The 114,914-nt window shown below is 38.1% G+C and overlaps 4 protein-coding genes across 4 annotated transcripts; 2 read left to right on the top strand and 2 right to left on the bottom strand.

The window, feature by feature from the left end:
- The first annotated feature begins 1,795 nt into the window (after nt 1–1,795).
- On the top strand, nt 1,796–18,905 carry LOC121385270 (protein CDV3 homolog). The gene is made up of 5 exons (XM_041515875.1): nt 1,796–2,138; nt 11,067–11,149; nt 12,886–12,995; nt 14,608–14,827; nt 17,778–18,905. The coding sequence occupies exons 1-5, from the start codon at nt 1,911–1,913 to the stop codon at nt 17,884–17,886; spliced, it is 750 nt and encodes a 249-aa protein (XP_041371809.1). The 5' UTR covers nt 1,796–1,910; the 3' UTR covers nt 17,887–18,905.
- A 14,690-nt stretch (nt 18,906–33,595) lies between these two features.
- Nucleotides 33,596–38,953, bottom strand: LOC121385471 (gamma-glutamylaminecyclotransferase-like). The gene is made up of 2 exons (XM_041516168.1): nt 38,612–38,953; nt 33,596–37,433 (listed from the first exon to the last, which is right to left on the bottom strand). Exons 1-2 carry the CDS (start codon nt 38,801–38,803, stop codon nt 37,110–37,112), a joined length of 516 nt encoding a protein of 171 aa, XP_041372102.1. The 5' UTR covers nt 38,804–38,953; the 3' UTR covers nt 33,596–37,109.
- A 2,426-nt stretch (nt 38,954–41,379) lies between these two features.
- On the bottom strand, nt 41,380–66,614 carry LOC121385277 (non-homologous end-joining factor 1-like). The gene is made up of 7 exons (XM_041515889.1): nt 66,272–66,614; nt 65,611–65,832; nt 61,614–61,752; nt 60,034–60,095; nt 57,357–57,471; nt 53,835–54,037; nt 41,380–44,556 (listed from the first exon to the last, which is right to left on the bottom strand). The coding sequence occupies exons 1-7, from the start codon at nt 66,467–66,469 to the stop codon at nt 44,458–44,460; spliced, it is 1,038 nt and encodes a 345-aa protein (XP_041371823.1). The 5' UTR covers nt 66,470–66,614; the 3' UTR covers nt 41,380–44,457.
- A 309-nt stretch (nt 66,615–66,923) lies between these two features.
- LOC121385434 (endoplasmic reticulum junction formation protein lunapark-B-like) lies at nt 66,924–87,222 on the top strand. The gene is made up of 11 exons (XM_041516114.1): nt 66,924–67,058; nt 72,027–72,068; nt 74,725–74,912; nt 78,481–78,539; nt 79,980–80,020; nt 81,047–81,133; nt 82,462–82,504; nt 82,983–83,171; nt 83,752–83,925; nt 84,449–84,676; nt 86,083–87,222. The coding sequence occupies exons 1-11, from the start codon at nt 67,032–67,034 to the stop codon at nt 86,469–86,471; spliced, it is 1,467 nt and encodes a 488-aa protein (XP_041372048.1). The 5' UTR covers nt 66,924–67,031; the 3' UTR covers nt 86,472–87,222.
- The last annotated feature ends 27,692 nt before the right edge of the window (nt 87,223–114,914 follow it).

Here is a 114,914-nt window from a genome sequence, read left to right as displayed (position 1 = left end):
GTTGGAAAAACGATCCCGTCGGTCAGAAACACCAACATCTTTTGACTTTAGAGAACAATGTTTATTCTGTGGTGAACCATGTATCATTGACATTGATAAAAAAAAATCCAAATCGCTGGCGCAGGGTTTTACTGTGTCGAACTGTGAATCTATGACCAGAGGCAAAGACATTCAAAGAATCCATTATAGATATTTGTGATAAGAGAAATGATGCTAAAGAAATTCGAGTGGAAATATGGTCTAAGAAAATGGGAAAGAAAAACATAACTGCAGCACCAGAACTAAAATCTATAGCGCCAACCAATGAGGCATTCAGGGAAAATGTTCTCCGCTCACATATTCAAGTAGCAGTATGGAAGTCGGCCCCTGAACCAGATCCCCTATCATTTGACCCCACAAAATACGGATGGTTACGTGATGAAACCACAAAAACTCTTACTCCTAAAACACTTCCATCAGATGTTGCCCTTGCGCCACCTGAAGTCCTAGAGTTGCTTCGCTGTGGCTGTGCCACTGATGAACCGTGTAGTTCTCTGAGATGTTGGTGTGGATCAGGGCACTTACCATGCACATTCTTCTGTACCTGTCGTGGAGGAACACAATGTCAAAATCCATACAATATGCAGAAAGGAACAGAAACAGGAGAAGATGATGATGATGAAAATATTGACTTGATGATGGACTAAATGTAAAACATGGATTAACTGTTCAATGTGTTGAATATATACAGGGTCAGTATCACAGCGGATAGTGTAAATAATGCATTTCCAAAAATAGCAATCCCTGATTTGTAGAATCTGCCTAATTTTGCTTATGGTGCCACTTTAGCACTGACCTGATTCAAAATACTGACCCTGATAAGCTAGGCAGGCACATAGTTACAAATAATGACAATTCCAATAACTGGTGCAATTTTCTTAGTTTAGGCATACGTGCAAGTTTTAGTTATGACAGTGCTCATTTGCATAATTAAGCATATGCAAATCTTGGGACCACTTTGTCAAATGGCAATGGCAGAATCTGACTCTAGAGCCCCGATAACCTTGGTATAAGTATACTTTGTCTACTTATATCATCTACCATAAAATTGATTTTGGTATAAAGGCATTTTTGTTAATGACTGCCCCTCTTTTGCATAATTATGCATATGCAAATTATTGGATCATTTCGGCAATGACCTAATCTGAATCAGAGACCCTGAAAACATAGGTGTAGACACCACATTTGTTCGTTTATCTTGTATAATAAGTGAATTAGGACACAGAAATGAAATTTCGGTAATGGCCACCTTAATTTGCATATTACGCAAAACGCTCAGGGGTGCCAGGGTGGCATCATCCAGATTCTTAATCAGCACCCTCCAAAGATATAAGAACAGCAAAAAAACTTTGTGGGAACTAAATTTCCAGGTTATCTGCTCTACTGCTGGACTATAAGTCCTGGGCAGTGTTCCCGTTCACTCCATTGCTGTGCGGAGTACTCTGGCTCTCCGGGAGAGTGAAAGGAGCGCACCAAATGTTGGGAGGAAAAGTTGGGGGCCAACTGACTAGATGCGAACTCGCTTGGGACGAAAAGTCTACGAAGAACTAATTAATTCAAACTTTTTGATGATATATTAATCTCACAGATGACTTGCAATATCTGCCTTTGATATTTCATTTACGCGTCTTTTGTATTACTGCGTGTATCACAATTATGATATTTTAAATGAAAATAATGGAGGGTTTTTTTTCTCCGAAACTGAACTAAACCGGATGTAGACATTTGTTGCGGAGCTGTAACTTTCCACAAAACGTTGCGCATGGCAGGCTGCATGGTGGAAAGTTATTTGCGTGTTATTGCCAGTTTTGGCTTCAGTAATTATTTCATAACATATTCCAGACATTCGAATTGCTTGTTGAAAGAAAATCATGGCGGAAACAAATCTTGACGATTTCTTCGCTAAAAAAGATAAAAGCAAGAAGAAATCAAAGTCAAAATCGTCGCCCGTTGATCGACCGAATATTTTCGGCGACTTTGAAAAACAAGATTCAGAAAGTAAACCGAAAAAGGAAAAGAAGAAGAAAGATAAGGAAAAAAGCCAAAAGACGCAGAGTACCCTGAGTTCGTCTGGTCTGATAAGTGCTATAACTCAACAGGTTATCATCCCTCGTTATTATTTTAATTACTTCTGGTTCTGCTTTGTCAAGTTTGTGCAGTCGGCGTGATTCTTCCCCATATTGTCGTTATTTTCTGTCACATCCGCGAAACTTTAAAATTTCTATACGTCTTATATATTTAGAGTTTACTGTTAAGATCAGGGTATGGGGAAAAGGACCAAATATTGTGAACAATACAGGTGAATTATGTTTGAAAATGTCACATATGTATCCTGGCGTCATATGTTTTCGATACGATAAGCAAAAAATTAAAATATAATAAAAACAAAACTTCGTACATACGGTACTACTTTACCTTTCTCAAGTCACATTAGTTTATTGTGAAAAACAGAGATAATTTCCCATGAACACCAAATTTTCCTCCAAAAACACTAGCTGCTAAGTCGTACAGGTGTTTCCACTATATTTTCACAAACGTCATATGTTTTCGATAGTTTCATTGGCTGTCTATTTTTGTCCTTTTTATGGTAGTGAAGGGTCTATACTCCGTGCAATAATTTACATCAAAATCTTCTTTTGAACATAAAATCATATAATGTTTGTAACTTGTAAAAAAATATTGAATAATCTTCAGACCAATAGACAGTGTTCATTTAAAACATATTTACATTATATTTTCGTCATAGGCTAATGTCTAATCCTCTTGTTATACGTATCAACGACACCTAAATTCAGACTGTCACCTTAAGTACTCTGACAGAGACACAGAACTATATATTTTCAAAAATCTAATTCCACCAAACCAACTTTATTTGTAGTAAATGTAAATGCACATGTAAACATGCCCCCACCAGAAATTACCGAAAAGATCTTTGCTGTGAATGACATAAGAGGTAACCCAACTAGCCTTCCATAAATGTTATTGTTCAGTGTAATGATCACGTGGTATATCGTCGAACTTTGGCAGGTCAGATGTCAGTGTTGCAGACGATAACTTTGCAGGGATTTGTGATACCTGGATTTCGCTATGTGAGGCATTTCATTAGTACCAAAATATTGCATTACGAAAAACTGATAACATGCACACTATTTATGGTATTATAATTAAAACATAAAGTTGGCAGCTTGACTTGAAGCATTTTTAATATTGTGAAGTAAAAGACACTTCGTTGTTTATGTTTAGGCTGATAGTGACGTAATATCTCGCATAATCTCGCGATACATGCAGTTACAAACAAAGTATCGAAAACATATGTCGATCGAAATTGTATGACGGTACGATATGTGAAGATAACAAATTGAAAATGGACTAAAAAAAGAAAATATTCACAGTCAGTTTACATGGAACAATTTACAGCTTGAACCCTTGATAATTTTTTCTCATCTATCACCCTCTACGGGATGTATCCCAGTGGTGATGCACAGTCAGTTTGGGATTGATCCACGTTGATGGGCCCATTGGGCTATTTCTCATTCCAGCCAGTGCACCATGACTTGTATATCAAAGATCATGGTATGTGCTATCCTGTCTGGGATGGTGCATGTAAAAGATCCCTTGCTATTAATAAAAAAAAGTGTGAGTTTCCTCTCTAAGACTGTCAAAATGTTTTACATAAAATTAAATAAATCAGTGTGCTCTAGTGGTGTCATTAAACAAAAAAAACTTTTTACATATAACCCTCTGCCTATCATTCTCATTAATTATCTTAATAAAAATAAAAACAATTTAAATTTTTCCCATAAATTCAGGGTTCGTACGGAGTCTGGAAAACCTTGACAATTATTATGGCATTTTGAAAATCCATTTTCCACCTGGAAAAAGTATGGTAAAGGGGCATTTCATGGTATTTGGTCCACTACTATGAAAATATAAATCATTAAATTTTATTCAAAACTTTATATCATTTGAACATAAACATCATAAGGGTCCTGAATATGCAAAATTTGGACATATAAACTACATCAGGGAGACTTTGTAGGCATTTTTGGGGCAAAATAAAATAAAAATTGTGACGGACGTGACATTCTGTTTTCTTCAGTATTTTTATTAAAAATGTAGAATAAAAAAATTCTTTACCATATTCATAGAAACCTCCATACCCTTGTGAGATGTGCATAATTTTTTTAGCAATAAATTATTTAATTAGTGATTTGAATTTTATTTTTAATTTGAAATGTCACGTCCGTCACGTTTTTGATACAAAAGTTGTGGGGTTTTTTCAAAGTAACAAAAGTTAAAAATATAAACTCATATATTTTCCTTCTTCTTTGTGCATTTAAAAAGATGAAGAATTTGATTTTGAAAAATCTTATGTGAAATTGATGAAATTTGAAATTACATTTTGTGATGGACGTGACACACGAATATAAATTTCCCAACATTTTGATTGATTAAATGGTGTTCTTCACATTATTCATTACAAAAGTAAGTGATCCATGCTAAGATACTAACTGAAGCACATGTTGTTACAAGATTTAAGTGGATTAACCACCTGTACACATGTACCAGCAGAGCTAGTCATAGTAGCCAGTTAATCCCTTTAATGTGGCTGTACTCGTTAATTTTTACACTATGAGCCAAAGTAGAATGTGTGAACATATTGTTTTCCCATTAACTGCAAATCTTGTTAAATAGTTACATGTATTCTCACCTGGACACCCTTAATGGGATTCTGCCACAAATTTGAGGTTTTCTTTCATTAGAGTCACTTGCTTTGTATAGTGTATAAAATATATGCATGTATGCACTGATTTCTGGGCTTACATGGGTTTGTTTACCAGTTTGAACTCTGTCTATACATGTAGTTAGGTTCATAAACATGATAACAACTAGCAACCAACCTGCTGTACATACTAGTTCAGTAGTTCTTGGCTACAGTCATCATGCCACAACCAGATGCAGAGAGACAACGAAAACACAGAGAAAAAGTAAGACATGATCCAGCAAAAAATTAGGAGGCAAAAAATAAAGACAGAGAGCGAAAAAAAACTACAGAGACTGAACAAGAAATTGAATGAATCACAAAAGAAAGAAGTATGCAAAGGGAACAGAGAGCGTAAACGCAAGGAAAGACAACTGAAAAAAGCCTCCGCTACTGAAAACTGCACCCCAGAAAGACAACAAAAAAATCTGATTTATTCCAGTTCAAGCAACACAGGGTAAAGCTGTGTCTCACGTCAAAAGAATGCTACCTAATTCTCCTCGGAAGGAAGCAGCTGTCGTAGGGCGACTTATCCAAGGTCTCACGCCTTCCAAAAGGAAAACAATTTTAGATTTTGTAGACCAACCACAAGTGAAAAGACGACTATTGAATGAGTCAAGAGAACTAAGAAGTGATAAAATATCAGATGAAACAAAGGCATGTGTTGAGAACTACTACCTTCAAGATGATATCAGCCGCATGTGCCCTGGGAGGAAAGAGTGCATTACAGTGCGTCTTCCTTGTGGAACAAAGGAAAAGAAACAGAAGTGAATCCTGACAATGAACCTTAAAGAAGCACATCAGCTTTACCTGAAAGAAAACCCAGACAACCTAGTTGGTCTTACCAAATTTTGTGAATTCAGGCCTGCTTATGTCTTACCTCTAAGCGAAAGGGATCAAGAAGTTTGCATGTGCAAATATCACGAAAATGCAAGCTTAGTAGCACAAGGTATAGGAAAGGTTTTACATGCCTTTCCTGTCCAGATTGACAAGTTAGTATCGCAGACACTGTGATGCAACTAGTGAAAAGTGCGTTGACAGAGAGTGTAATGACTGTGGTGTAACCAATCTCAACATACACTTTGATGACCAGGATATGAAACAAACACTTCAATATTACCAATGGGAAACGTGCGATGGGAAGGTTCAAAAACTGCCTCGTGATGGTGACATGCTGTCTGCAAAGTCTGAGCTCTACAAGCAGCTTTCTACTCTGTCCAGACATGAGTATAATGCCAAGCGACAACATGCAGAATTACGTCACTTGAAAAGTCATCTTCCGGTAGGGGATATCATTATTCATGAAGACTTTTCTGAGAATTATGCTGCCAAACAGCATGGGGAAATCATGGCTGCACATTGGTGCTCACAACAAGTAACGGTTTTCACTGCAATTGTGTACTTCCGTGAGGCTGATAACTCGGAGCTGAAGCATCAATCCTACAGCATTGTGTCTGATGAACTCACACACGACAAACACCGTGTGTATGTGTTCAACAAGTTTATTCTGGAAGATGTTCAGGTAAAGCTTCCTTGGGAAATAAAACATGTACACTACTGGTCAGATGGAGCTGGATCTCAATTTAAAAATCGATTCAACTTTTGCAACATGTTGTACCACAAAGGAGATTTCAACTGTTCTTGAGACTGGAATTTCTTTGCCACTGCACACGGTAAGGGACCAGTAGACGGCATCGGTGGGGAGACCAAACGTAGTGTGTGGAGAGAAGTATTAAAAGGGAATGTGGTGGTGAATACAGCTTTTCACTTCTATGAGGTAGCAAAAAACCCAAAACAAAACCATAAATCTTCTTTATGTGAGTCAAGCTGAAATAAAGGAACACTCTGCTCATCTTCCAAACCGCTGGCGAAACTGTCAAGCGTTACCAGGCACCCTGGCGATTCACTTTGTGAAGCCAGTGGATAATTGTACAATTGCAGGTGCTACAAATTCCCAATTTTTAAACCCTAGCCAAGATATGAAGAGATGCAAGATTCTCCCCAATCTTGAAAACATGGAGAATGATGAAGTCAATGATACAGCTGAAGAAAACTTTGAGGTACAGCCTTCAACATCATCCAGTGATGCAGCTGAGGAAACTTATGTGAACAATATTAATACTGGTTCTTTTGCACTTGTAAGTTTTAAAACCAGGAAGTCAATCAACATTTTTGCTGGACTGATAACAGATACTGATGGTTCAGAAATAGAGGTCTCCTTTCTTCGTGCAAAAGAAAGCAGTAAAAAGATTTTTGCCTTTCCAGAGAAAGAGGATAAAACTTGGGTAATGAAGAATCAAGTTATGGAAGTACTCCCAACACCTATGGATAATCGCGAAAGATACATATTCCCTCAGAGTGTAGCAGTGATAGAATGAACTTGACAAAAACCAGGATTTTTAAGTGAACAAGTGTTGTGAACAAAGAAAATGAAATTTGAAAGATTAATGTATGGAATCATATTGCATGAAGAAACATTGAACATTTTAACTTGCTTTTAACTTAGATATTTTAATGTGCTTGGATTTTCTAGAGGAAATATGAGATACACATGTACATGTATGTTTTCATTTTAATTTTACTTTATTGTACAACATTTTCAAAAAATTAATTCATTAATTCACCATAATACATTTCAGTCAGCTGTTGCCTTTATTCTACCAGTATATTATATACATGTATAGCTATGATTTTGTTTACATTAAATAGTTCAATCAGATATCATTACTGTGTTTTGTATCATTATTTCTATAATTTTATGAAGTAACTTGGTTGATTGACAAAATGTCATGTCACGTCCGTCACAGTACCTTTCTTGATTAATTATTGATTATTAAATTATATCAACTGTCTGTTTATTTTCTTTGTATGTCATTGTAAAACAACCTGGTGACCTAACAAAATGATACTTGGGATTTAAAATAGAAGAAATTGGAGAGCAGAGTTTCTTGGTTGAACTTGAACAAAAATATCTTGTGTCCAAATGATGTCACGTCCGTCACACTCATTAATATGTAATTTATTCCAAAAATACTAGTACAAAATAAAAAAATTCTTGGGTGAAATACACATCATGCATATGGTTTCTATTAACACAAAATGTAGAGAAAAGTACATACAAGTTTTTGTAGAAATGTAGTTTTATGGTGTCAAAATGTCACGTCCGTCACAAAAAATTACCGTGAAATGCCCCAAAAATACCTTTTTTGTGAGTTGGTTTGGAAAAAGTATGGAAATTCAGGGCTCGAAATGCAGTGTTAGTACATGCACCGGTGCATGCTGATTTTTGTGTGTGCATGTAACTTTTAAAACTGGGTGCACGCGGTGCATGCTAATATTTTTCAAGTACTGTGTATTGCGTATACTAGTATCCTGTTGTCTACCAGATTCAGACTCAAGTTGTTGAATTTTGCGTATGCATTTCGTAATCTGTTCGCCACATGAAAACGATAACTTTTATCTTATGGGCGCATCCATTTTGTATCCCATAATCCTACTTACAACAATGGCTAATTTATATTATACCAAAAGATCTTATCGAGTTGAAAAAGTTGATAACTTGCTTAATACAAAACACAAATATTCGTACGTTTTTGTAATAGGCCTATTATAGATTTCTGTACGGCCTTTACGTTGGGTGAAATTTTCACATTTGTTCAAAAATCAGTAATAAACGCAGATGTATAACGTTCCGGTACTGTTAATAAATAAATATAGGTATTGCTGAATAATTCCGAATAGCTTCGTGTAAAAAACCCCAAACGAAGTTGCCTTATTTTTGGTGCATGCAGAATTTTAATGGTGCATGTAACTTTTTTTTCTAGCCCTGAAATTCGTCTTTAGGACTCATACATGTAGAACATTTTGGTTGCGTAAAACTGATTTTGAGAGAATGTCAAAAAAACAATCTAAAAGTCATTTTTATTTCCTCCATTCTGCCATTTTTGAAAAAGATTGCCTGTAAACCAACAAATCACATTGGAGTGAGTGACTTCATACAGGAAAATTTCTATAGATTTAGTCGAGGATTGTAAAAAAAAATCTTTCAAAAGGTCATGGAAAATGCCTTTAAACAGTCATGGACCAGCCTTGGTGGCGTCGTGGTTAGGCCATCGGTCTACAGGCTGGTAGGTACTGGGTTCGGATGCCAGTCGAGGCATGGGCTTTTTAATCCAGATACCGACTCCAAACCCTGAGTGAGTGCTCCGCAAGGGTTCAATGGCTAGGTGTAAACCACTTGCACCGACCAGAGATCCATAACTGGTTCAACAAAGGCCATGGTTTGTGCTATCCTGCCTGTGGGAAGCGCAAATAAAAGATCCCTTGCTGCTGATCGGAAAGAGTAGCCCATGTAGTGGCGACAGCGGGTTTCCTTTCAAAATTTGTGTGGTCAGTAACCATATGTCTGATGCCATATAACCGTAAATAAAATGTGTTGAGTTCGTCGTTAAATAAAACATTTCTTTCTTTCTTTAAACAGTCATGGAAAGTCATGGAATTTGGTTACTGATAAAGTGTATGAACCCTGCACTAACAGAACAATGGTTCTCGTGAAATATTGTGCCCTGCATTTGAGAACAAAAATGTATACAGGTTTCTTCCCTATTCTTTAGATATAAAATAAGATAAAAATATGGGTTGTGCCCCCCACCCCTCCCAGTAAAGCTAAAACTCGAAAAGATGTAAATGTCAGACCTGAAATTGCCCAAAGTGTAATCGAATCATACGTAACAAAAAATACTGAGATATTCCAATTGATGGCGATGCTGATGAGTACGGACTCTTGAGGTCATCCGAATGAACCATGCAGGGCTCGAACTTAAGAATTTGTCTCCCACGGCAATTTAAAAGCAAAATTGCTGTGGGTGAAATGGGCCACCGACAGCAATTTAAAAGCCTGCCCATGGCAATTGGACAAGAAAGAAGACTTTTACAGCAAATAATAAAACCGAAAGGTTATTTTGCTGTATGTAAACATATTTTAAATGTACTGATGTTATATACTGGCAGCTGATGTTCACCAGGTGTAAATATTTTGCCATCATTGAGGAGCTTAACCCAATGATGTTCCTGACCTATGTCAATTTATATTTCAACAATGACAAGTTCGAGCCCTGACCATGTATGTGCGCACAGATGTAGGTGGGAATTACACAAAACGTAAATAAATCTGGAGAACCGAAAGTCAAAACAACGATAAGCCGATAAATAAAAAATAGCATGTGATTTTCAAGTTGGCTTTTTGTGATTTGTTAATAAAATATATTCGCAAAATTTCATTTTAATTCGTATTTGGCGAATTGGCAAATGACAGCTTAAACCCTGGTATGGGGAACAATTAATCATGTCTATCAATTTTTTTTCTCCATCTGATCCATGCACCACTCTGGATTATTTTCACTAATAATGTACATATCACCAGGCAGTGTTCGAGATTAACAGTATCCCGATATCCCGGGGATACCAGAATTTAATTTTGGATACCAGACTTCAAGAACCCAGTATCCCACCGGGATACCATATAATATTAAATTCTCAGGTGGGATACCAGATTTTGAAACGTTAGTATCCAACTGGGATACTGGCCAAAAAAATTAATCTCGAACATTGCCAGGAGTGCCATTCCTCAACTTGGGTTCTGTTTTTTTATATTTTATTATTATTCCCAAGTTTGGAGTAAAAACATTTCCAATCTGAATACATAGTTTCATACATGTAATTCCAATTATTGTCAAATATGTAAACAGGGCTTCTAGATTATGATAGTCCCACTCCCATCGCTAGTGATATTCAATGTTGGGCTAGTAAATAACTACTATTGCCATGCCACAGGGCTTCTAGATTATGATAGCCCAACTCCCATGGCTAGTGATATTCAATGTTTGGCTAGTAAATAACTACTATTGCCATGCCAGACAGTGCATAACACTTGATAAACACAACTTCCCTCATAACATTTCATGATGTAAAATAGATATATTAATTTGAATAAATACAAGTACAGACATAAATAATAACTTAGTTTAATACGGCATTTTTGAAATCAAAACTGAAAATTCCCAATATTTTGTGTAAAGCCAAAACTTTTTTTTTTTCATGACCCATGATGAGTGTTATGTAAAATTTTCGAAATAAAATTTTGTGATTATACATATACAGATCTATATACGTGTAGTTGCCTGTGGCAGCCTCCTACTATCAAAGATAATGAAACCTGTGTTTTATATAGTTGATTTCTTATTTATTTTTAAACTTTGTCTAACAGGAAGATGATGAATGGAAAGATTTTGAGGAAGAGAAGGAGAAGGATTACTCTGGACTTAGAATACAGAATTTACAAATAACAAGGTATGTTTAGGAATGAAAAAAAAGAAGTCTAAAACTGGAATTCACCCCCAAAACAGGACATTTTAATCGTTCCCATTTTAAATATCGTAAGATAATAGAACTCCCTAAACTGGATACCCATTAAAAGTGGATTTTTTACTTTGTCCCAAGGCGGTCAACTGTATTACGATTACCTGTATTTGTACACTCAGTAATTTCCTTATTAGTCCCCTTCCAGTCCATCCAGGGGAGACTTAGGTTTCATATTGGTCGTTTCTGTCTGTCCCACATATATTTTTGCATATGTGTTTTTTTTTGGTTGTGCATAGCTGTCGTGGCAGGCCATCGGTCTACAGGCTGGTAGGTACTGGGTTCGGATCCCAGTCGAGGCATGGGATTTTTAATCCAGATACCGACTCCAAACCCTGAGTGAGTGCTCCGCAAGGCTCAGTGGGTAGGTGTAAACCACTTGCACCGACCAGTGATCCATAACTGGTTCAACAAAGGCCATGGTTTGTGCTATCCTGCCTGTGGGAAGCGCAAATAAAAGATCCCTTGCTGCCTATCGGAAGAGTAGTCCATGTAGTGGCGACAGCGGGTTTCCTCTCAAAACCTGTGTGGTCCTGAACCATATGTCTGACGCCATATAACCGTAAATAAAATGTGTTGAGTGCGTCATTAAATAAAACACTTCTTTCTTCTTTTTTTTGCATAGCTGTATCATATACTGTTAAATGATCAAGTTTAACTTTCATGGTAATTTACCCATTTTTGATGGAGTTATGGCCCTTGAACTTAGGAGATATTGAGATGAAATTTTGTATATAGCTTTATCACATACTGTTACAGACAGGGGTGGGAATTCTCCTCGGATCAGCTGTTTTCCTCTCATGGAACATTACATTTCCTCGCATTTTAATCGTCCTTTCCTCCAAAATGTCTCAGATGGCACAGATTTTAACCTAGGATTTCAAGAATTTCCGGGACCCCTCTACATTTCCTCTTTTTTACAGTTGAAGAAATTCCACCCCTGATAATAATTATGTTACATATATTTTGCAAGGCTTAGGTTTAAACCCACAAAATATTAGCAACTTGACGAACTTGCTTAGACAACCAGTTGCCAATTTCAAGTTTCATTCAGCCAGACAGCAAAAATGGTGGTACATCTATAAATGACACGATTTTCGTATTAGCTTTTGAACGAATTAGTAATAGAATATACAAGATTGATAATAAACATTAAAATCATGGTCGCTAGCAGGGCCTGTTGAAGAAAAATCTTTCTGGCCCATCTCAAATTCAACTACCCCTCCAATTTAACTGCACAGCAAAAATCTAAACTACATTTTTCTTTGTTGAATAATAACGTATGTATAATAATAACCATGTATATAGTCTGTTTGCGTCAAAAGGAAGACGATGAATTGGCATGACTTCATATTGAATAAAGTTAAAATTCATATTAAGAAACCCCCATATTATTACGTTTTAAACCCATACCAACCCAAATAAAAAAATTTGAAAAAAGAAATCCATTCGCTAAATTCAACTTTAATTCGCGTTTGGTGATTTGTCAAGCAACAGCTTAATCCCTAATTGTGATTCAAGGAACTCGAATTGCGATTCGGGCATTCTCATATTAATATCAATCCCTAACATAGCCATACTATTATATTAGGCACCAAACAGTCCTAGTTACAAAAAAAATCTGCTGAGATGCCGTTAGACTAACATTCCTTTCCTTTAAATTGCAGTAAAGAAGAAGAGGAGGCGGAGGAAGAGGAAGTCCAAGGAGAGGATGGAGAAATAAAAGAAAGAAAGGGAGGCAGTCAGGTTCCCTGGTTACAGGGTGGACCGCAACCTGGTAAGTAACTCATACAGCTTGCCACAATCAAATGGTAAAGCATTCACTTGATGTGTGGTCGGTCTAGGATCGATCCCTGTCGGTGGACCCATTGGGCTATTTCTCGTTCCAGCCAGTGCTTCACAACTGGTGTAATAAAGGCCATGTATGTACTGTCCTGTCTGTGGGATGGTGCATGTAAAAGATCCCTTGCTGTTAATCGAAAAGAGTAGCCCATGAAGTGGCGACAGCGGGTTTCCTCTCAATATCTGTGTGGTCCTTAACCATATGTCTGACGCCATATAACCGTAAATAAAATGTGTTGAGTTCGTCGTTAAATAAAACATTTCTTTCCTTTTACCGTATTTTCCTGTGTATTATGCGCACTTTTTCCCCAGAAAATACAGGTTAAAAATGGGGGTGCACACTATACATAGCAATAGAAAAAATATCTTTTAAAAATGTCCAGCGATCACCCATGAAAAATCACCGATTGGTAGTTTACGGTACTTTATAGGTTAATGACAGTGTTCATTACAACGAAACGCCAATACCCTCTTAAAAATCGCTTTTCACTTGTGATGGTTGTAATACATGCAAAATAAATCTACAAAAGTATCCATACCTCGCTAAAAAGTACACAAAAATGACAAAACTGGACCGTAAATACTTTTAATTTCCACGAGATTTAATTCGGCCATTTCCGGCAAACCGGAAATATACCATACTATTATTAATTTAGAAATCTTGCGCATTCACATTAGCCACGAGAACGAAATGTAATATGCTATATTTTTGTTTTCATATATTTATTACCGGTAGTAATTTACAGTGTATATAACTGTTTTGATTTATACACGTGTGAGTCTGTGACATGTAAGTACGCAAGTACTAGCCTTTATTTAATGTGACATATAGGTCTATCTACTGAAATACCTAACTTAAGTTTTGTTTCTTGAATATACCGCTTCTTTCGCTTTTTGTTAATTTTGGTGACGGGGAAAATGGTACATCTTGCATTCACTGTCGATTTTGTGGTTTAAAAAAACGGTGCGCATTATATTGTGGTTTATGTTTTTTTTCTTGGAATAAACGTTCAAAGTGGGGAGTGCGCATTATACACCGGTGCGCATAATACATGGGAAAATACGGTATTTCATTAGCCAAGAGGCGTGACATAGCCCAGTGGTAAAGCACTCGCTTGATGCACGGTCGGTCTAGGATCGATCCCCGCCAGTGGACCCTGTCTGTGCAGGGATAGCTCTGTATGATCAGAAAATTTCGCCAAATTATCTAAAAAATGCCAAACCTATAGCTATTTTCCAACAAAATATAAATTATAACACAATAATTTTTCTCCAAATTAAAATTTAATTTGCCAATTTTTTTCAAAATTTGCAATTGGCGAGTGGCAGAGCTATGAGAAGATGCATATATAAAAGATCCCTTGCTACTAATAGTTAATAAATCAATCTGCTCTAGTGGTGTTGTTAACATTTGCACTTTAAATAATTCTATTAAAATGGAACATCACCACTTTAAACTTGTTATTATTTAAAATGTGATATTGCTACTATAGACTCAATATTAAACTATTTTTAATTATTATTATTACTATTATATTGTGCTACAGCTCAGTCACAACAAAGGCCACCATCTCCTGTGAAGGAGGAAGAGAAACCAGCGGAGGAGACAACTCCGCAGCAACCCAAGAAGTATGTGCCACCTGGCGCCCGTGCTGCTGCGATGGCTGGTGGATCGGGAGATCGCATGAACTCACGCAGAAAGAAAGAGGCTCCTAATATAAGCAGTGAGCACGATTTCCCCACGCTTGGAGGAGGACGTTCAGAATCGTAAGTTCGGGGAGGGGTCTTCAGTCGGGGTGGGACGTAGCCCAGTGGTAAAGAGCTTGCTCGATGCGTGGTCGGTCTGGGATCGATCCCCATCTGTGGGCCCATTGGGCTATTTCTCGTTCCAGCCAGTGCACCACGACTGGTATATCAAAGGCCGTGGTATTTACTACCCTGTCTGTGGGATGGTGCATATAAAAGATCCCTTGCTGCTAATCGAAAAGAGAGCCCATGAAGTGACGAAAGCGGGTTTCCTCCCACAATATCTGTGTGGTCCTTAACCATATGTCTAACTCCATATAACCATAAATAAAATGTGTTGAGTGTATCGTTAAATAAAACATTTCCTTCCTTCCTTCAGTCGCCTCTAGCCCTCCCTTTATTTTATTTAAAAACATCATACTGCCCCCATTCCTTTCTCTTCTTTGAATTCCATCTCATTTTTTCCTGATCTGGCAACTCTTCCTGTCTTTCAACTTCTTTCGCTCTCCACATCCCATTCCTTGTCTCTCCAACCGCGACAGGTGCTTGTCTCTTGTGGCTATCTGTGCCACACACATGCCATTCCCCATCAGCTTTTAGCTGTGGGCTTAGTCTGACCATTTTAGGGAATGTTCATTAGTTACTTCTCGCATTGTTAAGAGGCGCTTGTAACCACCTACTATGCACCCCTACTACCGGGGTGGGATGGTGCATATAAAAGATCCCTTGCTGCTAATCGAAAAGAGTAGCCCATGAAGTGGAGACAGCAGGTTCAGGGCTCACCCTGGATCAAAAATTCTTGTAGCCAAAATATTAGCCAAATGGAATTTTTATTAGCCGTATTGAAAATGCTTTAGCCAAATTTGTTTTACGCAGTACTGCATATATAGAGTATATATGAATATGAAAATGTATCTTTTTCAGCTAATTGTGTACAAACTGGAATAAATAGGAATAACAAAACCTCAATGGGGTTATTTGCAGTTAATATATGACTTCGATTTTTCAGTTGGGATGGGGTTAAGCAATATCTTCAGAGTTTGAAGCCAGTACCCCATACACCCATCCCCACTATGACATTAAATTAACAAACATACAGAGATATGGGGGTGGGTGGATGTTTATGGATGGTGGTGTTTTTTCTTTCTTCACTTTTTCCCAAATAAAAATTTGAGAGCTTTTTTTATATATATAGAACTCATTATTTCTTTAAATAGCAATCTTTATGTTAGTTTAATAAATAAGTTAGGATTTTGTTGGGTTTTTTTAAGTGACCCATCAATTGCCCACCCCAAACGATTTCATAATTTGTGCCATGTTGTTGCTGTTGATTTCAGCGTCGTGTTAAATGCTTGTTGTGATTTCTGCTTATAAAATACCTCGGCTAAGAATGCTGACTTCACCACAGTAACAAATCCTTTAATAAAATTAATATTTACGGTCTTTTTAAAATCCAGCTAACTTATTAAATGTCACCTCACAGTCTTACAAATTTATATCTAAAATTATCTAACAAATATGATTATTGTAAACTAATTTTATTCAGTGTACATTTAACTGCAATTTCTATAATTTAAATACTGCATGTTCATGTCTTTTGGCCCTGAACTGGCATGTGTATTCAAATTGACACGCATTGTTCGTCTGTTTTTATTACTTTGGTTCAAAGATTTTACAAAGTAAAAATAACAAATTACAGATCTTCCAGACATTGCTTTCATACATGTTGAATGCATGCCGTTAAAATTAATAACCGTGATTATTAAAATAAGCAAACATTATAAGGCCTACGCTGTATTCTGCACGACGCCGTTTCTCGTTACCGGTCGCGAGATCGCTATTACGCTAATTGAATGTTTGAGGTGTCGGATAGATTATGTAACCGTTTGTTCACACCAGAAGACAGAAAATGGCTTAGCCAAAATTTTAGCCACTTGCAAATTTTATTAGCCATTTTTTGTAAAAAAATTAGCCAATGGCTAATTTGGCTACCGACAGCGCGAGCCCTGCAGGTTTCCTCTCTCAATATCTGTCATCCTTAACCATATGTCCGACGCCATATAACCGTAAATAAAATGTGTGTTACACCAGTTGTAGATCGCTGGCTGGGACGAGAAATAACACAATGAGCCCACTGACGTAGATTGATCCCAAACTGACCACGCATCAAGTGAGCGCTTTACCACTGGGGCTACGTCTCGCCCTGGTAGTTCATGGATACATGGATACTTTTTTATAATTCTTAGAAACATTATACGAAGAGCACTGTCATTTATAATTTGAAAGGCAGTGTCCGGTTTCAAAGGATTTGAAACGTATAACCGCCTAAATGGGCCACTCATTATCGGTTTTGTCTTTATTACGTGTCTTCAAATTAATTTTTTTATTGTAACTGATCTTCAAATGTAATTTTTTCGCACAAAGCCTGCTACATGGTAAAGCATTCCCTTGATGTGCGGTCATTCTAGGATCGATCCCTGTCAGTGGACCCATTGGGCTATTTCTCGTTCCAGCCAGTGCTCCACAACTGGTGTAACAGAGGCTGTGTGGTATGTTCTGTCCTAACTGAAGACGAGGTGATCGTATCTACATACTTCTGTCTCTTGAAAAATTACCTACAATTTCGAGACTTACTGTGTTTATTTTAAATTTAAAAATCTATCATTGAACATTCCAGCCAGTGCATCACGACTGGTGTATCAGAGGCCATGGTATGTGCTATCCTATCTGGGATGGTGCATATAAAAGACCCCTTGCTGCTAATCGAAAAAAAATAGCCCATTAAGTTGTGACAGCGGGTTTTCTCTCTCAATATCTGTGGTCCCAAACCATATAACCGTAAATAAAATGTGTTGAGTGCATCATTAAATAAAACATTTCCTTCCTTCCTTCCAACGCAGTAATATCATGATGCATTATTTTCATGGTTTACAGTAGACACTGATTTTCTTTCCTTTTCTTTTGTCCACAGAAATCGGAGTAATCCTGAAGTTCAGTCGCAAGGCTATGGGAGCTCTTCTCAGCGGGCTCGTGGCCCCCACCTCAGTTTGGAAAACAAGTTCTCCGCGTTACAGGACTAACACCATATTTTATTAATTCTGTTTACTTGTTTTCTTGGTATGAAGTCTTTATGTACATAAGAACTCTCTGCATGCTTGTGATGGTTTCGTCGTGGTCAGCGGAGTTTGATACCAGGGTTGAGTTATTTATGGAAATGATAACAATTTTTTTTTAATGATTACTCACGTATGATGAGCAATTTTCTTACCCTGGCCATTTTTGTTCTAAATGTTAAAGTTTAATGACTTAGCAGTTACAAATGTGGTTCTTTGCAGAACTGTTCCTAAAGGGATTGCAACACTGAATTTTCATATTTTGGGATCACAGGGTTAGCTCTGGGCGAGTAGAAACTTTCGCCAAATTATCTGTTAAATCTTAAAAAATTGCAGAATCCAGTTATTATCCAACATAATATCAATTATTACTAAAAATTATTTCGCAAAATCAAAGTAAAATTCGTCAGTTGCATTTAAAATTTGCAATTGGTGAATTTGGCGAGTGCCAGAGCTAGCCCTGGATCGGTTCACATAAAACGGTGGAATTTAACTTCACACACATAAGTTACTGTTTGTGGCAGTCCCAAGTTATACATAAAAACTTTAAAGATGTTCAATATATTTCATGTTTTTCGGCATTCTTTCAGTTGAATACAGGTCTGGACATCTATCTATAAACACAGGCTTTCGATTTTAGCCTACTTATTCTAAAAGCAAGTTTTTATAAGAAAAATACAACTTCGAGCCAATTTAGAATAACCCTAGTAGCAACAGATTTCATTTCATAATCACACGGAAGTCGGTTCTTAACAGTTAATTGAATCTTTTCAGCACATTTGGAATGATAAGCGTCAAGTATGAAAAATGACATGGAACTTAGTATTTACAATTTCAATCTGATGTTTAGTAAAAAGTTAGTTCTGTACGTATTTTAAGTTCACTTTCCAAGAATTATTAATCAAAGCTTGAAATTAATTTTGGTGAGTGGGAAGCAATCTTTGCATCTCTGATTTAAATATTAAAGCAAATACATGAACTAGAAATTGGGAAGCACCTCTAGAAATTAGTCTAGAGATTAGACTTGTAGGACCGAATATACAAAGCCTGTTTTTCTTAAACACAGCTGTTTAAGCTCTGTAAATGTATGTAGTTACACCTGTGTATGTGAAAAAACTGGATTTGTAAATTTGGCTTTTAGTGTTGCTTTTTTTTAAACAATGTGTAAAGCAAACATCGCTAAAAACATAAGCTTTATATATTATCACTTTTGAAAATCAGGAATTCTCTCTATATATTATATACGTTGTACACACAAATATATATATATACACACATGCACATACAGACACACACACATGGATTCCTATGAAAAGCAAGATGAAGATCAAAAGCTGCTATTGAATTTAATCATTTGAAAGCATCGGGGCTTGAAAAGGTCAGGTCGCCAAATGCCACCAATGTCCCGTTTGGGCGATTTAAATATTAAAAAAAATAATGGTGTTAGTCGCCCAAATAATATGTGGGTGATCATCTTTATAGCTATAAGATATGAGCCACCATAATTTGCCAACATCCATTATTATTTGGGGGGCCATCATATTTTTAGGTGAATTTTGAGCCCTGAAGCATGTAGTGTATTTGATTAGAACTTTATTCCTGTCCGTTTCTAGCCTTCGTTAATGCATCATTTTAATTCATAAATAATGTGTATGTACAAGAAACACAGGGATTTAAAGATATTCTTGATTGTATGTTGTATGTTTAATTACAGTTGTATGTTTAATTACAGTTGTAATTAATATTGGAATACCAAGAAAAATACCAGCTTATTTTTAAAAATCTACTTCATTTAATAGTTCATACATTAATTATCTCATGATAGTTCATACATTAATTATCTAATGATAGTTCATACATTAATTATCTAATGTTGAAGTAGTTGCCATTCTTGTCTGGTTGAATTATCTGCTTTTTTCGGCTCAGTAAAGTTCAAAGATTAAAAAAAAAAAAAAAAATTGACGAGAGAGATGACATGGATTTCCGTCCATTGTGGTTAAATTAAATAGTTTTGGGTGATACAGTAGCGAGGTTTGGTATTCCAAATGTATGTAATTTTAATTTATAGTCCATTTTTAAAAAACAAAAACAGGTCCTTAAATCTGTGACAATATGCCTTTAAGAAACTGGTGATGGAACATATTTCTTTCATTTTTCATATCTGTATAGTTTGAAATTAAACAAATAATAGTTATCACCAGTACAGTGATGCACAACATTTTCATATAAATGCAACCATGAATTGTACCTTATTACAGTAACTGTTGTGTACTTGTGCACATTTGTTGGGGGGGGGGGGGGGGGGGGGGGGGGGGGGCAATTTTGATGTGAAGAAGTCAAGTTGGAATAGTACATTTTATTTTAACTTGTCGATAACTGTTACTTCATATTTTGAGATTTAAAAATTTCTGTTTGTTTGTAAAAAATATTAATTTTAATTGTAGTGCTGTGAATTTCAAATTAGATTTCATTAAACAAATCCTGGAATCTTATATTCTGTGAGCTGGGGGAGACAGCTTAGTGCTAAACTGTTTTTCATGCAAGACTTAAAAATAAGCCATTGTTGTATCCATTACACTGTAATATTACATCCATCTTGAAAGTTGAACCCCAGTGTGTTTGGGATTTCAAATACAGTACATAATCAAACGGTAAAGTTGATTACACTGTAATATTACCCGGTACATCCATCTTGAAAGTTGAACCCCAGTGTGTTTGGGATTTCAAATACAGTATATAATCAAACGGTAAAGTTGATTGGCACCCCATTTCAGGGTACCTTATTTCACCCTCTGTACCTCCCTGTCAAAGAAACCTGCAAGATACTTATTATTCATATTCATGCTGGTAGTTTTCAGTACATTTAAATAAAGAAAGTGGTGGATCCAGAAAATCCAGTGTGGGGGGGTGGGGGGGGGGCAATGACATGTGGCTGAATGCCACAAATGTTCTCGAAGCGATTTCTCAGATTTTCCAACGTAAATTTAATTTAATTTTTTTAACATTAGATCTGTCGCAGAATTTAAGAGGGGAGGGCCCCTGGGTCCTCCCATATATCTGCCACTGGACATGTTTGTACAAAGAAACCCGTCTAAACCAGAAACTTGTGGGACCAAGAAAAAAAACTGGGTTTTAACGGGTATCCTCTTTAGAGGGGTTCTGTTGTGTACTGATTTTAACATGGGTAGATTTTTAACGCTAAAATATCGTGTTTCACTGCAAGGTTGAGAGACAGTTATATACCAGCCTCCAAAAGAAACTTGAATTTGTATTATAGAAAACAAAAACACGGTGCAGTGGGATATGAAGGTATCATGAGGTTTAGCATCTAAACATGACACCGGCCTCGGTGGCGTCGTGGTTAGGCCATCGGTCTACAGGCTGGTAGGTACTGGGTTCGGATCCCAGTCAAGCCATGGGATTTTTAATCCAGATACCGACTCCAAACCCTGAGTGAGTGCTCCGCAAGGCTCAATGGGTAGGTGTAAACCACTTGCACCGACCAGTGATCCATAACTGGTTCAACAAAGGCCATGGTTTGTGCTATCCTGCCTGTGGGAAGCGCAAATAAAAAAGATCCCTTGCTGCTAATCGGAAGAGTAACCCATGTAGTTGCGACAGCGGGTTTCCTCTCAAAACCTGTGTGGTCCTTAACCATATGTCTGATGCCATATAACCATAAATAAAATGTGTTGAGTGCGTCGTTAAATAAAACATTTCTTTCTTTCTTTCTAAACGTGACAGTGCACTTTTGGTCTTTTCAATTAGCAACAATATTTTTCAAAGTATTCAAATTTTTTGTATGAATAGTTTCCTTTGGGCGTCCTTATAGATAACGGTACCTCAACTTAACATGTAAATTAAGCTTTTATTCCGTGGACGCATTTGCAAATGCACCAGTGCCATGGTATGTACCATCCTGTCTGTGGGTTATTGCAAATTCTGCTAATTGAAAATAATGGCAGCTGTGGGTTCTCTCAATCATTATCTGTATGGGCCTTAACCTGATGTTCTATGCCATATAAGCATAAAGAAAAATGTGTTGAGTGTGTCATTAAACAGAACATTTCTTTGTCTTTCTCGCAACCTTTTTGACCTTGTTGCTGATTGTGTACTGTACAAGCCTGAATAGTTTTCAGCAGTAAAATTAAATTTCATTTTTTCACATTAAGATTCAGAATTATAGATTGATATACTGTTCATGATTTTGCACAATTGAGCAGTTATTAACACTCTTAATGATGGTAAGAGCTAGACGGACATTTGGACAGTTATCAACGCTCTTAATGGCGGTAACAGCTAGACGGACATTTGGACAGTTATCAACGCTCTTAATGACGGTAAGAGCTAGACGGACATTTGGACAGTTATCAACACTCTTAATGGCAGTAAGAGCTAGACGGACATTTGGACAGTTATCAACGCTCTTAATGACGGTAAGAGCTAGACGGACATTTGGACAGTTATCAACGCTCTTAATGATGGTAAGAGCTAGACGGACATTTGGACAGTTATCAACGCTCTTAATGATGGTAAGAGCTAGACGGACATTTGGACAGTTATCAACGCTCTTAATGATGGTAAGAGCTAGACGGACATTTGGACAGTTATCAACGCTCTTAATGACGGTAAGAGCTAGACGGACATTTGGACAGTTATCAACGCTCTTAATGACGGTAAGAGCTAGACGGACATTTGGACAGTTATCAACGCTCTTAATGACGGTAAGAGCTAGACGGACATTTGGACAGTTATCAACGCTCTTAATGACGGTAAGAGCTAGACGGACATTTGGACAGTTATCAACACTCTTAATGACGGTAACAGCTAGACGGACATTTGGACAGTTATCAACGCTCTTAATAGACGGACAGTTATCACTTAATGACGGTAAGAGCTAGACGGACATTTGGACAGTTATCAACGCTCTTAATGACGGTAAGAGCTAGACGGACATTTGGACAGTTATCAACGCTCTTAATGACGGTAAGAGCTAGACGGACATTTGGACAGTTATCAACGCTCTTAATGACGGTAAGAGCTAGACGGACATTTGGACAGTTATCAACGCTCTTAATGACGGTAAGAGCTAGACATTTGGACACATTTGGGAGTTATCAACGCTCTTAATGACAGTTTTGGATCATCAACGCTCTTAATGACGGTAAGAGCTAGACGGACATTTGGACAGTTATCAACGCTCTTAATGACGGTAAGAGCTAGACGGACATTTGGACAGTTATCAACGCTCTAAATGACGGTAAGAGCTAGACGGACATTTGGACAGTTATCAACGCTCTTAATGACGGTAAGAGCTAGACGGACATTTGGACAGTTATCAACGCTCTTAATGACGGTAAGAGCTAGACGGACATTTGGACAGTTATCAACGCTCTTAATGACGGTAAGAGCTAGACGGACATTTGGACAGTTATCAACGCTCTTAATGACGGTAAGAGCTAGACGGACATTTGGACAGTTATCAACGCTCTTAATGACGGTAAGAGCTAGACGGACATTTGGACAGTTATCAACACTCTTAATGACGGTAAGAGCTAGACGGACATTTGGACAGTTATCAACGCTCTTAATGGCAGTAAGAGCTAGACGGACATTTGGACAGTTATCAACACTCTTAATGACGGTAACAGCTAGACGGACATTTGGACAGTTATCAATACTTAATGATGGTAAGAGAGCTAGACAGACATTTGGACAGTTATCAATACTTAATGATGGGAAGAGAGCTAGACAGACATTTGGACAGTTATCAACACTCTTAATGACGGTAAAAGAGCTAGACGGACATTTGGAAAGTTGTCAACACTCTTAATGATGGTAAGAGAGCTAGACAGACATTTGGACAGTTATCAACACTGACTTAATGATGGTACGGGTAGACAGACATTTGTACAGTTATAATACTCTTATCGTCGGAGACCAATCTGTACAAGTTCTGCGCAATCACTGCCTGCCAAACACAGGGTTTCTAGAATTTTTATTAAATCCACTAGCCATGGGATCAGTGATTTAAAAAATTCACTAGCCACAATTAAAAATTCACTAGCCCTACTTTACTTTAAGTTAATACAATTTTACTAAATAATAGTAATAATCATCTAAAGAGGGAGATGCAGCTTAAAAACACTAACATTGGGGGTTGAGGTGTGGGCAGGATATTCATATTTACAAAACTGCAACATTTGACCGCCCCAAAAATGCACTAGCCATTGGGCATGGCAATAGTAGTTATTTACTAGCCCAATATTAAATATCACTAGCCATGGAAGTGGGGCTACCATAATCTAGAATCAAAGACGCACTCTAAAACAACAATCCTGTGTTCGACATTGATAATTGTCGACATGTCTGTCTAGTCCTCTTACCATCAGAGTACTCCGGCTACCAGTAAATGTGTTCTAATTACAGACGTTTTTTTCTTCTTTTTTTAACAGACTAATTACAGACTTACTATCACTCTGAATGTGTTTCTTTTGGTGAAGTATATTTTGTGATTAACACGTCCTATCATATTTGTGAAACTTTTGAAAAGCATATATTATGCAAATTTTGGAAGTTAAATCTGTATATAATTTTAGAATACTTGCGTAGCACTTAACGAAATAAAAATATTGGTATTTATTGTTGTTACAATTTTCTTCTCTGTACATTACATTTTTTTTTACGTTGCATTCAAGAGTGAAACGTTTAAGTAGATTAATGTGATACCAGCATAGTTGAGGTTAAATAAAGTTTCTGGAATATGTGTGGTATGTAGAATATTGCTGTACAATCAACAAAGGATGCTGCTTTGGGAATTCCTGTGGATGCCCGTAAGAATCTGAGGTGGTGGGGGCCTGCCCAATCAAGGATGAAAAAATGAAATGTTTTTGTCCTGCTGTAGTAAATAAAGATAAAAAACGGGGCCCCACATTTTTGAAGCAATCTTAGCACTGCTAATTGTAAAATCGTATTAAGTTATGACGGCACTATGGCGTGTGCTGTAGTGACATCGTATTCTACGATGGTTGTATGATTGCGTACTGCTAAAGCGGCGTTCTCATTATGCGATTAGTCGTACTGACTTGTCGCATGTGATCGAATCGAACACCTAAATCGGAACAACTTTAGTCTTATACGACAAGTCGTGTCAGAATCATACCGATTAGAACATGTATTATTGTTATGATGTAATCAATAATTGTTTTGTTACATAATGCCATCAGTAAATTGTCTACATTCATGTTTTCTTTATTTCAGTGGAAATTTGTAGGCACTTACATTTCCTGCAAAATATTTTTAAACTGATGAGCTTTGTTTGATGTCATCAAATCATATGACGTAACGTCTTCCCACACGACAAATCGCATGCCACAAGTCTGTACAACTAATCGCATAATGAGAACGCTGCTTATAAGATCATTTCGAAAATCCCTAGGCAGAGCCCATATTTTCGTAGCGTTACGAAATCGTAAAACCATCATTAGGTATTATGTCACTATGGCATGTGTGCTGTAGTGACGTCTTAGCCTATGATGCTTTTAATATTTTGTAGCGGTAAGATGGCTTCAAAAATTCCTAGACTTTAGTCCTCCACACACTCCAGATATCATTCCTACGGGCCTGTTGGGCAACATTGAATAATTAATTAGGTTTCTGGAATAGATGGGTGCACGCAGAGTGACTGACTGTATAAGATTATTGTGATTGAAAATTAATTCTGAATTCAGTAGTTTGTGCAAAATGCAAGGTACAAAGTGACATCTGAAGTGTTTTGCTGCCAGTTAAAATAAATTTCAATTTTCAATCTTGCCTCAAATGTTTTTATTTACTAGTAGTATACGCGTGTACCACCAGTGAAATGCCCTGTCGGTTGACCATTGGGCTATTTTTCGTTCCAGCCAGTGCACCACGACTGGTATATCAAAGGCTGTGGTATATACTACTGTCTGGGGGATGGTGCATATAAAAGATCCCTTGCTGCTAATCGAAAAGAGTAGCCCATGAAGTGGTGACAGCGGGTTTCCTTTCAATATCTCTGTGGACCTTTCAAAAGTCGTAGACCTTAGTTTCAGCCCGTGAAAATGGACACTAAGTTTAGTTAATTATAAAAACCTGTAACACTTTTGGATAATGTAACGGAGAGCAGCTACATTGTAAAGTAGAGCACATTAATTAATCATCGGCTATCGGATGTCAGACATTTGGTAATTCTGAACCAGTCTACAGAGGAAATCTATATTTTTCTTAATGCAGAAAGGGATCTTTTATATGCACTTTCCCACAGACAGGATAGCACATACCATGGCAGTTGACCAGTTGTAGTGTACTGGATGAAATGAGAAAAAACTATCAATGGATCCAACAAGGTGGTTCGATCCTGCGACACAAGCACCTCAAGCGAGCATCCAGACTGGGATGGTGCATATAGGTTGGACTATACCAATTCAAATCTCATAGGCGACCATGTTAAAGGGACACACCCTAGTTACAGTTATTTGTTAACCATTACGGCGTTGTTTTTCGCTATTAAACCCCATTTTTCACAAATAAAATTGCACTTTACTTATATTTTATTATTTAGAATACACATTTCCATTCACCTGAAGTGCTTTTTGGTAATCCTGATGTTTGTAAAACCACGAAATGCATTTTTTCACAAGACGTGCTATTGAGAAAAAAACGTTAAGCAAGCGAGGTCCAATCTATTTTTAGAGGGAATCTTTCTGTGTAAACGTCACAGATGTTGGTATACCACGTGACCGTTATCATTTTGGTTCGGTTTGTTTTCTCGTGCACGGTTCGCGCAATCAACATCTGATTTGTTGTTGTTCATTTGTGAGATTTTTCTTCACAGTTCGTGAACATTTTCAGTAGCAATAAAGTTCAGACAAGTAAGTGTCTCAATACAAAACGTTACAAACCCTTAAAACCAATAATTTTACGAAGTCTTACGATATCTGGAGCGAGGATACAACCAGGACAGAACAGTTGGAACATGTCCAGGAGACATGAAAAGAACGCACCCAAAGTCTGTGCGCACTCTGTGAAATTTGTCGTGACGTAGGCATTGTTGTGCTTCTAGCGACATCTACCGGTGACATCAGAATACTAACTTTCAAAATTATTTCAAGCAATTGGGACATGGGGATTCCCATGGTATTTATCGATATAAAACCTGCTTTTTCACTCCATTTGATAAAAACGTGATTTAAGTGTGTTAGAGGTTTGTAGATTAACCAAATTATAATTTATTTTCGCTGGTTGGAACTAGGGTGTGCGGTTTATGTTTAAAAACACTATATGCAATAATATATCAACCAAACTATGACCCATAAATATCAGTACTACAACCCCTACCTCAAAGTATTAACTGCAGAAAATGGTACCTTTCATGGCTCATTTTTCTACAACACCCCTAGTTTCGCACAAAATTTGAGTACTTTTTTTTTTTTTACAGGTACCCCATACATGTTCCAAGCACAAGGCGGTGGTACTACATCAAATAAAATTGCATACATTTTTTGCCCAGATGAAACTAATTTTTTTTTACAACCAACACTCACATTTATAACCAATCACAGGACTTGTGGTGTTATCTTCTCTATCAAAAGTTCGGTGCACCTCGAACTTCGACCCAGCTGGAAATTAATTGGTATAGTGCAACCTATAAAAGATCCCTTGATGCTAATCGAAAGGAGTAGCCACAGCAGATTTCCTCTCTCAAAAGTGTGGTCCTTTACCATATGTCCAATGCCATATAACCTTAAATACAATGTGTTGAGTGCGTCGATAAATAAAAACATTTCCTTCATTCGTTCTAGCCAGTGCACCACAACTGGTATATCCTGTCTGTGGGATTGTGCATATGAAAGATTCCTTGCAACTACAGGAATAATATAGTGGGTTTCCTCTCTATGACCGTCAGAAGTACGTAATGTTTGACATCCAATAGCCGATGATTAATAAATCGATGTGCTCTAGTGGTGTCGTTAAACAAAACAAAATTGATCTATTTTATCCAAGGCTCAAGTCAAACTGATTGCTACAGCATTTTTAAACAAATCGGATCAGGAATTTTAATGGGGTAGGGGTTTAGACTTGCGACCAAAGTTTATAAAGGGGTCAAGTCATGCTCCCCTAGAAAATAAAAAAGACTCGTTCAATTTTGTGTTTTTCTCCTTTTCCAACGTGCAAACTGCTTCAATTGACTTTTGAATCTGTTTTGTGCATACAAAAACCAAACAAGATCTTTGTTAATTTTGTTACATGCATATAGTAAAGTTTGTTTTATTTAACGACGCCGCTAGAGCACATTGATTTTTTAGCTTATCATCGGCTATTGGTCGTCAAACATATGGTCATTCTGACACTGTTTTTAGAGGAAACCCACTGTCGCCACATAGGCTACTCTTTTTACGACAGGCAGCAAGGGATCTTTTATCTGCGCTTCCCACAGGCAGGATAGCACAAACCATGGCCTTTGTTGAACCAATTATGGATCACTGGTCGGTGCAAGTGGTTTACACCTACCCATTGAGCCTTGCGGAGCACTCACTCAGGGTTTGGAGTCGGTATCTCGATTAAAAATCCGATGCCTCGACTGGGATCCGAACCCAGTACCTACCAGCCTGTAGACCGATGGCCTGCCCCGAGGCCGGTACATGCATATAGAGAACAACTAGTCAATGACATAGGACATCAGTCTTATCCTGTAAGGGTAATAATGGGAAATGAAGCTGACATTTTACATCATGAACTACATGTACCAGTAGTTATGTTCTTTAGCCTGCAGACCATATAAATTAATGGGTAAATATTATTTGTTATTTCAGTTACATTGTGCAAAAAAAGTTTTTTGTTTTAACGACACCACTAGAGCACATTGATTTTATTAATCATCAGTTATTGAATATCAAATATTTTGTCATTTTTAGTCTTGGAGAGGAAAGAAAGAAGTTTTATTTAACGACGCACTCAACACATTTTATTTACGGTTATATGGCGTCAGACATATGGTTAAGGACCACACAGATTTTGAGAGGAAACCCGCTGTCGCCACTACATGGGCTACTCTTCCGATTGGCAGCAAGGGATCTTTTATTTGCGCTTCCCACAGGCAGGATAGCACAAACCATGGCCTTTGTTGGACCAGTTATGGATCACTGGTCGGTGCAAGTGGTTTACACCTACCCATTGAGCCTTGTGGAGCATTCACTCAGGGTTTGGAGTCGGTATCTGGATTAAAAATCCCATGCCTCGACTGGGATCCGAACCCAGTACCAACCAGCCTGTAGACCGATGGCCTGCCACGACGCCACCGAGGCCGGTCTTGGAGAGGAAACCCGGTACATTTTTCCATTAGTAGCAAGAGATCTTTTATATGCACCATGCCAGACAGGATAGCACATACCACAGCCTTTGATATACCAGTCGTCCACTGGCTGGAATAAGAAATTGCCCAGTGGACCCACAGACAGGAATCAATCCCAAACAGACTGTGCATCAAGCGAGCGCTTTACCACTGGGCTACGTCCTAGTTCATCATAAGATGACCTAGACGTTACATAAACAATTAAACAAATTTGCAATGTACGTTTATGATTGCTTTAATCAGTCATCATAATCGGCCGGTAGAAACAGTGGGTGCAGGATAAATGTCTTTTACTTGTAAAACAGTGTTAACGCATTGATGATTCTGCTGGTGTGTCAAGACTTTCATGTACAAGTCTGTTGTGTAGCCCAATGGTAAAGCACTCTGTCGTCAGTCTAGGTTTGATTTACGTTGGTGGGTCCACAGAGCTGTTTCTCATTCCAGCCAGTGAACCACAACTGGTATATCAAAGGCTGTGGTATGTGCTATCCTATGAGGGATGGTGCATATAAAAGATCCCTTGCTACTAATGGTGGAAAAATATAGTGTGTTTCCTCCCGACTAAAAGTCTGTTATTGAATGTATGACATCAGATAGCTGATGGTTAATAAATCAATGTGCTTCAATTTATTAATCATATGATGTTATTTTGACAGTCTAAAGCTGTATCCTAACCGGCCGCGAGCGATTATTTTAGAAATCATTGATTTCAATTGCTGCATGCTAACTGCACGCACGCGACGCGACAGATTTATAGGATACAGCTTTAGAGGAAAGCAGATACATTTTTCCATTAGTAGCAAAGGATCTATTATATGCACCATCCCACAGACAGGATAGCACACACCACAGTCTTTGATACATCAGACATGGTACACTGGCTGGAATGAGCCCACCAAATGGGATCGACCCTAGACCAACCACGCTTCAAGCGAGCACTTTACCACTGGGCTACGTCCTACCCTGATGGTTAATAAATCAATGTGCTCTAGTTCATTAATCATTGGATGCTAAACATTTGGTTATTTTGACATGGTCTTAGAGGAAAGCCACATTTTTCTATTAGTAGCAAGAGATCTTTTATTATGCACCATCCCACAGACAGGATAGCACATACCAAGGTCTTTGATACATCAGTTGTGGTACACTGACTGGAATGAGAAATAGCCCAATGAGCCCACAGACGGGGATCAATCCTAGACAGACCGCACATCAAGCGAGCGCTTTACCACTGGGCTACTGGGCCTTGTTGCGACCTCATTAGTGAGATCCTTAAATTTCCAATATAAGTAAAGTTTGTTTTATTTAACAACGCCACTAGAGCACATTGATTTTTTATCTTATCATTGGCTATTGGACATCAAACATTAGTCATTCTGACAGTTTTTTTAGAGGAAACCTGCTGTCGCCACATAGGCTACTCTTTTATTTGCGCTTCACACAGGCAGGATAGCACAAACCATGGCCTTTGTTGAACCAGTTATGGATCACTGGTCGGTGCACGTGGTTTACACCTACCCATTGAGCCTTGCGGAGCACTCACTCAGGGTTTGGAGTCTGTATCTGGATTAAAAATTCCATGCCTCAACTGGGATCCGAACCCAGTACCTACCAGCCTGTAGACAGATGGCCTAACTACGACACCACAGAGGCTGGTAAATTTCCGATATGTTCTGTAAGATGGCCGACACATAAGCCAAACTGTTGGTAGAACTTGGCCTTTCTTGAAATGTGTTGAAAAACAAACATCTTAATTATTTCATAAAATTTATATTTAATTTATTCAGACTGCAAACGTTGCGTAAAATAAAACAGACTATTGGTCATATATCTTCTGGATTTGAAACGTCCTCACTGTAACAAAAAAAAGAACAAAAAACATTTGATACAGAATCAAAATGTATTAATCTATTGTAAAAGTAACATAGAAAATAAAAATAAAAAATAGTGAACAGGGCCTCATTCCACAAAGTGATCTTAGCACTAAGATCATCTAAGTAAATTAGGTAGTTATGCACTAGCAACTAAGATCGCTTCATGGAGCGGGGCCCAGGAAATGATAAATGTTTAAAATAAACCAGGTGGGCGATTATAATTTATTCACATCACTGGGTCAGAACACTACATCACTGTGGAGCAGCCAATCAGATTGTTTTAAACTGAAATCACTTTATAAACTGGCATGTGATACTAAAAAAAATATATACAATGTTTTCTCCAACAGGAGTATAAGAATTGGGGGATTTTTTAATTAAAAATTTAAAATTCTCCACCGGTGACGTCTTTCAATGATACACAGGGCTAGTTCTACCACTCGCCAAATTTGCCAATTGCGAATTTTTGGATACAATTGGCAAATTTTATGTCGATTTGGCGAACAAATTTCATGTACTAATGTACAGTAGCTTAATTAACTTGCAATAAAATCTTAATACACCATAGTAAGTGTTAGCTCTGCCACTCGCCAAATTTGCCAATTGCGAATTTTAGGAACATGTGGCAATTTTTATTTTAATTTGTCAAAAACATTTCATATAATAATTGGTGTTTTGTTGGAAAATAACTGGGTTTTTCTCCTCTTTTTTTGGGAGATAATTTGGCGAAAAATTTTCCTCACCGAGAGCTAGTCCAGCTAGTACTGCTACATCGACATAAAAAGTAACAAGATGTGCTCAATACAAACCACATCTACATGTATGTGGGGGGAAAAATCAGTTTGCTTATTGCAAACATCCTGAAATGTTTCAACACTACACAGATCGGTATGTACACAGGCACATTTTCTCCTTTTTTTGAAACATGTATTTTTCAGGGACGCAGGACTTGCTTGATCTAGAAAGATCACTCACCATAGTTTAGACCCCTTCCTGTATACGTTCCTGCACGCACTCACCTGGCACTAACCTTGCACACTAAGGGGACCCATCACTAACACTCCGTAAACACTTCCCTGAGTAAGGAGAGTTAATTTTTAACTCCCCTTAACATGAGTTTATACGGTATCAACAGGGATTTATCCAGGCGTTCTGTGGGTCCGAACATACGCCGATACCCAAAAGAAGGTGGCACTGAAAATTCCCAAGTTCTGTACTAAAAATGACATTATTTATTGTTATTTTAATTCCATAATGCTCTCCAAGAAAATCTCACAGATCCTACAGGTACTTTTTCACACACTATTCCACACTTCCTTGATCACATGCTGTCTTATTTCACAGCAGACCATATTTTTTTCTTAGCAAGAAACTAAAAAAACAAATATCGGTAAGCTTACGTTGTAGGATCAGCTGAAATAATGTTTTTGACAAATCTTGACAATTATGCAGTTTACAGAGATCTTCAATTTAATAGAATATTGCAGTGATGTGCATGCTAATTAACTCTTGTTGTTTATAATATGTAACGGTTGGTGCGTCTTCAGTTAATCACAGACAAAACAATGGCACCAAAGATTTTTGGAACAGTGTTGTATGTCTCTTTAAAATTTAGCGTCATGAAATATTAGTGCCTAGTATGACCTCGCTAAGGTGGACACATTTGGGGGGGGGGGGGGGGGGGGGGGGTGTTTCATCATGTAGATAATGGAGATAAAATGATATTATGGAACCTGTCCCCATGGGCTTGAATTTAAATTCAGATAATATTTTTGAACAGGAATCCCACCTAAGTAACAAAAATTGATGTTGTATTTATTGTTAAGAATAGTATTTTTGAGACAAATGTTAAATATACTAGAATTAAAGATACTTTATCATAGTTGAAAAGTCAAATTATTATATATCTATATATTTAACTGCTACAAAAACAAAAATAAAAACACCTTCAAATTAATTAAATTTCCATTACATTCATTACAGCATGTCATCCCATTGGTCCAGACATAGGAACAGGAGTTTGTTCATTTTTTGATGAACGTAAAAATTTACGTGATCAGGGAACGTCATATTTGATGATGTAATTTTATATAGGCAAGTTGTCTTATTGAGCGTTATTGTTTACGGACCAAAAATAATTCAAACTAAAGAATGAAGTTTTAAGTGTTATTATTAGCTAGTATCATTCAAATTTAATTATAAGTTGCCTGTTATTTCTTTTACGTTCATCTGGGTATATATAAAAAAAATCATGCACAAACGTATGTGAGAACGGCTTCGCACAGTTTGCGGATGATTTTGTTTTGTTCATACCCAGATGAACATAAAAGAAATACCAGACAATCATTATATATATATATATATATATATATATATATATATATATATACATACATATATATATACATATATATATATATATATATATACATATATATACATATATAGTGAAACCCCTCCAAACCGGACACCCTTGGGACCAAGACACATGTTCGGTTTTAAGAGGGATCCGGGACTGGGTAAAATGTCCGGTTTTTAGAGAATTCCGGTTTTCAGAAGGTCCAGTCTTGAGAGGTTTCACTATATACATGTATATATAATACATTTATAATAAATTGATAGAACACAAGTTAGTTCCCTGAATATTAACTTTTACTGGACTAAATACTAAACTGATAAGAAACATGTCATCACTAGTATGGCTTAAATGAATACAGTACTAATCCTTTATTTAAATGTAAAAAATATGTGCAAAGTAATATCAACGATTAACATTAATCACATAAATACTCATTCTTAAGTTGCCTTCAGTCAAAAATGACATTTCCGGGATCAAATAGACAATAACACCAGCAAATCTAAAAACTCCATATGGTTATCTCCTAAATATTATGTCTACAATCACTGATTAACATTAATCACTTAAATATTCATTCTTACGTTGCCAAATATTGAAATTACATGCAAAACATAATGCCTAATTAAAGACCTGTAAACATGAATATTAAATTTACAATCACTGGTTAACATTAATCACATAAATATTCATTTTTAAGTTACCAAATATTGAAATTACATGCAAAATATAATGCCTAGTTAAAGACCTGTAAACAAGAATATTAAATCTACAATCACTGGTTAACATTAATCACATAAATATTCAATCTTAAGTTGCCAAATATTGAAATTACATGCAAAACATAATGCCTAGTTTGAGATTTGTAAAGATGAATATTAAATCTACAATCACTGGTTAACATTAATCACATAACTACCCAAAGCCAAAATCAAAACTAGGTTGTTCTTTGTTGAATAATAACCATGTGTTCACACTATATAGTCTGTTTCACAACAGTAAACCGATGAATTGGCATGTAACTTCATAATGAATAAAATTAAAATTCATATAAAAACATGTTATTAAGTTTAAAACCATACTAACTCAAATAACATCTTTTGAAAAAAGAAGAAATCCAGTATACCTATATATAAAGATGTATCTTTACAAATTACCATTAAATTCTATAGATTAAATCTGATTTTTAATACAGGGTGTAGACACATATGCTAGACACATATGCTAGACATTAATCACATAACTACCCAAAGCCAAAATCAAAACTAGGTTGTTCTTTGTTGAATAATAACCATGTGTTCACACTATATAGTCTGTTTCACAACAGTAAACCGATGAATTGGCATGTAACTTCATAATGAATAAAATTAAAATTCATATAAAAACATGTTATTAAGTTTAAAACCATACTAACTCAAATAACATCTTTTGAAAAAAGAAGAAATCCAGTATACCTATATATAAAGATGTATCTTTACAAATTACCATTAAATTCTATAGATTAAATATGATTTTTAATACAGGGTGTAGACACATATGCTAGACTGGTAGCAAGTTACAACTGTTGCAATATAATGTTGTTTACTGGTTTGCTGCGCATCAAGTATCTAAAATTCAGCCTAATTTTTTTTTCGGAATACTAGTACTATGTCTGTGTGAATAAACTGTAATCGTGAAGTTTGCAAGTTTTAATGTCTGAATGTCTACAGGTCATGATGTAACCAATTTGCGGTTCGCGTAAATTTAATTTTGCGTAACCGACATGCGAACAGAACGGCGGTTTGCGTGAAATATTGTGCCCTGCTATGCAAGAGTGGTGAAATCTACAGTAAAAGATTTCCTCAGGAGTGGCTGTCCTATAGACAAGGCACTAGACAGAGATCCATGGAATCATACACTATTTTGCCAAATGGCCATCTGACTGCATTGTGCAGAGATACAACCCTGATCATGTATTACGGTTTTATTGTTCAGTTTCCTTGGATTTTCTATCAATTAATTGCCTTAAAACCTGTATCACAAAAGAAAATTTAACCTATGCAGTTTGATGGTAATTTGTAAAGAATTTTTTTAAAGTTTACCCATAACTTTTTCCCACCAATTTTTAGTTTTTTTATATGAATTTTATCTTTATTCACTATGAAGTTACATGCCAATTCATCAATTTCCTTTTGTTGCAAATGGACAATAGCCTAAAAATTAATATTTTCTGCCTCAGTGTAATAATGTGTGTATGTACGTGTGCGTGTGCTTGTGCATTTAATTTGGATATATTGTAAATGCTACAGTGGTAGGCTACTAATAAATCTGTGAAAGAAAAAAAACATTTTACCTAAATATACAATGTACTTTATCATATTACAAAGCATAAATATGTACTTATTGTTTATTACAGTAATATTTGGAAAGTTATGTCATCATGTATGTAGTGGTGTCAAGACTAGATCTGATCTGTTATTATTTCATGCAAATCACTTAAATTTAAAACAATACCAACAACGACAATCAATTAACTAACCTTTGGAATAATCCCTGTAGTAATGGAAAATTCCATTGTTATTTAATTATTATTATGTGCTAATGTTGTTGGGAGTTAAAACTACAAGATAGATTTGGATTTAGTCCCAGAATAATATAATCTAATTAAATATGATTCATTTTTACCATAACATTGAATAACAATTGTTAAAACATACGTCTACAGAATAATTATGTCCAGATAATTCAGTTCATTCCAATAAGCCAACGACTTCCAGATTTTAAAAACAGGGATGTATCCAGGATGTTTTTGCTGGGGTCCCATTTCTGATGGGATTGGAAAAATTAGCTGGAGTAAATCATACACGTGTTGTATTTGTGATATTTTGTCAGGCCACTGAATGATGCAATACACCACTGTTACAACTTACATTAATGTATTATAACATGCATAATTAAATATATATATATATATATTTGGAATTTTCAGTGCCACTTCCTTATGGGAAGAAGCCTATGTTTGGACCCACAGAACACCTGGATAAATCTCTGAAAAATACATACAGTGTCTGCAATAAGTTTTCAGCTCTATGTTTAGAAAGACCCAGCCCAAAAACATAGAAGTTTGCATAGCATGATACTGAAAAAAATAAATTCTTTGGCATGTCAAATGTCAAAATGCTTTTATATTCTCAAGGTGTTCTGTCAATTGCACATGTATGCTATTCACACTTTATATGCACAGCATGCCTAATGCGCATGTCAATTTTGTGCAATTAAATTTATAAGATAAATTTAGGTAACCCATTTCTTTTTTGTGTAACAGATATGTTCATCATTTAAATGGTATCCTACATTTTGCACAGACAATATTTCATGTGAATTGTTGCTCTGTTATGTCGGATAAACAAATTTAAATGCTTGCAAATTGCCAATCAGTTATATGGTGAATCATTACTCGTTTTGAAACTTTTCAATTTTTTTTTTTTGAGTAGTATTATAGAATTATTTTTTTAAATGTTGACATGCAAGGGTCAAAATTGATGCGTGTGCATACCAGACTAGAAATTTATTTTGTTTGGGCCTTATGTAAAAAATAAACTGATCACTAAGCAGCGACTACATCCATTGCTGGATGATAACCGTTATTAGCCTGTCTATCTTCTTCACACCTGATGACGTAATGATGCCCATGAGAACCGAAAGCCTCGTAATTCTCAAACACTGGTCCGTCCAGCAGCTCTGGTTTGTATTTCTTCAGGTAGTAGCAGTAGCACTCCACTTTAATCGGCTCCTTCAGTTCTTTATCTTGGGCATCATGAGTCTGTATCACCATGACAATATCTCTCTCATAGAACGTGGGATGACATTCAAACTCATCCAGATTCTCCAGCATCTTCTCATCAATTTCATAGATTTCGCCAACGACATTCTGAAAAAAAACAAAAAAACATTACAAGGATTTACAGGGTTTAAAGTTAAAATTTGTTTTTGTTTAACAACACAACTAGAGCACATTGACTTCTTAATCAATGGCTGCTGGATGTCAAACTAGGAAACATTTTGTTCAGTGTTTTTGAGACTGCATCATCATCAGTGCCAGTGCATCAGAATTTAAAAATATTAAAACAGTAGTTGTTAATCAATTAAATTTAAATGACTAGAAATATTGCTAATCAAGATTTTAAAAACAAATATGTTCTTTGCAAATATATTGGTAATTCTGACATATAGTCAGTCATGCTTCATGTAAATCCATTAACAACAAGGGATCTTTTATAGGCTTGCACTTTCACACAGACAGGACAGCATATACCACAACTTTTGACATACCAGTCATGGGGCACCAACTCACAAGTACTCCCAAACAGAAACACCCAATACAAATACTATAGTTACATATATAACGTAAGTATAACATATCCGATGTCAGTGTTTGGGGATATCTGTGCACTGACTGGGATGGTGAAATCAATGTCCTTGTAAATAATGCCCTAAACGAAAAGTATTATGCTAAATTATATTTGTGTGAATGATGCACAAACAAAACGATCATTCTTCGATGTTTCAGTCCTGTGGGGGGATGCAGATGATTCGTCCAGAGTTTTGTCCACTCAAAATTTATCCATTGTTGAACTCAGATGATTCGTCCACAACTAAAAAATGTTCTTGGACAATTCGTCCACTATAATTTTGGGGGGTATTAGTTATTTACTGTATATTTCGTCCATGGACTAAATAATTTTAATGTATGGACACTTTATTTTAGTGGAATATCGACACAGATAATTGCCAGAGAAGTGCAGATTGTAACCTAACCTAACAGCTCTGACATGCCTATAATATCTCGCGAGTGGCTTTGCCCGCGGAAGAAGGGGGGTTACCAAATATGATGGGGACAATTTGATACACATAGTCTATTATAGTAATTTACCACAAAACGAAAATAAGTAACCATTTCAATGGCTAAGACATAACGTTTTACATTTACTGGTCTAAATATTGTAATCGAGTGGACGAATTGTCCGATGTGGGCGGACGAATTGTGCGGTGGACGAACCGTCTGGAAAGCCCTGTAATGCCTACTAGTGACTTTGCCAAATCAATTACCGTTCCTTTCCCTGCTGCGTAGAGCAGAAATGGGATGTTGTATTTGGATGCAATGACCAGTGGTAACTGTTGCACAGTCCTCGCGGAGCCGACTAGAACACTCGTCCCATATTCCTCGCCCAGTCTGTAATGATTCGGCTGGCCACGTTTGAGCGTTCCGTAAACGAAGGACAGTATTTTCTTGGAAGACATTTTATCACAGTCCGCACATTGACATCAAACGTCCTCGGGTGCCTTATAATAATGAATGACTTATGTTAGGTGATTACCGCATATCACATCGGAATATCAATTCTAAAATTACCATTTCGCGTTATCATTATGGCGTGGTGCTACGTTAGAGTTATGTCCTCCTTAGTGTTTAGTTATAGGTTGCCTTTCACCAAATTAATTGCCACTGATTATAATATTAACATTTACATATAAAAACTGCACGAATCAAGTTGGTATCACACATTATAAAACGGTTCAGTGTATGTCCATTTTAATTAGGCGCATGTAATATCTTGGTTGGTTTCACGTTTCTGTGGAAGATTGCTATGGACATGTATAAAAAATTAAATAAAAAAGTTACTTGTTAGTGTACTTTTGCATACTGTAGATGATATCTGTTATATACATGTGGGTGTAGGAAGGTGCCAAAACGTGGGGGGAGGCACACACATACACACACACACACACACACACAGACATAATGTCCTTTTTGAACACAGCATATCTTCCATAGAAACGTCCTGCATCCTGTCATGATATAGTAGTACATTTCATCTTCCTCCAAATTAGTGGGAGGGGTTATTTCATTTTGCCTGGGTAGAGACATATATATATATTTCTGACATATAGTCCGAGAAAGCCAACTGCATGCATTGTTCCATTAACAGCAAGGGACGTGGATTCGGACGTCCAGCCCATCTCGGTTTCTCCCAAACTCAGGGAGAAGCCCACCGAGAAAACGTTGTACTGGTCACCCCCTATCACTGCCAAACCAATCCTTGACCAGGTGTTTCTCACAGACGTAACCCGAGATTCGTTGACAATTACAATCAGAGAGTGCACTTCCGACAGTGGATTCTTCAAGGACAGAGATAAAAATGATTGAAAGTAACATAGTTGTGAAACATGGGAGAGAGTATGTGATGAAATGTTTTGTGTTTTTTTTTCACTGGATGGATGGAATACATTCTTTGTACGCGTTTACTTTTATTAACCATACAAATAGATGCTGTCATGACTCCATTTTGTACATTATTTAATTGTTGTCATACAACATGGATGAATGGAATAAATGTCGCATGTATGTGTTTAATGTTAAATTACCCATAGAATCAGTGTGAAACCATTTTCATGTTGGTGAATCCATTTATTTAACATTTCAATGATTCATTTTCGCCCGTGTTTTATACTGGATAATCAGTCACCCATCGTGTATACTGTGGATATAACACTGCAGATGTCTCATGACCACAAACCATTTTACTTGTAGATATTTTGCTTTGGCAGAATTTCATTTATGGCATTGGAATGCTGGCATTAATATTGAAAGACTAGTCTGGAAGTGTAGACATCTTTGTGTTCAACACTTTATTTCATTGGTTAACATTGCTTCCATAATACATTTATGTTTGTGTGTGTTTCAGTTATGAAGCTTGATACCAAAGTCAGATATGCTGCTTTCTGTAAATTTGTACATATATATTCATGACCTACATAATAAAATCAACAAAAAAACCACAAAAAAAGCAAGGGCATATATATTCTGCTCCCACCCCTCTTGCTACAATGAGTTATATGTATTCTGTGACATATAACCCCCACCCCTCACTACATTCAATCAATCAATTACTTTATTTGTCACAACCATTGGCTGAAACAGAATATGACATGTACAGTCAGACCACATTCGTCCCTGGGTCACTTTGTCGTTATATCGAAAACTCGTTATATCTAAATTCCGTTACACAAATTTGTTTTATTTAATGACACCACTAGAACACATTGATTTTTTAATCAGCTATTGGGTGTCAATAGTAGCAAGGGATATTTTATATGCACCATCCCACACAGGATAGCACATACCACATTATTTAATATACCAGTCGTAGTGCAATGTATATATTTTGCAAGAAATAGTCAAATTATAAAAGAGCATAAACATATGTTAACTGAATGTTAAGACTTAACTCAAAATAAATGCACGAGTCAAGCCTTCACCCCCTCTTCTCCCATCTGCAAATGACAGTAATGATAGAGTTCAATGTTTAATAAATAGAATACTACACGAGTGGCAGTTAGATATCATGATTATCTTATGAGTTGTCTTAAAATGTATTTAACGAGTTGGATACATTTTAAACGAGTTGTAAGATAAATTGTATCCAACGGACACAAATGTTGTATTCTATTTCTTACATATCCTGAAAAAAAAAAACCACCCAACAGTTTTAAAATACAATTAAATGCCTTTTCCAACTAAAACCTATGTATGGTCCTAGCACTTGGTTAACTTGTGCATCACAGACAAGTCAATTTCAGGTTAACATGTACGGTATGGAGTGATCGATTCGACTGTTCGTTTTTTTTTTTTTTGGGGGGGGGGGTTTTCATCGAATAGTATGGCATAGATGACCTGGTCATCACCTACGAAGAGGCAGTCATATGTTATCGCACATGTATATGTTAACAAGTATATGCTATAAAAAAACATAACGAATGGTGTTCTCGCTAACGGGTGTATAAGATAAAGAAATAATTAAGACAAGAGTTTCTCATCAATTTCAAAAAGTTTATTCATTATGCTTAAATGGTATTGAATTTATGACAACTAAAAATGAAAAATTTACTCACGGAAAAAAGTTCCTGTGCACTAAATTAATGTATACATAACTGCATTTACCGGTACTTGAAATCTGGTCAAGAAAATTTCTGAAAATGATTGCATAACGTACCATTCCCTTTGCAGAGGTGGGAATTGGTGAACTATAATGAGGAAATCTAGAGGTGTCCCGGAAATTCTTGAAATCCTAGGCTAAAAATCTGTGCCATCCGACAAGACGATTAAAATACAAGGAAACGCAATGTTCCATGAGAGGAAAACAGCTGATCAGAGGAGAATTTCCACCCCTGCTTTGATATTCCAAAGGTATTCTGTCAATTGCACGTTATTCACTCTTTATACGCACAACATGCCTTATGCACACTTCGAGTCCTGTGCTCCTATTTGATGTAATTTTTTCCAATTACTGGACCACCAAATGATTGTATGGCTTCTCATCATTTAGAAAAACTTTTGTTGGTATCCGACATGATGTCACAACCCTCAGAAAATGACCATATTCGAGCGATTGGCATGATTGAAGTTGGAATGGCACAACACATTGTTGCTAGACGTTTTGGTATTCATTGGCGTTTGTTAGAACACCTGGGGCGTAGCCAGAGAGGAAAAAACGCCGAGGCAAACCCAGACTGTAAAATAAATATCAGTGTCATGGGAAAAATAAAAATAAATCTGGGGAAATTCCAAACGAGGCAAGCGCCTCATCTGCCTCATGCTGGCTATGCTGTTGAACACCACTAACAACCACTATGGTGTCTGTGAAAATGTTATTAACAGGATTACTAGAGATCTTCTGTATATAGGGAACCACCGTTTCAAAATGCCTATATCTGCCATCAATCGTATACGACAAGTCTGACAATCAAAACATCCCCTTTTCGTCAAGATCAATTAGTGGGAGAACTGTACGCAACTGGTTACGTGATCATAAAATACGACCACGACCGTTCAGCAATATGCAGTCCTGTTATATCGTCATCAACGGTGTGCACCAATCATGGTGTAGACTATTCTTTAGGATCAGAAGACAGGACTGGATCACCATACTTTTAACAGATGCATACATGTAATACATGTATTGCAAACAAATGATTTTCAGTTATTTAAAAATATAAGTATCACTGAGATTTTAATAATGCACAAGAACTTTTTTCATGGAGTATATTTTACAATATGTAGTTGTAATTTCATTACATGTAATGACATTTCATATTAAAATGTGTCACAAATGACATTTCAAGAGTACATGTACTTTAATATTTAATCAATATTCTTTTTTTTTATACAACACAATATATATGCAATATATACATCCATAATATAGATGAAAAAATGGTTAAAAATCCTAGTGTATAATGTACATAATTTTAAAATAATAATTTATTATATATTTTATTATGGTTCTCTCCAAACATACATAATAACATTTAACATTATGTAGAACAATAAGCAGAAAAAATTTCTTCCTATTCTGACAAAGCGTGTTAATAGTTTGCATATGCTGCTGCTGACACTGGCTTAGCCAGGATTTTATATTTGGGTGGCTGGGTGGGGGTGGGGTGGGGGCCCCACAATGTATGTATGATTTTATGGCATTTAATACAGTAAAAAAAAAACGGTTTGATTAGGGGACATTCATTATTGACTCTGTTCCCCCCCCCCCACCACTATGCCACTGGATGATGATTATGGTGCTGAAACCTAATAAATAAGGCATTTGTTTTATGTCAATATTCTTCAAATTTGTAACACAAGTATATTTTTCTTGTCATTATGTATTTTTTTAATGGATTCTGTCACTAATTTACATTCAAATTGCAAAGGTTACACCCATGCAAATAATACCCGTTTTGCAGTACGTACATGTATACAAGTTCACTTGTGGTTTAAAGTTGCCACTCTTTGTTGAGTAATATAGTTTAGAAAACATTACAGCTCTTTTACAGTTTATGTAAAGTCTGATGTCACATTATGTGCTACTGGTTATCCCAGTGTTTGTCATTAATCAGTTTGATAAATAATTTTATGTGAAACCAAAAACGGTATGAAACACAAAAGGTTATGTCGACCATGATATATTTGTCACAAAGTTTTAAGTTTATTTTGTTTAACAACACCACTAGAGCACATTGATTTATTAATCATTGGCTATTGGATGTCAAACATTTGATAATTTTTACATATAGTCTAAGCGAGGAAACCCACTACATTTTTCCATTAGTAGCAAGGGATCTTCTATATGCACCATCCCACAGACAGGATAGTACATACCACGGCCTCTGATATGTCACAAAGTTCATCAGAAAATCAACAAGCGGCCATTCAATAGTTATGTAATGCAAAATGTAACATTTTTAATACGCCATCCCCCATATAACATTATGTAATCCTAAGACCACACCACCTCTAAAATTACATAACTTATTAACCCCACCCACCTTCACCATTATGGCATCATTTGAACATTATTACTGGATTTTTGTTAATATGTATTTATGTTTGCTTTTTGTTCGGTAAAAAATACTAAATAAATAAAAATAAAACAATTGTTTTGAAAAGCATATAAAGCATCTTATGATACACCTAACCCCTAAAGCATGTAGAGAATACTTAACTCGCTACTCAGCAATACCGTTTATCTTGCACGAGTGAACTGATGTTGTCCTTTCCGAATAGCGAGTTGGATATTCTGACTATTATCCATTTTGAATATTTATCATTTTATGGAAGATTTTCGAACGATACTGTTGTTGAAATTAAGTTGGCAAGTTGAGAACAAGAGGCAGCATTGTGTCATAGCTGTGATGTACGTATCGCTGATGACGTAAGTTAGTTGTTGACATGACTTCCACTATGGAAACTATTCTGACATACAATTAACTGCCTATAGTGAAGCAATGTTTATGATGTCAAAATGTATTTAGGGGAAGAAAAGATTGTGCTGTATGCATGTAAAAAGTTTGATAACTAATAATGGTTTGTAAATATTAAATGTATTATTGAAGAAGCATCATCAAAATGCCATTTTCTTCTTCTTTTTCGGTTTTTCTTGCTTCTTCGCATCTTGTTCTAAACGCCTCTCCAAGGCTTGTCGTCTTATTAGTTCCACATTCTGAAATCAGAGGAAAGGAAAGTTTAAGTTTGTTTTGTTTAACAACACCACTAGAACACATTGATTTATTAATCACCTCAGATGAACTAAATGGGAAACACTTTGCCTTGCGATCATGGTAACCCATCGGAAACTGTTAATATGACATGCAAATAACCGATTCATGCTATAAACCGATATGCAATAAAGTGGATTCGACTGTATAATAATCATGAAAAATTTCAGTTCTGTGATTTTACTGACATGGTACCATACCAGAAATGAAAGTTACCATGAAATCCAAAGGCCTGTATTGGGTGTCAAACATTTGGTAATTTCAACATTATATCTTAGAAAGGAAACCCGCTACATTTTTCCATTAGTAGCAAGGGATCTTTTATATGCACAATCCCACAGACAGGATAGCACATACCACAGCCTTTAATATACCAGTCGTGGAAGCCAAAGCAAAATGACATTCAAACATCCTTATACTGTGGAATACTTCGGTCTGTATTCAAGATTTAAAAAAATAAAAATCCCTTTGAATAATATGTTGCAAATTAGTTAAGGAATATTTTATATGTACCATCCAGCACACGATAGCACATACAACAGCTTTTGATATACCAGTCACAGAGGAAAGGAAAGCATTAATATTTCCCTCATCATAACTCTGGACATTTTAAAATAATTACAAATATACTGATGGAAAGAATTAATGGAACACATAAACAAAACCAGCAAACAATGACAGCAACCCTCATCCATAGTATCAGGAAGAAAACTGTGTTCCTTACATTCAGTTCACATTACAGGCAGTCAATCTCATATGACATCTTTGAATTGTTATACAGACATTACTATGCTAGTAGTGAACTAAATTTGCTCCACAATACCATGTGTTCCCATATTTATTTCCATCAGTATATTTGTGCTCTAACATATAGTTGTTCAACACACTGCTGCTATATACTTCAGTTTAAAATCCAAGATAACCAGAAGTCAGCAGGCCTAGTGGAGTGTATTTGAAAATGGGTGTGGGGGTTGGGGCACTGTCAGTGTGATGTTAAAATAGATGGGGGGGGGGGGGGGGGCACACTTTAGGTCTGATGGACCAAGGGAGGGAAATTTAAGGGACAAAAGGGCCTGGATCTGTTTGATAAACACCGCAGCACCTCAGACAAGCACTCACTCCTCAGACAAACACTCACACCTCAGACAAGCGCATGCACCTCAGACAAGCGCTCGCACCTCAGACAAGCACGCACCTCAGACAAACAACCTAAGCACGCTCACACCTCAGACAAGCACTCACACCCTCAGACAAGCACTCACACCCTCAGACAAACACTAGCACCTAAGACAAGCACTCGCACCTCAGACAAGCGCTCGCACCTCAGACAAGCGCTCGCACCTCAGACAAGCGCTCGCACCTCAGACAAGCACTCGCACCTCAGACAAGCGCTCGCTCCTCAGACAAGCACTCGCACCTCAGACAAGCGCTCGCACCTCAGACAGGCGCTCGCACCTCAGACAGGCGCTCGCACCTCAGACAAGCGCTCGCACCTCAGACAAGCGCTCGCACCTCAGACAAGCACTCGCACCTCAGACAAGCACTCGCACCTCAGACAAACGCTCGCACCTCAGACCAAGTGAGCTACATCCCAGCCTCAAAATGCTAAATGTTAATGTAAGCAAATTTACATAAAGTCAAAATTTACAGTTATTAGAATCAACCAAAGTGTACAGACAAATCAGAATGCAATGATACAGTATGACAACAATACATTTGTTATAATCTATAGTTATCAGAATCAATTGAAGTCTGAACATGTATGTGTATCAGGGCTTCTAGAATTTTATAAAACTCCACTAGCCATGGGATCAGTGATTTTAAAAATGTACTAGCCACGATTAAAAATTCACTAGCCCTACTTTAAATAAATACAATTTTACTAATAGTAATAATCAGTTATATCACCTAAAGAGGAAGATTGAGCTTAAAAATCCTTAGATTGGGGTGGATAGTCATATTTACAAATTAAGTAAATGCAGCATTTGACAAGGTTTTTTTTCCACTAGCCGTAGGGCTAGTTATAGTAATTATTTACTAGCCCAACACTGAATATCACTAGCCATGGGAGTGGGGTACCATAATCTAGAAGCCCTGGTGTACATCGATATGTAAATATACCTTTTTCATCTTAATGCCTATATGTGTGCGTGTGTGTAATGGAAGGAATATTTTAATAAATAAATCTTCGTAGAAAAAAAAAGAAAAAAAAGAAAATTCAACTGAGATATACAGGCTGATATTATTACAGGCAAATTAGAAAGCACTGATACATTACGACCATGAGACATTTGTTACTGTAGATCCTGAAATTAATGCGTCCCTAAATTAATGCGAGTAACGGTGGGCAGATTAAAATGTGATATGAAATTAATGCGAGTGGCCTCCCTTTGAAATATTACTTTTCTAACAAACATCTATGTACTTTTCTATTAAATCTGAGTTACAGGCGTCTTCAATGAGATCAACTGACTAACATGTCTGTGTACACATCAATTAACCTGTTTATAGTTAACAATTGGTTAATTTGGCAATGGACATAGTGAGACCTGAAAGACGATTTAATATCAATATTTTGAGATTCCACCTCATAATTTGGAGAAAACTTGAGTGTTTTCTCTTTTATAGATACATTACCTGTCCTCAAACAAGTGCACCTCCCCCCCACGCAAGTGGTCTGGTCCGAACATCCCAACAGCCAATGGGATGGCCTAAATTCTTCTACTGCATACTGCTCTCTAGTTCCGGTCACATGACTGTAACTTCCTTCTTTTTCCCTGAGCACATCGCACGGAGAACAGGAAGCGGGGAGGCCCGGGCGGGATGAATCTTGAGGACAGGTAATGTATCTATAAAAGAGAAAACACTCAAGTTTTCTCCATTTCTATAGACATTACCTGTCCTCAAACAAGTGCAGCATTCAACAGATGGTGGTGGGTGCCGAGATCCGTAGATGCTTGTGAAAACTCCCCAACCGGAAACAGGCTGACTAGTGGAAGAATAAGGCCAACCTTGGTAAGCCCTCATCCTAGGGATGCCCGTCACAGACCAATGCAGGTGATGTTAGTAACAACAACCAGAATGGTGGCATCCGTCAGCAGTGGCAGGTACGGCTCCTAGAACACATGGACCAGGAGGCGGAAGCCACATCTCATGCTGGTTCTGACAGGGTGGGAAGACGTAGCCACCAGGGATGCAGGTGTTAGGTAACCCTCACGTATTGAAGTGATATAGTTTTTCAATAACAAGCGACAACCTAATGAGGTGCATCCGTCAGAACATTGAACAAAACAAGACCCCCGAGTGTTTTCTGTCTAGTACACCAAAGATCTGTTAGTCCAATAGCGACAACCAATAACCACATGCAGTGCAGGGTAAAGGTTATCGAGACAAAAGTTCCGGCACCAGTACGTGAACTGTGCAAAAGAACAAAAGTCTAAGCAATCCTCATCTGTCGATTCGATGGACATCTCGGTATGCAGCCCAGAATCAGACAGACATCAACGGCGACGAGGACGGCTTGTATTCAACAGAGTCTGTGCAGCAACAACCGGACCCAGATGATGGAACCCCTCAACGTCTTCTGTGGAGACATCCCTCAGATAATAGTTGGCGAAGATGGAGTCCGTAGCCCAGAACCAACCAGTGATAATGTGCTGAATGGGTGTGTTGCAGTGCAGGGACATCGTGGCAGCCAAGGCACGGAGTTCATGCAGATTAGAAGCAGACGGAGCAGGTAAACCCTCCTTCTGATAGGCGGTCAGGATAGAAGACCGGATCCAGGTGGCCACCGTGTTCTTGGTAAGATCCCTCAACCGACTCTGGTTACAGGAAAGGAAAAGTCTTTTGCGATGTTGTCGAAAAGATCTGGTCCTCTCGATGTACTGGTGCAGGGCTCTGTCAGGGCACAACGCCAAGTCCTCAATGTCCGCCGGACCAACGATAGAGGAGAGGGCCTGCACAACATACGAACGAGGCGCTTGGTCTGGTAACTGATTCTTTGCAACAAAGTTCATGAGTAACCCCAAGTTGACTGCACGCCGATCTCGGTGAAAACGTACCAAGTCTACATCAAGAGCATGGAGTTCTGAGACACGGACAGCCGTGGCAAAACCGAGTAAAAACACCATCTTCCGCGTCAAGTCTTGCAGGGAAGAGGATTCGATCGGCTTATAAGGTGCGGTCGATAACGCTCGTAACACCAGATTCAGGTCCCATCTTGGTGGCCGAAACCGGTGTACTTGATCTTCAAGGCGAAACCCTTTGATCATCTTATGGATCTCAGGAATACCCGATAACTTCGTTCCAGTAGTGACATCACGAACAGTAGCGATGACCGAAACGTACCCAGCGATGGTAGACCCCTTCAATCGTAAAGTGGTCCGCAGATACAGCAAAAAAACCAGCAAGACGAGGTATTTGAATCGTCTGAGGGTTGGGTTTTTTTGCCGGACACACCATCGGTGAAGACAAAGCCATCTGACGTTGTAAGCCGCAGTAGTAGATGATCTGTGCGCTTTCAAAATGGCCGCCGTAGACTGTGAAGAAAAACCTTTCTTCCTCAAACTCTTGGAGATACAGTCCACGCGTGCAATTGGACAACTGCGGATGTGGATGGTATAGTCTTGACGTGGGATGCAGCAACAGATGATCCCAGTCTGGCAGCGATAAAGAATGTGGATCGGCAAGACGTATTAGATCTGGATACCACATCCTGGATGGCCACATCGGAGCAATGAGTAACAGGCGACAATGGTACAGCTGAAACCTCTGAAGCACCCTTGGAAGGAGGATTAGTGGAGGAAAAGCGTATGCGTCCATCTGTTCCCAGCTTATGGCCAATGCGTCGAGATCCAGAGCTTCGGGATCTGGCACCGGAGACACGTAAACCCTCAGCTGATGGTTGAATCGTGTGGCGAAAGGATCTATGTTTGATGTGCAAAGTCTGTCGCACACCCATCGAAACGCTTCGGGATGGAGCATCCATTCCGTCGGATGTGGAGACAACGGCCGAGACAGTGTGTCGACTAGTACATTGGAAACCCCTGGAATATGGCGAGCCCGAAGTTACAACGGAATCTCGTCAACCAGCTTGTAGAGACGATAAGTCAACTGCAGCAGACTGCTGGAGTGGGTTCCGCCCCGACGGTTGATATAAGCCACTGCGGTGGTACTGTCTGTGGCTACCATGAGAGAGGCGCCTGACGGCATCTCTCGCCAATGAAGGATGACGTAACTGCCAACATCTCCAACAGGCTGATGTGTAGATCGGCTTCATCTGTAAACCACAGCCACCAACAGGGACTGGACTGCAAGGCGACTGGTAACCAGATCAGCAAATCTGCGTTATTATACTGAATGCATGGATTCAGAAACAGACTGGATACCGCGACCTCTAAGCGTCAAATGTTGCGCCAACGTCAAAATTACTCTTGCAATGATACATCATGAAACAGTAATAGTGATTCAGGAATCAAGACATCGGAAACAGCGACCCCGTGATACAGGCAAGAGCCAAGACAGCGTAGCAACTCGCTACGCTACATGCCCGATATACCTGGAAGTGAAGCAACGCAAAACAACAACCGGCTAAAATCCACGGTCGTCACACCACCCGGTGCGAAACAGCAGCAGAGACCATCTAGACAGCATCGGTCACGAACTCTGGCGGTAACAACAGTGAACGTCAGTGAGTTGATAAGCCGCAATGATCCCTGTACCACGCGATGGCAACTGGATAACTTCCGGAACCAGCGGAAGTAGCGACTGTCTTGCATCGCCACCGGATATAGAGAACGATCTGCCGAATGTCGCTGAACCTTCCTCGAACATCGGTGCACGGGATCTCAACACAAGTGACCGGACCAGTAGACTGTCTTCGTCACCAACCCGGAACGCTTGTAACGTCGAACCCCTTCACGGCAAAGAGACATATGTAGACCACAGGTCTGCCAAGATTACCGGCTTGTGCTGAAAGTCGAGAATGGATCGCTTCAGGCAAGTCGGTTGACGATAGTGTGCAATCGTAGTGCACATTGACGTCACGGAAGATATAAGGTAGACCAACATCAAAGTCGACGGCTGGAACAAGGCATATCCTCTGGCATCCTGCACATGAGGAGTTATGGTCGCCATGTACATGTACGCTGAACTGAAGCCATTGACAGGACGTGCCAATCTAAGTTCCAGGAAGACGTCTGGTCCCGCCGGAAACAGCGTCATCCAAAGCCGGCGCCACACTGTTGAAGGATAGATCGAAGACGGGAGACAATCAGTCACAGCCATGTGGGTCACTGCGTCCGGATCTTCTATAACGGAAGGTGCCGACGCATCATCTGGAAAATCAGTCAGTACCCTGGCACAGGCACTTCGATCCAATGTACTGGCTGCAATCGGAAACACGGACCGTGGACGGTCCCGTCAGGAGCCGGTGTAAACCCTGAATGCCGAATCAGCTGCCGACTGGTGTGGACTCCTCTTTCGTCTGGTCCCGCCGGAAACAGCGTCATCCAAAGCCGGCGCCACACCGTTGAAGGATAGGTTGAAGCCGGGAGACAATCAGTCACAGCCATGTGGGCCACTGCGTCCGGATCTTCTATAACGGAAGGTGCCGACGCATCATCTGGAAATCAGTCAGTAACCTGGCACAGGCACTTCGATCCAATGTACTGGCTGCAATCAGAAACACGGACCGTGGACGGTCCCGTCAGGAGCCGGTGTAACCCTCGATCGATCACGGGACGAGGGTACCGAACGGTGAGCCGATGACGCAGCAATCTTCCAGTTCGTTACAGGGCTCCGTCTGCTTGCTGGAACAACGATCCGCAAGGGCCGGTTACTGGTAGCCGTGTAAACCGACGGGGGCCTGTGGCAGCCAACGATCAAATGCCGACATCTGCCGGTGGAACCTCCGTGGCGATCATCGAAACCGGACCCTTCTTGGCTGAAACAGGTGGATGGGCCAGCGGTGGTAGCATATCAGATATGACAGCCAGACAATCCCTCAGTGACAGATGGTCCGCCGCATCCAGATCTTCCAGCACCGCAAGAACCGATACATCATCAGAAAGTCACGTAGCACCCGTGAACAAGCCAGTCGCTCTGGTCATGGCCCGATGGAGATACCGGAGAACCGGACCGTGGGCGGTCCCGCGGATGACCACATCGTCGTTGGATGTGGCAAGGACGGCAACATGTCGTAGACAGCCGCCAAGCAATCCCTCATAGGCATATGGTCCGCCGAGTCGGGTTCTTCAATGACAGATGCCGCAGGCGCTTCATCACCAAGTCTCGTAGAACTCGAGCACAGGTCAATCGATGTACCGTAATGGAAGCCGCCGGTTAACCGGACCGTAGATGGTCCCGTCTAGCCCTCGGAGGCCTTGGAAGCCACATCAATTGAAGGTTGGCGCTGACGATCTGTGGAACCCGTAGGGAGCCATACAGGTCATGTGGAACGGCTACGGTCCCGGCTCCGATGCGCCGAAGAGGACTTCCCCGCCGAAGATCGGTGAGCCTTGGAATCCGTGGAGCGTCTATCTGAATGAACCGGCTTCTTAGAGGGCTGCGTAGAGACCGCAGGCCTGTCATCCGAAGTCTTAGGTATCGGTGGAGCTGAAGAAGCCGCACCCCCTGAAGAGGGGACTGGAACCGGACCTGACCCCGAACCCGCCGGTTTGGGTAAGGTCGCCATTGACGCCATTGTTTCTTCCAGCATGGTCGGTAGAATTGAACGTAACACTTCCGCCACGGAGTCAGCAATCGAAGGCGAAGATTCCACCTTCTTGGTCCTCGCTGACACCACCTTCAGGTAAGCCGCGAACTCGACATCAGACAAGCCCGCACAAAGGTCACATCTAGAAGTGAGGCCACACGAACACGACAACCTGGACATAAGTCGTGTGGGTCGCCGCCGGCACTAACTTCTTGCAGCGTAACACGCTCGAACTAGTCGCCTGAACATTATCAGATATGATAATAGTAATTTTTCAATCTGTGAAAAGAAAGAAAAACCAACCATAACACAAATACAAAGTCGGTAAATAAAGACGCCATTTTGCAAATGGCGTCCGACACGACAACGGGCGATATAACAACATTTCATGTAATTAACACTTGGCAAGTCAAGCGAAATACGCGAAAGACATACGAAAGCTAACGAAAATTAAGGTGAAAAACATTTCACCCAAACACAAAGCCAGTCAACACAGACGCCATTTTGCAAATGGCGTCCGACACGACAACCGGCAATATAAACAACATTTCATGTAATTAAACGCTTGGAAAGTCAAGCGAAATACGCGAAAAGAACATACGAAAGCTAATGAAAACGAAGGTGAAAAACATTTCACCCAAACACGAATACAAAACCAAAGGTCTTATAAAAAAGTTGACTCCAACAGAGCCAAGCAAAAGGACGTCCAGACCCTTTAGCGAAGAGAAAAAGAAGGAAGTTACAGTCATGTGACCGGAACTAGAGAGCAGTATGCAGTAGAAGAATTTAGGCCATCCCATTGGCTGTTGGGATGTTCGGACCAGACCACTTGCGTGGGGGGGAGGTGCACTTGTTTGAGGACAGGTAATGTCTATAGAAATTACAATTCCAACCAAAAACTTGGGATGTGCAGAAGCACAGAATCATGTTATAGTCTGTCTCATCCTCCTGCTAAAATGTTTTTTTTTCAAAAATAATTTCAGTTTGGTTTGACGTAAGAAGAAAAATAAAATGAATGTATTTTGGAAATAGCCAAAAGAACCCCAAACTAGTTTTGTGTACAATTTAGAAAACAATCAGCTCAGAAATAAATAACTTGAAGTAAATTCAATAGTATAAAAAAAAAACGTGTTCTCTGTGGGACGGACTACAGAAATCAAACGACTCAGAAATAAATAACTTGTAGTAAATTCAATAGTATGAAAAAACCCCACATTCTCTGTGGGACGGACTGTAGAAAACAACTGGCTCAGAATAAATAACTTGTAGTAAATTCCATAGTATGAAAAAAGGCATTCCCCGTGGAATGGACTATTAAAAAAAATCAGCTCAGAAATAAATAACTTATAGCAAAATTCCATAGTATGAAAAAAGTGCTCCCTGTAGGTCTGATTATAGATCTATTCACAGCCTGCTTACCTTTTTTTTGGAGATATTTTATTGATCAGAAAAAAATTCAAAAGGATTGCACAACAGGCAGAGCCTATATATAAGTGCTCTCCTGCTTACCTTAACAGGACTGTCGTCTGGAGTCCTTGAACCAGCTGAAACAGGACTCTTAGAAGGACTTTTCGTGGGACTGCTTGCGGGAGACGATTCTCCACTGGAGATCACTGATGGAGGGATACGGTTAGTCCAAGACGGAATGCTTGATCCTGTATTGACGCCGGCGTTTAGACTTTCATCATCATCCAGACTTTGAGGTGCTTTACCTGTGGATAGGTCACCAGTAATGTAATTGTTTTACCTGTGGATAGGTCACCAGTAATGTAACTGTTTTACCTGTGGACAGGTCACCAGTAATGTAATTATTTTACCTGTGGATAGGTCACCAATAATCTAATTGTTTTACCTGTAAATAGGTCATCAATAATCTAATTGCTTTACCTGTGGATGGGTTACCAATAATGTAACTGCTTTACCTGTGAATAGGTCACCAATAATGTAATTATTTTACCTGTGGAGAGGTCACAAGTAATCTAATTGCTTTACCTGTGGATAGGTCACCAATAATGTAATTGCTTTACCTGTTTGATGGGTCACCAATAATATAATTGCTTTACCTGTGGATGTGTCACCAATAATCTAATTGCTTTACCTGTAGATAGGTCACCAATAATCTAATTGCTTTACCTGTGGATAGATCACCAATAATCTAATTGCTTTACCTGTGGATAGGTCACCAATAATGTAACTACATGTACTTTATCTGTGGATAGGTCACCAATAATCCAATTAATGTACCTGTGGATAGGTCACCAACAACTAATTGTTTTACCTGTGAATAGGTCACCAATAATCCAATTAATGTATCTGTGGATAGGTCACCAATAATCTAATTGTTTTACCTGTGGATAGGTCATCAATATTCTAATTTTCTGTTTATACATAGTCCAGAGGATAGGTGAATGAACTGTGCACTTTTTGATAAAAGCATGAAACTTGGCACACACATACTACACATCATGGACATTAGTTTTAAGATTGGAGGCATTGTCAATACCACCTGTGTTGGCAATGGTGGCCATTTTCCAAAATTGCCTTCATGACAATTTCCCCATATAAAATTAAGAAATGGGAAAAATAACCCTAAATAATATTTTATTGTCATTTTATGTTTAACTATTTCCATGAAAAAACATCTAGAATTAAAAACATAATTTGGAAACTGACCTTAGATGACCTTTAGAGATCATTTCAGGGTCATAATTGTAAAAATGTATAAATTCTAACAAAATTGTTAATGGTGGTTTCCCACAAAATGTGATTTTTAATTTTTTTTTTTTTTTTGAAATATGAATATATTTGATATCTTAAATACATAAAACAGTATAATAAAATAATTACTCTACTAGTAAAAAGTATTAACTTTATTAGACCAACAGATCACATAATGTCAGTTATTGTATAGTACCGTACATATTAACATGCTCAGTCTACAAATAATTCTTTGGAGGTGAAGAATTGGCTGCTATTTTGGTGACTTCTTGAAGTAGATTTTTATGTTTTCTGTTTATTTTTATCATGCCATGGGGAAACTATAATTTATGCCAAGTGCTAGGTCATTACCCTTTTTTATTTTCTGGAGTTATTATGCAAAAGTTATATATGGGACCAATATTAATTTGTAGTTAACTGTTACAAATAAAAATGTAATTTAAAGGGACATACCCTAGTTTTTAAACACTAAGGCATATTTTTTTTACTATTAGAGCCGTTTTTGATAACTGAAATCATACTTTACATAAATTTTATAGTTTAGATTATCCATTTCCGTACATTCGAAGTGTTTTTGGTCATCCTGGTGTTTTTAATATCACAAAATGCAGTTCTCATATTTTTTAAAATGCATGTGCGTCTGGAAAGTAACAGCTATGGAGTCGAGTTTTAGTCTATTTTTATAGGGTATTTCACCATTTTCAAAGTGACAGACTCATGTTTCACTCAATTTTAACTTTATTCAAATGTGTTACAGGTTTGTAACTAAACTTAGTGTTAATTTTCACAGGTTGAAACTATGGCTTGTTCCTTTAAAATTAGTTCAATATGATACTTGCAACTACTATTATACACCTTTAATGATTCATATATTACTCTTTTTTTTTTTTAAATCAAAGCTTGTGTTAATGTGTGTATTAGGCAAAGCAAATCTTGCATAAATTTCCTATTTGTCATGCAAACCATACTTTAAAGGAATGCACACGCAAGGCTTTTGGACTGATAAGACATATTCAAAAATATTTAATGTGCATTATTGCTTAATATCAACTCCTGTCCTGTGCCCATGACAGGCGTGCGCTAAAACAACTTGCTCTGAATGTGTGTGTTAAGCCTTAAGACTTGACCTGACCTTAATATCAACAAGTATATTTGTATATTTAATTAATAAAACAGTTAAATGTGACGGCTATTATATATAACTTGCTACGCCATTTTGTACCATAACAGTGAATACATCCTCTGGCGAGCCGGTGGTTACATAATACGTAATGCATCACGTCAGGAATTAAGTCTTAGCGCTGAAGAAACAAACGTACCTGATTTTTTAGTGATGTGTATACAAGCATGCATCGCAATATTCTGTAATAATATCCATCTCAATAAGCCAGCAATAAGTAGTCCTAAATATTATGTTTCAATACAAAATAAACCACCATTGTCAAAGTGGCTACACAATAAGTCATAAATAACTGTTCAACAATGTATCATGTTTTGTCCATGCAGTAACCTACATGTACATGTACATACTGAAATGATAAACAGAGCGTTTTCTTAGTTAATTGGTATATTCCTTTAGTTGTCTCCACCTTTGGTTCCTGATTGGCAGGTGTATATTTGGTAGGTAACCAGACATGGCAATTGCCGCCGTCTAACCACAAAAATATGTACCGGTATTATTAACATCACAGGGTATTGTGATGTATTTGTTACTAATCTGATACATCATGGCATGTCCTAATATTAGTTTATATTTAAGTGTATGGAGAAAATGTAGACACTTATGTTATTAGCATGTAGTGTCACCATATTGCTGAAGAAAATTAAAACGTTCTCCAACAAATAACCTGTCACCCTTAAAATGGTAATGGACATGGTCTATTGCTGTAAATAATTCTGCAAAAACTCTTGATTAAGTAGACTGTCCCATCTAAAATCACAGAAATGGCCAATTATGTAGTCCCAAAGAAAAGAAAATTATCACATTTTATTTACAGTTATATGGCGTCATACTTATGGTTAAAGACCATAGAGATATTGAGAGAGTAAACCCGCAGTCACCACTTCATGGGCTACTCTTTTTGATTAGCAGCAAGGGATCTTTTATATGCACCATCCCACAGACAGGGTAGTACATACCACGCCCTTTGATATACCAGTCATGGTGCACTGGCTGGAACAAGAAATAGCCCAATGGGTCCACCGATGGGGATCGATCTCACACCGACAGTGCAGCAAGCGAGCGCTGTACCACTGGGCTATGTCTTGCCCCCTAAAACAAAAACCAACAAAAAACCAAACAAACAAACAAACCTTTTGTAGGGGACCAGTTAAGCCAGGCGTGTTTTGTCATTATGTGTCGATAGAGTTCCCGGTTGGCGTCATTAAACGCTACTTCTCCCATCTTTTTTACTTGTTCTTCAAAGTCCTTAACAATGTAATGTTAAAAGAAAAGAAAAGAAACTATAATAACTATTACACTGGTGGCACAAGATTTACATTTTTGCAGGTCTCAAAGTAGGAAGTAAAATATGGGCTGCTGTAATTATTTTAAAATAGCAGAAATGTGGTCTGCTAAGAAAAAACTATGGCCTGATGGAAATAATATAGCACTGGGTGAGTAGAGGGTTTGGGACAGTGTCTGGAAAACTAGGACCTCTGATATGTATTTTAGAGCATTATAAAATTACAGAGCTTCTAGATTATGGTAGTCCCACTCCCATGGCTAGTGATATTCAATGTTGGGCTAGTAAATAACTACTATTGCCATGCCCGACGGCTAGTGAAATATTGTTTTGTCAAATGTTGCAGTTAAGTCTATTTTGTAAATATGAATATCCTGACCCCACCCCCCAATGTTAATGTTTTTAAGCTCTATCTTCCTCTTTAGGTGACATATCTGATTATAATATTATTTAGTAAAATTGTATTAACTGGAGGGCTAGTGAATTGTGGCTAGTACATTTTAAAAATAACTGATCCCATGGCTAGTGGATTAAAAATTTTTTCTAGAAGCCCTGAATTAAAATATGACAGAATATCAAGCTCAGCCTCTTGAAACATTACCTACAATTTCGAGACTTGCTGTGTTGTATTTTAAATTTAAAAATCTATTTACAGAAACAACAAACTGGTAATAGATATGACACCCACCAGACACAATAGGCAAGCTGATATAAGATAACCCAGAATGCACTTAAGAACCTGCACTCGTTCCAGCCAGTGCACCACGACTGGTCTATCAAAGGCCGTGGTATGTGCTATCCTTACTGTGAGATGGTGCATATAAAAGATCCTTTGCCATTAATGGAAAAAATGTAGCGGCTTTCCTCTATGACCATATGACCGGCCTCGGTGGCGTCGTGGTAGGTCATCGGTCTACAGGCTGGTAGGTACTGGGTTTGGATCCCAGTCGAGGCATGGGATTTTTAATCCAGATACTGACTCCAATCCCTGAGTGAGTGCTCCGCAAGGCTCACTGGGTAGGTGTAAACCACTTGCACCGACCAGTGATCCATAACTGGTTCAGCAAAGGCCATGGTTTGTGCTATCCTGCCTGTGGGAAGCGCAAATAAAAGATCCCTTGCTGCCAATCGGAAGAGTAGCCCATGTAGTGGCGACAGCGGGTTTCCTCTCAAAATCTGTGTGGTCCTTAACCACATGTCTGACGCCATATAACCGTAAATAAAAATGTGTTGAGTGCGTCATTAAATAAAACACTTCTTTCTTTCTTTCTTTCTATGACCATATGTTTCACCTCCAATAGCCGATGATTAATAAATCAATGTGCTCTAGTGGTTTCGTTAAACAAAAACAAAAATAACAAGTAACTGTAAGAGCTCTGATCTAAGAGCTGCATAATGACTTAATAACAGTAAAGGAAAGGAAAGAAAGAAATGTTTTATTTAACGACACACTCAACACATTTTATTTACAGCTATATGGTGTCGGACATATGGTGTCGGACCACACAGATATTGAGAGAGGAAACCCGCTGTCGCTATTTCATGAGCTACTCTTTTCGATTAGCAGCAAAGGGAAGGATAGGAAGGAAGGAAATGTTTTATTTAAGAACGCACTCAACACATTTTATGTACGGAAATATGGTGTCAGACATATGGTTAAGGACCACACAGATATTGAGAGAGGAAACCCGCTGTCACCACTTCATGGGCTACTCTTTTCGATTAGCAGCAAGGGATCTTTTATATGCACCATTTGATACAGGATAGTACATAGCACGGTCTTTGTTACACCAGTTGTGGGGCACTGGCTGGAACAAGAAATAGCCCACTGGGCCCACTGACGGAGATCAATCTTAGATCGATCGTGCATCAGGCGAGCGCTGTACCACTGAGCTATGTCCCGCCCCTTAGCAGCAAGGGATTTTATATATGCACCATCCCACACACACAGTGTTTCTGCCAGAAAGACATTTTTGGGTATAGCGCTATGGGAGCCTCCCCCAGAAAGAAACGGGGTTAAGTTTAGGGTTAACTGTTAAGAAAAAATTATAAAAGAATAATTAATTTTGTCAAAAGGTCAGAAAAATAATAATCTGCAAACAATTTTGGGTATGGCACCATTTTACCACCCTCTGGCAGAAACCCTGATACAGGATAGTACATACCACAGCCTTTGTTACACCAGTTGTTGAGCACTGGCTGGAACGAGAAATAGCCCAATTGTCCCACCAACCTTTTGTCAAAAGGTCAACTTAAAAACAAAAATCTGCATTTTGGGTATGGCACCATTTTACTACCCTCTGGCAGAAACCCTGATACAGGATAGTACATACCACGGCCTTTGTTACACTAGTTGTTGAGCACTGGCAGGAACGAGAAATAGCCCAACTGTCCCACCGACGGGAATCGAACATAGATCGATTACGCATCAGGCGAGCGCTGTACCACTGAGCTACATCCAGCCCCCTACCAACAGTAAAGGTTTCAAAATGTTAAACTAATACATACAGGTATGAAACACAAACCTTTGAGTCGAGCATGGAATTGAAAAAGGCTACTTCATCGTAGGGGACTGTTTTATAATGTTCTGAAAAACAAATGTTAAAGGTACATGGATCGGTTACATACACTTGCAATCAACAGGACAGCACATACCATGGGGCACGGTCTTGGAAACCCAATGGGTCCACCGAGATTCGATCCTATAATTCACGAAAATCTCAGCAGGGTTCATATACTTATTTAGCAGACAAATTCTATGAGTTTAGCAAATGGAAAAAAATGTGAGACCGATTGTCATTATTCATCACCAGCTTTTAAGGCCTTTGCATTTGCAAAAATGTTTTAAACTCCAATGACATTCCAGAAATTCCATGACCCAATGTTCGACAAATGTCTGAGAAAGTCACTAGCCCTCACAGAAGCTTTGGATATTGCCCCAGTGTATTACAGGCACAGCGAAAGCAAGTAGACATTGGGGAGGGGGGGGGGGGGGGGGGGGGGGGGGGAACTGACCTAGATCGAGGGCACAAAGCAAAGTTTCTTGGGGGCTTCATGGGCAGTGCCGCATTATCCATAAGGCTGACTAGGCTGAAGCCTAGGGGCCCACCAAAAGCAGGGGCCCATGCAACCTTTTTTCTTTCTTTTAGTGTTAAATGTTAACACTATGTCGAGGGGCCCAAAGATGCTCGAAGCCTAAGGGCCCTGCCATGGGTTAATACGGTACTGTTCAAGGGTATGTTCCCTCGTAAAATTTTGGAAACTAGATGTCCTGAAATGCTATTGCCTGCATTCTAAAAGTAAAATTCATCTCTGCCTTAATAATAGTAATATTTTTTATTCATAATTATTGGGGGGGGGAGAGGGGGAGGGGGGACTAGAGCCCCCACTGCTCCACCGTGCCTGTATTATAGTATTACAGGTGATAATAGCCCAGACCAAAACATTCACTAGTGAGGACCAAGGGCTAGTGAATTCTTTCAACATATTTCTGTGCTTATATCCAATTAAGGTTCAAGCACGCTGTCCTGGGCACACACCTCAGCTTTCTGGGCTGTCTGTTGAGGACAGTGGGTCAGTTGTTAGTGAGAGAGCGAAAACGGTGTAGTGGTCTTACACCTACCCATCGAGTTGTTAAAACTCGCTCTGGGTGGGAGCCGGTACTGGGCTGCGAACCCAGTACCTACCTGTACCAGCCTTACATCAGATGGCTTAACCACGACACCACCGAGGCCGGTGCTAGTGGATTTGTCAAACTCTGCGAAGGCGTAGCGCCCATTACGCACAGTACCCATGTGCGTAATGTAAAAAAAATACACGAATAGGTCGAGGCCGTCTGTAATGGTTCTATGAAATATCCTCTTAAAATTGACTCAAAAAAAGATAGAAAAAAATGCCAGAGGCATCCCGAGTTTCAAAATTTTCATGGGGAGAGGCCCCCCCGAATCTCCCCACTCAGGCATGTGTAATGCTAAAACATTTCTGGCTACGCCCCTGCCCTGCATAACCCCTACAAAGCCTGCTCAGGTGAGCACCCAACAAATGGAGCTAAATCCCACCTCCAAATAGGCTAATCAACCAGACCAACAAAATTGTACGAACGTACTTCTGGACGGACGGGCGCCTTGACTTATATAGTCCTCGATTTCCGTGTCTTTCAGCAAGATGATCTTTTCCAGCTCAGCCTGTCTCCTGGTCAACTCAGACACCATTGTCATCAAGGGTTTCGTCAGGTGATCAGACGCCTGCCAATCAAACGTGAAGAAATCATCATGTGACCAAGTAGCACTGCTAAACCTATTATATTATTGCAAAAGCACTACATCGAGAATTTTGCCTAGAGTTGGGTGGTATACCGTATGTACTGTTAGGTATCGGTATTATGTCAATACCAATTTACCGAACCTAGTAAATAAAAAAAACAACGAAATTTCTATATTGAAAAATGTTTCACATCATTTAGTATGTACTTCTGAACAGACGGGCGCCTTGACATATATAGTCCCCGATTTCCGTGTCTTTCAGCAAGATGATCTTTTGCCTAGAGTTGGGTGGTATACCGTATGTACTGTTAGGTATCGGTACCATGTCAATACCAATTTACCGAACCTAGTAAATCTCAAAAACCCTAAATTTCTATATTCAAAAATGTTTCACATCATTTAGTAAAGCACCAACGATATAACTGACGAACAAAAAATGACTGAAAAGAAGACCGGATGAATATTGTTCTTCCTCAGAATGAACAGAAAACATGCACTTTGAATCAACTCAAAGTATGAAACTAGCGTGTGAACCTAAACTCGTGCATGCAAATAAAGCCAAAGATACCGAAATTACTGCTCGTTATCGGTATTGTGTTAATACCAAATACCGTACCAATACCGAGGTAAATCACCAAAAAAATACTTATACTGAACCTGAAATTTTAATACCACCCATCTCTAATTCTGCCTACTATACTGTCAGTGCACTGTGATGAACATCTACTGGTGCAACTATGTGACTTATTTATTTATCATCGGCTATTGGATGTCAACCATTTGGTAATTTTGACATATAGTCTTAGAGAGGAAACCCACTACATTTTTTTCCCATTAAATTAATAGCAAGGGATCTTTTATATGCACCATCCAACAGACAGGATAGCACATAGCACAGCCTTTGATGTACCAGTCGTGGTGCACTGCTGAACAGAGAAATAGCCCAACCATTGGACACCACCGACGAGGATCAATCCCACACCAACCGTGCATCAGGCGAGAGTTTTACCTCGGAGCTAAATCCTGCCTCTGTATAAAAGAGAAGTTTGTCTGCTTCATTTAACGACACCACTAGAGCACACTGATTTATTAATCATCGGCTATTGGATGTCAAACATTTGGTAATTTCTACATATATAGTCTTATAGAGGAAACCTGCTACACTTTTTCATGGGTAGCCAGGGATCTTTTATATGCATCATCCCACAGACAGGATAACACTTACCAGGGCCTTTGATATACCAGTCATGGTGCACTGCTGAACAGAGAAATAGCCCAACCATTGGACACCACCGACGAGGATCAATCCCACACCAACCGTGCATCAGGCGAGAGTTTTACCTCGGAGCTAAATCCTGCCTCTGTATAAAAGAGAAGTTTGTCTGCTTCATTTAACGACACCACTAGAGCACACTGATTTATTAATCATCGGCTATTGGATGTCAAACATTTGGTAATTTCTACATATATAGTCTTATAGAGGAAACCTGCTACACTTTTTCATGGGTAGCCAGGGATCTTTTATATGCATCATCCCACAGACAGGATAACACTTACCAGGGCCTTTGATATACCAGTCATGGTGCACTGCTGAACAGAGAAATAGCCCAATGGACCCACCGATAGGGATCGATCCCACACCAACTGTGCACCAGGTGAGAGTTTTATCTCTGAACTAAATCCTGCCTCTGTATAAAGGAGAAGCCTGTTTGCTTTATTTAACGACACCACTAGAGCACACTGATTTATTAATCATCGGCTATTGGATGTCAAACATTTGGTAATTTATACATATTTATAGTCTCAGAGAGGAAACCTGCTACATTTTTTCATTAGTATTCAGGGATAATCAATGTGCTCCAGTTTAAAAACAAATAATTGAATGTAAACCAAACTGTATGAAGCAGTGCTGTTCATCATTGGTTTAACATGGCCTAGTCTTAACGTATCTTGCTGATCACTGATCGGGTTCATACTAGTCTTAGGCAATGGTTGGTGGAGATTTCTATCAGATATATTTATCTCCCAGAACAGTTAAGAAGATATATTTATCTCCCAGAACAGTTAAGAAGAAGGAAATGTTTTATTTAAAGACGCACTCAACACATTTTATTTACGGTGATATGGCATCAGACATACAATTAAGGCATTTGGCCTGGTATGCACATTCAATAATATATAGTGCACATTATTGCTTAATATCAACAAGTATAATCGTATAGTTAATTAATAAAACGCTTAAATGTGACGGCTATTATATATAACGGGCGCAGCCATTTTATACCATCTTAGTGAATATGCCCTCTGGCGAGCTGGTGGTTACGTAATACCTGTGTCACGTCAGGAATTAGTCTCTGAACTGAAGAAACAAAACATACATGTTCTGTAATAATATCCATCCCAGTAAGCCACAACCAAGTATATACTATTTTTCATTACAAACTAAACCACTATTGTCAGTGTTGAAATAACTGTCTTATGTTTTGTACATAAATCAACCCACGTACGGAAATAATAATCGGAGTGTTTTCTTGGTTAATTGGTCTTTACTTTCCGTGGCCTGTACCTGTGGTTCCTGATTGGCAGGTGTATATTTAGACGGTCCCCAGACACTGTGTCTAGACACACTAAAAAGACATGCCTCGTTTATTAAGATCACAGGATAATGTGTGATAAACGCGCAGACATCCCTCAAATCGTAATGGACATTATCAGCTGTCCTGCTTTATTACTGTAAGTAATTCTGTAAAACCCTTGATTAAGTAGACTTTCCCATCAAAATCACAAAACTGACCAATTACGTCGTCCCAAAGAAAAGAAAATTATCATTTGGGTATTGTGAGTGGTCGTTTTTGCTCAAACATACCCTACCAACAGGCCTAATAATATGCATTTTTTTCTTTGGATTTTTTAAAAGAGTAAAATACTATAACTCCATTTCGTTCTATTGATGCAAACTGAAATATATTTAGTTAAATAATTTATTATACTATCAAGTCATTTATGTTGTTTTACAAGTCAGGTTGATGAAAGCGAAGAGCCTTGTCGTAAATTAGAGCGTTTGTTTACACTGTGCATAGAGGAGTTGGACAGAGCTGACATCACTTCACCCCAAGCTATACCACCGGACGGCACAAAAACGAAACAAAATAGCTGCCCCCAGTTAGTAGGAATAATCACATTTTTTTATGAACTCTAAAATTACGCGTTTTTCACTTCTTAAAGTATCAGAATGTGTTGGTTGTCCGGGTATGCATCTTTCCAACAAATAGACTCATATTTGAGTTGATCCTCCCTTTAAGGACCACACAGATATTGAGAGAGAAAACCTGCTGTCGCCACTTCATGGGCTACTCTTTCCGATTAGCAGCCAGGGATCTTTTTATTAGCACAAACCATGGCCTTTGTTGAACCAGTTATGGATCACTGGTCGGTGCAAGTGGTTTATACCTACCCATTGAGCCTTGCAGAGCACTCACTCAGGGTTTGGAGTCGATATCTAGATTACAAATCCCATGCCTCGACTGGGATCCGAACCCAGTACCTACCAGCCTGTAGACCAATGGCCTAACCACGACGCCACCGAGGTCGGTTTGCGATATAGAAGTGCAATGCAAAAAGACCTGCAAAGAGGATGCTTTGTTGTCTAGCAGAGCCTAAGAGAGCTTTGTGAATTAGGCCCCAGGCTCCGTATTCATAAACACACTTAAGTCAATGTATGATACCTAAATACATACTTAAAGTATATACTAGTAGATAAGTATCATACATTCACTTAAGTACGTTTATGAATACAGAGCCTGGACCATTATTGTAGAACAGTCAACACGTTTCTATTACCACTAAGTCTGTAACAGGGCGACAAACAAAATTCCAGGTAAACGGCATTCCAGCCAGCTGAGAACCAATCCTGAGAAGAAATCTTGGTCCTTCTCCTTCCCGGTGGTCTCCCCCTGGTGTATGTTCTGTTATATGAGTTGTCCCCCTTGGGGGACGTTCCACAGTCAGTTTGATATGATCAAGAATCTTTGTCAATGGAGCTTCAACACTTGGGTTGAGTTCCTGAAAAGACATGCAGCATACAAAATGCATATTATAATTTTAAAGTTAAAAATGAAGTAGGAATATTCATTCATCATTCATGTTTTAGTTACAAGTACTTTAACAAGTAACAAATGATTTACTCAGCAAGTCTCTGAGAATTTAAAATTTGTGTAAACCATTTATGGGTTATGCAAAATTAAAAACTCTACAGCAATTTACACAGCATTGCCAACTGCTGTGGCCAATTGCAGGGATCAAAACACATTTAAGTTTATACATTTAAGTTAACACTCGAAGGCTCAACACTTTCCCTTTTTTTCTTTAAAATGTTGTTTGATAGTGTAGTCTTTTTTCTTTTTTTTCGGGGGGGGGGGTGTGGGGTTTTTTTTTTGGGGGGGGGGGGCCTCAGGTGGTGACAGGTTGCCTTGTGGATGTCAAAGGCCTAATCAGAAAATACCTGGATTCTCTTTCTGAGTGTTGTTTCTGGTAGGTGTTCATACCAAAATGATACAAGATCAGTGATCATAATTTCACAAGAATCATTTGAAAATTTGGTTTTCACTAAAAAGTTTTGTCCCCCGGCTTCTAAGGCTTGCCAGGGACAAGCTTTTAAATCGGGGTGCCATTTACGTCGCCACTGAATTTCACGTGACATATTAATAATTAAAATTAAAAACAAACATTAATTCAAAGATAGGCAAAGCTGAAAGTGTTTGAGTATTTCCATAAAATAATACGGATATTATTTGAAATGTCAAACATAAAATTATTAAAAGTAGGTGCTTGTGCTGGTTGTTGTGGTTTACAACCGGAACTAGTGGTTTGACCGGAAGGTTCGATTTCTATATACTATTGAGGTAAATTCACCCAAGTGAGGAGAGCACCTATCTAATTTCCTCTTATTTATGTTGTGACGTTCTTTCTCTTACTGTCAGTAAAATAAATTGTGTTGTGGAATATTGATACATCATATACGATAGAATTATTTGATAATAAAACAATGATATTTAGATGTATATTTTAAAATGATATATTCATCTAAATAAGAAAATTCCCATGCAAGGTAAGTAACTCTATGACCAAAGCTATACGCACCGCCAGAGGTCATGATTAAACTTAGTTTTACTCTTTGGGTAAAGGAAGTATGCTAACTTTCAATACTGTATCTTTAATCATTCCTGTGTTATGTAACGCCAGAAAAGAAGAAGAATGTTAAAATGGGTGCAATAATATCAAGATTTCGAGTAAGAGGCATGACATTACTTGTTGGATGTAATAACAATAATTTCCTTGTCTTTTTTCATTACAGATTTAAAACTTTCATTAGTGATTGGGGCGGGGGGGGGGGGGGGGGGGGGGGGGTAGGTGAGAGTTAAAGATCCCATTACTTACAACAGTTTAATTGTAAGATTTGGAAAGACTTCCGAATGTTCCAGCATTCATGCTCATAGTTCATCAAGATTAACCTTGTGTGCAAGCACAATGGCGAGGTTTATCCTGCCTAGCCATAAAGCCATTAGCATTTCTGAACGGTTCCGAGGAATTTTGCTCAGAATGAATTGCGATCAAAATAACGACTACCATCACGTTTTCACACTAATAATGTAAATTGTGATCTATTTCGAGCTCATGGAGACCAAGAAATACTTACTTTGAAACGATCTTCACTTTGAATTAAAGGAAAAAAGTGCAACTGTGGGTTTTTTTCACCGAGCGGATGCTAGCAGCCAATTATGCTGGCAGACAATTTCAGCAGACATTCTATTGTCCGAACCAAATTGTTAACAACTACAAAAAATTACTCTCCTACCTTTAATTGCTGTTAGATTTCCTCCAAAATTTGTCCAGACACAAATCGCAAAAAAACCACTACAAATATACAGATTCCACACATGAGACTGCAACGATGTCGCCGATATTGTCTTTGCTGAGATTGCATAGGGAAAAATACATGCAGTTTTCTGCCGTCTGCCATGTTGTTTGTTTATGGAATACTCTTCAAGAGGGGTGAAAGCCTCCAAAGTATGTGACACAATTAATATGAAATCGATGATCTCTAGTGGTATCATTAAAATAATAATAATAATAATAACAAAACAAAAAAATAATATGACGTCATCACATTTGCTTTTATATCATAACATGTTATGACGTTGTTAGATTAAGTCCTATCCTTTCACCCCTCTTGAAGAATATTCCATAAAAAGTCAAAATGGCAGCTGATACAAAATTACATGCTTTTTCCCCTATGCGCTCTCAGCGAAGTCGATATAGATGACATGGTTAACATCTGGTATGTGGAATCTGTGTCATTGTAATGGTTTTTTCAAGATTTGTGTCTGGACAAACTTTGGAGGAAATCTAACAGCAATTAAAGGTAGGAGAGTAATTTTTCGTAGTTGTTAACAATTTGGTTCGGACAATAAGCACCGGACTCCTTTCGGTTGTTATCTGTATTTCCCACACTTTTAAACACACCGTTATGCTAATTATTAGTATACCTGTCACACATTATAAAACTTTTAAAAGGGCCTGCAGATGGATGAAATTAATATTTATAAAAATAAATGGGATGCAGATGATTTGTCCTCTGGACGTTTTACAATTGAATGCACATTTGATGTTGATGCTTAATAAAATGAAAAAGAAGACAACAAATATTTATTTTATTTTATTTGTTTATTTTTGGCCACAAAGCACATGCAGACCTGTCAACCTTTAGTAAAGAGAAAGCAGGAGGTGTGTGTTGAAAAAGCAGGAGATTTTGTCAAAAAACAGTAGATTTTTTTAACTGCAAATGATTTAACACAAGTTTAAAAAAAATACTACAATAAGTTATATGAACACTACATAATGTCAACCTTAGTTATTGGCATTAAAAAAAATATATATAATAATAATTAAATTAAATTTAAAACAAATTATATATATATTAAATTTTGTTTTAATTATTTTTAAATATTATTATAATTTAATACATATTTTAAAAATAACTCTTATCCAAAAATCTTAAGACTAACAAATTTAAACATTAATTAGTACATTTACGCTATTACACTTACAGGTTGCATCATTGTTATTTGTGTTTCATGAAAAGTAGACCCAAGACAAATTTATATGGGCCTAAATCGTATAAATTAATATTCAGTTTTTACTACAATAAGATACAGTGGTGTGGTACTTATTTAAAATCACCATAACCATGCAATAAACATTGTATTTCCACTAATATTTCTACTAATCATTTAAAAGCTCATTACTGACATCGTGTGAAATATACCGGAATTATACCTATTTCCATGAGTAACGTTATGTCAAACATAAGATTTATTAATCATAGGAAAATAATCCCTTGAAGTGTACTCTTGTTACTAATATTTTACTGCACAAACCTACAAATCTAATTGATACAAGTATTGGTCTTTCTGTTGTCTTGCTTTGACGTGTGATTTTGACATCGTGTGTATTGATGCATGCGTTCGCTGTCTACTCTGGCACTTCCAGCCATAGAACTTTGCGTTATGTAATCCAGTGGGAAGACATTTTACGAGTCAGAGATGTTATTAGGACTAAATTGGATAGTTTTATATATGGCAACACTGAATGTCAATACACAGCCACGGTAGCTTGAATTATTTTTATGTTTAGAAAATAACGATTTCCCGGGAGAAATGTTTTTCCCCGCGGGAGACTTGATCAAATACCGGGAGTCTCCCACGGAATCCAGGAGAGTTGACAGGTCTGATACATGTAGGGGAGAGCAGGGCAATACGCATCCCAGAATGGAGATAATTATCATTGTTTATTAGTTGGTTACTTCGAACGACGTCACGTTATAGTATTTTTGACATAAATGACGAAATTTTCACCTGTTGCGCATTGACTATTATCTTCCAACGCAAACTTCCTTGTAGAAACAATGAAAATCATGTATGAGCGTGTGGACAAATACGCGCCTGTGGACGAAATGTGTACGGTAATACAGCAGTCGCAATGTAGAAATGGTAATTTAGCAAGAGTTTAGTTACTAGCTTTGTTTTCTAAATAGTATGTCAGAATTATAGGTGTAATTGAAGAGCAATTGTAATAACAACATATCAATCAAGTAGGCCTACTATAATGGACACAGACAGACAATCATAAGTTATTAGTGCCACTCAAATTTTGTTTGTTTCATATACTAGTAGTTTACAACAAAACGAAAATAATTAATCATTTCAATGGCTAAGAAATAACATTTTAGATTTATTGGTCTAAATGTTGTAATCGAGTGGACGAATTGTCCGAGGTGGGTGGACGAAACGTCCAGAGGACGAACCGTCTGGAAAGCAAATAAATACATACTTATCGGTCAATCGGGTTGTGGTCTTTACGAAACTAGTTGAACACCCCCATCTTAACGTAGTACAGAATGATTTTAAAGTGATACTTCAGATGTTAAAAAAGTGCTTAATAAAACTGTTGTGTTTTATAAATTATACAGATATTAGTAACAATTTAAGACTATGAAAATGAGTCTTGGTTGTTATTTTGTTTTTGTGTGTGTTTTTTTTTATATATTTAGATACAGTTTAAAACTATGAAATTTTTAAGTTATAGTGAATACTAATAATTAGCATAACAGTGTGTTTAAAAGTGTGGGAAATACAGATAACATCCGAAAGGCGTATGAGTCTGGTGTTTAGATCGTCGCTATGCGTGTCTGCTGAAATTGTCTGCCAGCATAATTGGCTGCTAGAATCCGCTCGGTGAAAAGTATTGTAATTTCAAAACCTTAAGGTTTGACTTGACTGGAATGACCATACTTTGAAACTGACAACAATAGTACTACTTAATGTCAAATGAAAATAAAATCAATTTGCTCACTTGATGTGTGGTCGGTTTGGGATCGATCCCCATCGGTGGGCCCATTGGGCTATTTCTCATTCTAGCCAGTGCACTACGACTGGTATATCAAAGGCCATGGTGTGTGCAATCCTGTCTGTGGGATGGTGCATATAAAAGATCCCTTGCTACTAGTGTTCTAGTGAGTGTCGTTAAACAAAACAAACTTCTTCTTCCTTACAAGTTGCATATATAATCCAGTGTGCCATTTTGAGGAGAGTCCGGGTTAATGCAATTTTACTAAATAATAGTAATAATCAGATATGTCACCTAAAGAGGGAGGTAGAGGTTAAAAACGCTAACATTGGGGGTTGGATGGAGGCAGGATATTCATATTTACAAAATAGACATAACTGCAACATTTGACCCAAAAAAATTCACTTGCCGTCGGGCATGGCAATAGTAGTTATTTACTAGCCCAACATTAAATATCACTAGCCATGGGAGTGGGGCTACCATAATCCAGAAGCCCTGTGCTGCAGCTTTGAGACAAGATAGAATACTATGGTTTCAGTAATTTAATTGGTCCAACATATTGCCCATTTCTTTCGTATAGTCACATTTCACATTTATTCAACAGTTTATGGTTTTCCTTCACTTGCATGAATGCTCTTCGCATGGTTTACTTTAATGATTATTAATACTAATATTATGATTTGTGCATGAGCTCCATTACAGAAAGAAAATTGCCTCTGTCCCCAACCCCAAGGTCAGACCACATTATTTTGCTTGAGAATGTGTATATATGTAGGGCTTGTAGAATTTTATAAAAATCAACTAGCCATGGGATAAGTGATTTTAAAAATGTACTAGCCTTGATTAAAAATTCACTAGCCCTACCGGTACTTTAAATAAATACAATTTTACAAATAGTAATAATCAGATACATGTGTTTTACCTAAAGAGGGAGATAGAGATTAAAAATCCTTAGATTGGGAGTGGAAAGAGGGGGCAGAATATTCATATTTACACAATATGTAAATGCATAATTTGACGAGGGGTTTTCTCCACTAGTCGTCCAACGTCGGGCTACTTATAGTAGTTATTTACTAGCCCGACATTGAATATCAATAGGAGTGGGGCTACCATAATCTAGAAGCCCTGGTATATGTAATACACTATATGTGTATACATGTATATATTCTGAAGCAAAATGATGATGTGGCCTGATATATAATATATGCACGTGTGTGTGTGTGTGTATTAAAACTAATAAAAAAAAGTTTATAGTTTGTTTTTAAATGTGTTTTTTTGGTATTAATTAGTGATTATATTTAGAAATATTATTTTATAATGATTCTAATTTAAATTTCCTTTTTGTATTGCAGAAAAAGCAGACTACAGTTGAAATCTTAGAATCTATTGATAAGGTTTGTTTGAATTTATGTTATCTCTTTAAATGTACGTATATATATTATGCCTTTTATTTATACTTGGAACATTGAGAAGAAGGAGAATTAAAAAGGATCTTTGTTTCTGAAAAATAGTTTTTAAATAAAACTAACTTTTATAAGTAAAATCAGCCGGGATGTGACATTATATATTTTGAAAAATAATTTAATATATACTAATTATGATATGAAGGACGGGAAAGTAGTATTTTCATATGCAGTATATTTTAGATATGTCCTGATACCTAATTTTTAGATTTGACATAACTAATGAAATATTACAAAAAACCCAATGTCACGTCCTGGCTTACAAAAATTATTTTTTCAAATAAAACTGTCATTAAAACCCATAAAACATAAGTAAATTGGCAATAAAAGTATATTTGTATGTACTTAAGGGTGTTAACTTTAAGCTATGATAAAAACTTAGTTTAACAGATCATTTTGAAATGTTCACACCCATGGACCAAATACCATGGAATGGCCCATATTCAGTGTTTCTGCCAGAAAGAATGTTTTTGGGTATGGCGCTATGGAATTAAATAAAATCACAGTCAACAGGATATAGGTGGTCTCCCGCAGAAAGAAAATGGGTTAAGTTTAGGGTTACTGTAGGGTTAAGAAAAGCATACATTAATGGTAAGAGTGATTAATTTTGTCAAAAGGTTAACTTAAAAAAAAATATCAGCCAAGATATTTGGGTATATGGCGCCATACCCATTTTACTCTCTGACAGAAAGCCTGATATTATACAAACCTATACAGGGGACATGATTAAGGTTAGTTGTCAGAGTGCTCACATGGACAATTATGTACATACATGTATGTAGTAGTTTGTACTACGGGGCGGTACATAGCCCAGTGGTAAGGTGCTCGCTTGATGCACAGTCGGTTTGGGATCGATCCCCATCAGTGGGCCCATTGGTCTGTTTCTCGTTCCAGCCAGTGCACCAAGACTGGTATATGAAAGGCTGTGGTATGTGCTATCCTGTCTATGGGATTGTGGATATAAAAGATCCCTTGCTAATGATGGAAAAATGTAGCGGGTTTCCTCTCTATGACTGTCAAAATGACCATATGTTTGACATCCAACAGCCAATGATTAATAAAAAATCAGTGTGCTCTAGTGGTGGTGTTAAACAAACCAAACTTTTTTTGTTTGTTTGTACCAGCCTAGTGGTTCAGCCATCGGACATAAAGCAGTTAGGTACTGTGTTTGTACCCCGGTACCAGCTCCCACCCAGAGTGAGTTTTAATGACTCAGGGGTAGATGTAATACGACTACAATGACTTCTCCCACACTAACCACTAACCATTAACCCTCTGTCCTGGATAGACAGCCCAGATAGCTGAGGTGTGTGTCCAGGACAGCATGCTTGAACCTTAATTGGATATAAGCACAAAAATAACTGCAAATGAATGAATGAAAAATGTGGTCTGTGTGATAGACTGTTAGAATTGCATAAATACTAGTAATCATTTCATTTGCTTATTGCTCACATAATCTACATGTATTGTATACCTGTAACCACACAATGTAGTTTTGTGTAACCTCAGAATGTAGTTTTGTATAACCTCACAATATAGTTTTGTTTAACCTCAAAATGTAGTTTTGTGTAACCTCACAATGTAGTTTTGTATAACCTCACAATATAGTTTTGTTTAACCTCAAAATGTAGTTTTGTGTAACCTCACAATGTAGTTTTGTCTAACCTCACAATGTAGTTTTGTTTAACCTCACAGTGTAGTTTTGTCTAACCTCACAGTGTAGTTTTGTCTAACCTCACAATATAGTTTTGTTTAACCTCAAAATGTAGTTTTGTGTAACCTCACAATGTAGTTTTGTCTAACCTCACAATGTAGTTTTGTATAACCTCACAATGTAGTTTTGTTTAACCTCACAGTGTATTTTGTGTAACCTCACAGTGTAGTTTTGTGTAACCTCACAGTGTAGTTTTGTGTAACCTCACAGTGTAGTTTTGTGTAATCTCTCAATGTAGTTTTTGTGTAACCTCACAGTGTAGTTTTGTATAACCTCACAGTGTAGTTTTGTTTAACCTCACAGTGTAGTTTTGTGTAACCTCACAGTGTAGTTTTGTGTAACCTCACAATGTAGTTTTTGTGTAACTTCACAATGTAGTTTTGTCTAACCTCACAATGTAGTTTTGTCTAACCTCACAATGTAGTTTTGTGTAACCTCACAATGTAGTTTTGTATAACCTCACAGTGTAGTTTTGTTTAACCTCACAGTGTAGTTTTGTGTAACCTCACAGTGTAGTTTTGTGTAACCTCACAATGTAGTTTTTGTGTAACTTCACAATGTAGTTTTTGTGTAACCGCACAATGTAGTTTTGCTAGCATATGAGCTTGTATATGTGTATGGCTCGTAAAAATTATTTGTACAAATTACATTCTTCGAAAGTCATCATAATAATATTTTAAAATGTGCTCTTTTCCATGGTTTCATGCGAAACATTTAGTGTATCTTCTGTTCTACTGGAGACGCATGACAGGGCTTGCTGGGTTGGTGGCGTTCTCTCATGATTTGCAAGCAGGGAGACCTTATGACACTTAAATATCTTTAAGCCAAAACTGCACACTGTTTAAAACAGACATTATTTTCTTTTCGTTACAGGATATAGCGAACTTACAGAAGTTTCGCCGTGAGAATCAGGAAAAGCAGAAGAGGCTGATAGCAAGCCTTCTACTTTATTCCATTCTTTTGTACATTATTGGTGCCCTCGTGTTTTTCCTCATCTACTTTCCAAAAGAATGGACATTTCGATTTTTATACTCAACACCTCTCTTGATATTCCCGTTATTGTAAGTATATGTAAATACATTTAAAGGGACATTCCTGAGTTTGCTTCAATTTTAATGATGTTATCGTCTGACAGAGACTTTTTAACGACTGTAATTACATATGAAATATATTGTTCTGCATAAAATATTATTGGCTGTATATTAAACATGTTTCTGACCATTCTAATATTTGTATTAGGTTAAATTTCATTTTACTTCGTAAATGTCTTTTTTTCTTTGTACGTACGAAATTATTTGAAGACAAAATCCAGTTTGGGCTTCTTACAAATATTAAGATGATCAGAAACACATTGAATATACAGACACTGATATTCTAAACAAGAATATATGTTTAATATGTAAGTTTAAATGTAGAAATATTTTATGAATCGGAAACATCTTTCAATGCAGAAAACTCAGGAATGTCCCTTTAAGGATTTTTCTAATATTTTATGTTCATCGGAGTATGAACAAAAACATATCATCCGCAAACTGTGTGAATTGGCGAAGGCGTTTTTACATAAGTTTGCGGATGATTTTTGGGTTTTTTCATACCCAAATGAAGGTAAAAGAAATAACAGACACTACCTACATACTTGCTAATAATAACACTAAAACTTCATACTTTATTTTGAATTATTTTTGGTCCATAAACAATAATGCAGGCCTCACGCGAGGTCAAAATCATAGGGCGAAGTCACTTCTCTCTCAAACTTCAGAGTGGGCGAAGTTTTTAACAGCAGGGATTTTTAATCCCAAAAAATAAAATACTCAAAAAGAAGTTATCTTAATACAGGTGCAACCTTTACAATCTGTACTGGGGTTTTTTGTTTGTTTTTTGCGTTTATGTGCTCTATGTTTATTTTTTTAATCACCTTTTCATGTCGCCTTCTTTAGACATAATGAAATGTAATTGAAAAGCACTAATATAACCATTTAGAATTAATTCTCTCACAAGTTTGTCTTCTCATTTCATTCAATACCTACACCATGCAGAGAGAATTGTCCTAGTAGACTAATCTACCATGGTCAAGCTTAGATTACCCAGAGGCAATTAAATGCATTCCACAGTCACAGTTTCTTAATTAATACACTGTGGAGTTTTTAAGACTGAATGGGTACTAGTATCCGTGAAGGTGTGAACATTGCTTAGGCTGGGGGAAAAAAGTTACTTGTTTCCTATTACATGCTGGAAAAATATAGGGTAGGTAGGTAGGAATTTATTTTTATTTTGGAAAATATTTTTATTTATGGATATTAAATAGAGGTGTTGACTATCGGTATTCAAATTAACCTCTGCATGTATACAAATACATTATGCAAACCAACAATACCATTCATCATTGTCCTTTGAATCTGATTGGATAATCAAGAGGAAAAACTATTTTTTTACCCGTCTACGTGGTGTGGCGGTAATGCTATGGGCTTAAGACTGAGTAGATACTAGGTTCAAATTCCACACATTGGAAATGGGATTTTTAATCACTGTACCTGCGCTAAAGCTAGTGAGTGTTTCACAAACCACAATGGTTAGGTGTAACCACTTAAACCGACCAGTGTCAACAAGTTGTTTTGCAAAGGCTGTGGTATGTACTGTCCTATCTGAGGGAGAGTGCATATAAAAGATCCCTTGCTGTTTAGTAATAGGCAGCAGGTTTTCTCTCACACTAACACTAACTTTTGTCCTGGGCAGGCAGTCAAGGCAACTGGACAGACATGCTTGAACCTTAATTGGATAGAAGCATGTAAATAAGTTTAATGAATTTTTTTAAAATGAAAACTAAAAAAGAAGGGTTCTATATTTATCTGTCCAATAATAACATTTAATTTTTTTTTTTATGAATATGCTCTTTCCTAGTGTATCTAAGAAATGGTAGATTTACAGAAACTTACTTAGAGGAAATCGGCGAAGTTCCCAGTGACCACTTACCAAAAATAATGAAACGACCGAGATTTTACTGACATATTTAATAATTTGATTTAGCAGTAAACTTCATCAGTATCGGTAAACACCCCCTTCCCTAGCTTATCAGAAGGTCCCTAAATTTCTACTGGCCATCGCATAATTTCGTGAAGAATATTTTCCTACAATCAGAACTCGAAAGTTACCGAATTTGCATTTCAGTTTGAAGGGAAGTAACTCAATCAATCAATTGTTAGAAGAAAACGATTCCGTGGCTCGTAAACAAAATTAATAGAGAACGATTTGATTTATAACGACACCAAATTAGTGCTTGTGATAGTTTTGGAATGTTTTTATGGAAATCGTTGTTATATTCAAAAAACTATTTTGGACATACAAAAAAAGATTTAGGGTCGGCAGGTTCAAATTAGGGTCGGTCGGGTAACTGGAAACGAACAATATTTTATGATACGCCTTATCTATCTGCTGTATCTTGTCACTGCTGTTACGACTTGGGGATCCAGTCTAAGTGGCCGCTGGGTGTGTGGGACAGGTCACTGCTTATTATGAGTACAGCAGAGGTTTGCCTGTACTATTTTATAATTTCGACATCTGGTTTGTATTTTGAATTTATTCATTATGACAAAGTCTACGTAAAACTAGTTCATTACTCCCTGCATTTTTTTCGCAGCGAAGTCAGGCTGGTCAGAGCGAACTTTGGGCTGACTTCTCCCGGTCGCGTGAGCCCTGATAATGCTCAATAAGACAACTTGCCCATATAAAATGACGTCATCAGATATGACCTTCCCATATGACGTAATTTTTAATGTTCATTGAGAAACGAGCAAACCCTTGTTGCTATATCTGAACTAATGGGATAAAGTTATGTTGTAATGAATGTAAAAAAATTTTAATTATTAATACATAAACCTTCACATCTGAAGTGCTCAGTCACAACTGTATGCACACCTATGCGCACCTTAATTTTACTTCGGACGTTTTTTTCATCATCCACCTAAGCCATGGTGGCACGTGTCTTCTTTTGGTTGTTGTGTGCCGGACATAGCCCAGTGGTAAATCGCTTGATGAAGGATCAGTTTAAAATCGAACACCATTGGTGTGACTATATTGGGCTATTTCTTGTTCCATCCAGTGCACTACGACTGATATATCAAAGGCTGTGGTATATGCTATCCTGCTAAGGGATTGTGCATATAAAAGATCTCTTGCTACTAATGGAAAAATATAGTGGATTTTCTTTGTAAGAGTAAGACTCTTTGTCAAAATTAACAAATGTTTGACATCCTATAGTCGATGATTAATAAATTAATGTGCTCTAGTGGTGACATTAAACAAAACAAGCACACGTTTGTTAAAAAGGCTCATTTTGTCAGAAACATGTTACAAACTCCAGAGATTCTCTTTAATTAAACAGCATGTACATGTACGTACAGTGAAACCCCTCTAAACCGGACACCCTCATTTCCAAGTAAAATGTCTGCTTTTAAGAGGTATCCAGTTTAGAGAGGTTAAGTTCTTTACTGATTTTAAAAAAAGGACCGTGAAAAATGTCCGGTTTTAAGAGGTACATGTGTAATTCCTGTTTACAGAGGCTCCAGTTTTGAGAGGTTTCACTGATATATCATTTTAAAGTAATCACTGACTGGCTGAATTCTTCTATTGCAGAATCTTTGGTGTTAAGAAACTACTTCACTGGTACTTTGTTCAGAGAATCTCGAACAATGGTAAGATTACACAGACAGTGATAAATAAACTATCCTCTGTGCTAACGTTGTTAGGTATTATACGGCTTGAACTTAACAGCACTGACGGCAATTGCTGTTGTTGAGATATAAATTGTCGGTAAAATCACGGAACCGAAATTTTGTTTCCCATTATTATTATTATTATATTGAGTATGATTATTCAACAAAAATAATATATACATGTATATAATTAGTTTTTAAAAACAGTTTCACCATGATCACAAGGCACGGAACCGAAAAAATGTTTCATACGAAATTTGAAAACGTATGGCCTTCTATAGGTCAGTGAAACCTGGTTTATAGTTGAACCAGTAGATGATCATCATAGGGCATCAAATCGTTTTATGCAGGGCTGGCTCTGGGTGTGCATAACATTTCGCCAAATTATGTAAAAAAAAATGCACAAAAAAACGGAGTTATTTTCCAACAAAACACCAATTAATACATGGAATTTTTTCGTCATATGAAAATAAAATTCGCCAATTGATCCAGTTGGTAAATTTGGCGAGTGGCAGATCTAGCCCTGATATGGTAGGCGAGAAATTTAATTCTGCAAAATTCTTTTTTAATATTTTGTTTGCCTAAAGTAAACCGAGTTTGGCTTCATATTTTCAAACACAATTTGCCACATAGATGTTTGTTTGAACGTTTCACTCAGGTGTCAAGCTTAAAATAGATTGAACAGGTGAAATAGAAATTAACCTGATAAAATGACACTCGAAAAACCCACATGTCATTTTTCAAGAGTGATGTATACATGTACAATTAGCTCATCTTCTTCATTCAAGCTATAGTTGATCATACTTTAGATTTGTAGTCCGGTTGTGGTGATAAAAAACGCTGTTTCTGTCAAGTCTTCTTTGGAACCTTTGGGGGCGAGACGTAGCCCAGTGGTAAAACACTCGCTTGATGCACGGTTGGTTTGGGATTGATAGCCATCGGTGGGTTCATTGGGCTATTTCTCGCTCCAGCCAGTGTACCACAACTGGTACATCAAAGGCTGTGGTATGTGCTATCCTGTCTATAGGATGGTGCATATAAAAGACCCCTTGCTGCTAATCGAAAAGAGTAGCCCATAAAGTGGCGACAGCGGGTTTCCTCCTTCAATATCTGTGTGGTCCTTAACCATATGTCTGACGCCATATAACCATAACTAAAATGTGTTGAGTGCGTCATTAAATAAAATATTTCCTTCCTTCTTTGAAACCTAAAGCTTGACAGCCAGTGTTGCTCCGTTAGGCCAGTGCTTTATCCTGGCTTCATCGTAGAGGGGGCAGAATTGCTCTGGGGACAATTAGCTCATCATCTATTTACCTTACAGTTTAATTCGTCAAAGGTCTAACTCATGAGTCTTAATTTTCTAAACACTATTCCATATCCTCAAGTGTGTATGATGTTTGTTGTTTTTTGTTTATTCAGATGTGGCATTACGTGATCTGCGGGAGAAGAAAAAACAAATCGTAAGTGTCATTGTTCAGAATTAATTAGATTTAATCCATGTCTAGTATGGGCAGGATTTAGCTCAGTCAGGTGAGCGTACGCCTTCTGTCCCTGGACAGACTTCTGGCTATCCAGAGATCGGCCCCGGGACAGACTTCTGGCTATCCAGAGATCGGCCCCGGGACAGACTTCTGGCTATCCAGAGATCGGCCCCGGGACAGACTTCTGGCTATCCAGAGATCGGCCCCGGGACAGACTTCTGGCTATCCAGAGATCGGCCCCGGGACAGACTTCTGGCTATCCAGAGATCGGCCCCGGGACAGACTTCTGGCTATCCAGAGATCGGCCCCGGAACAGACTTCTGGCTATCCAGAGATCGGCCCCGGGACAGACTTCTGGCTATCCAGAGATCGGCCCCGGGACAGACATGATCGAAGACTTAGTGGTATGTGAGCATGTTGAAAAAATTACCTGACCTGAGCGCATCCCTGAGGTGCCTTCGTTGCAGGATCAAACCACCTCATTGGATCCTTACAACTGATTGCTTTTTTTCTCATTCCAACCAGTGCACCACAACTGGTCAAAGGTCATGGTTTGTGCTTTCATGTATGTGGTAAAGTGCATATAAAAGATCTCTTGCTGCATTAGTAGTACAGGCGGTCCCTTCTCCCACTCACCCCAACCCCTGCTTGTCCTGGGCGGAAAAGCCACCCGAGGTCGACACCTGAGCCCATGACAGGCGTGCGCTACAACAGCTTGTTCTGAATGTGCACGTTAATCCCTATAACATAACAGGAAAAATGTAGCGGGTTTCCTCTGTTGACTACAAGTTAGAATTACCACATGTATGACATCCAATAGCCGATGATTAATTGATCAGTGTGCTCTAGAGGTGTCATTAAACAAAAATGTTAGTTAGTGGCAAGCTGAGTTGTGTTGTCATTTTGAGAAATGAACTGCATATGATTGTCATGTCCAAAAATAAAACATGATAATAAAAAAAAAAATATAAAAAAATATTAAAACACTTTTTTGATCTTTCACAGCTTGAAGATGTTACGGAGAAAGAAACATATAAAAAAGCTAAAGAGATTTTGGAGAAATTTGATCCAGCCAGATTTAAACAACTAGAAGTAAGTTTTTTATTCTGTTTGTTTTATTTTTTATTAAAAACATTTTTTCCCAGTAAGTTGTTTGGTTTTACTAGGTTGAGGAGAAATGCCAAGAAATTTTTTGTCCTGATGAATGTTCTTATGTTTGTCTATTCACTAAAGTTTTGCTGAATTACTAGAAAATACCGGCCTCTGTGGCATCGTGGTAGGCCATCGGTCTACAGGCTGGTAGGTACTGGGTTCGGATCCCAGTCGAGGCATGGGACTTTTAATCCAGATACCGACTCCAAACCCTGAGTGAGTGCTCCGCAAGGCTCAATGGGTAGGTGTAAACCACTTGCACCGACCAATGATCCATAACTGGTTCAACAAAGGCCATGGTTTGTGCTATCCTGCCTGTGGGAAGCGCAAATAAGAGATCCCTTGCTGCTAATCGGAAGAGTAGCCTATGTAATGGCGACAGCGGGTTTCCTCTCAAAATCTGTCTGGTCCTTAACCATATGTCTGACACCATATAACCATAAATAAAATGTGTTGAGTGTGTCGTTAAATAAAACATTTCTTTCTTTACTAGAAAATATACAAACTTTAAGCTTAAAGTAGCTAGACTGGTACTCAAACTTTGAAAATCCTGGAGATCACAGAGTTTCTAAGCAATGCTAATGGGGACCAGTCTATACGGTGGTGTCTAAGATACTTAGGGTCAAATTAACAAAGCCTGTTTTAGAGGCATTTAAGAAAGACAGGCTTCGTAAATTCAGCCTTGAGAGTTTGTGTCAAAGGTTTATGTGGGTAATGTCACTTTATTTAACCATTATTAAGCCAAATTTATATATGTGACAGAAAATACTTGAGCAGAATTTAAGATGGACGAAAAGTAATATGATGATTTTATATATATCCATGATTTTGTATAAGATGAGATATTAATCTTGATACGGATTTGCAAGGGCAGGTAATTCATTTTGCGACAGATTTCAAAGGGGACATAATTAATCCTGATAAGGATCTTTAATGAGAGTTGATTACTTCCGATACATTTTTTTTCAAGGGGAGATAATCGATATGGAATTCCAGAGAGATAATTTTGCAATGGATTTCCAAACAAATATAATTAATCCTAATGAGAGGTCATTAATTCGGATAAATAGTTTTTTCAAGGGGAGATAATCTCGTTATCGAATTCCAAGGGGATCTTATCGGAAGCCGGACTCGGGATAGGCGTGTTCGAAACTATAGAGGTATATGAACACGTTAAAAAAATATCCATAACCAAGAGGAGGTAATTAATCTTGGTATGGATATCCAGTGGGAAGTAATTAATATTAATAATCATGTATCTGTTTCAGAAACCACCGACACCAACCACTATACAGTCTACTCCCGGTTCAGGTATGTTTTGTTTTAATATATATCATTAGTCCCCTACCGGGCTCTCCGTCCGTCTGTCCAGTGTTAAAGCGCTCGCTTGATGCGCAGTCGGTTTGGGATTGATCTCCGCCGGTGGGCCCATTGGGCTATTTCTCGTCCCAGTCAGTGCACCACGACTGGTATATCAAAGGCCGTGATATGTGCTATCCTGTATGTGGGATGGTGTATATAAAAGATCCCTTGCTACTACTGGAAAAATGTAGCGGGTTTCTTCTCGAAGACCATATGTGAAAAGTACCAAATGTTTGACATCCAATAGCCAATGATTAATAAATCAATCTGCTCTAGTGGTGTCGTTAAACAAAGCAAACTTTTTTTTTTTATTGTGATTTATATAGCAGAAATTTAATTATATAAGCATGAATATAAAAAAGTAATGAAAAAATATTTTAAATTATTTTAGCCTATTTTAGGATTATTACATTTCATATCTTTACAGCTCTAAGACAAAGGTCTACCCAGCAACGTATGCCGACTCCCATCAGTGCAACACCGGGTATGGGCAGCATGAGACAGGCGGGCCCCAGGGCCCCAATGATGACCCCTCAGATTAGGGGCCTGAGAGGACCAGTTCCACAGAGGCTTATGATGTCTGCACAAAATGGCCGCCCCTCACCAGGAGCCTATGGTAAGTGACTTATGTTTTTAATATTTGTTACCAAAAATAACGAATGATGTTTTCACCAATGGGTGTGTGGGAAATATAGAATACAATGCTCATTTTTGCTAAATATAATTTTTTACAAAACTAGTCAACTTCCTATTGTATCTGACTGAAGAAAAATGTGGTCAGATACCATGAAAAGTTCATGAGTTTTGTAAACAAAATGATATCTAGCGAAAACAAGTGTGGTATTTTATTTATTACCGACCTCCAAATAATGTAAAATCTGACGGTTACTTCCAACATAACTCAACAAGACATGGGAATGCACAGACCTAAGTCCTAAGACCACAATAACGCCCTTTAGCAACAAATATGCGATTGTGGTGCATATGATGTTGCCCTTATAGGACTGGTCTTGGTGGTGTTGTGGTTAAGCCATCGGACATACGGCTGGTAGGTACAGGGTTCACAGCCTGGTACCAGCATCCAGTTCCACCCATTGCGATTTTTAGTGGCTCGATAGGTAGGTGCATCCTTGGATATAAGCACAAAAATATGTTGAAATAAATAAATAAAATGTTAACTATATATTTTTGTTTAGGTACCCCACCTGGGCCTCCCTTGCCTCGTCCAATATTGCCGCGAGATCGGACCCATTTTGACAAGCTAGTGGAGTACTTGGTAGGAGATGGACCACAGAACCGCTACGCACTCATCTGCAAGTACTGCTACTCGCACAATGGGATGGCACTGAAGGAGGAATACGAGTACCTCAGTACGTTTTCACCTGTCGGGCTTCAAGTTTACAGGGGACGGGATGTAGTTGTCTGGCAGCAGGATATTATGTCTCTCTCTCTCTCTCTCACTCTCTCTCTCACTCTCACTCTCACTCTCACTCTCACTCTCACTCTCTGTCTCTCTCTCTGTGTGTGTTTGTCTTTATCTCTGTGTGTGTGTGTGTCTTTATTTCTGTGTGTGTGTGGCTTTGTAATAGATTAGCCTAGAAGAAGCTAATTTGGGTAATTAACTACTTGTGTATCTGTCTTTGTCTCTCTCTCTCTCTCTCTCTCTCTCTCTCTCTCTCTCTCTCTCTCTCTCTCTCTCTCTCTCTCTCTCTCTCTCTCTTTCTCACTCAACTAAATTTTGAAATAAATATATGTTAGAAGTCAAATAACCATAGTTTATAATGTGTTGCAATGTCATGATGATTAACAAATTCTCCTTTCTGTCCTTACTTTCACCGACAATGACCAGCCTGCATTCACCTTCATTACTTTGCTCTGATATTTCTGTTTTAGCATTCCGATGCTGTTACTGTTACTCCATGAACCCATCCAGGAAGAAACGACCTTACGCACCAAAGTTGGAATTGCCGACGCCAGCACCAACACCAGCCCCAACTCCATTGGGGACACCAGCACCAACACCAGCACCAACACCAGCCGCAACACCAGCCCCCACTCCATCGGGGACACCAGCACCCACTACAGCAACAGTTACCAGCACAAAACCATTACAATCCAAAGGTACACATACCCAGACAGAAAATATGTTTACAGGAATAATGGGAACAATATGTTCACCAGGCCTCTGATCATTGTAAATCTGAGTGACCCATTTTATCGCTTACGCAGAAATAAATCCAGGCAACTCATTCCCCTTTTTGCATGACCTATTGTATCCATGTAAATTCAAGGCTCCCTAACCTTGACATGGTCAGAATGGACTGGGGAAAATAAATATTTAACCCCCCCCCCCCCCCCCCCCCAAAAAAAAAAACCAGGTGCTCAAAAGATTTTGTGTAAACAAGAAATACATGTAGGTTGCACAAAATTAAATTTGTGGAAACGAAACGATTGTTCTTGCAATTTTCAGAAGCCTTGTTCAGTGTAGCATTATGATTTGTTGTGCATGTTTCAGAGATCACTGCACCATTCTCAGTGGCAGATCCAGAAAATCCATTTAGGAGGGGGGGGGCAGTGACATGAGGAGGAATGTAAAAGAACTTTGTGGGAGGTTTGGAGGGGGATCGTAAAAAAAGAATGAAAATTAATATATAATAAAATTATAACTCACAAAATATAGGGGGGCCCCGGGCCCCTGGGGTGCCCCCTAGATCCGCCTGTGATTCTAAACTGGTTAAATAGTAGTTACTATGACCTGTAAAAAAGTTTCAGGGAACATGCTTAAAACAAAATTAGGTAGGGTAGATCTGGGGTTTTCTATCCTGTTTTTTTTGTTCTACTTTATTTATCCCTACGGGTTCAGATGTATAGCCTTACTTCAACCAATGTCTAGTCACCTCACAAATGACCAACAACATCACGCAGATGTAAACTAAGATACAAATATGATTGATGTAACCAGCCTCAGTGGTGTCGAGGTTAATCCATCGAACATGAAGCTGGTACACATATAGGTACTGGGTTCGCAGCCTGGTACCGGCTCCCACCCAGAGCAAATTTTAACGACTCAATGGGTAGCCTGGGTGTAAGACCTCAGCGCCCTCTTCTCTCTCATTAACTACTAACAACTGACAACTAACCCACTGTCCTGGACAGACAGCCCAGATAGCTGAGGTGTGTGCTCAGGTCAGCGTGCTTGAACCTTAATTGGATATAAGCAAGAAAATAAGTTGAAATGCAATGAAATGCACTGGAACATGTACTTGTAAGTAAGACAATGAATTTATATTGTGACTGGGACAGACCAATACAAAGGTCATTCTGGCAAGTCCATCTGTCCATTTTGGACCCAAATTATAGGTGTCAACGTATTTTGTATCTGTTATATAACTGGTTCACCCATTCATTTGCAGCTCATGTAAAACTGAATTTTATTCACATATATATATATGACTTTACAATTGTTTTTGTTTTTGCAGTCTTATTATTGAAGAATCATCATCTAGGGTATTAACATTTATTTTCAGACCTTTTTAAAAAGATCCAAGGAGGCATAGGTGATGAAGAAGATGAAGATGATGATGATGATGATGTCGAAGATGATGCTGAAAATGAAGATGGGGAGGAAGAAGTAAATGATAATGATGATGATGATGATGATGATGATGATGTTGGTGATAATGATCCTGACCAGAAGAATGTGGTTGAAAATGTTGGTTCCGACCAAACAGAGGAAGAACCGATAATGGCAGAGAGCATCAAAGAAGAGATGCAATCAAACAACAGTAACCTAGACAACCACGTTGACAACCTGGAGCAACAGTTTTCAGAACTCGAAATACCATTTATAGACAGCGAGACGGATAAAGTAGCAAGTGAGACCGCAAAAGAAAGTTCAGAAAAAACAGATGTATGAAATGGAAATTGAGAGAATGATGGCTTTATTCAGAAAAAACATAGGTGTATAGCACACAATGGAAATTGTGAGAACGATAGTTATTAATAGATAGCGAGTCCGATAAAGTAGGGTTTGAGACCGCAAGACAAAGTTCAGAAAAAACATAGATGTATAAAACGGAAATTGTGACAATGATAGCTTTATTCAGATAAAACATAGGTGAATAGCACACAAAGAAAATTGTGATATCGATTAATAGATAGCGAGTCCAATAAAGTAGGGAGTGAGACCGCAAAAACAAAGTTAAGAAAAAACATATTATTAATTTAGATGCATAAAACGGAAATTGCAAGAACAATAGCTATATTCGATCCCTGCTTACGCATGTTTATTTTTGAGTAACCCATTTGTTTGTTTGTATATTAAATTTAGTACATTAAAAAGATGATTGTAACAGATTATGCAAAATAATTAATATGTAATTTTTGTGATGTAACTCACAAAATGGTATATGTATCCTTTCATTTTGAGATAATGTAAGAAATGTGTACAATAATCGGTAAAAATAATCAAACAAGGTGCTATGATCAAAATTTTGATTTGCAATTGTACATTGTATAGCTGATAAAAGATTGTATATAATGATTATGTAAATTTAAAAGATAAAAAGTAAAGTTTGTTTTATTTAACGACGCTGCTAGAGCACATTGATTTTTTATCTTATCATCGGCTATTGGACGTCAAACATATGGTCATTCTGACACTGTTTTCAGAGGAAACCCGCTGTCGCCACATAGGCTACTCTTTTTACGACAGGCAGCAAGGGATCTTTTATTTGCACTTCCCACAGGCAGGATAGCACAAACCATGGCCTTTGTTGAACCAGTTATGGATCACTGGTCGGTGCAGGTGGTTTACACCTACCCATTGAGCCTTGCAGAGCACTCACTCAGGGTTTGGAGTCGGTATCTCGATTAAAAATCCCATGCCTTGACTGGGATCCAAACCCAGTACCTACCAGCCTGTAGACCGATGGCATGCCACGACCCCACCGAGGCCGGTATTTAAAAGATAGTATATACAAATACCGGGGTCGAAATTGGTGGAAATTCTTGCCAGATATTCGGTCCGTCAAGCTACAAATTCTGCCAGACTGAATCAAAACCTGTCGAAACGAACATAATCCTAAAATATAAATGCAAAATAATTGCCAGTCTGACGGGATGGCAAGTTAAATTATCTCCCGACCCGCGGTGATGTTAAGAGGTAAGACAGTGGTTGGTCCGATCCGATCCGAAAAAAAATTCCATGCTCATATACCACTGGGGTTTCGAGCATGTCCCACCCCCTCCGGGGCCCAACTCGGGGCAGAAAATTAATTGGGACAATTTTGATTTTAACCAAAAGGGAAGGGGGGCTTTATAATTTATTTGCATCATGTTCGAAAAGATATAAACTACTAATTTATTTATGTAATTTTGGACGCCTTTTGAATCAGGCATTTCTAAATTAAAAAAACATATTATCACAGTGGTTGGGACTAGTATTTCAACCTCTGAAATATTATTCAAATTTTAAATATGTGGTGTCAAATAATTATGATGGTAAATTTGAAGCGTGACTGACATGAGAAATTGATTAGAATAATGGGGTAGAATTGAAAATTTATTGACGTTGGAGATTGTTTCACGGAAGTGTAGTTTTACGTAGCCCATTGTTCATTTGATCATTAAATTTAGGACATCGTTTCATTTCAACTTATTTTCGTGTTTATATATTTCATATTAAGGTTCAAGCACGCTGTCCTGGGCACACATCTCAGCTATCTGGGCTGTCTGTCCAGGACAGTGGGTTAGTTGGTTAGTGGTTAGTGAGAAAGAAGAAGGTATAGTTGCCTTACACCTACCCATCGAGCCCTTAAGAACTCACTTTGGGTTGGAGCCAGTACCGGGCTGCGAACTCTGTGCCTACCAGCCTGTAGTCCGATGGCTTAACCACTGCACCACTGAGGCCGGTACAATTACCTCTTTTACCCTGTTTATTTCCAGTCCTTTAAGTGTCCTTGACCTTATTTCTGTGTATCTTTGTACATATATTCTGCCCTGCTAGGCAAAAGGCAGTATGTGACATAGAGAATAGCTTAGCTTAGTAACTAGTTTAACATGTCCATATACCACTAGTGTTTCGAACACACCTATCCCGAATCTGGCCTCCGATAGGATTGGGGGTCTGACTCGGGACGGGGATAACCTATAAAATACAGTCAATTTTGAAATTTTTAATATTAACACCAAAAGTATAAAAGAGGGGAAATTTGGGTGTAATAAATTTTGACTGCGCCCTTAAAGAGAAATATTAACATTTTTAACCTATATTTATTATTAATATAATATAATTTTGGCGCAAATTTAGATGGGCTGGTCCAAAATTAATAATAGTTATTAAACATAGAGAATATTTTAATACACTTGTGAGAACCTGTAGGAAACGATTTATCTTACGAGAGGTTGCCAAATGTATCTTAACGAGCAAAAACCAGGGGCCTAGCTTCCATGTACACATATACGCAGCTGTGCACCACCTGAGATTACAAATATTGTTTTTTTAAATACATGTATATGATGTAAATGGGTATGTGTGTATGCATTTTATTCCATCGCCAAAAAAGTCTGCGTATCACCTGAAAATCCCAAGCTTGGCCCCTGAAAGCACGTTAAGATATTTTGGGAACCACAGATTGTAAGCTAAATGATCTGCAATGGGCACGAGTGTGTTATTCAATTTTTTTTACACCCTTAAAAAAATCATTTTTAATGTACATGTAGTTAAACAGGAAGACATTTAACAAAAAAATGAAGCTTGTTTTTTTTACATACAGGTGTTTAAGCATTGTAAACCGGATGTTTTACAGGACCCTCTGTAAACCGGAATTCCCTCAAAACCGGATGTTTTACAGGACCCTCTGTAAACCGGAATTCCCTCAAAACTGGATGTTTTACAGGACTATCTGTAAACCGGAATTCCCTCAAAACTGGATGTTTTACAGAGTCCCTTATAAACCAGGACAGAACTTAACCTCTCTAAACTGGATCCCATTTGTCTTGGTCCCAAGGGTGTCCGTTTTAGAAGGGTTTCAGTGTACTACACATGTGTAAGACATAAACAGGCTTTGTAAATTCGGCCCCATAATTTTACTGTGAAAAGTGCTTGAATTTTGCCCTCCATATTCTGTTTGAATCTTGTTTACTAGATGGATGAAGGGCACAAGACATTTTATTTTCTCCAAATTGTTAATTGTTACTGCCTTTTGCCTTAGCAGGGCAGCACTTACCTCAATTCTGTGTATCTTTGTACATATTATATTGAACTTAAAGAGACTGTTCTGAGTTGGCTGCCATTGTAAGATGTTTTCGACTAAAAACTATATTTTAACAACCATAGACATACAGGCTCCCATTTTTCTAGGAGAGCAGGCTGGTTTTTGCCGAATTAACCAAAAATGCCCAAATCTGGCTAACAACATTTATTCATATTAGCTACGAAACAGCTATATAGCGTTGCAAATGAATCGCAACAGTTTTACATGGATTAAAACTAATTTTGAGGGTAGAATGATGGAAATACATGGTAAAATGGTCTCATGGTATCTTATTTGCCTGAATTTGAGGTTTTGCTTCAGAACTAGTGTGGCAGTGACCCCTGCCCTTCAGAACTAGTGTGGCAGTGACCCCTGCCCTTCAGAACTAGTGTGGCAGTGACCCCTGCCCTTCAGAACTAGTGTGGCAGTGACCCCTGCCCTTCAGAACTAGTGTGGCAGTGACCCCTGCCCTTCAGAACTAGTGTGGCAGTTACCCCTGCCCTTCAGAACTAGTGTGGCAGTTACCCCTGCCCTTCAGAACTAGTGTGGCAGTTACCCCTGCCCTTTATCTCGTGTGCTTATGTTAAAGGCACAGACCCTAAGTTCAACTCGTAAAAATGGACACTAAGTTTAGTTAATCCACAAATCTGTAACACATTTGGATAAAGTTACAAAAGAGTGAAAGAAGAGTCTGTGCTGTTAAAACCGGGAAATATCCTTACAAAACAGACTAGAACTCGAATCAATAAAACGCTACTTCTCAGATGCATGTGTGTTTTTAAACATATGAAAAATTCAGTTTGTTGTATTAGAAACAACAGGATGACCAGAAACACTTTGGTTCTACGGAAATGTATAATCTAAACAATAAATTATAAGTGATGTTTGATTTCAGTGATCATAAACGGCTTTAACAGTGAAAAATATGCTGTAGTGTTTAAAAACTAGGATCTGTCTCTTTAACAACTAAAGTTACATTATAATAAATACAATGTATATTTAAAGTTTTGTCCGATCATCCTAATGTTTGTAAGTTAAAGTTTGTTTTGTTTAACGACACCACTAGAGCACATTGATTTATTAATCATCAGTTGTTGGATGTCAAACACTTGGTAATTCTGACATGTAGTCTTAGAGAGGAAACCTGCTACATTTTTTCATTAGTAGCAAGGAATCTTTTATATGCACTTTTCAGCAGACAGAGCAGCACATACCATGGCCTCTGACAAGTTGTTGTGCACTGGTTGGAACGAGAAAATAACCTATCAGCTCAATGGATCCACCGAGGTGGTTCAATCCTGCGACTCGAGCAACCAGCTGAGCTAAATCTCATCCCTAATATTTGCAATTCCACTAATTTTGTACAAATTCTTCGTCTTCTCAATATCTGTGTGGTCCTTAACCATATGTCTGACGCCATATAACCGTAAATAAAATGTGTTCGAGTGTGTTGTTAAATAAAACATTTCTTCTGTTAGTCGGCAACATATTAACTAGGGGTGCAACGATACGGTTAAAACCGTATTGCGATATATTGCGATATAAGAAACTGTATTGCAATATGTATTGCAATATAGTTGATATTATTTAAATTTTATATTTATGAGTTGGTTTCTTTTAATGAGAACAAAAGGCATAACTTTTTGATGATCTTTATTAGTTTCAGCTGTCAGGCTAAATGTTTTAGGCCATATTTGTTTTAAACGCAATACTAGTCTATACGTGTCAAACTATTTACAAATTGTTACATTCGAAAATCCTTACTATCAGGCTTTTCCATTGCTGCTCGCTTGACACGGAAATGTTAGTAGTGAGTCGCACTATTTCGGCAGATCGACCGAACCAGAGCCGAGGTTATTGGCCGAGGTATTTTGAACGATCGGCCGAAGTATTCCGAGTTCAGTGAAAAACAGCGAAGTGCGATTCTCCTTTGTTGATTTATTTCTTTGAAGATGATAGCCGTAGCCGTATTCCAACGTAAATTAACAATGGATGATAATGTGTAAGTAACAAAACATTTATTTGTAATTATTGTTAACTGGTTATTTTCATTGGATTTTTAACACGTTTTGTTTAGATGTTAGAACCAAGTATAACCGACCTATTACTTCGTATGCCAACAAGTTGGCCGACTACGCTTGACGTGATTGTTACATTTCCTGTCATCACCAATGAATAAAATGATTGTTTTTTGTTTGTTAGTTTGTTTGCCTATTTCAAGTCAAATAAGATACAAGGAAAACAAATAGCGTTTAAAAATCGCGATACACAAAACTGTACTGCGATTCGTATCGAGCTGATCAATTATCGCGGTATACCGGTATACCGGTTTATCGTTGCAGCACTAATATTAACAATGACAACAAACTCAGGATTGTTCCTTTAAAAGCTTAGTCAATACTCACATCAGTGGATGTAAATTGTAATTATGACTGCCTGAATGTAAGTGTTCATTTATATATTTTGTGCATTGCTTGTCTGTTAGGAAACACATTTAACAATGAGATTATGGACTTAATTTATTACAAGGTTGCATTAATTTTACATGTCTCAATACATAAATTAATGTGCAAATTAGTTTAGGATTCACAGTTCTTTTTGATTGAGTAAGATCATAGTAATTCTTATTTGTTTTTATATATTGATTATACAGTCTAGTTTAGAGAGCTCTCTTTATGCATGCCCCTAGGGTTTCAGGCATGTCTACCCTGAGTCCAGTCTCTGTTTGCATGGATAAGGGAATAAGACAAAATACTGTGATATCATCATACCGAGAACTATTCACTTTACCAATTTTTATCAAACTTCTCTAATTTTTTCCTGGTAAAAGTTACTTCTACTTTTTTGAGTCCTGGATTTGTACCCGATACTAGTCAGAATTAAATGTCTCACATAGCACAAACTGATCTGGTGCTGTAATTAAATAATTATAAATATTGAATCAATACAGTCAGACATGCTCTAGCAGCCACCTGTTTTAAGCAGCCACCTGTTTTAAGTAGCCACTTTTATTAAGCAGTCACCTGTTTTAAGCAGCCACCTGTATTAAGCAGCCACCTGTAGTAAACATCCACCTGTAGTAAGCAGCCACCTGTAGTAAGCAGCCACCTGTATTAAGCAACCACCTGTATTAAGCAACCACCTGTAGTAAGCAGCCACCACCTGTAGTAAGCAGCCACCTGTAGTAAGCAGCCACCTGTTTTAAGCAGCCACTTGTATTAAGCAGTGACCTGTTTTAATCAGCTACCTGTTTTAAGCAGCCACTTGTATTAAGAAGCCACCTATATTAAGCAGTCACCTGTTTTAAGCAGCCACCTGTTTTAAACAGCAACCTGTATTAAGCAGCAACCTGTTTTAAGCAGCCACTTGTAGTAAGCAGCAAGTTACGTTAAGATACCACATTTTTATTCCTACAAATCGTCTAATATACAATAATTACAAACTTTCGTCTGTTATATAACTTACTCTGTTCTGATTGGACGACGTCGCCAAAAACTGTAAAGGACATTAGAAACTGATTTACATGTATTTTTTACCAAATAGATTTGTTGTTTGTAATTATTAGAATTGTTTGTAATTTTGTTGTGAATATATTAATGTATAACAGTCACAAATTTAGTATAAAAGCACTTCGCTTCGCTACCCGATTTTATACAATTCACCAAAAATAACAAATAATTCTTACACAGTGAAACCTCTCAAGACGGACCCTCCGTAAACCGGAAAACCCACAAAATCGGACATTTTTCAGAATCCCATTTTAAAAACCAGTACATAATTGAACCTCTCTCAACCAGATCCCTATTATGACTGGAAATTTTTATTGGTTCCAAGGGTGTCCGGTATACAGGGGTTTCACTGTACATGTATAAATTGATCTGTATTAAAAGGCCATTTTTTTACAAACCCTTTGGAGGCTGCTAAACAAAGGTTTGACTAGATATTATTTATTTTTAAAAATGCATTGAGCAATTGTAAACCAAGTTTGTGAAAAATGGGCCTAAATGAGAAACTGTTTATGCGACTGTCACAACAGTAATACCTATTATTTTGTAACAGGCCTAAATTACGAAACTATTTATCACGCATGGTTTGTCTTGCCTCCTATATATTATGCTATTTATATTTTAAGTAAAATTACTGTAGGTATAATGTGAATATGCTAGTCAGTTACATATTATGTAAAATTACTACAAGCCTCTGACAATTGGGAGGTGGGTTGGGGGTCAGATTTAGTACAGTCACTAGAGCAGTCACCTGAGGATCTTCACCTGGCCCCGTGCTTATAAACCTTAGTGTCTGGACTTTAACATCATGGCAACGCCATTCAGAATCAAATAGCATGACGTTAAAATCTGGACTTTATTAAAGTCTAGACTTTAAGTTTTATAAGCACGGGCCCTGGAGTCATAAGATCGATCCTTGCTGTTAGGGGCGGGACGTAACCACGTGGTAAAGCGCTCGCCTGATGGGTGGTCTGTCTAGGATCGATCCCCGTCGATGGGCCTATTGGGCTATTCATCATTCCACCACGACAGGTATATCAAACGATTTAAGTTTGTGTCACCGACCCTCAAACAGAAGGATGGTTCATGAGAAATATGGTACCCTGATGTTTATGTAAGAAATAGAATAGAGTGAGATATGATCGTCTTGCCAGAGTAATCTGTATTTCTTAGACACCCATTGGTGAGAACACCATGCGTTATTTATGATAACACATACTTGTTTACACGTACGTGTTAAAAGAGGTGTTGGTTGTTGAGCCATTCGCAACACATCTGAAATTGATTGTTTCTGTGATGAGTGAGAACTTTAAACTGATTATTGTGTGATGCACAAATTAACTGATGCATGGATGATGTATATATCGTTTAGTTGAAAAAGATGTTTAAATTTGTTTTAAACCTGGTTTTTAAAGATATGTAGTAAATAGAATATTACATTCGTTTCCGTTGATTGATTGAAAACATATGTTATTGTACAAAGAACAAAAGAATTGGGCTCAAGTTTGACAACTTATGAGACCCTCTTCTATATACCATTTATCGTGCAAATCATTGTTTAAAAAATATCCAACTCACTTTCGCACATTAAATAAAAAAAATTTAAACGACTCGTAAGATAAATGGTATCCAGTGGCCACTCGTACAGTATTCTCTATGTATAAACAAATAATTGGTTCATGATACTCAATATGATCTTTATCTTGTGAAGTTAAAAATGGTGGACTTCTCTATTCAAACTGAAGCAGACAAAAAAGAAAAGAAAAAGATATACGTCATCAACCAGTTATTGTTTTTATCCTACTGTCAAAGAAGGAGAAAAGGCCAAATATATTTATTATTTTGTAAGATCAAAGAAGGAAATTGTTTTTGCAGTGGTTCATATTAGATGCATGCAACTATTCTTTCAGGAGGTTGGATTTTTAAATTATTTTTTTTGTCCATAAAAGACATCATAGTCCCAAATTTGTTTCACTGAGACCAAACTTTTTATGGAATATATGCCATGCTTTATTTTTCTTAGTACAGGGATCAATAATTTGTTAGGTAATTAAACATTCCATTTTGAACAGTTTTTAGTGTTCAGGTATATCAAGATTCTGTAATTAACCTATTGATTTCCAAAAAGATTTCCACCTTATATTTTGTAATGTTTACACAAACTAGGCCATATCCTTTGGCATGCTGCATGTTTTTTAAGCCTTGCAAACGCAGTCAGAATCAATTCACATGGAATGAACTGAAAATATTTTATTATAAAATATATAGAGAATACATGTAACTGGTTACTGTCTTAAGATATCGGCTTTATCCTGCGAAGGTTAGAATGGCGAATGCGGCGAGGCTCTGCCCCTAACAGCAAGGATCAGTCTTAAGACAGTAACCAGTTAATTCTTTTATCCTGCAATCCCACAGGAATAGTCGGAAAATCATTATTTAATCCATTTTTGTGTACGCAAATCGAGTATCGTCAAACTAGCAAGGCTTTTGCAGTATGACGTCATACAAGATACACGACGTCATTATTTGTAAGATGCTAGCTGCATTACTCTTAATTCATAAATAAATATACAGGTTTGGTATTGTTATCTCAAAATTTTAAGTTATTTGTATTTACTGTACTAAAAATATTATTTAAATAGTATGTTTAGTGAAAATCTAGTCTGAAATACTCGAGTCGAGTCGGGCTTATGTCATGTGACCTATATTTTTGGTCACTGACAAAAAATATAGAGATTTATCTAGTCATCATATCTTGCCAATGGATAAAGTAATTGCGGGATAAATAGAGGTTATTACCAGAGTGTTTTTCGGTATCGTCAATATCATATATTAGGAATAAAATTTGTATTATGCGAGCCTCTGGCGAGCATAATACATTATTTTTATTCCTAATATAGATATTGACGATACAGAAATACACGAGGGTAATAATCTCTTTATCATACAAGCTCAAGCTTAATACAACGTGTTTTTGTAAACTGTACACGCAACTTTAATTCCAGTCCGCCATTACTAGATATTCAAATGACGTAAGAATATGTGGCGCGGTGTATTTTTGAATGGAAATGATGTCAAACTCGAATGACGTCATTTTGGATGTCCTTACATCAAAATAAAGTTATACCCAACATATTTAGTTTTCTGAACGCTGGACAGCATTCAGTGTCAAATTGCCATTGAAATGTTTTTAATTGATGACTACGAATGCATACATCAATCATGGAGTGTCACCCAAGTATGTTTGCTTAAATGTCAATAAACCTCTAATTTGCAAAGTTATCAAATTCTTAAAGTATGTGATCTGAAAAATATCACATACTTTGATTGCACTGAAAATGTAAGATATTATATGATAAAAAGCAATATGAGGCAATATTTACTTCTTTTTTTTGGTAATTTGTCTGTTCCATTTGGAAGAATTTACATGTACAGATGAAAAATAATGGCTACTCTTTATCCACTAGGGGCCTAATTCACAAAGCTCTCAGGTTCTGCTAGACAACAAAGCATCCTCTTTGCAAGTCTTTTAGCACTGCACTGCGAGATCGCAAACTTGCGAGAGTTTAGTGAATTAGGTCCCAGATTGTAAATTAATTACAGTTACTGTAGTAAATCTAAAAATATTTTAAAAAGATAAAATATTTATAACAAATGCTGTAAGGGATTTTGTAATCATTTATTGTTTACAATTCTAGGTAGATGGATACATTTTAAAAACAGTTTAAAAGGTGTACAGGTGGAGATTTCGCCTTCATTTGTATTTGCCAGTGCACCACTACTTTTACTACAAGCTGTGGTATGTGCTGTGCTGTGAGGGAAAACTGTATTTAAAAAAAAAAACCACACACAGTAAAACTCCTGCATACGGGCCTGTACAGGTACTTGGTTTTGAATTTAATGATTTGCAAATGTATGCAAAGTTAAAGGCATACTGTCACAAATTTAAGGACCTTATTTCTCTAAAAATGAATAATAAATCAAAATTACATTAATTTTTACACACCAAATCTAGCTATTGCATCACTTTAACTATACAATGATGGAGTGAAATCCATGTCAAGCCTCTCAGCAATGTTAGTTTTTGAATTATGGACCATTGCCATAATTCAATTATTTTTACAAAGTATCATTAATAAGTGGAGTATGGTGGTTACGTAGAAGGTTGACTAAAGTACATTTAGGGACGAATCAAATATATATATTTTTAAGTAATACTTTGTTAAGCCATGTAATAGGTCAGTGGTCTGTGACAATATGCCTTTAATATATAGTTATTATACAGTATACACCAGAAACGGACAGGTAATAGGTCAGTGGTCTGTGACAATATGCCTTTAATAGTGTTTTTCTCTAATTTTGTACAGATATATGTGTTGTATTGGAATTCTTGGTTTACAAAATATGTATATAATATTTTATTCAACTGCATGTTTTACAGGTAAAAACAGGTAAATACAGGATTGAATGGTTTACAGTGGCTTACTTGTATTGGACTGTGAATGGTTTACAGTGGCTTAATTGTATTGTCTTAAATTATGTCAGTTGCATAGTAAGGCCCCATTAAAATAATAATTACCTTATCATCCTGGGTCCATATTTCCGAAGCTCTCTTAGTGTTACGAACTCGTAAAATCATCGTAGACTGTGATGTCACCACAGAATACGTGGCCTAGGGTTTCTGCCAGAGGGTAAAACTGGGTTTGGCGCCATACCCAAATATTTTGGCAGATTTTATTTTTTAAAGTTAACTTTTTGACAAAATTAATTACTGTATGTTTTTTGTTTTTGTTTTTTTGCCCATGAATATTTTTATTAAAAGAGGACACTTACAGTATTCGACACAGGAGAGGTGCTGCGTGCGCTCTCGGCATCCTTTTTATGGATCCAAGTGGCAGATCAAAGGGGGGGGGGGGGGGGGTGGCTGCAGTTTTCCCGGGTCCCTCAAAATTGTTTGTACTGTATGTTTTTCTTAACCTTAGCCCTAAACTTAATCCATTTGCTTTCTGGGGGAGCCCCCACCTCCCACCCCAATACCCTCTTTTGACTGTGGTTGCATTCAATTCCATATCGCCATATCCAAAAATTTGTTTCTGGCAAAAACACAGATTCCATAGCGATGTCATAGCTTACTATGGTTTTATGATTTTGTAAAGCTAAGATCACTTCGAAAATATGGGCCACGGTCGCCTAGAACATGCATTGTTTTTGGGGGTTTTTTGGAAGGGGGTTGTTATTTTGGGGTTGGTCCCCCCCCCCCCCCCCCCCCCCCCCCCCTCTCCCACTGGTAATTATGGAATCGATAACCATTTTGACAGGGGTGAAGGTTAGTAGAACTGTTTTAAAAATAAAGTGGCGATTCTGGTGAAGCATGGTAAATAATATTGGTGTGTTTTCAATTTGAATGAAGTTGATACTCTGCCGGTGATTAATAAATCAATGTGCTGTAGTGGTGTCGTTAAACAAAAACAGACTTTAAACTTTAATATTCAATCAACATTACTTTGCATCTCAATCTGATTAAAATTAGCTCTGCTGGTCTACTAGTAGATCTAACAGCATTGCGTGAACTCCCATGTCCAGGTGACATTTCATCTATGAATAATAATTTAAATATTGACCAATCACACTTCGCCTTTTATAGTGTTATTCTGGAGCATACAAATTCTAAAAATATCGGGACGAGACTATTTATGCAATAGGCGAACTTGTTGGTCTATTCAACATTAAAAAACTGGGGGTGGGGGTGGGGGGGTGAGTGCAGTAATAAACTCTGGATTGTATACTAGTATAGTATAAATAGATTTTATGGCTATACCATCACAGGTTTCTTTTTTCGCCTTAAAACATTAAAATTTTATATTGAAATTAGTTTCCAGCATACTTCGTAATTCCCCCGAATCACTTCATATACCCTTGGCATAATTCCGAATGTTTTCAAATTCTTTCAAATCACTGGCATGTGCTAGTAAGGTTTTGATTGGTCAAATGAAAGGTCAGCTGGACATGAGCTCCAACGGGCTGCTGTTAGATCCACAGGTAATAGTAATTAACCAGTGGAGCTAATTTTATTTTGATTGTTTGCATCTACGGTACCTACAATAACAATAAAACTGGGTGTATAGTGTTTCTGTTTATTTTCTTTTTGAATTTGCATGTTTCACAGGGTCAACATTTCTCATTTCCAGAATCCAATTAAAAAAAATATATATCCTTGTATATATATATATATTTTTTATATATATATATATATATATATATACATTGCTCATTTGCCAAGCAGTCGGGGTGTTAAACAACTAATGTTTTTATGGAGCCTTATAATTTGCACTGAATCTATTTATGTTTTGACCTGGTTGATGGGTTCACTGAAGTGTGTCGGGTATCCATGCATGCTACCCAGTGTTCAACCGTCTATACCTTATTGTATATACACATGTAGCTCCGTACAGACCACTGTATTCTAATGTTCCTTTTGAAATTGTTTCTTTTTTCTTTGTCCAGTCTCACTGTCTGTCTGTCTGTCTGTCTCTGTTTCTCTCTCTCTCTCTCTCTCTCTCTCTCTCTCTCTCTCTCTCTCTCTCTCTCTCTCTCTCTCTCTCTCTCTCTCTCTGTGTGTGTGTCTCTGTCTATCTGTCTGTCTCTCAGTCTCTCTCTCAATCACTCTCTCTCTCAATCACTGTCTTCTCTCTCAATCACTGTCTTCTCCATCTCTCCCTCTCTCTCCCCAATCTCTCTCTCTCTCTCCCCCCAATATCTCTCTCTTTCTCTCTCTCTCTCTCTCTCTCTCTCTCTCTCTCTCTCTCTCTCTCTCTCTCTCTCTCTCTCTCTCTCTCTCTCTCTCTCTCTCTCTCTCTCTTCCATGCTTTTTTCTTCTTCTTTTGTTGTTTATAGTACTTAATGAATGCCATGACATTTCTCTTTAGTTTTAAATGGTTTTCTTATTTGAAATATGTCTATACCAATATTTTGTAAAGTGCACCACACTGTCTCAACTCTGTGCTGATGTAGACAGCATCTGCATGTACCAATGTTTTATCAACTACAGTAAAACCTCTTAAAACCAGACCCTCTGTAAACTGGAATTCCACAAAGCCAGACCCTCTGTAAACTAGAATTCCACAAAACCAGACCCTCTGTAAACTGGAATTCCACAAAACCAGACCCTCTGTAAACTGGAATTCCACAAAACCAGACCCTCTGTAAACTGGAATTCCACAAAACCAGACCCTCTGTAAACTGGAATTCCACAAAACCAGACCCTCTGTAAACTGGAATTCCACAAAACCAGACCTTTTTCTCAGTCCTATTTTAAAATCTAAATTTTGTTTTGTTTTAACGACACCACTGGAGCATATTGATTTATTAATCATCAGCTGTTGGATGTCAAACATTTGGCAATTTTGACAAATAGTCTTAGAGAGGAAACCTGCTACATCTTTTCATTAGTAGCAAGGGGTCTTTTATATGCACCTTTATTTCTTCTTTTTTTTTCTTTTTTTTCTTTTCCTTTTTTCTTTTTTTTCATTTCAACTTAATTTTCGTGCTTTTACCCAATTAAGGTTGAAGCATGCCTCAGCTATCTGGGCTGTCTGTCCAGGACAGTGGATTAGTTAGTAGTTAGTGAGAGAAGTGGGTGTAGTGGTCTTAACACCTACCCACTGAGTCGTTAAAACTTGCTCTGGGTGGGAGCCGGTACCGGGCTGCGAACCATGTACCTACCAGCCTTATGTCTGGTGGCTTGACCACGACGCCACCGAGGCCGGTTGTTTAAATATTCTATAATACTCCAGTGTAATATTTAAAGTTTTTGCCATTGATAACACAGGGTAGATAACGCCCACACTCCCCTACTCCCCCCCCCCCCCTTAAAAAACCCCCGTTTAATCTAAAAAAGAAGAAGACGATAATGCAGTTACATTTCTGTTCATGTATAAAACTAAGCAAGTCATTTCTGTCCTATTGTACTTGACCTATTCTCGTAATATCAGAAATGTAAGTACAAGTATATAAATATGTGTAGTTTGAATTTGTAAATTTGAGAACTGCGTTATCTTGCTGTATTATTTTTGCAATACTTATATGATAGTAATATTTTTATATATTTAAATTATGTGCAGCAGTTTTTTCTACAGCACGTTATATTATGTTTATAGCTTATGTACATTTGATGTTCAATACTGGTGCAAATACGTTTCTTTTCTGTATTTTTGGCGCAATAAATGAATTGGTTTTATTTGTTGTTGTTGTTGTGGGTTTTTTTTGTGTGTTTTTTTTTTTTTGGGGGGGGGGGGGTTCGGGAGGTTGGACAGGGTTATTCTGGAGGGTATTTTTTCTGTCCCGTACCAGTCCAACCGGAGTGGACTATAGGTTTCACCTCCGCCCTCCTGTCTGTATGTCTGTCTGTCCCATATAGTTTTCTGGGTGTTTTTTTGTTTTGTTTTTTAACAAAGCCTTGAGATGTTAAGTTAAAATTATGTGTATAGTTTTATCATGCACCGTTACAGATCACGTTTCATGGCAATTTACTCATTTTTGACAGAGTTATGGCCATTAAATTTAGGAAATGTGTGTTGTTGTTTTTTTCATGTGAGGTTTTTTTAATTTATTTTATTGGGTGAGATCACAGCAATCCTTGATGATTTAGTCAGGACACGCAGGTTTTTAACCACCAGAAAAAGTAGGGCAAATAACCTTATAAAGCAGCGGGAGGAGGTTTGGGTCGGGGGTCGACCCCCCTCCCTACCCCAGTCCAAATTTTATTTTTAATATTGCTTGCCACAGTCTCTCTCTCTCTCTCTCTCTCTCTCTCTCTCTCTCTCTCTCTCTCTCTCTCTCTCTCTCTCTCTCTCTCTCTCTCTCTCTCTCTCTCTCTCTCTCTCTCTCTCTCTCTCTCTCTCTCTCGCCCTCGCCCTCGCCCTCGCCCTCTCTCTCCCACTCCCTCTCCCTCGCCCTCTCTCTCTCTCTCGCCCTCGCCCTCGCTCTCTCGCTCTCTCTCTCTCTCCCTCGCTCTCCCTCTCCCTCTCCCGCTCCCGCTCCCTCTCCCTCTCTCTCCCTCTCTCTCTCCCTCTCTCCCTCTCCCCTCGCTCTCGCTCTCGCTCTCTCTCTCTCTCTCCCTCTCTCTCTCCCTCTCCTCTCTCTCTCTCCCTCTCCCTCTCTCCCTCTCGCTCTCGCTCTTGCTCTCTCTCTCTCTCTCTCTCTCTCTCTCTCTCTCTCTCTCTCTCCTCTCTCCCTCTCCCTCTCCGTCTCCCTCTCCCTCTCCCTCGCGCTCTCTCTCTCTCTCTCTCTCTCTCTCTCTCTCTCTCTCTCTCTCTCTCTCTCTCTCTCTCTCTCTCTCTGTTCTTTCTCTTGCTTGATGTGTAGTCTGTGTTTGGGATTGGCCCCTGCCTTCTCGATGTCCCTTGGAATATTTCTCATTCCAGCCAGTGCTCCACGATTGGTATATCAAAGGTTGTGGAATGCGCTATCCGTCTGTATCACACATTTGCTACTGATGAGGGAAAATGTTGCAGGTTTCCTATCTAATATTTTATGTAAAAATTACCAAATTGTTTATATCCAATAGTAGATGATTAGTAAATCAATGTGCTCTAGTGGTGTCGTTAAACAAAATTATTGTTTAACTTTTAATTTTTTTTTATTATTTTCTATTTTTAATTTTTTTATGATCGTATGTGAGACGACCAGCTGGAGGTTGCAAATACGTTTCTTTTCTGTATTTTTGGCGCAATAAATGAATTGGTTTTATTTGTTGTTGTTGTTGTGTTTTTTTTGTGTGTTTTTTTTTTTGGGGGGGGGGGGTTCGGGAGGTTGGACAGGGTTATTCTGGAGGGTATTTTTTCTGTCCCGTACCAGTCCAACCGGAGTGGACTATAGGTTTCACCTCCGCCCTCCTGTCTGTATGTCTGTCTGTCCCATATAGTTTTCTGGGTGTTTTTTTGTTTTGTTTTTTAACAAAGCCTTGAGATGTTAAGTTAAAATTATGTGTATAGTTTTATCATGCACCGTTACAGATCACGTTTCATGGCAATTTACTCATTTTTGACATTGTGACCACAGAGTTATGGCCTAAAATTTAGGAAATGTGTGTTGTTGTTTTTTTCATGTGAGGTTTTTTTTATTTATTTTATTGGGTGAGATCACAGCAATCCTTGATGATTTAGTCAGGACACGCAGGTTTTTAACCACCAGAAAAAGTAGGGCAAATAACCTTATAAAGCAGCGGGGAGGTCAGGTTTGGGTCGGGGGTCGAACTCCCTCCACCTACCCCAGTCCAATTTTTATTTTAATATTGCTTGCCACAGTCCTCTCTCTCTCTCTCTCTCTCTCTCTCTCTCTCTCTCTCTCTCTCTCTCTCTCTCTCTCTCTCTCTCTCTCTCTCTCTCTCTCCCTCGCCCTCGCCCTCGCCCTCTCTCTCCCACTCCCTCGCCCTCTCTCTCTCTCTCTCTCTCTCTCTCTCTCTCTCTCTCTCTCTCTCTCGCCCTCGCTCTCTCTCTCTCTCTCTCTCTCTCCCACTCCCTCTCCGTCTCCCTCTCCCTCTCCCTCGCGCTCTCTCTCTCTCTCTCTCTCTCTCTCTCTCTCTCTCTCTCTCTCTCTCTCTCTCTCTCTCTCTCTCTCTCTCTCCCTCTCCCTCTCTCCTCTCTCTCTCTCTCTTGCTCTCTCTCTCTCTCTCTCTCTCTCTCTCTCTCTCTCTCTCTCTCTCTCTCTCTCTCTCTCTCTCTCTCTCTCTCTCTCTCTCTCTCTCTCTCTCTGTTCTTTCTCTTGCTTGATGTGTAGTCTGTGTTGGGATTGGCCCCTGCCGGTGTCCCATTGGGATATTTCTCATTCCAGCCAGTGCTCCACGATTGGTATATCAAAGGTTGTGGAATGCGCTATCCTGTCTGTATCACACATTTGCTACTGATGAGGGAAAATGTTGCAGGTTTCCTATCTAATATTTTATGTAAAAATTACCAAATTGTTTATATCCAATAGTAGATGATTAGTAAATCAATGTGCTCTAGTGGTGTCGTTAAACAAAATTATTGTTTAACTTTTAATTTTTTTTTATTATTTTCTATTTTTAATTTTTTTATGATCGTATGTAAGACGACCAGCTGGAGGTTGCATTGTACCAAATGACATTTTTACGGAGTAAAAGTAGCTGCGACTCTGGTAGTAATATTTGACATTAATTATTCGCGCAAATACTAGCCGTTATCTTTTGCTAATATATTAATTAAAAGCATACTGTCACAGATTTAAGGACCTTATTTCTCGAAAAATTAATAATAAATCAAAATTACATTAATTGTTACAGACCAAATCTAGCTGTTGCATCACTTTTAACTACTACATGATGGAGTGAAATCCATGTCATCCCTCTCAACAATGTTAATTTTTGAATTATGGACCATTGCCATAATTCAATTATTTAAAAAAAAAAAATCATTAATAAGTGGAGTGTGATGGTTACATAGATGGTTTAATAAAGTACATTTAGGGACAAATCAAATATATATATATTTTAACGGAAACGGACAGGTGCTTCGGACCGACAACAAAGACAGAAGTGGGACAGGCAAACAAACGTTTGAAAAAAATAATAATTTCGGTTTCAAAACTAGAGAATCGGTCCCAGACCGGGGGTAAAAGGGTTTTGACCCACCCCTAATAGAGGCTGAAACCAGTGTATGGTACTAGTACTGTATTTATTGATCATCGGCTGTTGGATGTCAAACATTTTATGCACTGGCTGGAACAAGAAATAGCCCAGTGGCCCCACCGACGGGGATCGACCCCAGACCGACCGCGCATTAAGTGAGCGCATTAAATAGCACTTAGCTACGCCCCGCCCCTAAAACCTCTCACAACAACAACAACACCACAGTCATACATGCTGATAGTGCTCATTCTTCTCATTTTCTTGTTGACACGCACTTTGTAATTCCTGTCTTTCTAGTCAAATAATTCTTTGTGGTTCCCGTTACATACACATCGCTTCAGTGCATACGAACACATCAATAACATAAACCTAGTTCTACTTTCTGAAGCAGATTCAGAAATCATGCAGGTCGTTATAATCAGTGGCGTAGGCAGGATTTTGTATTGGGGGGGGGGGGGGGGGGGGAGGCACCTGGCAGCCAAGTAAACAATGATATCGAGTTCGCCACTGATCACCCCTAATTTTCCGGGATTGGGGGGAGGGGGGCATGGCTACGCCACTGGTTATAATCAGTTCGATCAGTATTTTAGCTATCCAGAAATAGAATTCGTAATATTAAGAAACATTATTGTTGATATTAAGAAATATAATTGTTGATATTAAGAAAAATAATTATTTATATTAAGAAATAGAATTCTTGATATTAAGAGATAGCATTTTACTGTCAAGAAATGTATTTTTTATAAAAAAAAAAAAAATCGTGATATTAAGAAATATAATTTTTTATATTATGAAATTGAATTCTTGATATTAAGAAATATAACTTGCTATCAAAAAATATGATTTTCGCTATTAAGAAATATAATTTCTTTTTTTTTGTAGTTTTTTGCTATCAAAGAATTTTTGATACATGTACTAAGAAATAAAATTCATCTGCCCCCACCCTCTCCCACATGCACACAAATCCTAGCTACGGCCTTGATATTTTCGTCCACAAAGTGTATGTGGGAGGAGGGCATAGTAATGTGTCTGAGACGGACACCTCTTCAGTGGGCGTGTTCATACGATTGCCATAGCACCTTTTATGCATTCATTAAACTCTACTGGCCCGGTCTTTAGAAGGGGTTAACAACAGCAACATAAAGACACCACATAAAAATATCAATATTTATTTTTGTTCACTATGCAACCAAGGTTAACGTATTCCAACCATGACTAAGCCAAAGGAGCACTAGAGCACACTGATTTACTAATCATCGTCTACTGGATGTCAAATATTTGGTAATTTAAATATACAGTCTTAGAGAGGAAACCCGCTAAATTGTTTCCATTAGTAGCAAGGGATGTTTTATATGCACCATCCCACAGACATGATAGCACATACCACGGCCTTTAATATAACAGTCGTGGAAGCCAAAGCAAAAAGACATTCAAGTATCCGTATACTGTGGAATACTTCGGTCCGGATTCGAAATTTTGAAAAGCCAATCTCTTTGAATAATGTGTTGCAAGTTAGTTGATGATTGTTTTTTTTACCGGCCTCGGTGGCACAGTGGTTAAGCCATCGGTTTTAGAGGAAGAGTCGAGTCATGTGTGCAAACTATTAATTGTTTGACATCTAATAGCCGATGATTAATTAAGCAATGCGCTCTTGTGGTGTCAAAAGAAACAAACGTTCCTACAGCCAAGTTTGAAACTTGATAGAAAAGAAATTAAAATATTTTTACGAAATTAAATTGTTTGCATTTGGATTATATTCAGGAGAATGCTTCTTAGCATTTCTATATCTATTCAAAATTATTTTATCAGTAATTTCCGTTTAGTTTGAGGTAAAAGAAGAAGAAGGAAATGTTTTATTTAACGACGCACTCAACACATTTTATTTACGGTTATATGGCGTCGGACATGTGGTTAAGGACCACACAGATATTGAGGGAGGAAACCCGCTGTCGCCACTTCATGGGCTACTCTTTTCGATTAGCAGCAAGGGATTTTTATATGCACCATCCCACAGACAGGGTAGTACATACCACGGCCTTTGATATACCAGTCGTGGTGCACTGGCTGGATTGAGGTTAAAAGAAAAGGAAGGAAGGACATTTTTTATTTAACGACGCACTCAACACATTTTATTTATGGTTATATGGCGTCAGACATATGGTTAAGGACCACACAGATATTGAGAGAGGAAACCCGCTGTCGCCACTTCATGAGCTACTCTTTTCGATTAGCAGCAAGGGATCTTTTATATTCACCATCCCACAGACAGGGTAGTACATACCACGGCCTTTGATATACCAGTCGTGGTGCACTGGCTAGAACGAGAAATAGCCCAATGAGTCCATCGATCCCAGATCGACCGCGCATCGAGCGAGCGCTTTACCACTGGGCTACGTCCCGCCGGAATACGGACAGATTATCAAGAAGAAAGAAAGAAAGATGGAAGTGTTTTATTTAACGACGCACTCAACACATTTTATTTACGGTCATATGGCGTCAGACATATGGTTAAGGACCATATCAAGAAGAATCCAACAGAACTAGGTATGGTTAAAACAAATTGCTGGGGGGTGGGGAGGGGAGGGTGGAGGGTGGAGAGGTAACTTGAACTTCCCCTTCCCTTCAAATAGGCTAAAGCGCGTCATCATTCAATGTCTTTTAAAGTTTGTTTTGTTTAACGACACCACTAGAGCACATTGATTTATTAATCATCGGCTGTTGGGTGACAAACATTTGGTAATGTTGATGTATATAATCTTTTTCTTTTTTGTACCATCAGCAGCAAGGGATTTTGTTTATATGCACTATCCCAAAGACAGGGTAGCACATACCACGGTTGTTGATGTACCAAACGTGTTGCACTGACTTTGTAACGACAGATAGCCCAATGGGCCCACCGACGAGGACCGATCCTAAACCGACCGCACATTAGGCGAGCGCTTTACCGCTTTCCCGTCCTCAGTGCCGTTTATCTTCTAGGAACCTGGATCTAGTTGTGTCAGTAGACCGCTCTCGTGAGGTGCTTTGGTTGTGGGATACAACATCCTGGGTGTATCCATTCTGTGATGTTTTTTTTTCTTCCCTGTCCCAATCAGTGTTCCACGACTGGTATATTAAAGACCGTGGAATGTGCTGTCCTCTCTGTTGGAAAGTGCATATAAAAGATCTCTTACTGCTAATGTAGTGGGTTTCGTCTGAAGAGGGAGCGGGATGTAGCTCAAGCGGTAGCGTGTCCGCCTGTGAAGCGGTCGGTCATAGGATCGATCCTTCTCAGTAGACCCATTTGCAGTTTGGGCTAGTTTCCGTTCCAACCAGTGGTCCACAACTGGTTCATCAAAGGCCGTGGTATGTGCTGTCCTGTCTGTGGGAAAGTGCATATCAAAGACCCCTTGCTGCTTATCGGAAAAAGTAGCCTATGTGGCGGCAGCGGGTTTCGTTTAAAGAAATGTTAGAATAACCATATGTTTGACGTCCAATAGCCGATTATAAAATAAAAATCAATGTGCTCTAGTGGCGTCGTTAAATAAAACAAACTTTACTTTCGTCTGAAGACTACGTATCATAATTGCCAAATGTTTAACATCCAATAGTCGATTATTAATCAATCAGTGTGCTCTAGTGGTATCGTTTAAACAAAACATGGGAATGTATGCACTAAGCCCCAGCATTCATAACGTCCTATTATTTTTTAAACGTTTAGCGGGTCAGGTCGGGTCGGGTAAAGTTTTAACGTGCATATATTATATGTCACGAGAGCTTCACGCACGCCTGTCATGGGCTTAATCTCTGACTTTTAGCTTTGATGTTGAACCAAACGGGTTTTTTTCAAACATATTTTTTGCATACCTAATTTCACCTCATGGAAATTAACACTTCCACCTGAATAAAAACTTGTTGCCTTGTCTATTGAATTCATCAATTGCATACATTAACCATACAGCGTATACAATTCTGGATTATGTTTTTTTCAAAGCACAGCCACTAGTATCGCCCCATCAAAATAAAATTCCGCTGTAGCTGGAAACGTTAACACATAAAGCACTGTTGCATACCGGTCAACCGCGAACGTCGCTAACAGACGATTCATCGACTGATTGATGACTTTGGATTGAAAAACCGATTCAGACGCATTGCGATTGTCTGCCCTCAGACCATACGCCCAAGACGAAAACAACATTTGTATACACACAACACTTACTGTTTGTAAGAGTCATTGTGAACCTGTTTCAAAGAGCAAGTAAATACAGTATATACATCTTTGTGATTTTACCGTTTCCAGCCGAAGAAACTGTTTGATTTATTAATGAATTCGCTCAATATATTACCCTTGTTTCGGACACCCTTTCAAATGTCCGTGCTGCACTGTAGGGTATAGTACGTGCAAGTGCATGAAATCCGTCAAGGTCATGCACGCTGGTTCTTTGTAGGTCATTAAAGATCACTGACATTTTTTTTGTCCACAACAAAGTGAAATATATATTTTGTTTTGTTTAACGATACCACCAGAGCACATTGGTTTATTAATCGTCGGCTTTCGCTCGTTAGATACATTTTAAAACAACTCGTGAGACAAATTGTATCTAACGGCCACTCATGTATTATTCTCTATGTCTTAAATTCGTTCATATTATAAACAAAAATCAATATTGAGATGCCACAAATCATTTATGATGCCCAGAAATACATTGACTGTAAAGATATTTATATTCTAAGCAATAACTAAATTATAATTTTAACAAAGTTAAACTGTTTTATTTGCCAAAACCTTTTAAAATACTAGAAATACAAACGAGTTCCTTTATGATGCCCAGAAATACATTGGCTGTAAAGATATTTATATTCTAAGCAATAACTAAATTATAATTTTAACAAAGTTAAACTGTTTTATTTGCCAAAACCTTTTAAAATACTAGAAATACAAACGAGTTCCTTTATGATGCCCAGAAATACATTGGCTGTTGTCACGGAACATGCTCTTAAATTTGTTTCGCCTGTGGCGATTTTAATTGTGTTAGAGGGCCGTGTGCAGTTTATTGCCCGTAGCCCAGATGGGCAACTTGTTACGTAATACTTCGCACGATCGGACATTCCAATACACACCCTCAGCCAGCTGCGGAGGCCATGTGGCTAGTAGTTACGTAATATCTCCGGTAGTGCTGTTTATGGCCAGGAGATTGCTCGCGGTTGGCGACAGCCAGACTGACGATCAGAGAGAAATATACAGAGGTAGAATATGAGATGATACGTGAGGTACCGCCTTGTATCCCCAGGCAAAATCCTGATTTATAATAAATAGCTAGAATTTAGAGATATCTAGGAGAACGAATTAGGACGGCTCCAGGGGATCACGAACGTAGTCCGTTAGGACTTGGTAAATATCATTTCTGCTCTGTGTATAACCTTGATGTGATTGATGTGATTTAAATATTTTAATACTGTATTATACCAATATTCTTTAGAGAGTGTCTTCGGTCATCTGACGAAGTAAATCGTAGACTTTTTGTTCTAACATTATATGAGTATTTGGTAATATAAAGCTTAGCCAGTCATCCTAGAAGACCCTAGGTAAACTGTAGGTTATTGTCTTTATTGTGATAGGTACCAGTATTAATTTTGTGTTACAGATTACTGAAAGAGTAGTTAAGGGTTAATTAAAAATTAACCCGTTAGGAATAGAGCTGTAATTCCTTTATTAATTAAGTTCCCCAAGAAGCGTTCCTAAATTATCACACGTTACTGAACGAGTAGTAAGGGTTAATTAAAAATTAACCAGTTAGGAATGGTGTTGTAATTCCTTTATTAATTAACTTCTCCTGTAAGCGTTTCTCAATTATCACACGTGTGGGTGTGGTGTAACGGTGAAGTGATTCGCATATTGTGTAACTAGACACCTAGAGATTAACTAATTGAGTGATCAGTTCTGGGTTGTTATTATTGCTGTTATTAATTTACTACTACGGCTGTACATTTGTCAGCGTAGGATAATACAGATTCCAAAGTGTATTGTGTTTTTGTTGTGTTTCTAGAGAACTACGTGCTATATTAATATATACTTTATATAAGATCGTATCTCTGATCATACCTAGAGACGAGCCATACTAGGGTTTAACAGCCTGTTACAGAGAGATCTAATAGATATACAGTTAGGAGAGATATTTTGATAATCGTGTTTTACTCAGTTACGGGAATTATAGAATCCCCGTGACAGGAGTAGAAAATTGGGGCGCTCGTCCCGGATCTGAAACAGGACATGCATATTTAAAAAAGTATTGTTTGTAAATGGGGGCTTTATAAATTAATTTTACAAATTCACCAGAAGTAGCACGTTGTTCACTAGAAAATTAATTAATAATAAGTGTGTCATATCTAAACATGGATAAGAATTTGCTGGATAGGCCTACGCTCAGTGTAGTGGAGATTAAGCGAGCACGTAAGGCCGAGTTAGTTGAAATCGCGGGTGAGCGAGAAATTGATTTAACATCAGCTAAAACCTTAGGAGATATAAGGACAATTATTATCCAGGAAGTTTTTGGTGATAGTCCTGTTATGGAAGACAGTGAGATTGTTCCAGAGATAGAGATAAATGAGTTAAGTGTGGAACAACAATTAGCTTTTAAAAAGCTTGAGTACGAAAGAGAGGAACGTGCATTAGATAGAGAGAGAGAGAAAGAAGGTAGAGATAGAGAAGCTAGAGAGAGGGATAGAGAAGATAGAGAGAGAGAGAGATAGGGAAGATAGAGGGATAGAGAAAGGGAGAGAGAGAGAGAAGAGAGGGATAGAGAGAGAGAGAGAAAGAGAAGATAGGGATAGAGAGAAAGAGAGAGAAAGAGAAGATAGGGATAGAGAGAAAGAAGAAAGGAATAGAGAATTCCAGTTAGAAAAATTAAAAGTGGAACATGAGTTAAAGTTGAATACTGAAGAAGTTAGACGTGAGGCAGGAAATGGTTTTAACATGTCGGAGGCTTATAGATCAGTGCCTGTATTTGACGATCAGGAGGTAGATATGTTCTTTCAACTTTTTGAACGGGCCGCTAAGCAGCTAAATTGGCCGGAGTCTAAGTGGACATTGTTAGCCGTGTCTAAGTTTAAGGGGAAGGCTAGTATAGCTTATAATTCAATGAGTGATGAGCGAGCAAGTCAGTACGACTTAGTTAAGGCTGCAGTGTTGAGGGCTTATGAATTACGTCCTGAGGATTATCGTTTACGGTATAGCGAGTTGAGAAAAACGCAGGGTCAGTCTTATAGTGAGTTTGTGGCTAAGAAGGCAGGGATGTTTGATAAATGGGTTGTTTCTCATCAGGTAGAGTCATATACCGAGTTACGGGAGTTGTTGATCTTACAGGACATTAAAAATGGATTACCAGTTAGCTTACGTATTCATTTAGAGGATCGTGATGTCAAAAAGATAGAGGAGGCAGGCATAGTGGCAGATGATTACGTGTTAATACACAAAGCTCAGGCAGTACCGGGTAGCTCTTTACAACAGGTTGATAAGAAGAAATTTCACACAGGTTTTTCCCGGGAAAGTAACTATCGGGGAGAGTCATCTAGTTGGTCAGCTAGTCAGGCAAGGAATGCACCTGGTGGGCAAAGTAAGGATAGGTCTGCATTATCAGCCAATGCACGAACTTTTCGTCCACATTGCAGTTACTGTAAAAAGGATAACCATCTTGTCGGGGACTGTTTTAAAAGGAAACGCGATAATGCGCAAGTGGTCGGTTTAGTGAGGTCAGCTCCGTTAGCGAGAGAGTTAATGGTTAGTCCCATGGCAGAGAAAGTAAACCCGTATGTGTCCACTGGTATGGTTTGTGATGTGAAACAAGAGTTGTGTCCTAAGGCAATATCAATCTATAGAGATACCGGGTGTAGTCAGAGTTTGATCACGCAAGAGAGTTTAGCTGGTATTGAAAATTCAGACATAGGACGTAGTTTGGTTTTAACCTCGGTTACTGGAGAAAATATGGTTGTCAGGTTACATAAGGTTTTCTTGTGTTCGAAGTTTGTGACGGGACCAGTCGTTATGGGTGTTGTGAAGGACTTGCCTGTTGAAAACATAGGAGTTTTGTTGGGAAATGATTTGACTAGTCAGTGTTGTCAGCCGAAATGTGACCAACTGTTAATTAAAGACAGCACGTTACCAATAGAAGAGTGTGAGGTTGATGAGATTAAATATCCTGCGTGTGTAATGACTAGGGATATGACCAGTAGGTTAGCACAAGCCGCAGAGGATATTTGTGATTTGTCTGATACGTGTGTGAGCCATGAACTTGGAGTGGATGAGGTTATCAGTAAAATTGTAGATAAGTCAACTGACAAATTAAATGTGGTGGAACTTGTTGATCTCCCGCAGAGGGGAATTGAATCTGTTGTGTTTGATAGAGGGTAATAGACAAGAGTTAATTCTAGAGCAGGGGGCTGATCCAAAATTGTTGGCAGTTCGCACTACCTTGTTAACTGTGGACAAGGGAGTATTAATAAATAAGAGAGTTAGAGATCGGAGGTTGCCGGCGACCGAACTAGCTAGGACGCAACTGAGCCATGCTCAGAACAAAATAAAATCAGAGTTTGATAGGAAGGCTAGGAAGCAACTGAGCCATGCTCAGAGCAAAATAAAATCAGAGTTTGATAGGAAGACTAGGAGTCGGGAATTTAAACCAGGGGATAAGGTGCTGCTGTACCTTCCCATTAAACGGGGTTCTGTGCAGAACAGGTATTTCGGGCCCTATGTTGTGCACAAACGGGTTAATGAGACAGGGTATGTGATAAACACTCCTGATAGGGTTAGGAAACGTAGGTATTGTCACATCAATTTGCTAAAAGGTTATTTTGACAGACTGCCGATAGTTCCAGAGAGACCGGTCCAAATTGAGAGACACTCAATTTCCTGTGATGACGTCAAGACTGCGGAGATCAAGTTGGCCAACGGCCAGATTCTAGCAGACTTGAACCCCCAGCGAGCAAAGCTGACTACATTGATACAAGACAATGTTTCCATTTGTCGGGACCTTCCAACGGTTACCAATACCTTAAGCCAAGATGTGCGCTTGGAACCCAACGCTACACCGATTCGACAGCATGCCTATCGGAGAAAACCTGGAAAACGTGCGACGCTGAAAAGGAAGGAAACGAAGTTCCATTGGTCAGGTGAATGCGAGAAGTCATTCGACCGTATCAAGCAGATGCGCTACTCGTCTCCCGTGATGGCAGCACGAGACTACCGAATGCCGTTCAAGCTAGCTGTGGGTGCCAGTGACGTGGGTGCTGGAGCTGTGCTGTTCCCAGAAGACGAAGACGGACTGGACCATCCTAATGAAAGCCTCCAACCAGAGAGTTTTGAGATGGAGTCTTCTTCTGCAGGAATTCCCAATTACCATTGGACATATCAAGGGCACATCCAGTGTAATCGCTGATGCCCTGTCCCGAAGTTGAACGTTATGATAATGTGTTGACATTCTTTATTTTTGTTTTGTTTATATATATTTTATTTGTATACCAGGGACTCGGAGACTCAGTGTGATTACTGGTAGTCACCTTATTATTACATGTGTTATAAATGCCCGTATGCGTCGGTTAACGCACCCCTTTGTTTTAATGTAGTATATTTCCCTATTCCTAGAGTAGAGGAAATATCCTTTTTGAGGTGGGGGTGTGTCACGGAACATGCTCTTAAATTTGTTTCGCCTGTGGCGATTTTAATTGTGTTAGAGGGCCGTGTGTAGTTTATTGCCCGTAGCCCAGATGGGCAACTTGTTACGTAATACTTCGCACGATCGGACATTCCAATACACACCCTCAGCCAGCTGCGGAGGCCATGTGGCTAGTAGTTACGTAATATCTCCGGTAGTGCTGTTTATGGCCAGGAGATTGCTCGCGGTTGGCGACAGCCAGACTGACGATCAGAGAGAAATATACAGAGGTAGAATATGAGATGATACGTGAGGTACCGCCTTGTA

The sequence above is a fragment of the Gigantopelta aegis genome, chromosome 11 (genome assembly GCF_016097555.1).
Source record: "Gigantopelta aegis isolate Gae_Host chromosome 11, Gae_host_genome, whole genome shotgun sequence".
NCBI classification, from domain to species: Eukaryota; Metazoa; Mollusca; class Gastropoda; order Neomphalida; family Peltospiridae; genus Gigantopelta; species Gigantopelta aegis.
Note: the sequence above shows the minus strand (reverse complement) of the source record. Positions and strands in the feature narration are given on the sequence as shown.

What these genes read in the sequence shown, in the direction of transcription:
- LOC121385270 (XM_041515875.1), top strand. Translation starts at nt 1,911, where the DNA reads ATGGCGGAAACAAATCTTGACGATTTCTTCGCTAAAAAAGATAAAAGC. An exon ending in TAAGTGCTATAACTCAACAG is followed by an intron (nt 2,139 to 11,066) that starts GTTATCATCCCT and finishes TTTGTCTAACAG; the next exon opens with GAAGATGATGAATGGAAAGA. An exon ending in CAGAATTTACAAATAACAAG is followed by an intron (nt 11,150 to 12,885) that starts GTATGTTTAGGA and finishes TTTAAATTGCAG; the next exon opens with TAAAGAAGAAGAGGAGGCGG.
- LOC121385471 (XM_041516168.1), bottom strand. Translation starts at nt 38,803, where the DNA reads ATGTCTTCCAAGAAAATACTGTCCTTCGTTTACGGAACGCTCAAACGT. An exon ending in ACGCAGCAGGGAAAGGAACG is followed by an intron (nt 37,434 to 38,611) that starts GTAATTGATTTG and finishes GTTTTTTTTCAG; the next exon opens with AATGTCGTTGGCGAAATCTA.
- LOC121385434 (XM_041516114.1), top strand. Translation starts at nt 67,032, where the DNA reads ATGGGTGCAATAATATCAAGATTTCGA. An exon ending in TCTTAGAATCTATTGATAAG is followed by an intron (nt 72,069 to 74,724) that starts GTTTGTTTGAAT and finishes TTTTCGTTACAG; the next exon opens with GATATAGCGAACTTACAGAA. An exon ending in CTCTTGATATTCCCGTTATT is followed by an intron (nt 74,913 to 78,480) that starts GTAAGTATATGT and finishes CTTCTATTGCAG; the next exon opens with AATCTTTGGTGTTAAGAAAC.
- LOC121385277 (XM_041515889.1), bottom strand. Translation starts at nt 66,469, where the DNA reads ATGTCACGTGAAATTCAGTGGCGACGTAAATGGCACCCCGATTTAAAA. An exon ending in AGGCGCCCGTCCGTCCAGAA is followed by an intron (nt 60,096 to 61,613) that starts GTACGTTCGTAC and finishes TTTGTTTTTCAG; the next exon opens with AACATTATAAAACAGTCCCC. An exon ending in ATTCCATGCTCGACTCAAAG is followed by an intron (nt 57,472 to 60,033) that starts GTTTGTGTTTCA and finishes TACATTGTTAAG; the next exon opens with GACTTTGAAGAACAAGTAAA.